Below are 139,875 nucleotides of genomic sequence, written 5' to 3'. Positions count from 1 at the left end.
ATGGAAAGATCAGAGAAGAAATAAAGACAATAAATTCAAACTCCAGATTAGTAGAAGGAAAGATTAGAGAAGAAATAAAGGAAACAGAGGATGAAATCTACACAAAAGCTCAATGAAATGAGGATGTTAGGTTTTGAGAAAGTAAACGAAACTGATAGTCCTTAGCAAAGCAATAGAGAAAAGACTTAGTAAATAAAACCAGAGACAAAAAGGAGGCGTCACAATGGATGCAGCCAAGGGTATAGAGAATCGTTAGTGACCGGTTCAGACACTGTCAGTATCTTTCACTGGCACATCCAGGTACACACAGGGATCGGTATGATTCCCCCAGTCTCAGAAATGGTCTCCAGAGAGGCTTTTGGGCTATGGATGTGGACCTGGGGCTTAGGCTGCAACTGACTGATTTTTATCGGGTCTTGTGATGCTCAGAGAAGCAAAGTTGTCAGCAAGTGTACCACTAACATCAACTTGTGAATATTCGTTGGTCTGTCCCAAAAGATATGGATTTCAAGGTACAAGTCCAACATGGGACAACATTCAGGTCCCTGCATCTCTGAGGATAAGAAGCAACCAGGACTAAGACTCAGGGAAGGCCCCAACACTGCAGGGTACCCGAGGGCTGCAGGGAACACAGGGTCTGTGCATGCTCGGCTGGTGTTCCTCCACCAAGCTGCACCCCAGGCCTCTTCTCTGTCTCTTATGAGGACTACGGACTGAGAGTGACCAGTCTGGAACAGGTTCCTCTCCGATGCAGTGGCTGGTGACTGCTCTGCCACCCCTGCTGGTCTCCCTGGCACCTCTTGAGTCCTAGGTCTTTGTCCCATCAGACCCAGGCTCAGTGGATCTGCTTCTTATTTTCTTCCCCTCACACTTCTTTAGCGTCCCAACTAACATATTTCCAAAAGAAAAGGAAGATTCATATTATTTTTCAATTGCCACAACTATCATGGTTTAAAAGTGCAGAAATCTGTTTTCTTATGATTCTGGGGGAGAAGTCTGAGATCAAAATGTCACGGGCTGTGCTTGCTTCGTGCCCAGCCTCTAGTGGGGAGAGAGGACCCTGTTGGCCTCTTCTAGCCTCAGACACTTCAGACAAACTCTCCTCCTCTACCCTAGGTTATCCTGACACTCAAGGTTTCACCCAGGCTGGCCTTCAGCTCACAGTCTTCCTGCCATGGACCTCCAGTGAGGGAAGTATAGCTGTATGCCACCATGCCCAGCTTAAATCTTTTCTCTCTGGCCATGCTGGAGTGAACCCAAGGCTTTGCATATACCAGCTAGACAAGCCTCTTTCGTGAAGCTACATCCACAGCCTTCTTTTCCATCTCTTACAAGGACACTTCCATCTGACAAACCCATGGCATCTAAAAAGAAACCCCACAATTCAATAATATGAAAACAGCCTCATTAAAAATGGACAAGCCAGGATGATTTCATAGAAAGATCTTTCATTGAATTATGCCTACAGTGACCTGTGTAGACTATCTCATACACTGGGCATGCTCAGTGGCTCAGCATGACAGAGCAGCAGCACCAGCCAGAGTCTGTTTTGGGAAAGATGAACATTGATAGAGTTTTCTCTCTGTACACACACTAAGGAATACATGGTCTTGGGCTGATGTCTTATAGAGAGAATGTTTCTACCTGACATAGAGGCCTGCAAAAGCCAGTGGTAGAAAGAGAAGGCCTGGGACTAAACTCCTGGATCCCACCACATTTACTAGTCCTGGTCATAGATGTGCTTGCTAGTTAGGCAAGCTAGTACATGTCCTTTGCCCAGTATACCTTTGAGGGCATGAAAATGAAGCATCAAAAGGGTCTGGTATGGGTTTCTTTAAGAGATCGAGTCTCTGTCCCCTCCATGAAATGTAGAGGGGCTACACGACATCTTTAGCCAACAAAATGGGACAGAGTGATGCTACATGCATTTCTAAGATGAGTACTAACAGGCTATCAGTTTCTACTGCCTACTTCCAGGTCACATGGAGAATCTGTGAGCAGGCCACCAGTCCATAGCCCTCATCCAGGCTGACAGACAGCAAGCCATTGATGACCATGCAGATGGCCATTTGGAAAACTAGATTCCATCTGATCAACCAAGTGAGACTCTAGGTAGGATCTGTCTGCCGTATACTGCCAACAGTAAAATACAATGACAGATGATTGGTCTAAGCTGTAAGGTGTTGGGGTGGCTCATAAAGCATTAAGTGTCCAGGACAGACCACATTTGGATCAAGAAGCATCATGTTCCATATGGATGCCCAGTGTCCTCACACAATCTGATATCAATATAGGAGTCTGCTTCTTGAATCTCACCAAAAGAGTGCCATGACACATTGGGCAACTTTGAGAATTCCAGAGTGTATGGGTTTCATTACAAAAAAAAAAAAAAAAAAAAAAAAAAAAAAGCCCTCGAAACCGGTTACTTACTTACCATAGCCACCTTCATTTTAAGGGGTACAAGGAATCCAAAGCCTTTCTGAGAGTCCCCTCTGGACATCTGACAGTTGAACATTATTTTATACATATGCTTTTGAAGATGAGGCAAGAAGTGATTTCCTTAATAGGACAGTTCATTTAAAATTTTTATGAAAGTAAAGCATAAACAAAAACATATAAAAATTATATACATGGTGATGTTAATTTTCCTTGAATGAACCATTGTAACTGGCACCCAGATTAAAGAACAGAGTATTGAAAACACCCAAAAAACCCACTTGTACTCCAACTAGTCATGGTCACCAAATGATAGCTACCTCCTGCCCTAGAAGCTTTGGGCATTACTTTGGTACCATTCTGGAAGTTTCTCTGGGTAGGGATCCTTGGGGACTAGCTATCCTGCTATTATTGGTGCCCGTGGGATCACAATCCTGGTCAGTAGGCCTTTGGATTAACTGGTAGCATAATTCAAGACCAGAGATGGGTAGAATGCAAATACTGTCCCAAGCTGCAGGGTTGGAGCATGGTGCCGTTCATCTGTTGGCCTGCCAGGGGAGGACCAGCCGTGCAGACGCCAGCAGAGGAGCCTTACAGATCTGAGGTGCTCCTCTCTCCCTGGGCCTTGCATTGTGTGACTTTGGGTTAATCAAGGGAGCAACATTGTGGGTCCTAAAGATGCCGAGGATCAAGGGTTTCTCACTAGGGGGATGGAGAGGTGAGTAGATAGATGGCCACATGAAAGCTTCATCAAGGAAGGAGAGAGAGGAAGTTCTTCCCATCAGAGATGGGAAAGGGTCAGTGCTTCTGAATACCGGGAGAGCAAAGATGCCCAGTGTGGCTACAGCAAAAGGGTTCTGGGAAGAGAGGTGGAAGAGAGGAGAGAAGTCTCAGGGTGGGAAGGAGGAAAATGTCACAGGTGAGAGGGGGCAGGGCTTGCCTTTGAGTCAGTGACTATGTGTCGCAGAGGCAGGCTCAGGAATGGACTCAGGAAGGTTACATATGTCTTCCAGGCCCCGGAGGAGGTAGGAACATGCCATTGCAGGCAGGTAGAAAGAGTTTTCTTGGCAAGGCTAGAGTTTGAGTTTACCCAGAGCTGATGTGAAGCCATGTTTTAGGGGAAAACAGGGCGTTTGCTTTTTGTCCAGGCCTCTTATCAGGAAGCTTCTAAGTTCATGGGATTTCCAGAGTTGGAGGAATCTTCATTGTTTATAGTGATGATATGCCTGGTTTATGCTAACAAATTGGTCCATGGTGAGGCCCTAGATTGTGGCATTCTGGGGCCAATCAATCATGTGATTAGAAGGTTGGGACTTGAACCCACCGACATCAGCTAGGGGGAGAGGAAGGGCAGGTGAGTGCGGTCATATATTCATGTGCCAGGGGATGAGGCTTTGAATTTGACTCTTCCCAGCTCTCACTTTGCATCTCTTCACTTGGCTAGTGCTGATTTATATCCTTCAGGACAGAACTACAGACTCCAGTGCCATCCTACTGAATTACTGAACCTGAGGTCCTGATGGGAAGCTGCACGTTTGTAGCTGTGAGTGAAGATGGCCTGAGAATGCAGCTGTGTCTTTTGGAGTCCTTACCCTGTGACGTCAGCACTTCTCCTCACATGTTCTTTGTCTGTCTTTGCCCTGTCACTCTGTCTAGCTGTCTCTGTCTCTCGTCTAGCATACTTGCCTATTCTGATGCATAGCTCCTCCTGGGAGGGAGCAAATTAAGAGGACACATTGCTAAGATCCCTGTGGGACCAAAATCGTGACTGTCAAGGTGGGCAGCCAAGGGCTGGCCATTGGTGTCCCTGCTGGGATAAGGCAGGATGGGGGGCTGACTCTGCTCAGGTGGACTTGACTTTTCTACTGGCTCCGTCTCTTCCCTGTTCTATTATTGCAGCCTCAGTTTTCTAATTTTTAAAATGGAGTGGGTCTGTGCCTTCTTCAGGGCCAAGAGGATGGAATGGGGTCACGGCTTGTATGCTACCTTGTGCCACAAGCAAACGAGTAGTGAAAGTCTGGCTACATTAAACATGGACAGCAAAGCTGCCTGGCCTCCTCACCCTGCACAGGGGCTGGAGATGGGTGAGGGAGCTCATATTTCCTTGGGGGCTCATTTGTGCCAGGTCTCTCTTTGGGTGCTGCCTGAGTGCCCTCTGCCATCCCTGGTCAGGTCTCTCTGACCAGTTCTCTGTACCGGGGTTGAGGCACTTAGAATGACTCCAGCTGCAAAGGAACATGGAGCCAGGGTGCAGAGTGTCAACCGGTATTGTGTTCGAGGCCGTCATCTGAGCCAAGGTGTGTGGGAAAGATCTGGGTGCAGAAGTGGAGCTGTGAACATCTGGAGCAGGAGATGGCTAGTACCTCTTGATCTAACTTTGTACTCACTCAGCTTTCAGAACGGTGCCCGGCAGTGCAGCTATCATTTCAATAAGGAGTCTCCGATTGCAGTAGAAGGAACCCAGGCACTGGAGACTGGAATACATACTCCCCTTCCCCAAATGGACCTCTTACTCCTCACTCCAACCTCCCTTATCTGGAGACTGTGACCACTTTGCCCTTTCGGTTTCCACCCGCAACCGACTCCTAGATTACCAGGCAGCAGAGATTTCATTACCTCCTGGCTGTGGCTTCAGCTTCCCCGACCTCAGCTGCTAACGAGCACACCCTAATTTCATTGCCTCCAAATGAATGCGATGCAAAATTAAAAGAAGACACTGCCATCAATCGAACAGGTTGGCTTCAATTTATTATGTTTCTAATTGAGTTATGCACCTCTTCCAACCTGTTCGGGGATCAATCCAACTGGTGGCCGTGGAGCAATGGCTGGGAGGGGTAATGTTTCTGCCTAGTCTTGGACTTCAGCAATAGCATGGAGTGGAAAAACCATAGTCTGAACATGGGGGGGTCAAGGGAGTTCAAAGCCAGCTCCTGAGTCTCCCACCAGCCAGCCAGCATATTTCCTGTGGGGGAAGAGAGTCAAAGCAATGTACCAGATTGAAATGGCTTAAAATTATTTTTAGTGCATAAACAATTCAAGAGACTACATAAAAAGGGAGTGTTACAGTCATGGGCTTTGTCACATGATGGGCCACAGGGGATGTAGTGATGGGAGGTCTGGGCTCAGCTCGGCCATAAACGCTATGCAGCTGGCATGATCATTAGTTTCTCCCATCTCAGTCTCCTCGTTCGAGAAATGAAGCTCTGGACTCCAAAGAGCATTTTTAGGAACCTCGGACTTGGTGTAGTTACTGTCCTATGTTTCTGTGTGTCTACCCAGTTGGAACTCAAGACCCCACTTTTCAGCTGCCTCCAGGGCTTTCCTATTGGCTGGCCAGAGGTTAAAATCAGCCAATGGGAAGCTCTGACTGGAAGGTGAAAATGTAGCCAGAGAGGAGTCAGGGTACCCTCCCTCCCACACAAGGGTGCAGCCTTCTGAGTTTCTGGGGCTACTCCAGCCCTTTGCCATGGCTCTAGCTATTTTTGCCTCTGGGACCCCAGGCCCTCTTTGTCCCTTTAGTCTCTCTGTGTGAACAAACTCTGCAGTGGCTTATCTCTGTGTCCCTTCAGTCCTTCTTAGTTCTCTTTCTGGCCCACACTTCCACAGGGAGACCCTCCATTAACATGATGTCATTTGAACTATCCAGGATGAATGTCATTTTCTGCCCTGAGTAAAGCAGATGGGAGATCTACTTTTTGATGAAGTTCCTCATGGAGGGTGCCCCAAGAAGAGAGACTGCAGGTAGGGTAAAAGAGGGATCCTGGTTGGGGAGACTGGGTCTTACTGGGGAGACCTGGGAGCTTCAAGGTGAGGCTGGGTGGGGAGAGGCTGCCCCTGGGACACTGGCAGCCATATCTCTGGCACAGAGGGAGGGCAGTGACCATATGGGGGAAGGTCCTGGAACTATGTGGCTGGAATTCGGAGAGAAAACGATACTGTAGTAAGATAAAGAACATGAAGGAAATGCCCCCCCCCCCCAAATTGATCCTGCTGAATGCTGGAGAGTGAACGGCCCATGATGAAGGACAGAGAGCCCTTGGAAGAGAGGGAGCTTTAGAAAGAGCTTTGTGACACAGACATTTTCTTCTGGAATCGGTTTCTCAAGAGAATAGTGATGAGAATACAGTGTCAGCCATGGCCAGGGAGCCAGAAGGACAAGTCTTAGTGTGGGAAGGAGGAAAATGCCACAGGTGAGGGGTGACAGGGCTTGCCTTCGAGTCAATGACTAAATGTTGCAGAGACAGCTCAGGAATGGACTCAGGAAGGCTGCATATGCCTTCTAGGCCCTGGAGGAAGTAGGAACATCCCATTGCAAATGGCTGGTCCCGGAGTCTTGTACGTGTGCCAGGCCTGGCTGGAGATGTACCCTGTAATGAATGCCAGGCCAGAGCACAGGGGTTCAGCATTTAGGGCTCTGTCAGGCTGCCCCTGGCCTCAGTGTCCTCCACCTTTTGGCCTTAGAAGGAACAGAAGGAGGCTGATAGGAAATATTTACCTGGAGATTCAGAAGGGAGGAACTGCCTCCAGCAGAGGAAGATTGTGTGTTATTGAAGGTGATCAATACTATCTAGAAGTCTTTTATACAGAGAAGTGAAACAGATGTTAGGGAGGGACACAAATAAAGCAGATGGCCTCTGGGAGCTTCCTGGCCTGGCCTGTGGATGGCTGTGACCCGTGAGTCAACAGGAGATGTGAGGACAAGGAAGCCAGACCAGGACTTCTGGACAGGCAGAAGTCAGGGAGGATCTAAGCCAGGAGCTGAATCCAGACCCCCAAGGAGCAAAAGCGAAGGGGGGCTTGGGCCAGCTGCCCTTTGTAGATCCACAGTTCCCTCCCCTGGCAAGGCTGGCAGGTAAGGATGGGGTCGGGCTACAGCAGAGCTGAGGGGTTGAGTCCAACACTCTGACCAATGCTGGAGACAGATGAGCCAAAAGCCGTGAAACAGAAGACGGGAGGAGAGGCGGGACTTCCTGTGAGAACTCCGACATCTCACTGTCTCCTGGAGAGAGTGACAGCAATTGGCCCATGCCTTCATGTGTTCATTCACCCACATGTCACTGTGTGTGCACGTGTGCTCCTTAGAGTGACAGAGATGCACTTTGTGTTAAAGCAGACTTTAGAAGCACTCGTATTTTATCTGTAATCTATCTCAGTTGAGATAATAATAGTCCCTCTTTATGGGGTCCAGTGTGATGTTTTGGTACACATGTTGATTGGGTCATGAATGCATCCATTGAGTACTGCATGCATCCATTGAGCAGTGATCGGGATATTTAGTTCCTCCATCATCTCTGACACTCGCCATTTCACTGTGGTGCAAATACCCAAATGCCTCCTTCTTGAGCTATTTTGAATTATACAATATAACATTGACTAGGAGATTTATTTTTTTTGAGAAAATTGACTTAGAATGTCAACTTTTTTTTATTAAAGTAGATAGAAAGCAAAGCAGTTTCCTTCTTAAGAAACATAACTGAAGTATTAATAAAGATGATTCTAAAGTAGACATCTTTCTCCATAACCTTAAAATTTGTATCCATAATCCATCCATATTAGTCAAATCAGTGTTCCCCCATCAAAGCTCAGGACAGCCATCCAGACATTTTGAAATCTTTCCTTCCTGTGGCTTGTGCTTGGTGCCATGCACACAAATGGGATCAAGGCAGCTGAGACAGAAAGGTTTAGGACAGTGATTCTCAGCTACTGGGGTTTGTGACCCCTTTGGGGGTTGAAGAGCCCTTTCACAGGGGTTCCCTAAGACCATCGGGGAACACAGGTGTTTACATTACCATTCGTAACAGTAGCTAAGTTAGTTATGAAGTAGCACTGGAAATAATTTTATGGTTGGGGGTCACCACAACATGAGGAACTGGGATGAAGGGTCACAGCACTGGGAAGGTTGAGAACCACTATTTTATGATGAAGGCAAGCAGCGTCCAGTCTCACCATATCCTGCCCTGGGCTCAACCTCCTGAGGCCTCCTTTAAACATTTCCATTTATAGTACATCACCATTGCTCTAAATAGCACACACACACTTGATTTGACTCCTCTGTAGAAAATGTATTTCCTACAGTGGAAAATGAGGGAGCTTTGTGTATTAATCTTTTCTTCCATTCACCCTTGAAAGCCTTATCTTCTCACTGTAATTATTTTTTGTTCTTCTTTTATCCACTTTTAAACTGGTAAACTATGGCATTTTACTTTAATTCTGCATTTCATCAGCCCCGGGGACGGTTAGGGGATGGGGTTGGCTGGTTTTGGTCCAGTCCTATTGTATTTTGGAAGGACTCTCCCCTGTCTCCTGGTTAGACTGTACTGGCTGGCCAGTGGGTGCACACTGAGACCTTTGCCCTGGCCACTGGGGAACACTGAGTTAGTTATCTTCTGTAGACCCAGGCCTTTCACCACGAAACTACTCTCTTTTTTTCAAGCAGGTCTGCAGGTCCCTTGGAAGTCAAGCCCTTTCTTGTGGAGAGACCTTTCCTAAGCAAATGAACCCAAAGGCCAAGAGGGGAGAGATGAAGCCATGGAGAGAGATGGAGTGTCTTAGAGTTTCTATTGCTGTGAAGAGACATCATGACCATAGGCAACTCTCTATTTTTTTAAACTTTTATTGCTTCTTTGTGGATTTCATATCATGCATTCCGATCCCACTTATCTCCCCGTCCCCTCACATCTGCCCTCTGCCCTTGCAACCTCTCCAAATCAAAACCAAATTTAAAAGAAAAGCCGAACCCCAAACAAAATGAAGAAACAAAACAAAACAAACAGAAAGAATCTTGTGGAAGTTGCAGTGTGGCCTGTTGAGTCAGTTTATTCTTCGGTGGATGCTGGGTGGGGCCAACTCATAGCCCTGGTTCTGGGCCTGTGTGTGGCTGGGTTGGTCGGATCGCCAGCTCTCCCCTGTTGTCTCTCCCCAGGCTAGCTCTCCAACACTGTCTCAACTAGCTCACCCAGTGCAGCCTACAGCAAGGAGGACGGCCGGTTCTCCCACTCTCAGGCCCTCAGATCTGGGTCCCCCTCACTCACATCGCCAGGGTCATGACTTTTAGACTCCCTTGGATCAGAGTGACCACGAGGCTCTGATTTGCTGGGTCTTGTCTTTTCTTGACTCCTTTTTATCAAACATGAGGGAGGTATGGTGTTGGCTTAATATGATACGTCCTGGGCAAGCTCTTCATTCTGACTTTGAGGCTGTGAAGAAACCTGGGGGGAGCTGTGGTGTTATCCTCCTTCTCCTCTTGGAAAAGGGGAAGAAAGAGAGAGAGACGGAGAGACAGACAGACACAGACAGAAAGAGGAGATAATGTACTGAGGTATGGAGAAAAAGAGACAGACAGAGAGAGGGAGAGGGAGAGGGAGGGGGGGAGATAATGTACTAAGGTGCAGGTGATGCCCATGGCTCTTTTCTTAGATGGAGACATCACTAGGCTTCTTATATCCTCTATAGCACTTCCAGAATTACAAAACCTTAGGTAGCCATGGTGCCCCAACCTGCCCCTCACAGTGAGAGTGAGTGAGACCAAGAGGATCCTGGGCAATGGAAAAGACCAAGGGAGTCTCAGTCAGAATCCCACTGTGGGGCTGGAAGGATCTGGCACCCAGAGAGTGCTTTGGGAGACTCAGTGAGGGCCATGGAGGAGTGGGCGAGAATCTTTGCCCTCATTGGTTCTGTGCTGATAGACTGGAAATTGGGAGGCAGGTTGTTTGGGAGGGACATACACGGGAAGGTACGGCTCAAGAAGGTTGGATGCTAACTGGGAAGGCCTCAGGTTGGCAGCACTCACGCTTGCAGAAAAACCAGTGTGGGCCAAGGGCCACAAGCCAGAGTCTGAGGTCCTAGGGTGTCCAGACCTGGACATTTCTCTTCAAGGATAGGTTCAAGGCAAGGGGTCTTTCTCTTCTGAAAGTGAGGCCCAGATACAGGTTCAGAATCGGGAGGGGCATGGAAATAGGATCGTCACTGCTGTTCCGTCATTATCATGTTGACTACCAGGAGGGATAAGGGAATCCAGGCATTGGAGATGACACCGCAGGACAGGCACAGTCCCTTCCCTTTATGAGGCTCGAATTTCAGGGAAGGCGATGGGGTTCCTCTCTAATAAACAGACCATGTTCACCAAAGCAGGAACGGCCATGAAGAGAAAGCTGAGGGCTACAGAATAACGGCAGAGAGAACAAGTTAGACATCAAGAGGGAAATGAGGCGTGGTCCTTGAGAAGGGTGAGAAGGAGGGAGGTGATTGTCCTAGGCAATTTTCTGTTGCCATGACAGAATACCCGAGTGGGAGATTTGTAAAGAGGAGGCGTGGGTTTGGCTCATGATTCTGGGGGCTGAGAAGTGTGGGATCAGGTGACCACATCTGGCCCAGCATAACACGGTAGGAGAGGTGGTGGGGGACCTGAGAAGAGAGGAAGAGAGATGAGCAAGAGGAACAGGTTTGATTCACGACAACCTGCTATTGTGGTGACTAAGCCAGTCTCATGGGAAAGGTGTCAGTCCAGTTTAATGACCCAGTGTCCTCTTAAAGCCCTCCCTCTCAACACCGCCACAGTGGCAATCAAATTCTGATATGAGGAGTTTTAGGGAGAAGGGGGACAAGACATTCAGGTCATCGCAATGAAGCTCAAGGACAACTCCTGAGCCCAAGCCACCTGCTGGCCATGGTGGAGCGGGTCAGGTGGTCCTCTCCACCCTGCTGACCATGGTGGAGCGGGTCGGATGGTCCCCTCCACCCTGCTGGCCATGGTGGAGCGGGTCAGGTGGTCCTCTCCACCCTGCTGACCATGGTGGAGCAGGTCGGGTGGTCCTCTCCACTCTGTTTGCCTTGTGCTAACCCTGGGGACTGTGTAGAGTGGAGCAGAAGCTGAGGTAATGTGTGTGTGGCCCCAGTGAAGCAGATGAAGGCACCACCCGCTGGCCAGAACCCGAGCTTTCTGGGCTCATCCTTCCAAAGGAATCACTCTCAGAGCTAAGTGTTCTGTCTACTTTCCAACACTTGGGCCCTTCCCTGGTGTTTCTTTAGGATTCCTGTTGCTGTGATAAGACACCATGTCCAAAAGCAGCTTGGGAGGAAAGAGTTTATTTCACACACAGTTCTATGTAACTTCATTATCAAAAGCAGCAAGGGCAGGTATTCAAAAACAGGGCAGGAACCTGGAGGCAGGAGCTGATGCAGAGGCCATGGAGGAGTGTAGTTTACTGGCTTGCTCCCCATGGCTTGCTCAGTCTGCTTTCTTATAGAACCCAAGACCACTAGGCCAGGGGTGGCACCACCCATAGTGGGCTGGGCCCTCCCTCATCAATCATTAATTAATCATTAATTAAGAAATGTCCTACGGCTTGTGTACAGCCCGATCTTACCGAGGCATTTCCTCAACTGAAGTGCCTTCATCCCTGATGACTCAAGCTTGTGTCAAGTTGACACAGAACCAGCCAGAACACCTGGCTTCACTGTGACGGACTTAGCAGGACCTGCCTGGCTTTCTAAAATGCTGATTGAGGAGAAGTCAGATTTTAAAAGTGACTTAGGAGAATACCAACTCATCCCCCCCACATTTATTTATTGTGCCCATTTGTGTGTGTACAATGGCATTTCTGGGGAGGTCAGAGGAGAACTTATAGGAATCAGTTATCTCCTTTTTACCATGTGGCTACCAGAGGGTTCACTCAGAATTTGACTTGGTGGCACATGTCTTTATTGGTTGAACCATTTTGCTGGCTCCAAATCTATTATTTTAAAATGAAGAAAACATAAAACATTTGGTGAGCAAAGGTAGAGATGGATTCGGCTTTTATCTGCTTGCTTTTATTAGATGATAACCGCACACATCACATGTGTGAGTGTACACACACACACACACACACACACACACACACACACACACACACCGACTACTCAAGCCTCTGGAGCTGATCAGGATGTTGCAATGGAATCTTTCCCCACAGGCTTTGGCAGGAGAAAAGCATTCTTCCAGGTCCACAGCCTTGGAGGTCTTCCACAGCAGCATGCAGCCCTTAATCCCATTGTGGAGGACTGGACGCTTTGTGCCTCTGGAGCCTGCTTAGTGGATAACTCAATTTTGCAACTGGACTACATTTGTAAGCAGTGACGGCATACCCCATGGAAATCCAGAATTTGATTAGAGTCCGGCCATATCATCTCTCATCTTCATGCAGCTCTTCCTTCTGTTGCTTCAGCCATTCATTTTCCTTGGCTGAAGCCTCCTGAGGGTTGTGGGGCAAACTTCCCACCAGGTGCCTAGGCTGTTGACCCTCACAGCAGCTGCCTGTGACGGAATCATGGCTTAAGGGGACAGGATCTTTTTGGTCCCAGGGGCTGGGATATGTGGTGAATGGCAATCCAAGTCATGGGGGTTCTGGATACTTTAAAAAACTGGCTATCTGGACAGCCTTGCAGCATGAGTCCACTTAGATTGTTTAATTGGTAGTAAATACTATAATAGAAAGTGCTAGAATCCAGATGTGAGGATTTTTAAGTTTAACCGGCATGGTTCATATAAAAATGCAAATGTGCTTTAGATAACAGCCACATGGCTTTGCCAGAACTTCCTGGACTGTTCTGGAATTCAAACTCATCTCCAAAATTCTAGGACTATTGAAGATTCTTTTTCAGGAAATCTCTGATGGATTATATTTGTTCCACGTTCCTCACTTTATGAACTATTTATGTCATCACCAATAGAAAAGCAGAAGCTGCTTTTAAATGGGGTCTGGAAGGAGTCTGTGGTCTTATGGGGCTTGGAAGGAAAGAATGCCATATTTAGCCAGTAAGTCCCTCATGGCTTTAGGAGACTGAGAGGTGGTGTGTGTTAAATGACATGCTAGTTTTGCATCAGATCACCCCCAGGTCTGCAAGGTAACTTGTCAAATCATAAGTAGGTGGCTGGGCATGGTGGCTCATGCCTTTAATCTTAGCATCCAGGAGGCAAGGATGCAGAGACAGGAAGATTTTTGTAAGTTCAAGGCCAGTCTCATCAACATAGCAAGTTCTAGGATAGCCAAGGCTACATAAAGAGACCCTGTTTTTTTTTTTTTTTAAATATGTATGTGTAGGGGGCAGGCAGCTGTAAACATGGTTGGTTTAGTTGTTAAGATCACTGTCAAGAGGACCCAGGCTCAAGTCCCAGCACTCATAGGCAGCTCACAACCACAATCCAGTTTCAGGGAAGCTGATGCCCTCTTCTGGCCTCCAAGGGCATTGGGCATGCATGTGGTACATAGACATACATGGAGGCCAGCACCAATACACATGAAATAATGAAATACTTTTTTTAAAAGGATAGTGTAAAATCCCTATCAGACAGCCATTGGTTGCCATGAACATGTGAGGGCCACTTATTTATTGCACCTTATGGATCTCTTGCCACGCTGGTCATTGTCATGGTTCAGAGATGTTGCAGCTAGAAAGTACTGTTTAATTGCCTCCCCCTCCCACTTTGGCTGGACCATAGAAAGGAGGCTTTCAGGTCAGGTTAGCTCAAACCATTCTAGTCTTGAGTCCTGAATGTGTGATGTCTTCAGCAATAGGGGCCACCTCCAACCTCTGAGAGGCACCCAAGGGCTACGATAATCTGTATTGTTCTGGGAGTCACTTAGACCACTTTGGCCAACCATGCAAAAGGAGAATTCTCATGCCTGATACTGGGGCTTTTTTTTTTTTTTTTTTTTTGAGACAGCATTTCTCTGTGTCCTGGAATTCACCCTATAGACCAGGCTGGCCTCGAACTCATAGAGACCCGCCTGCCTCTGTCTCCCTAGTGCTGGGATTAAATGCATGTGCCACCATTGCCTGGTGGTAATGGGGTTTTTATTAGTGTGTGGTTCTTGTGGCTTAACTTTCTTTAAGCTGTGTGTGTGCACGCGTGCGTGCGTGTATTCATACACTTGTATGTACTGAACACAATTTCAGGTTGTTATAAAATGACACGAGTTCATGAGGCTTCATCAAACAACCTTGGTGTTATTTAACCCTTGTACCTCCTTGTCTTTATTGACTTCTCTCTCTCTTCCCCAGTTGGATCCCCCTCTCCATTTTTCCATTCCTCACTTCATATCACCTGTGTCCTGCTATTCTCTTTCCAACACTCCCCCACCCACCCCCCCACACACCGTGGTCCCTTTCTACTTTTCCTGGTTATTATGTTTACTCCATGTGCATGCTCACATTTGAGGACCTGGAGCTAGAAATCTCAGATGAGAGAGAACATGCAGCATTTGTCTTTCAGGGTTTAGGTCACCTCACTCAATATAATCTTTTCTAGGTCTATCCATTTACTTGCAAATCTAATGATTTCATTTTTCTGTACAATTGGCTAGTATTCCATTGTGTGTGCCATGCAACAGGAGAGAAACAGTGCCTGGTACTGAAAACCTAGCCAGCTTCCTGAGGTTGGTGGGGTCATGGACATTAGAAGAGAATCTACTATCGCTGTCTTGCTTGACCAGCACAATTTCTTACTATGTTCTAAATCTTATCCTCGTGCCCAGAGATAAGGGTAGCTACCACACCTCATCAACGAGGCCTCGCTTTACAGCAAATGGAGAGCATCAAGAAAAACCACAGCCAGGCACAATGCAGAGATCAACAGATCATAGGGAATCCAGCCCCAGGGGATGTATCTACACAACGGCTCCTGCATCTACACCACAGCTACTGCTTCTACACCACAGCTCCTGCATCTGTACCACAGCTCCTGCATCTGTACCACAGCTCCTGCATCTGTACCATAGCTCCTGCATCTGTACCACAGCTCCTGCATCTGTACCACAGCTCCTGCATCTACACCACAGCTCCTGCATCTGTACCACAGCTCCTGCATCTGTACCACAGCTCCTGCATCTACACCACAGCTCCTGCATCTACACCACAGCTCCTGCATCTGTACCACAGCTCCTGCATCTGTACCACAGCTCCTGCATCTATACCACAGCTCCTGCATCTACACCACAGCTCCTGCATCTGTACCACAGCTCCTGCATCTGTACCACAGCTCCTGCATCTACACCACAGCTCCTGCATCTGTACCACAGCTCCTGCATCTACACCACAGCTCCTGCATCTGTACCACAGCTATTGCTTCTACACCACAGCTCCTGCATCTGTACCACAGCTCCTGCATCTATGGCTCAGGGAACATTGAGGAAAAGGGGGCAGAAAGACTAAGATCCAGAGTCCCAGCAAGTTTGCTGTGAGACAGTTTCTCCTAGATATGGTAGAAGGAGAGTGGAGCAAGATCCATGGACACGATGATGTGGAAGAGGCAAACTGCAGGGTCCCACCCAGGTAGAAGGGGGAAGGCGTCATAGCCCAGGCAGCTAATGACTATTGGAATAGGAGAGTTAGCCTCTCCCAGTGATGAGACCCCTTATTGGTTGTCCAATGCAGATGGGTCAGCCCCTAAACTATATACACACAAACAACAAAAATAGACTCAGCAAGTTTTGTTTATATATTCACACACACACACACACACACACACACACACACACACACACACACACACACACCTCTAAACAACTACACAGAGAGACTGTATTGAATTGCAAGGGATATCCAAGCAGTCTTCAGTGGGCAGCAGCTGACAATATTCTGTCCTTCTCCTCTGCTCTGAGGAACTTAAACTATGGAGTGGAAAAAAATATTAGGGTCAAAATTCAAAACAGTTTCCTAGGAGTTGTATCGGAAATCTTGCATTTATTGGCTAGAAGATAAATGACACAGTGGTGTCAGCATGGAGAGTGGCCATGATAACGTGGATATTCGACGTCTAAGAATCCTAAGGGCGTTCAGTGTAACACCATCCGACTAAAGAACCAGCCAAGCAGCCCGCAGAGCTTCGCCCATGGCTGCACAGGAACCCAGACTGCAAGGAAAGCTGAGAGAAGGGCTGGACAAAGACTCCTGAAGGCCAGACGGTGGCGGCACACACCTTTAACCCCAGCACTCGGGAGGCAGAGGCAGGCAGATCTCTGTGAGTTCAAGGCCAGCCTGATCTACAAAGTGAGCTCTTGTTACACAGAGAAATCCTGTCTGGAAAAACAAACCAAAACAAAAGACCCTTGAAACTCTTCTGGAATAGCAACAAGAGTACTGGCAAAAATCATCACAAGCAATTCTTTTCAGAACTCTGGAAATAAACTGAGGGGTTCTCAACCAACAATTTAAGTAGCATTTAGTCAATAAAAAATAATGAAATACCAGTAAAAGCATGGCATTTAACTGATTCTGCCTATCTTTCTCTCTCCAGCTCCACGGGAGACTTGAAAGTGGACGGCTTCAGCGGCAGCTGAGAATGACAGACACCTTGAGCCTTCTGGTGCAGACAGAACAGGCTTGTGCACCTGTGGATCCCAGCTCTGGGGAACCGACTCTGGGAACAGTATGGCAGTTCTTTGGAAGAGCTCCATTCGAGAAGATTTTCTCATTTAGCATGGTTCGGAGATTAATCTGTGTGAGCACAAATATCCTGAGAGCATTTGTGTAGTTAAGTGGTATGAAAAATAACCAACCAACCAACCAAACAACCCCCCCCAATAAAAAATCAAAGCAACTACAATAAACAAACAAAACACTGAAAACCAGGTCACAGAACTTGCTTAATGCTGCAGCTACCAACCAATAGGAGTCGGCTCTAATAAGATATGGGTCAAAAGCTTAAAAAGAAATGTTGGGGGACGAGATCTGCCTTGGAAAAGCTCTAACAGATTCCTGGAATGTAGGAGGGAGGCAGCTTGTGCAGGGTCAGTAGGGACTAACCTATGATTAACTTCCAGGCAATGGCAGGTACTTGCTGGAGCACTGACTATGTGACTCGATACACAAACCTTTCTCAGCAAAGGATGATGGACTTAGTGGTACAAGGAATCTGAAGACACTTTTGTGCAATCACTAACTGACCATTGATCCAGGGGATCCAAAGATTCTGCAACCACTAACTGACCATTGATCCAGGGGATCCAAAGATGTCTGCAACCACTAACTGACCATTAATCCAGGGGATCCAAAGATGTCTGCAATCCCTAACTGACCATTGATCCAGGGGATCCAAAGATGTCTGCAATCCCTAACTGACCATTGATCCAGGGGATCCAAAGATGTCTCTGTGTAGCTGTGAGCTGACAGTTAATCCAAGGAACCATTTCTGTGGCTGCATATAACAAAGGATCAGGTCATTATTAGTTATAATCACCTAGTTAGACAAATATTAAGTAGTTCAGGAAAGTCACTAAACAAAACAAAAAGTTGCAGAATAAAACACTCCCCAATAGCAGCAACAATTATGATAAATACTAGAGAAGGATCATGTCTTATTTTAGAGCTGTCACTTATATTTTACTTAAAGTGTCCAGTTTTCAATTAAAAAAATGAGAAGTGCAAATAAACAGGGGAATATGACCCATTTGCAAAGAAAAAATATGTCTATGACAACTGGTCATGTTGTCCCCGCGGAAGCCTAGACATTGGACATGCTGTCAAAGACTTTAGATAACCTCCATAAGCACGTGCAATGAATGAAAGAAAGCGACATTGAAGAAGCAGATCACAGGACAGCAACACTGTCTCAGCAAACGGCAGATCTCAATGATGGGACACACAGCTAAAGAGAGGATCGCATTGAAGTCTGAGGTTGAAAAGTAAAACTTTACAAGTGAAAAGTGCGTGGCCTTTTAGAATGTGCACAGGAAAGGGTCTGTGAGTTAAAGACAGTGTGAGGAATGGAAAGAAGAGCGTGGACAAGCAGTTTCAGAGGTCTGAGCGAAGACTAGAAAGTGCCTGGAAGGATGTTTGAAGAAACAATTGCCATCTGTCCCCCAAGTTTGACACAGAACATTGATTTATGTAGTCCGGGAATACAGTAAACACTAGGTTGATTAAAAAGAAACAAAATCTCAAACTGACAGCAGAATCAAAATGGTCGAAACCAGAGAGAATCTTGAAAGTGGCATTAGAAACACAAGCGCCCATGTCCAAGCACACTTTAATACGATTAACTATGGCTTCCTGATGAAAACCCCAGAGGGCAGAAAGCCAACAGGCCTTACAGTCAAGGGGAAAAGGAAAAGGACCCTGGTCCAAGAATCCTCTGCCTAGAAAACTGTCCTTGAAAAAAAAAATAGAAATGTCTAGACAACAAAACATGAATGAATTCACCATTAGCAGACCTACCCCAGTATTACGGAAGTCATCAAGCTGACGTGAGTCAGTCAGTAGAACTTATTTAACACTGCAGCTACCTGAGGTACCAGTATGAGTTGGAGGTAATAACAAGTTGACCCAAACAGCTAAAAGAGGAAAAATGCAGGCAATGAGAGGCCATTAGATGGATCAGAGGATCCACGTGAGGAAATAAAGAACATATAAATGCCATTATATAATTAATGTAAAGATGATATAGTCTAATGCATTCTTCTAACTCTTTTTATACTCTGTCTGATTTAGAAGACCGCTTCCTAAATAAGAAACTCTAACGTGGTGATGATGAACTTGCAGTGCCTTTGATTTGTTGAGTTTCTTACTGATAAAGCTGAAAATTTCGATGACATCTAGTTTATCATCATTTTTTTATTGGAGTTACTATTTCTGTGTCTTGCCTAAGAAAACATCACACACACACACACACACACACACACACACACACACACACACACACACACACACACACACACGATAGTCTATGTTTTACTTTAGAAGTGCTGCTTTGGTTTTGTTTAACCAGGTCGTGTGGATAGGCCACTTCTTGGGGAACAGGGTGGGCAAGAAGGTCAACACTGACCCATGAGGTTTTGAAAATCTTATTGGAGAAATGGATTTCTCAGTGTGAGGGCACCCAACACTCTAGGAACCTGGGGTACATGGCAGGATGGAACCATCCCATCTCAGTGCTGAGGAGGGCCAGGGTTTCCCCTCCAAGGTTTCTCTCAGCAAGGGCCAGTGGGAGCCAGAGTTAATGCCATTTAGCCTTTCTTCCGGTCAAAGGAAGCCACCACTAGAGGGCACTGTGAGAGCAGGTTTCCAGGCCACCTTGGTGCCGCTTTACCCAGGGCTGTCCAGTGTGATGCTGTGGACAGAGGGAGGCTTTATGAGTCATTACTGTGACACCGGAAGGCAGGGGGAGGGTGACCTCATTATCTGCAAGGGACCCTGTCTTTGTTCCCTTAGTGCCAACTTACGACATGGGAATAGGGAAAAGTTCAGGATGAGAAGCTCAGCGGCCAGAAGCCGGAGGCAGCAGAGACAGGGTAACTGTGGGGAGGTGACAGTTCACCATGACCAAACAACATGCTTCAGCAGCAAGGCATTCTGCGAACAGAAGAATTACTGAGTTCTGGAGAGGAAGATGTGGCCACAAAATTGCGGCCCTAGGGAGTTACTAAATAGTCTAGACAGACTAAGTGGACCGTGTCTACTCAGTACTGAGTATCAGGCACCCTGAGCATTCAGGACTGACAGACACTGACAGGAGTCTACCTCACAGCCCATCACACAGATGGGCAAGCCCTAATTACCAAGCAGGTGGTCTTGGTATTCCATCAGATGGTAGCCCAAGGGCCAGGCCCAGAGCCAGGAATGGTCTGGCAGAGGGATAAGGAAAAACACAGGCCACTTGAGGCATCAGGCAGGGCCCACCTTGACCTCCTGTTATGAAGGAGCCATGAAAGTGCCTGGAGCCTCAGGCTTAGGCTTGGGGTTCACTGATGAATTTCAGATACTTAAGGTCTCGGTAAGAGTTATGGTTGCCAGGGCCTGCTCTTTTCTGAGGGGACAGGAGTGCACAGGTTTGGGGTACCATCACATTCATAAGTGCTTTCTAGAATGAGGGTTGTTAAGATCAGCCTCCTGTAGAGTTGACCCAAAGGGTTAGGCTGCAAGTACGGCATGGCTTTAGGCCCAGGCTTCTGCTTGCAAGGTGGTCATACCACTGGCAGAATCTCTCCCAAGCGTAGGAGAAGGTGCTCCCTTGCCTATCCCTGCCAGGGCTCCCAACCGCCCGTGGGAACCCTCTGAGCGAGCTCCACTCACTTGCCTGACGTCTTACTATCTGTGGGCTTGACACACCCTTCCTTTACCGTGTCTGGGACAGACCAGGTCCCTTCTGCTGTTCGCGTTCCTTCTTCCCAGAAGGGAATGTTCTTTCCTGCCCTGTCGACCTGGTGAGTGTTGAGTCAGCCTTCAGCAGTGCAAGCTTTACCTTGACATTTCACCTGGCCTAGCCCCAATCTGGCACCACGTAGAATGCATAATTCCAGTAACAGTGAAGAGCTGACCGCAAATTCATCCCCCCTTTATTTCTTGCCAAGAGGATCCTGATATTACCTAAGTATTCAACTTCCAGGAAGAAAATCCTTCTGTGGCTCAAGAATAAACACTAGCTAGGCCAAGCCCAGCATTCCAGTCTTGCCCTCTCCCGGGAAGACACCAGGGCTGAGTGCTCACCCTGGTCACCGCCCTTGGGCCTCCCTTGACTGGTTGGCAGGTACAACCCTCTTGAGGGGTTCCGACAGTGGCAGAAACGGCCTGGAATCAGAAGGGCTGAGAGCAGCCACTGTCGTCCCTTCAACCTGCCTCTGAACTATGGTGTAGTGGGGCTGGCTGAGGAGCCACAGAGACTCCCCAGAATGGGAGATCACAAAGGATTGGCCCCGTTTAACACCCGTGAGATGTTTTGTCCTCAAATTCTGTGCCCTTATTTGATGTTCATTGGAAAACATTCACTGAACGCCAGATGCATGGTAGACACAGTTGATGTTTTGAATCCAAATTGTCCCCAAATGCTCACCTTTTAAATACCTGGTCCTAAGTTGGTAGTGCCATTTGGGGAGGTTCTCGAAAGTTTAGGAGGTGGGGCCCAGCTGGAAGAAGTAGGTCATGGGGGTCTTTGGTGATATCTGGCCCCTTCTCTCACTCCGCTTGCTATGATGCTAGAACCTTCTCGACATATGTTCCTAGCACTGTGATGCTCTGCTCAAGTTAACATGGACCGAATAGCCATGGACCAAACCCTTTGAAACCATGGGCCCAAACACATCTTTCTTATTTTAAGTTATTTATGTCAGCTATTTGGTTATAGCAAATAGAAAAGTAGCTAACTCAGACACTGAATATTCAGAAATGAACAGGGCAAGGTTCTTACCTTCACAACACTCAGTTTTTCTGAGAAAAATGGAATAGAGCAGCGATACTGTGTATCAAGGCTTCCAGTAGGGCCATCCGCTACAGATCGCTTGAGCAGAAAGGAATTCCTAAAAGGTTATTGGAAGCCTCAGAAGCTCTTACAGGAAGAAGACTGTTTCTAATCACAGCCATAGAACAGATTTGGCTCAGTTTTCTGGGCCCAGCTCTGCCCTTGTTTGCCAGCTCTCGTTGTAGTGGAGGAAACGGAATCGAGCTCCAAGGGAGTCAGTTACACACCTCCAAGGCGGGCCGGAGCGGACCCCTGGATATGTTACCTCTCCGAGAGGGCTAAGGAGCAGGACCACCAGGCCAGAGTCATGGCTAGACCACGAGCAGAGAGGACCCGTGGTCACAGAGAAACCAGAGCTGCGTAACAGCTCAGGTTGTAAAAGCGGATTCTATTCGGGGCTTGCATGAAGGGAAAAGAGACCTCCCAGAGATCCTTCTTAGCTCTGGAGACAGCAGCAGCTAAGGGGACTTAGAATCAAGGAGCAGGGTTAAGGGTCAGTGGAGACACAGGGGTAAAGGGAACCCTGACAAAAGCCACCGAACAGGATTTTTGCTAAAGACAGGCCAGAGTGTTCAAATGTCACTGTGTGATGCTGGGAGAGATGGACAAGTTGCTGCTGTAGCTGGAATCGGAGAAGCGCATGGATGGGCCTCAGAGAAGGTACAGGAGGCTGAAAACTTCAGCTAAACGGAGAATCCTTGTCATAACTCCGTTTTCCTCCTGTGCTGCAGTTGCAGTAAGCAGACCCTCAAGTCGCTTTAAACCCGTGTGTTTTTAAAAGTCCCACGTAACAATTGCAACTATGTCTTTGGAATGGGATTGATCAATGTGGCCCAAAGGTTGTTCCAACAAAGTTATCTGGAGCACGAAGGAGGGCATTGGTCACATCCCTTTTCTTCTCTGGCCACCACCAGGGTCATGTGCTAAATTATACCCGATGCAACCACCTGGCAGTGATATCACGTGACCCCTCTTGTACTGAGAGCATGAAGAGAGGAGGCCTGTGGCTATCCTGCCCCCGTGTCTTCTTCTATGAGACATGGCCATGTGTTCTGTTTTGTGTGATTATCTTAAAGCAGATTATTCTGCGAGATGTGAACCTGGACACCGTATTTCCTGGGCAGCCTCCTCACGGAGCCTGTTTTGGGGTGGCCTCTGAGCAGATTGTGTACCCACTGCTGGTGGGTACGCGATTGTCGTGCTGAGAAATCCTAATTCCTCCTGAACCACTTGGGTAGACAGGGACTTGGCACTGATGGAAGTTGGACATAGGACTTTCCCTGATAAAAAGAAGGAGAAAGGTGTCATCACCCAGGACAGGATCCAGGTGACACATGCTGCCACAGCTGTTAATACAGTGGCCATGCTTCAGCAATGTAGTGTTGTAGACTGACTGCTTGTAGTGGAAGTTCCCCTACCCTCCTAGTGTGATGGCATTTGAGATGGGGGCCTTTGCAGGTGGGTAGGGCGAGGTGGCTCCTCATGCTGGGATTGGTGTTATAAAAGAGAAAGACAGCCACAAAGATACCCCCACAATAGACTGCTGGCAATGGTCGAGAGACAGCCGGGACTGACCTACTCTGGTGATGGGATGGCCAAACACCCTAATAGTTGTGCCAGAAACCCCATCCAAGGACTGAGGAATCTGGATGCAGAGATCCACGGCTAGGCTCCGGGTGGAGCGCCGGGAGTCTAATTAGCAAGAAAGAGGAGGATTTATATGACCGAGAATTGTTGAAACCAAAGTTGGATAAAGCACAGGGACAAATAGCCAAACGAATGGAAACATATGAACTATGAACCAAAGGCTGAGGGGTCCCCAACTGGATCAGGCCCTCTGAATAGGTGAGACAGTTGATTGGCTTGATCAGTTTGGGAGGCATCTAGGCAGTGGTACCAGGTCCTGGGCTCATTGCATGAGTTAGCTGTTTGAAAACTGGGACCTATGCAGGGACGCTTGGCTCAGTCTGGGAGGAGGGGACTGGACCTGCCTGGACTGAGTCTATCAGGTTGATCTCAGTCCTCAGGGGAGGCTTTGCCCTGGAGGAGGTGAGAATGGGGGGTGGGCTGGGGGTAAGGGGAGGGAATGGGAAGGGGGAGAACAAGGGAATCTGTGGTTGTTATGTAGAACTGAATGGTATTGTAAAATAAAATAAAAGGAAAAAAATAAAAATAAAAAGAGAAAGACAGAGAGCATTGTTTTTCTCTGTAGGTGAGCACAGAGGACAGAGGTCTGTGTGAGAACATAGAGAGATGGCAGCCATCTGCCCGCTGGGAAGACAGCCCCACTAGGAGCTGACAGACCCCACCTTGCCCTTAGGTTTTCCAGCACCCAGAGCAGTGAGGAAAAAGTGTGAGTTCTTCACAATGCTCACAGCCGAACACAAAGCTGATGTTATGGGGCCTCCAGTGAACAAAGAAGCCTTCTCTGGGACCTACAGCAGCCCTACAACCAGGCATTGTAGTTTGAGGCCTGGCCCTGCGAGGCTTCTGAAGCTCGCTCCAGCCCTACCCATGGCAGCCTTTCATACGAACAGACTGTGCTGCACACTGGGATATATTTTGGGAACCACTAGTGATGAACTAAAACACAACCCCCAACTGTTTGACCCTTTTCCCATTGACAGATGAGGTCTGTGTCCCATTTCCTTGAATGTGGGGTGCCATGTGATGTCTTTAATCAATAGGGCCTGGGGAAAGTGCTGCCATATGACTCACAGAAGACAATACAGTGTCTTCCTTGCCCACTGGGTGACTATGGTAACTTAAGCTGACAAAGAACTCTCCCACCCTGAGGCTTCCCTGCCAGGAAGGCTGTATGTAAGAGTTCAGGGCACAGTGGAACGCAGGCTTCCATGGCTCGCCAGGTACCCGGCACAGGTGTAGAAGTTTCTAGTCTCCTGCTCTAATTGCCCTGACCTTTAGCTTTTCTCTTTGCCATCTCCAGATGTTTCAGAGTAGAGATAAGACACTGTCACTGTTCCATGGTTGAGTTCCTGACCTGTCCAGTCTGGAGCACCAGAAAACTATGGTTTACACCCCCGATCTGGGGTTGTTTGATACATAGGATCCTCCCTGCATTGACAGGTAAGGACAATAAACATAGACAGAGAAGGTGACTAGGTCAGAGTCGTGGAGCCCTCATGGCAGAGCCAGAGCCCATCCCCCATGCTGAGCCCATGCCTTTTCTGTCCTGACTTCTCACTTCAGGAAGTGCCTATTCCCTTGGGGCCACTCTTTGGAGTTTGCAAACTAGAACACATTCAGAGACCCTGTCTGAAATCAGGATCCAGGAGGGGCAGTTGGAAGGACTACAGAAATTTAGCTTGGGCATTCTTAGTGGAATACGTGGCCTGCTTCTGATAAACCATTGTTGGGAAAGAACAAACATTTTGTGCTTTGGTGGAGCATGGCAAACAGTGGGCACGATGGGGCAGATTCAGCCGAGGTGGCAAGGGCTCTACAGACCCAGGAAAAAGACAGCGCCATCCAAGAATCCAGTAAGTCCGCATCTCTGGCTGCGGCCAAGTATACCCTATATACGCCGAGTTCAGCAAGGACCCCCCTGGGTGCAGGAGTGCTGTAGAATACAGAGAAGCTTCAGCTAACTATAGTGCCCTGTCTAGCCCTGAGATAATGGAATTTGGGCCACAAACTAGGAAGGGAATGCAAACAATCATCATTTGGAAGTTCTGTCCCCAGAGCAACATTGGACACATGTCACTCCAAGCGTTCCCTTAGGGAAATGTCCACAGGTTCTCCCCCTAAAGCTGTTTCTCACTCTGAGCACCGCTAAACATCCACCCATAGAGCTGGGCAATGGCTCACAGGGTAAAGGGCTCTCACTGTGCAAGCCTGAGGACTTGAGAGGGGATCCCCAACACTCACACAAAAGCTGGGCATGGGTTCCATGTCTGCAACCTCATTACCAGGGGAGTGCAGACAGGCAGGGCCCTGGAGCCCACCTGTCAGTAAGCTTAGTGGACATCGTGAACTCCAGGGTCACTGAGAGACCCTGTCTCAAAAATGAGGTAGAAAGCCAGGCAGGGTGGCCCACACCTTTAGTCCCAGCAGGCAAATCTCCGAGTTTGAGGCCAGCCTGGTCTGCAGAGCTAGCTCCAGGACAGCCAGGACTTCACAGAGAAACCCTGTCTGTCTCAAGAAACAGAACAACAAAAAATAAAGGTGGAGAAGAAATTGAAGAAGACAATTTGATGTTGACCTCTGGCCTCCCCAGTAGGCAAGCATCCCCTCCACCCCAGTGCACACACACATACCCTGTACAAATCCACAGACTTTTTGAAAGTACAAATATTTATGGTTCTGAAAGCTCAATGAATATTAGGAAAAGTTCTCTCAGCTTCTTCAGGCTTGGAGACCACAGGAGGAGGTCAGGATTCATAAGCGGGGTTGGGTGTCTTCCTAATCTGCAGGCTTCACCATGGAGGGAACAAGTAGCTGAACTGGCCAAGGCCTGGAGAAGCCTGAGTCTCTTGGGCTACAGTGGACTCGGGTCAAGACTGGTTCATAGTCTAATCTAATGATTGTTATTAGGACGGTGTAAGAATTTTTGTCCATCAGTGAATGTTACAGACATCCCAAGTGGCAGAGATATGGCTCTTTCTCAGTTCCCATGGCTGTGTTTTCTAAAATACCAGGGCTCTCCTCCGACACTCCCACTGGCTGCCTGATGATGTAGCTCATGGGCTAAGACACCTGCTAGAAATCCATGTTGGTTGGCTCCTTCTCCAAAGACCCTGATTCAGTAGTTGGGTCAGAGTCAAGACATCTATGTAACCGGTGCCCAGGAGCTTTTTTGGGAGGAAGGAGTGACCCCTAAGCTCCTGCTTGTTCCTGCACGCCGATGTTTCTGTTTGGTCAGAGGTAATGCTAGGGTGGGCCTGGTGCGATACCTAGAAAAGACTCAGCGGAGAGGTGCAAAGACGAACCCAGGCTGGTCTCACCTTCTGGGTCAGAAGCACTGGGTGAGAAGCACCGGAAGTTGGGGGACAGAGACTAAAAGCTGGACGAGGTGTTTCCCCACCCCCACCCCACCGACGGTCAGGGCCGAAGTTGCCCGCCCTGTGGCTCAACTTCCTGCCCTTGGTCTTCGGATGTCTTCAGGGGTCACTGCCCACAAGGTTCAGCAGGGCATTCTTGTAGTCACCACTGGTGTCGCCCTGGAGGAAGGAGGCACATGTGGCTTAGAAGGGGGGATTTGTGATGTTGGCCTTGCTCCTCGGTTACCTTGACTAAAAATTGTGCTCCTTGGGTGGGGCCTGTCCCTTCAAGGGTTTCTACACCACAGTTCCGTGTAATGCCATCCCTCTTCTTCCTCATCTCAGGCTATTCCTTTGATTCCTCTTTTGATTCTCTGTCCAGCTAAATGGGCGGGGGTGGAGGTGGGGGGGTTGTGGGAAATGACTGACAGAGATTGAGCCACTCCTAAGCTCTTAGACGAGGAAGGCTTGTGGGTGGTTTCCTTCTAGAGTCAACTTCCCCAGGGTTCTTCCTAACGTTTCTCTCAGGACCAGGGATGCAGAGCCATTCACTTACACAACATGACCTATATGTATTCAACACCTGCTAGTGCACTTCAGGGAGCCCCGCTGAAAGCAAGGAACCCAGAGTCACATCTAGACATAGAGCATGGGACAGAAACAGCTTGGGTTTAGGTCCTGCAGGCCTGGAACATGGTTCTGTTAATGCACCAGAGCCCCCTTTCGCCTCCCTGAGACCTGTTCTCTCATCTGTAAATGTGATGAGGTACACCTTGTGAGTGACCTAGCAGCAGCACTGGCTGGCCTGTGCTTAGTCTCTTGTTTCCTGACAAGTTGACTGCGAAGTCTAAAACACAGCAAATGATAATTCTAACTCCTCTGTCCTACTGTCTGCCTCCCTGATGCCATCCTGCCTGAAACCTCTTAAAGCAGTGCTTTTTAAATATACAGTTGTCCCTCAGTATCCATTGGAGAATGGTTCCAGGACCCCATGGATACCAAAATATATATGCCCAAGTCCCTGATAGGTAATGCCACTGGCCTTGGCTATAAATTATGCACAATCTCCTATACTGTAAGCAATCTCTAGATTATTTATGATATCCAATCAATGGAAATACTATGTAAATAGTCATACCACACTTTTCAGGGAACAATGACAAGAAAAAAGTATGTACATGTTCGGTACAGATACATCTTTTCCTGAATGGTTTTGGTCCTTGGTTGTCTGAACCAGCAAATGCACAGGGCCAGTTATATGTAAACTGTGAATTGCTTCTCAAGCGTAGTCAACAATCCACCCTGGTAGGAGAACTAGCCACTTGACTGAGCAGCTAAGGAAGACCTGGGGATGGATATGCTTGCCATGATTTGACTTCTGGTAATGAAAAAATGTGTTAGCTTCTGGACAGGCTGCTGGTTTCAGTCATAGCGTGATGCCGTCCCTCTACACTTAGCACCCTGGCACTTCCACTAATTGGAAAGTAGGTGAGTGATCACTGGAGCCTAAGAGTTCCCTACTAGGACTCCTTAGATCTGGGTTGGGAGGGAATTCCGATGTCTATGGAACTACTTAGTGTCATCGCTCCTTCAGAAATGGTTCCTTTCCCGAGGTTTTGGTGTATTCCACAGCTCAAATGCAAAGCCCCTTTCTGGGACAAGGGCAGCCCCCTGAGCTCCGTTAGTCTCCACATACTCTTCTGCTACATCCATAGTTACACTTCCCTCCTTCCTGGTCCCTGCATGTGCCACATGGTAACCAGTACAAATGTGAGATACCCACTGAGAAGGGATGGTCACCTGTGACATCAGTCATAACACCCCATGTCCAGGAATGTCTGTGTCACAAGTTGGCAGTAAAGTTGGGGACCTGTGTCTCACCATGATCATGCTGCTGAGAGTCTTGCCATACATCTTCTGGAACTGACACTTGATAAGGTTTAAATCAATCTCGCTCCTTGAAACGATGTTCCTTATCAGCGTCCCATCACGTGTCCCTGCTCCCTGGATAAGACAGTGACAATCAACCGCCATGTTGCACATTTCCTGTCTACCTCTGTAATGATGGACAAACCTGCGTGGGGATTTATAAAGGGCTAGACGTGAGGGAATGGGCCTCTGCTTCAGCGGGGAGAACACAGGGGGAGGGTTTTGATGACACAGTTTTTTCTTTTCAAACTTCTTTTCTTTGGTGCTGCTAGGGATTGAAGCCCAGGACTTGTGCATGCTGGGCAAACACTCTAGCACCGAGCTGCATCTACAGCCCATGACAAAGGGCTCCTCTTTCTCAGTCTCCTCACTCATTGGCTGTGCCTTTTCTTATTAGCAGCCCACTGCCTCAAGTTGCGGTATGCATTTGATTTACTGCACCAGGTTCTAGCCACAAAACTCTCACCCCTCCAGGAAGATTTCTTCTTTGGGCAGCATCACTGTCAAGGTTACTCCACTGGCCATTTCATGAGCAGGACCTTCTGGCTCTCTCTCATCCCTGACTAGTCTTGAGTCAGATGGAGCTTAAGGACCACACTCTCTCCTTCATGGGACAAGGTGTTCAGAAGGCTTGGGGGTGATGGTATGACTCTCGCTTTAGATGGTGCCAGCGTCATGTACTAGAGAAGCTGGGCACTGACATTAGTCACTGATAATTACTGTAAATGTCTCTCCTCCAGTGTAGTTAGTTCCCAATCGCAGCAGGTCTACTTGTAAGGAGCAGCATGTCCATTTCTGCGGCCAGGGAAGCCTTATAAACAACAGGCACTCTGAAGCTAGCATCTGGTCATGGGTAGGAAAACTGACATGCCAGATGTGGTAACATCCCTAGAGTCTGCCCATGTCAAGGGTGTTGGGGTTCCAGCTGTGCCCACATAGGGCCTGCAACAACCAATTTGTTCTCAAAGAGGAGGTATGGTGTAAATAAAAGCACAGCCTGATGGGTGCAAGATTGATGCATGGCTCAACCACTTAGCAGCCATGTGATCTTGAACAAGCCTTAGTTCCACCACACTTCAGATGGCAGTTGTGATATGGGCCTCACAGAGGTGTCAAGGTTCAGTGAGCCGTCAAGGAATACCCGTCAATGCAGCTGCTCAAATGTACCTTCCGGAGATGAGGCTTCCCTTCCCTAGGCCTAGTTTGCCATCTGGGAATGCAAACCCTTCTGATGCATGAGAGAGTAGAACAAAGGGACCCAGAGTCAGCGGCTCTGAGCACCCGGGCGGTGCATCTGACATCATACAGGGCTGACTCTAAAGGAGGCAGCAGCCAGGACAGTTACCTTCATGGCGTAGTGGAGTCTCTCTGCAAAGTAGCTGTGGAGGTTCCGAGTGCATTTCACTGGCAAACAAGAAAACTCTATTAATAATAGCAGAAGGGTGTAGGTGGTGTTGCATATTCTTGTGTTTGCTTATGTGTTCCTGTGGGCGTTAAGGGTTAGTATTGTGTAAAGGTTGACAAGTTTCTTTGTGTGCCACCCAGCTTCAAAATGAAGGCTTTGTGTGGGGCAGAGAGAGTGGGACAAGGAGCAGAGCCTTGGGCAATGGGCACAGCTCCAAAAGCCCAGAGCAGCCAGGCCAAAGGCTGAGATGTGAAATGCACTGGGCACCTGTGGGACTCATCTGGAGTCACCAGCTTGGGTCTTCTAGAGGACATCTTTAAGCTGTCACATTCAGGAAGCATCTCCACTAAGAATTTGATGACTTGGTTCCACATAGGTTGCCACAGAATGGTGGCTACTGGTCTCAAAACGTTGGAAACCCACGTTTTGAATTTTCATGTAACAAAAGAGGCTTGGCTTTAAGAACTAAGGTGCCAAGAGTCCTTGGCCTGGAACATGGACCTCAATTTTTCCTTTCCATAGAAATGTCTTTCATGGATTGTGACACCTGTGTTGGGTGATGGTGTTTTAACCCAAGACTTTGAGAGTGTGGGCTGTGTGGGAGGTAGGAATGTACATAAACTCTGTCTTGACTCTGTATGACTTCGTTACTCAACCTTCTGACACATCTATGACATGAGGGTGACTAAGACTTGAAGAAAAAAATGAGCAGGAACTGCCCATCGCAGTGTGGTCCTGCACACCTTTGCTGTTTAGGAGGCATTAGTATTTAGGGTCTATGGGTAGAATCCTAGGTGACATCAGAGGGTGTGGTTAGCTCTTGCAACATAGAATAAACCAAATAAACTTTACCACAGTCATCATCAAAGCTGGCCTGAGAAGCTCAGATGTTAGTAGCTACTGGAGACATGGAAATAGAGAGAGGAGACCTTAGCTACTGGCCTCAGAGGCAAGCCTGGGGTGGAGGTAAATGCCTAGCCTAGGAGTCTTCATCTCAGCTCCATTATGTAAGGTGATATAGGGGTGTCCTTCTGCTTGCCTCAGGTGCCTGCTCTACTGTGAGTCTTCCCATATGGTTTCAGCTTTATACCCAAGATGTGCTATGGAGAGGTTATGGTAAGCTGACTCAGTCTTCTGTTGCAGGCAAAGTTGTCCATGTTTCTCTTGGTTGGGACTCAAATCACACACCCTCATTTCTTCAGTTAGCTACTGAGGTGGTGGTGGCTTGGTACTTAGATTAGGTCCAGAAGGTGGCTTTGGGCAGGGCTACAGGAGCAGAGGCAGAATGCTCTCCAAGTATTCGTGGGTAGTCCTGGGCCCTGGTTCTGGAGTCACTGAGGTAACACTCGTGTGTATACACACTCACAAACACACTCATGAAACATGGGGGACTATATAGACAGCACAAAGAATAGTTCTCAGCAGGCCACACTGAGACTCTTGAGTTCCGGGGTTCCGGGGACCTGGGCTAAAGGGCTAAATGCTTGAGAGCATTGGGGGTGGGGAAGTGTGCCTTGAGTATAGAGCTCCAGTCACTTGCTATCACCTTCCTGGCTGTAGATGCATGTGCCAAGGGCCAAGCCCCCTTCTTACCCACAGTGAGCATGGCCTCCTCCAGCGAACCATGGGTCTCACTCTTGATGCTGTCCTCAATGCTCTTGTTGGCAATTTTTTCATATTCCTCGAACACTATGGAGAGAAGGAGTTACTCAAGGGACACATAGATTATATACTGCACATCAGTGTGCCATCTTTGCCTCCCTCGTGGCACAGGGGGAAGAGTTCAGGTATCCATGGCTCTCTTCCCAAGCCTAAGCCACATAAGACTACACATGAGACCTTCCACACAAAGAACAGGTCATGCACCTAGGGCGCCATCCCCCCCTGCATTTCCCCCTCTGCCCCGTACCTCTCATCAGGTGAGTGGCACTGCGTGTGCACAGGATGGTGATGAATTTCATCTCATCGGTCCCATGGATCTTCTCACCCGCTGCATACAGATCCTAGTATTGAGACATGAGGAGGTGAGGGAGAGCGCCAGAGCCCCAGAGCCAGGGCTGGGAGTTAGCTACCATTCACTTGGACAGTCCAATATGGCGGCTCACTGCCCTGAGCTCCTGTTCCACCAATAGTGTTGGCTCAAGGCTCTTCTCTGTCTGGGGCCAGAAGCTGCTTTAGGAAATGCTCCCTCTCCCATTGCTCCGAGAACATTGGGTAACAAGCACTCTCCCAATGGACGGATACCCAGAGATCTGCGTATGAGTGAGCTCTGGGCTCGGAGAGGATGGCTCTGCCAGGAGCACCCTCATTCCTTCACTCCCCAGCTTCTCCATTTTCTTCTGCGCTTCTCAGATACCTCACGTTCCTCCTTAGTCACCACAAGGTGGAGGCTGTAGGGTGGGGTCTGTGCTAAAGATAACTCCCTTGGCAAAGGGGACCATAAAGCTCAGGGTTCGGGTGTTAAAGCTGGGGCACAGAATCACCTGTGCATCTTGGAGGGCCAGTCCTGGGTCCACAAAGCCGCTCACGTCATCTCTGCTGCCCTAGGATCAGAGGAAACCACTCTGTAAGGTAGGTCACCAATCAGAACACACGGGCTTAGGGACAGTGGGGTCAGAGGCAGGTAAGGAAGGACTGCTGCTTCCTGGCCATGAGACAAGCCAGCCAGCTGTCTTCATGGCTCGTTTTTGGCATTTGTAGGATGGGAGGAGATGAGCTACTTCATTGCAATGGTGGATTCAGTGAGCTAAGCTGGGCAGAGCCTGGCATGGGGGCCACACAAAAGCTGAGGGAAGAGAGGCATGGGCTCTGCAGCCAGGACCCTCCCCTCAAGCCGAGGCACAGCTGGTGCCCCCAGACCACTGGGTTTCGCCATAGCTCAGCCCTCACTCAGAGGCATTGCTCAAGAGCTGCTGCCGGGGTGGGATATGGATATGGATCTCCAAGCCACAGTCCTGGAGTCTGGGTTGTGATACCTGCAGGAGGCACACCAGAATCCGCTCCAGGTAGCCACTTGTGTCTGCTTGGATGTCTTCTTCCAGGCTAGACCCGTAGTCTGCAGGAAAACAGAAGCAGAGGGCATGAGCAGTGACTGACCCAGGGCCCACCAGTGCCCACTTTCCTCTCCCATACCTACTTCCTCCTCTTTTCCCCATGGGAGGACAAGTTCTTGGCACAGAAGGTGTACCCATACCAGTTAGATGTCCTGGTGGTAGCCACCCATCTAGGTGATCATTCAGACCCCAAAGTGCCATAAATGCACAACCAAGCCAAAGGGAGAAATAGACTAGGCCGGAGATGCAGACCAAGGCCTTCGGATTGAGACCATTATATTGCCAGATTCAGCAAAGTCACAGCCTTCAGACGACCCTGGCCAGGAGCACAATGTGGAGGACTGGCTGGCCTTTGCTTGCCTGGCAGGCTGTGTACTATGTGGGAGAGCTGGCCAGTGGGGCTCCTCTAGCACAATGTGGCCCTAGCAGATGACCCTCTCCAGAGTTCTGGCTTAGCCCATGGGCAGCCAGTAAGGACTCTCCTGTCCACTGCTGCCTCTGTTCCCCAGTACTGCCACAGCCTTAAGGGACATGAGCTCAGCTGGGCACACATCTCTCTCCCCATGTCTGAGACGTGCTCAGTCTCTGTTGGGCACAGGATTTGGCACATGTAGGTACTGGGTGGACCTGAGTGAAAAGACCCTCCAAAGGGACCTTTCCAACACGGCCTAGTTCCCTTGGGAACTGCCTGACTCTTATTCCCTGACAGGCTGCCAAACCTCGGCCATCTTTGCAACCCCCTTACCTTCCTCATAGGCTTTCATGATCTCTCTCAGATGGTTCTTGGTCCGAGAAGCCAGGATCTCAATGATGACTCCTTCTTTGGTCCCTAAGCCCTGGGGACAGAAGCCTCTATGTTCTGGAGAGTTCTGCCCTTGGTCTCCTGCTCTGCCTGTATTGTTTTCTCAGGAGCTGTGGCCACCGCTCTGCCCTCTTCTGATGGGGCGTATGTTGAAGGGTGATATTGAATGCCCACCTTTTTCTTGTGACAACTATTGGGGCAAGGTGTCTCAGCCCTCCTTCTTTATCTGGGTGGTCTCACACAGGTGCTGACAGCTCCCCATCCTCTGTCGAAGAGGATGAGAGCCAACCGACCCTACCCTGAAGGTGAGATTAGAGATCACAGCTGTGAAATGCCTGGCAGAGACCACGGAAGTATCCTTTCAGTAGGAATGACTGTGGTTTCTGGGTCTCCATCGCTACTAATCTGTAAAGGTAACAGGAGCTGTGAGAAGTGAAGGATGACCGAAGGGCAGGGCTTGGACTGTAGAGATGGGTTTCTGGCTCCCCTGCACTCCTGGTCCAACCCTATTGTAAGGCCCTGATCTGGGCCTTCACTGTGACTGGCCAGCCCCGCTGGTGGGTGGCTGGTTGAGCAGGTTGCAAGCTCATGAGGTAAGCTGGGGCCCCGGTGACCACTCTAATGTATGGCAAAGGGGAGTACCTTCATGGCATCGTGGAGCTCCTTGGCCTCGTATCTGTATGGCGGGTACATGAGGGCCACGATGAGTCTCTCAAATTTGCCACTCAGCTCTGACTTCAAGGTCTCAGTGAGGTCCTAAGGCGGGCAAAGGGAAAGGTGAGATGACTTGTCCTCCAGGCCCACCGGAGTGCAGGCAGCAGGTGGGGCCTGGCCTGGAGACTCTTCTTCCCACATGACGGAGGTGCCATGCTGCTGTGGTCGGTCTCGTGGGCCAGGAGCCTCACTAAGCATCGTCATCTGTACCTGTTCAACAGGGATAATGGACCTTCTGCTTCATACCATGGCTTATGGACTGACAGGGATGTACGGCAACTCTGCGAACATTCTGGGCACATTCTAAACTCAAGAAAATAGAATTGCCATTGCTTTCAAGATGGCAAATTCTGGGCGTGGCAGCATCATGCTTACGTCATTAAACGATTCAGTGAGGGGAGAAAAAAAAACAAATGAGGGAAAGAGGGAAGAAGGGAAAAGATTCTGAGATTCCATCTCATACCTGTCTCTTTCTAAGGGCACACACGTCTACAAGAAGCCACTAAGCCACGCCCAGGTGATCCTTACAGGGCTTTGTCAGACCTGTTGCTTACAAGCTCTGGGACCTCAACAAGTCACTGCACCTCTCTGATGTTGGATACTGAGGACAATGTGTAGCTTGGAGGGGTAAGGAAAAGGAGTTGCTAATGTGTGGTTTCACTGGGGATGTTTGCACTCCATCACGGGTGTTTTTGTGTTAAATCTGTGAGCAGAGGGGGAAGCTCCAGGCACCCATGTCTAGGCACAAACTTCTGTCAGTGTGTACCTCTAAGTTCCTGGCTCTGTGCTAAGAGCAGCTGGAGTGCCCTGGAGAGCAGAGCGGCAGGAGAGATGAGGGACGTGCAAGGGAACATGAGAAGCATGTGTCTGTGCTGTGGGACAGAAGGGAGCCAGGGCATGCACTGCCAGGTAGCAGGGAAGAGGGAGGCCGGTGTAGACAGTGGGGACAGACAGAGCTGAAGAGAGCCGAGGCTGGATCCTGAGGGGAAACTGAGAACTGTAGGGAGAAAGAATGGAGAAGAAACAGGGCCCGGCCATGCAAGGCCAATGCCAGGCCAGGGCTCAGGAGCTATAAATGGGTCTGCCAGATAAAGCAGAACAGTGGGAGCATCAACTACAGATGACTGGAAGGGTCATTTTAATGCAATGTCTCCTGTGCGTATGTGTCCATGCCCGGAGGAGCTGCCCAGTCTTCAACACCCTTCTCGCTTACCTTGCCAAACTGAGCCTTGAAGGACTTGGCAATCTGCTGCCTCTGCACATTGCTTCTCTTGGTGAGCACATCTATGATGGCCTGCTCATTGGTCCCTGCAAGGGTGTACAATGTGAGAATCCCTTCTTCCTCTGGAGGCATCAGAAAAGACTGGGGAGAGGAGAGGGGAGGAGCCTGCTGGCTGGGCAATTGGGCCATACTATCTGAATAGCCCCAAATGCCTAATTTCCATGGTGTAAACAAGGCACCCAGGTAGCTCACCTCTTGATTCCCCACTTCCAACTTACATAGTGTTGGGGTGTGGCTCAGGCTGACTTCATAGTATAGGAACCAGTGACAGGGGTCTTTGGACACCAGCCTTTGAAGTATGACCTGGTGAGATATCCTCACCCTCTTCCCTTATGTTGGTCACATTAGAGGAAGGTCATGACCAAAAGTCCAGACCATTGTGTCTGAGACCCTGCCTTGTAGGTCTTGTGTAGATCATGGACAAGTAGGCTCATCTCCTGGAGCCTCCATTTGCCCAGGTGGGAAGCAGGGATAATAATAAAGATTTCACAGGTAGCAGTGGGTGTGAGAATCTGGTATAGGCACCTCTGGGAATGGTAGTTTTCTTTAGCACCCCAACTCACTAGGCAGAGCCAGCCAAAGGGGTGACTCCGACCTGGAGTGAGACCCAGTCCTAGCATAAGTCAGTCCTTTCCTGTTCACAGTCATGTGAGGGTGCTGGAAGAGGTTGGCTGTCTGGCCAGCCAACATGGGGCAGGGGACAAGCTGCAGAATCCACGTGGCTGGTACCCCTGGCGCAGCATCTAAACTCCCATCTCCATGCCACAGCAGGCCCTGTGCCAATCCATCTTCTTCTGAATTCACAGTGACACTGTGGGTCCAGAGTTCTCGCAGCCATTTTACAAGTGAGAAACCTCAGACTGACAGCCTTCCCTGTCGTTCTCACTTGGGAAGGAACAGTCACTGACCTCAGAGCTGGTGTGATTCCCTGGGTAATGGAGTCACTCGGAATGAAATGGAGACACCTTTAATGCCTGACTGTCCCTGGTCTCTCCCTTCTGGGGATGTGAGCATGTGGGGCCCCAGTGGTCAGGCCATAGATGGTTACTCACCAATCCCCTTCATGGCTTTGTAGAGGGTCTCCGCATCAGGGTCTGGGTTGAAGTGAGAACTGCCCTTCACAGTGACGCCCTCCTGTTCAACCTGCAAGACAGCCAGGCCTGCTCATCGTGGGAAGTACAGGGAGGGCATAGGGGCCTCGTAGGCCACCCTGTTAGGCTAAGGACCTGCCCTAGGCACTGAGACAGATGGAGCCCTGCAGAACAGTGGCTGAGCTCTCCTGCCCCTTAGCTAACAGGCAGGTGTAGCTGGGACCAGAGGCAGCAGTTAAGAGGCGTTGGTTGTTCTCCCAGAGGGCCCTGGTTCGAGTCCCAGCACACACATGGCAGCTCACAACTGTCTATAACTCTGGTTCCAGGACTTCTGACACCCTCACAGAGATACATATGCAAGCAAAACACCAATGAACAAAAAATGAAAATAAGTTATCTATATCTATACTAACACACACATACACACACACACACATACACACACACACACACACACAGAACAAAACAAAACAAACAAAACAAAACCATCTGTTGACTGAGAGCAGGTAGCAGACTGGTCACATGTACCTTTCTCCAGGCTCGTGCGCAACAGGATTGATTGGTGGAAATGAATTCATAAGGAATGATTTCTAAAAGCTGAGTGCCTGACTAGGGAATGGGGAGTTAGGCATGTTTTTGTCTTTGCAAGGAAAGCTCTAAACCTGTCCTGGTCTTTCCTATGATGAGGTGTGGGTATTCCACAGGGCCAGGGGCTAAGATGAGCATCTCTCTCCCAGACTCAGGTAGTTTGCAAAGCCAGGGGACCAATTCAGGTAGAGGGTTACATTTAGAAAGAACTGTGTGATGTTCTACAGATTATAGAATAAACTTGATAACCAAAGTTCACAGACCCTTGTCGACAAGCCTCCAATCCAGGGCATGCGCAAGGGCCGCTTATATGTGTGTTCTGCATAATTTATCAGATGTTTTAGACGGCCCTTCGAAAGTGTGTGTTTTAGGGGAAGGAGTGGTAAGGAGTGGAAGGAATTGAATGGGGGAGACCCAGGTCCTTCAGATGGAGACTTCAGTCACACCCATGCTGGTCATTCACTCACCTGTTCACCGGCTCTTCCACTGTTCCCACCCACCCACACGCTTTCCTACCCACCCCATCACCTACCTGTTCACTAATTCTCTACCCACGTACACAACCCCCACACCATCTCCTGCTCCTCCCCTCCTCCCCACTTCCTCTTTCCTTCCACTCCCCTCTCATTTCTTCCCCTCCCCATTTCCTTCCTGTTTTTGTTTCCTTTCAAGCATCCTCCATCTATCTCTCCCTTTTCCCCTCCGTTGATTTATCCATCATCCATCCTTCCACCCAAGCCTCAGGGTAGATCCTGAAAATACAGAACAGGTCCTCATAGATGGTATGTCCTTAAGAGTAAGAAACAAAACATCTTTCTGCATCCTTTGCTTGATCTTCATGTCCCATCTATCGTACCATGTTTTATAACAGGAACTGTGGGAAATAATTCCTGGGGTGAGCCAGTGTGATCTCAGACGCTGCCCCACTGTCCACACACACATAGTCCTTGTTGTGAGGTCACGTGCGGCTACTAGTCGAAGGCCTTTGGAGCATTCCCTCTGTAAAGTGCACCGGCCATAATGCTCAGCTCGTCCCCATCCCAGCAGTCATATTAGGTGTTAATGCTCCGAGGCACAGGCCAGGAGGCTGGTTTTGGTGGCAAATGGTGTTGCTGGCATTTCACCCACAGCCTGACTCAGAATCTGAGCTGTCTACCTCTCCCACTTTACAATGATTCACTCTTCCCCAGACGCTGGGTTTTGGGGGATGTTTCACTGCAGAGAGCCTCACCCATAGGCATGCTGGTATTCTGGGAGCGTGGGGGTGAGGAACATTTACGTTCTCACTTCCTCATTTGCTCCCTGCTCCAAATTGACCTCAGAGATCTATGGACTGAGGAGGGTCCCACACCCTTCAGGGACCAGGATTTGTCAGCAGCCCTAGGGCTGGAATATCCCCACATTGAGTAGTCTGTCTCACTTCCCTTGCTAAGGTTGTTATAGAAAGAGGGCAACATTCTGGGAGCCTGTCTGGAGTGGAGATCTATCTGGAGGCATCAATTTATTCCAGCCCCTGTAGGTCGGTCTCAGGCTCCTGATGGAGCTACCCTGAGGCCGGTGAGTCCAGACAGGTACATCCCAGGCAAAGGTAATTCAGCCTGTCCTAGTTTCTATGTCTAGAACACCTTCCGTCACAGGCACGAAGGAGCTGCCATACTTTTTTGCCTGATCCCTTCACAGGCTGCTTCCTCAAGGGGATCAAGGGGACCCTGTTCTGAAGACAGGCCCACTCTGGCCATTCTGCCACTCCCTAAGTCCTGTTTCTGATCCAGCTTTGTGCTCAGAGGACATTTGGTCCTCACTGGCTGCCTAGCCAGACACAGAGGCCTTGTTGTCCCGAGTCAGCTCTCCTAAGGGTCAATGGCCCGGAATGACTGAGTCTGTGTCTGGACTCAGGCTGCCCAGACCTAAACACTTACTAGTGTGGCAACTTCCACGCCTGTCTAGTGCACCTGAGTCTCGGTTTCCTGACGTGTGTGTGCGCGCGCGAGGCCATCGATACCTGCCTTACAGACTTCGTGCGAGGCTCTAACGACACTGAATGAGAGATGCCTGTAGCAGTGTCCCCACACAGAAGGCTCTGAGAGTGCCAGCATCATCATCATCGTCACTCTGACCAGGTCCCCAAGAGGTTGGCCCTTACTCCTGCCCCTCGGAGTGCAGAGCCCGGCATCGGGCCATTTGGTCCAGCAGCTGACTTTAGGAACCGCTCCACACTGAGATCTCCCTGCTGTACAGCTGGAGAAGCCACCGTCCTGGCTGCTTCCCTGAGGGAAGTGACAGCCCCTTTCACCCTGTCTTCTAGCCTGTCCCACCTGTCCAGAGCCCAGGGCTTCTACACCTAATGCTCTTTCTGGATAGTGACAGTGTAACAGAGATTTCTCTGAAGCTGAACAAGCTTGGGGCTACAAAGATCCCGAGGGCTGCTGCAGAGACTCAGGCTGTCTCTGGTCTAAGCTTGCTGATGAGGGACCTGAGCAAGCTGCCTGATGTCCCAGAGCCTCCGCTTTCTCTCCGAGAGTGCCCAGCTGAGAAGGAAGCCTTGTGCCTGCTCGTGCGGCGATCCCGTTGTCCATGGCTCCCATGAGCTAGGTCCCGCTGCCATGTCCCCCATCTCCTGACTTTGACACATAAGCACTGGTATTCTGTGCTTGTACTCCCTCCCGTACCTTGAGCCGTGGGTATTAATGGTTTCCTTGGACGGCAGTGTGTTTGCCCAGAGCATTCTCTGGCTTAAGGTGCTCCAGGAACCCCCTGTTGTTCAAAAGTTAAGCTCCTTAGACTCCTTAGACTGTTATTCAAGGCCTTGATGCTCCACCCTGGCTGCCTCTCCAGGTCTAGATTCAGCCCACTCGGGACATTCAAACCACACAGAGCGAGTTTCCTCCAAAGCTTTACATACCGCTACTCTGTAAGGAACAGCCTTCCCTCCCGGAGTCTCTCCAAGCACAAACTCACACCCTGCACATGTGCACAAGGGTCCTTCTGTTAAGTGCTTTTCCCTGCAGAAGCCTCCCTCTGGACTCTCTTACCCTTCAGCTTCCCCTTTGCATTTCAAGGTTTTTTTTTTTATACATCTCTGTAGTAACTTTTATAATCATGGGCAGATTTTTTTGTTCTTTTTTTTTTCCAGTTTCCTCACCAGGACTTGGCCCAGCAGGTTCAGCCTTTACTTTTTTTCTGCCCCCACCAAGTGCTTATCACCCAACATGGTGCAGGGACCCACCTCCCCAGATTATCCTCACTTACCCAGGCTTTCCACCAGGCCATCCTGTTTGCCTCACAGACGCTTTTCCCAGGGAGAGGAAGATCGCTAGCTGGTCTCTACTCAGTGACTAGACACGTCTGCTCCCTGGCTAGTAGGTGTGGTTGTGTACACAGGCCCAGGCCCCACCCAGCACTCCCTCCCTGCCACCTCAGGCACGGCTTGGCTCTGGGCCCCTCCTGTGGCTCCCAGGCCCCACCCAGACACTGCCTGGGCCTGCCCAGAGGATCACATCACCAGCTGCAAATGTTTGGGCTGTGGCTGCCACACAGCTTGGAACCTCTGAGGCAGCCTTTGAAAGGCAACTTGGTAAACATGGCGGTTGCTTCTCACAGGTTGGCTAGAGCTCAGTCACAGGAGAAAGGAATCCCACACGCGGCCCTACCACTTATTGCTACATGGTTAGCTGTAACAAGTTCAGCACAGGACAAGAAGACGGTAGCTGCCGTCTGTTCACTGGGGTGCACTGTGTCTAATCCCCTCGTCAACCGCCCTGTAATGCGTTCCCCTTGCATCATTACCACAGTCCTAGGAAGCAGGTACGAGTTCCATGTGCTAGAGGGGGAAACATCCCCATGCACCTAGATAGTTTGCTCAAATGACAGGTCCCGTGAGAGCAGAGTCACTGTCTGCCAGCTCTCAGAGGCTGCGAGGCTGCTGCCTCCCACTGGGGCCGAGGATATGTTAGGTGCCAAGGAGAAGGAGGACTCTCCCCAAGAGGCTCATTTTGGGGATTTGCCTACTGGTCTAAGAATGTTCTTCAGCACGGCTCTCCCTATGCCACCCTTAATTAGCGCCTCCCTATCTTTCAGCATGAAGTCGCTGCCTCTGGGAGCATCACCCAGTTCCAGGAAGGCTCCTAAATAGCTCTTTGCCCTCATAAAAACAGTTTCATGGTGACTTCAGATCCAAGGAAACCTCGCAGAATGGCGCCATGGTGTGAAATGCCAAGGTCCTGACCCCTGACTCCAGCGCTCTTTGCTCTGCACGCAGTCTTCAGCCTGGTCCTTCTTGTGGCATGGGCTGGGATGGGGGGGATGGACCCGGCCTGGCAGACAAGGGGGAGGGGGCAACTGTGCCCTAGGAAGGCAGCTACTGGGAAAACCGGAGAGCCACTGAGCAACAGCGCTGTGAGATGCCACCAAAGGAAGAAGGCTGCAGCTGCCTCTGCACCACAGGGTGGTGGAGGACCCATTCCAGGCCTTTGGAAGCTTGGATTCCCCTGCGCTTTTTAGGGTTGGTGCATACTCATGCTTGTGTGCATTGAGAGGCTTCCATCCAGGGACATCCATGTGAGTTTCTGGAGCCAGTGCTGCTGGAACCGGAAGAGCCTGGCCAAAGTCTAGCAGTAGAGGTGACTGAGATAGGTAGAGGGTACTTGGATGAAATGCCAGCCCAGGGACTTCTGGGCTCAACCATATTCCATCCATGTATCATTTATTAAGCTTCATGTCACCATGTGCCTCATGGTGGCATGATACAGCACCCCCTTATCTACCCACTGTGTGCCCACATTCCTCCTTCACTGAGCGTTGGAATCCACAGAACTTTAAAGTGCACTGGATAGGGTCTTCATAGAGGAATTCACTGTACTGTGTGTTTCCCATCACTTAGGCGGGCCCTGGGAGGGATCGCTCCAGAAAACGATGGCAGAAACTTGCCTAGGAAACTTGCGGGGGCGGGTAGGGGGAGAGCAGGGCTCAGCAAACCCAGATCCTAGTCCAGCTGAGTGCTGTGGGCCCCCAGATCCTACTCTCCCTGCCATCCATGCCTCAAAGTTCAGAGTGACGCTTTCTAGACACTGAACTGAGTACATGGTACAGGCTTTTCCCATGAGCGTAAATAGCCCTGCACACCGGAGGTGAAAGCATAGAGCAGTGGTTCTCAACCTTCCTAGTGCTGTGACCCGTTAATACACACAGTTCCTCGTGCTGCTGTGATCCCCAACCATAAAATTATTTTTTGTTGCTGCTTCATACCTATAATTCTGCTGCTGTTATGAATCATAATGTAAATATTTCTGGAGCTAGAGGTTTGCCAAGGGGGCTGTGACCCACAGGTTGAGAACCGCTGGCTGGCATAGAGGCAAGCACGGGATTCAGTTTGAGTGAAGGGCAGGAAGTCTGTTTAGCCTGGGACCCGGAGTGCTGGGAAAGGCGGTTCAGAAAAAATATTTTTCCACTGGGTCATGCAGTGTTGTAGGAACTGGCTATGCGGACGGGGGCCAAAGGAGGCCTTGGCATAGATAGTGCTTGTGTACGGATGAAGCGTGCGTGCGTGCGAAGGGTCAGGGCATGTGTGAGGGTAGAGATGAAGCCTGTGCCCAGAGCTCATTACCATTCACGTTAGCGTCCAGCAGAGGAGGGAGAGGCCTGCACAAGCTTGCAGTTGGAAAGGGAGTGGCCTGCTGCAGTTGAAAATGGCCGAGGAGTGGGCAGGAAGAAGCAGGTGGAGTTTGGGCCTGGGTGGGGCTCACAGACTAACAAAGGCTATCTGAGATGATGAGCACTCAGCTGTACTCCCCCGTCCCACCCAACGGGTGGGAAATGCAGGGCGCTGGTAAGAAGGATAGAGTACAATGTGTTCTTTGTGAGGGCCTGGCTCAGGGTGCTTAGATGGTCTGCCAAACACAATATGACTGTAGTTTAAAAGAGGTAAGGAACGTCAGGCTGCAGAGGGTTAAGTGGCAGAGGTTAGAATGTGGTGTAAACGAAGCTGCCCAGCCCTAGTGCTGGTTAGAGATGCGTGGCCCAGCACATCACATTTGAGGGAACACCTACGTGGTCCCAGAACATAAACCCACTTGGGGCCCAGGAACGGCATCTGCAGCATCAGTGGGGCACTTTTTGGCCTCTGCTCAGCATGTCCTTCAGCATCCCCCCATCCCGGGCCTCCTGGGATCTAACCCCTCTGGGTCTCCTCATCATAGCAGGCATCACTTTGGGCTTTTCCACTGTTTGCTCTGCCCAACAAGGCAGTACACACAGCTTGTGGGTTTGTGTTCTGCTTGGGCATCTTCCTGTCTGTCACCTCTGACCACGGAGAGTGGAGAGCTGCCGCACGATGAAGTCTCTCATCTGTTCCCCAGATGCCACTTTCCTCCAGAGGCAAAGTCAGCTCCCAGGGCTGCACATATCAGCTCTCCCTCTTTCCGGCTCCATCTAGCCACATTGAGTGTCTTAGTCAATTTGCTTTCAAAACGTTGCTTTCATTCTTTTTCAAACTCTGCCTTTTCCAGACCGTTCTGTTCTCTCTTTTCTTGGCTTCTTATTTCCTCTCTTCTTTAAATGTATTACAATTTGTTTATTGGAGCAAGCATAATTCTGTAACCAGCATGCCTACCTATAAGCAGGAAAAGAAATCTGAACACTATACTAGTGTATGACTGGCACTAAATTTTAACCTCTTGGCTTCTTGGATTTTGTTTCTTGACTCTCCTTGTGGAGATGCAGAGGAATCTCCCCTCCTGGATCCTCTTCTGCAGGAAGGTTTTCCCAGAGAACCCTGGGTGTCTCTAGAAGGAGTTTTGCTGAAACCGTCAAACTCTATCAGCTGCAATGAGCAAGCTGTAATAATGTCCTTGTTCACTGCAGACTCAGAGCAGTGATTCCCACAGAGTCCACAGCAGGAGGCCCTCTGAGCTATGCCCTGGGCAGGGGATGAGGTTTTTGGTTGTGTTTTAGGAATTTAGGATTGGGACAAGGTTAATTTTCCCTAGCTTTGGCTTGCAGGGGTGCAGATTCCAACTCTAAAGTCTGACAGGAAGCATTTTATCCCTTTAGGCAGAAGCCCTGTCCTTTTCTATATTTTCTATTTCTATTTTCTGAGGCAGGATCTCTCTACATAGCCCTGGCTGTCCTGGAACTCACTATGCAGACCATGCTGGCCTGGAACTCACAAAGGTCCTCCTGCCTCTGCTTCCTGAGTGCTGGGATTACAGGTGTGCACCACCATACCTGGCTTGTCTTAATTCTTTTTTTTTTTTTTTTTAAGATTTATTTATTATGTATACAGTGTTCTGTTTGTATGTATCCCTGCAGGACAGAAGAGGGAGCCAGATCTCATTGCAGATGGTTGTGAGCCACCATGTGGTTGCTGGGAATTGAACTCAGGACCTCTGGGAGAACAGTCAGTGTTCTTAACCTCTGAGCCATCTCTCCAGCCCTTGTCTTAATTCTTTAAACAACCATTCAATAATTTGACTTCGAGTTTCTTTCATTATAATATTTCTTACACATTTTCTGACACTTGGAAAACTGATCTCTCCCTTTTAGCTAAATTTTGCGTTGGTGAGTTGCACTCAGCATAGAGCCTTTGGCTAAGAGGATAAGCATGAGCCTATGTGAGCGGTTGGTAGGCAAACATCTCTGTGGGTCCCCCCACTCCTTGATATTGTCTTCAGTAGCCCAGAACAGGCACAGAAAAGGCAAACAATTGCCTCCATTGTAGTGAGTAGCCATTCCAGCTTTGACCTGGAAGTTCCAACCCCCATTGAGGCTTCGGTAATGGTCACACCTACAAGGCAGGGCTGAAAGAGAACCCTGACCTTTACCAAATCCTCAATGGGGGTTGGAACTTCTAAGTTAAAGCTGGAATGGCTACCCACTACATCCCATCCACCTGGATCCGGAGTTTTAACCTTAAAGAGGACCCAAGAAAAGGGGTCGGAGACAAGTATGGTGGCTTGGGAAGCTGAAACAGGAGGGTTATCATGGGATTAAGGTAGCTTGGGCTACATAGTGAGTCCAGGTCGACAGAGATGAGGAAGGCGTGGTTGAGGAAAAATCAGAAACATGTAGGGTGTTGGAATAAAACTGAGCCATGAGCCTGGCTCAGGGGTGGCACTGGAGAGAAAATGCAGGTGTGGTTGAGGGTTAAAATAATCTAATAAAATAATAATAAACTAATAAAATGAAATAAACTAATAAATAAAATAAAACAAAATAAAGTATGGAATGGAGGTACGTCTCTAAAGATTGTACAAACTGGAAGGTTCCATGGAGCTGGTAAGCGAATATCTGAGCTGTGTGTTTAGCAGATGGCCAGGTTCAAGACCTGTGGGGAGAAGATAACACAAGGAATAGCTCAAGACCACCACACGGGATGGGTTGTCACAGGTGTTGCCGTACCGTGAATACCATCCGGCTTTGGGATGCAGGGTGTGTGAGCCAAGAGCCCCGGTCTCCTGGAACAGAAAAAGATGAAAGATGCTGGGAGGAAGGGAGGGGCAGGCCTTTTTGACGGACACTCGATCGTGTAGGGTCCAGAGCTCCAATCTGTCAGCCCCATGGAGAGGATGGAGCTGACTGGCTGCCTCAGGGCTGGAGGCTCCCGGTTGTGACTCTGCTGTTCAGAATAGGAAGTGTGTGTTTGGTTGGGGGCTGTGTGGCTTGGGATGCACTGTGAGCGTAGAAAGGAGAAAGTAGTTCCAACCATTAGAAATGCAGTACAAAACCAGTTAATTGGAACGTAAATCTGCATTGTAGTCCCTCCCTGGAATTTGAGAGCGGCTTAGTGGACAAATGTGAGCTCTGAGCGCCACCTTCTGGAATAGTGTAGCATTAACACTGGCTTCCTCACCCTCACTCCTCAGGCCTCAGAAAGAGACCTGGGCACAGAAGGAAGAAGGGGTGAGGTTGCCTAGGCAGGAGTGTGGGGTAGACAGGTTATCCTCAGTCCCCTCTATCCCCGGGGCACAGCACCACAGATTTAGCCTTCTTGAGGTGCTCAACCCACCCTCAGACAACAGCAAACAGGGAAGAAAGTTGAGGAGTTTTAGTCACAAGCAGACATTTCAGCTCTGAGTTTGAGACGCCCGAGTTAATTCCAGGCCCCTGAGCTGAATCTCGACCTTCTAGCCTTGGTCTCTTTGTCATCCCCAAACTGTCACAGGGTCACTACTCCCTCATCTGACCAAGGGACAATATGCCTCCTTTTACAACCTTGCAGCCTGGCCGGACCTGCTGGGCCCCAAGCCTCTGTGACGTCATGTGTTTGTCACGTGACCGAAAGCTGGTCTGAGGTGTCTGGCTCCCAGAGAAAGCACTGCTGCTGTCACGGTACTGGTCTGAGGTACTCAGGGTGCTGGTCTGAGGTACTCGGCCAAGGCGGCTCACACAGCCAGGGCAGCAACGATGCTGTTGACACCACAGACCCGCGTTTCTTCTTCTGTTTTTAACTGAAAATTTTTCATACAATGTATTTTCATCATGTTTTCCCCTCCTCCAATTCTTACCAGATCCTCCCCACTTCCTTTTACCCAATCAACTTCATGCTTCTTTTCCCTCTGTTTCCTTAAACAGACAAGACAACCCCCCCCAAAGCACACATACACATGCGTACACACACACACACACACACACACACACACACACACACACACATACGCAACAGAAATAAAAACAAACAAGCAAAAGACCAATAAGATAAAAAATATGCCAAACAAAGCAAAATGATACCATATAGATACCAAGTACAAAAGTACTTTTCACTATGCTTTTCATTTGCCAAGTACTCCTGGGCATGTGGCCTGCCCCAAAGTGTGTTAATACACATCGTGAGACTTCACCAAAGAAAAGTGAATTTTCCTTTGCCAGTGGGCATCAGTTACAGATGTCATCTTAGTTAGTTAGAGATGGGAGCCCGTGTCCTTCTCCCTTCCAGTGCTGGGACCCTGTCGGTGGGAACTTGTGCAGGCCTTCTTCACTCGGCCTCAGTCTCTGTGAGGTGAGTTCATGCACAGCCCCTGTTTCTTGAACAGAACGGGTGGAACTCTCCCAGGCTCCGCCACTGCCTGCTCCCAGCCCTACTCATGGAGGCCCAGGGCGTAGGATGGAGGCGGCAGGCAGGCGTGGGGCTAGGAAAGTTGGGTGGGAAGGAACAGGAATGAAGTGTGTGGAGCAGCAGGGCTCACTCTGGGGAGACCCTGGGGCAGGTTCCTCACCACGTTGAAGACCACTTGGGGGTGCCTGCTCAGTCTGTGGCCACATCCTTAAAACAACCCCCATTCCCATGGGCATTCTCCAGCTTGACACCTGTGGGCTGGGGCCGCATTCTGATGTGACCGGTGGAGTTTTAGCAAGCTTTCTGTTTCACCCAAGAGATTCAAGATAGAAATAGAGCCCTTCATAATTTGAGATACTTCTCATCTGGGGACCCTCCTCCTCCAGTGTTGGGCAAAAGTCTTATGGCAGAAGTCACCAGCCAGCTGTCATGGCTGCCCTCATGTCACCCAGTGTCCAGCCTGCATGGATACTTCAGATCAGTTTCAGCCCAGTGGGGCTGGGTCTCTGGGCCTGGTCACTACTTAGCTACCTATGGTATTGTTAAAATGTAGATGAGCTCTCTGCAATCCTTAAATTCTGCCTCCCTTCTCTCCCTGTACCACGCCACTATTCAGAGACACTGCCACCTTTTAGAAGCTTCAGGTCTGGGAGATGGAGGGTGGTCGCCCCAGGCCCGCTGGTTTCCATCGGGTCTGATCATTCTGGTAGCTGCACTAAACTATCATAAACAGTGTGGCTTACAAACAACAGGAATTTACTACCCACCCTACTGGGAGGGTGAAGACTAGGGCTGAGGCAGACTAGTGTCTGGTGACTCAGTTCTGTAGCTCTTGGTAGGGCATCTGGCTGTGTTCTCATTGGACAGATGGACCCTTAGGCCGTGAGTCCCATTGATGGGGCCCTGCTCTCGGGACCCAGTCCCCCTCTATGGCCTCATGCCACACTGTAGTTTAGGGGGACAGGACATATTCAGAGCTCATTGTGAGCTGGCTGGACTCCTGTTCCCTGTCTCCTCCCCAGCGCAGACACAGGACTTTTCCTCTCTGTAATCTTGTGGGCCAGTCCGGTTAGTATTACTGCTGTCTTCGGTACATAGCCTATGCGGATCCACACTTGTGCTTCTCTGGAGAATCCTAACCAATAAACATGGCAAACACCTCACTATTGTCTGCTTGGAATGTGAAGTAGAGAACAGGATGAAGGGGTGGGAGAAAGAAAAAGAGGGGGAAAGGAGGGGAGGAGGCAGAGGAGGAGGGAGAGGGAGGGGAGGGCAGGGGGAGGGGAAGGGGGCTTTTAATAGATACCATATGTACGAGTTCCCATGCAGACCTCTCCATCCTGGGCCAATCATGGTGCAGTGAGGAAGGGGTGGAGCCACAGCACCGGGACCTCGGCTTTGTGTGAACACGAGCTCCCGTTGAGTGTGAAGGTATATGTGTGTGCAGTGTGCTTGTAGAGAGACCCTACACTGTCACTGCTGGGGGTGTGAGGGACACTCCTGGCTTCAAGGAGCCCAAACAGGAGTCCGGGATGAGAGATTATACAGAGCAATGAGGAGGTGCTGAGCAGTACAGTCCGGGGAGAGTCCTCTACCCTCGGGGACCAGGGCAAAGTCCCCAGGATGCACTTGCAGGTAGCTTCTCTGCACTGACTCTTGGTCCTTCCACTTGAAGACTATAACAAGACCTCAGGAAAGCACTCATAAATGCTCAGAGCAGAGGATCATTTCCTCCGGTGAGAGGGAGGCAATAGCCAACCTCACAAAACGCTGCTGAGGATACCCTGACTCACTGGTGGTGCCTCAGACAGACAGGCAGACTAAGGACACAACTAGGTGGACAGACACCCTTAGGTTCTGCTATGACATCCCCTAGCTTCCAGGCTGAGGGTCAAGCATTGAGAAAGGGCATCCTACAAACCAAGGCCACATCTGCACTCTGGAGGCTCTAGCTGTACCACTTTGACAAAAAGTGACGACCTCTGACTGCTAAGGGTGGGGCCCCACAGGGTAGTGACAGAACCCCAGGCTACAGGCCTGGCCACTAAGGCCCAACCCAGCCTGCTGTGCTCCCACTGGACCCGTCACAATCTTCATGCAGCACAGGTCTTTGGCAATGGGAGAGGGTCATGGGTACCTGAGTTCACACCTTGTCACCAGCAACCTCTATTCCAGTTTGCCCTTACTCTTCCCAGAGGAGACGTTCGATTGACAGTAGAAAACAGCTGCCAGAAACCGGAGAGGACCTGAAGGGTGGGAGAGGCTCAGGTCCCATCTAGGTAAAAGATGGGACTCAGGTACGCAGTCCAAGCTGTGGCAGTCAAGGGCAGCACAAGACAGAAAAGCTGGGGTAGAGAGAAGAAACAGGAACCCCCTGAGTGAGTACTTTGGAGGTCAAACCCATACAACAAAGAAAACACCCACAAAAATCCCTGCACACAGCATAAGGCATTCCAGGACAGCTTTAGTTTTGGAAACAAGGAGGATGGTACAACCATCATTATCCACTGACTCAATCAATACCACTTACAAGCCAAGGTGTGACATATTTCCTCCTGTATTTGTGTTAGCGAAATTAAACTACAATGCCTGAGTATAACCTTCAGGGAAATGTGGAGTGTAGAAGGCTGCCATTTAATTAACTATCAAGATTCGGGACAACTGGATAGCCTGGGTCATGGCCTCCCTGGGGAGTGTCCAGAGGACCCTGGGGCTCCTTGTTGGGTCATCACGCTGGTGTACCTGTTCCCTGCAGGATCACATAGACATGGTGCACGTGTTGGGTGGCTTAACACTGTAATACTCAGCTCTGTTGAAGCCTGATTCAAAGGACACACAGGTGAGGCTTGCCTGATCCAGTACAGTTTGGAGGCTCTCTTGGGTGTGGGGGGTACATGGCATATCTAGAAAGAGAAGTCTTGCTTCCAGAAGGGGATTTATTTCTTCCTAGGACACATTCAAAATTCAAGGATGTAGGAAACGGAAACCGGGAACATGCAATCCAGATGAAAAGTTCAAGTACTTCTCTTTGCAAAAGCCTAGGGAAATAGAACTCAGGAGGGCATTTAAGGATTGGGAGGGGCAATTTCACAGAGACCTTCGAGGATGATCCCATTCGTCCCAGCCTTTGCAGATAGATGAAGACAGACTTGTAGGAAGTGGGACCAGAGGGCTTTGCCTGGTACCTGCAGCATAATCTCATCTCAGATGGTGAGCATCTTTCTAGATATGGAGCGTGCTGATTAGCAGCAAACCAGAGCTCTCTCACTACAATCTAAGACCTGGTCCACGTGTCCAATGCAATAAACAAAAGCCTCTTAAACTTAGAAATTTTGTCCTTTAGAGGATGGGCGACGAGGGTGGGTGTGACAAAGGGATTCTACAGATTGGCGGGTGTGGGGAGTGAGCAGAGGTAGCATCCTGGAGGGAGACCCAGTACACCCGGTTGGGCATGGGGACTGTGGATAGTTGATAGCGTAGTACTTCTGATTTGGTAGGCACATCTTTGAGCACAGAGTCTGTGTAACAGGGAGACATTCTCCGCTGTTTCCCAGGCAGATCTTTGAGCTACAGGATGCCTGTGGGATGCTGAAACACTCCCCGTTGGGTTGAAGGACAAGCCTTGAGGTGCACGGTGCTTGTGTGAGATGGAAACAGTTTCTATTGGGACTGAGGCAAATCTTTGGGCTGCAGGAGGCCGATGAGCAGCCGGGATTCACGACAGTGAAGTTGGCGCATCGCCCCTGGAGGAAGGAGAAAAACACAAGTTCACAGAGATGTCGTTGGACTTGGGCCAGAAGGCTGACATTGTCTGACTTCAGGTGGTAGAGTCAGGACACATCAGGATTCAACCAGCAGTGCTGGCCTTGTGGATGGATGCTCCTTTGGATCAAATCAAATCATAATCAACATGGAGTCACTTGTGTCAAGTCCTAATATAAACCAAGATTCAAACAAGGAAAGATGATTATTTATGAAGGAGGAAATATCATTCATAAAGAAAAACTACCATAAAACACAGCTAGGACCACACTGCCCAAAGATCACCACAAAGTTCACACATCAATGGCTGTGCATACACAGTAACTCCATAGCAACCCATAGCCCAGATGCCTAAAGATACATTGCCTTTTAAATCCCTTACAAAAAAGCGTCTGCAAGGACATCCACTCATTGATGATCAAAGGTGTGGGCTGGTGCCATTGGCACATTTGTTCTAGATCCTTTAATATTCTTTTATGATTCCTTGTGGCCAAAGGTTATTGTCTCAAAGTCATTTGTGTGAACCTTCTAATTTTTGTCTTTAAAGTTTCCCTTTATTCTTTTAATGTGCACACAGCCTGCTCTGGAATGTGGGATCCTCATTGCAATGCCCCAGTGTTCCCAAGTGAATCATTATTTTTGGAGAGTTTCTCTGATTGTTGATTAGGTTGGTATCAGAAAAGTCTCTTTTACCTTAGCTGTTTTAAACAAGTTGTCTTAAAGAACCTGGCATCTGCCTCAGGCCTGTGAATGGCTTTCTACAAACCATTTCCGGTATTATCACAAGCATCTTTCTGGTTTCTGTGAAGTATGTCTGCAAGGACCTACCTCAAAGGACCTCATGATTGTTTCTGGCGATCTCACTCTTGGCTTTACAGGTCTAATTATTTTGCTTCCTCTGCATAGTTAAGATGCTGTGGAAATTCTTATTTCCATTTTGGTTTGTTTACATGGGTCTGTAAATAATTGGGCTCTTTCATATCTTGCTTATTTGTGAACTTCAAGAACAAAAAAGAACATTCTAAATGTTGGGCATTAAGCAGTCACTTTGAGTCCCACGAGATATGAATATTCACAAACACTTTGCATATATCACACTTTATACTATAAGATGTCCTGTCCAAATGTTTCCACTGATCACCCTGACGCCATGATACTTGGGACAGAGCCGGGATACAGAAGGGTCAGTTCACAACCTGGCTGTACCACTGAACAACCTCGCCATGCTGAGCCCCAAACTAAATGCCAGTGCCTCAGTTTCCACAGCTGTGAAGACGGCAGGACAGAGAAAGAGGCGCACACACAACAAAACGTCTGGAGCTGGGCTGGAGGGTGCTGTGCTGGCTGGCTCCTGACCATGACTATTGAAAGGTTTCTTGACTTTGAGGGTCCTGACTTTCCTTCCAACAGTAGAGTTGTTGGTTTGGTTAATCATTCGCTTATGGGAAGTCCTTAGACCATGTCTGTCTACGCGGAAGTTACAGTTTCTCTGAAGCAGCTGTGGGAATGAAATGAGGCCCAGGCTCCAAGCAGCTCCTGGGGTCGGGGGTGAGCATAGAAAGATGAGTGGGCTTGGGGACATCCTGTCGTTGTTGTAGACACTCTGTCCAGGAGGACAGGGTCAGGGTTCCCCACTGAGCCTGTTTCCCATCAGCTTAACAGGCACAGAGATAGCTCCCGGACTGAAGAGAGCTCAGACTTCAGTGGCTCAGGGATCACAAACTGGCCTGGAGTTTGTATGTATTTATGAAGGAGATGGTGCCAACTAGACAAGTTGCTTCGAGAAGTCGAAGGCCATGGCGCAGACATTCATTTTGTGAAGGTCCAAAGCAAACAAAACCACTTACTTCTGCTGCAAAAATGCCCAGGTTTGCGGTAAAGTGAAACTTCTAAATAATCTCATGGGTTATGATTAGTAGAGGCACAATGAACTAATGGGAACAAACAAGCTATTAGATGAGGGTCTAGGAAGCAGTCCCTCCCCAGTTCAAGATCAGGGCCCCTCTGCACAGGTTTATTAACTTCTGAGACCCTCTTTGAGTCCTCATGCCTGCGTGCCATAACCACTCAGGATCAGGAGCTTAGAAACAGCCTGTCCCCTGGGTGGTACAGGGAGGGAAGGAGAGGCACACCCAGGATCTTGTCTCTACTGCTTTTGTTGCCTGGGTGAGGCTTTGCCTGACGGGGCCTTCCGGAAGGGTGGCATGGAGCACTGGACAAGTGGCCTGTGGTGGGACATGACAAGTGGCCAGTGGTGGGACATGACGTGAGCAGGGTCCCTGACTGCTGCCTCCACTCCCTGCTGCTAGGCTGAGGTTAAGTCCCCCAGGATGTTCTGAAGTGGGTTCCCGTTTCGACAGAAGACCAGCCCGGGGGAGCATCCCAGAGTGCCTTCATGCAGGAACCTGCCTGAACTTGCCAAGTGCGCTGGGTTAGTGTTTGGTTCTACCTACACACGCTGAGTGCTGCAGGCTGACTGTCCCCCAGGAAGCTTCAGGTCCCGCCGAAGCCCTCCTGAATCCCTGCTCTAAACAGTTCCCGGATGGCACCTTTATCTGTTCCTGCAGAGGGTGTAGCAGTGGGCATCTTACTTTGTACCTTGAAGGGAGCTACACTCAATTTTCTAAGTCCCTGCGAGGGACTTCAGGCCCCACATTGACACTTATTCATAGTAAACCCCGAAGGGCGCAGTCCCAGCTAAAACCCACCCTTCTCAGTGCCTGGCTCAGATGAAACTGTGGAGTCAGGACACTGAGAGATTAAAACATGTGGCTGCTCTGTGCCTTAGCGTTTCCCTGTGTCTGGCTCACCTGGACCTTGGGATGACACCACACCAATGGCATCTGGTGGCAGCTTGGCTGAAAGTAGTTGTAGCATGTGTCCAGGCTTCCCTGAAAAGCAAATGTGACCATGAGCAAGCAGAGAGCACGGGAGCTGTCCTCCAAAGACACTGGGGTTCACACTACCTAGAACTCTGTCAACATGGACACAAGAAGACAAAACCCATCCTCTCAGTCTAAAGACTTGGATGTCCCTAGTGGTCGCTGTGGAGCACACAGAATTTAGAACAATCTGGGATAAAACAGTGTTTTGAGTGGGAAGAATGATCAGTCGCTCTGGAGAAGTCCAGAAGTTTGAGGGGTGTGTGGTGGCAGGCAGAGGCCTCCAGGGGAGCTATGGGTTTTGTGAAGGTTCTGGGTAAAAGGCCTGGAAAGAGGGGAAAAGCCAGAACTTGGGCCACACAGGTCAGGCAGGCAAGACACCCAAGTCTCCATCAGGGCCAGCTGCCATGGGCCCGGGTAAAGGAAGGCGGGGAGGCCAGAAGGACCCTGGGCCTAACTGTAGTGAAACTGATAGTCTCAGCCCTGCAGCTCAGAGCCCGTGGGCTCTATGGAGTGGGTGGCGGAGGCCACATCAACGGCAGTGGCCATTTTCCTCTCAGGAGACCGATGTTGCTTTCTTTGTAGTCCTCAGGCAGGGAATGGGCAGGCGTGGCTCCCAGAGGACACTGGCGACTGCAGAAGATTTAGAAGAGCTCAGGAGGAAGCCATGGGACCGCCACAGACAGAGGCAGGGCATGGAGGACGGCTCCAAGCTGTGGGGGAGCTGGGGGCTCTTTCCTCCTTACACTGTTCTTGTAGGGTCTCCATACTGGTGCCTGGGGCTGCTGCCTGTCTTCCCCCTTTCTTGGAGTGACTTGGACCTCCTGGGAGGAGGGGCTTCAGATGAATGGCAGACTGTTAGTCTCTGGGGCTCAACTCCACATAACAAGTTTGACCTCCATGTCAACTACCTTCATCTTGTAACTCTTTGCTCATCTCAGTGGGCATCAGGACTGCTGGATCAACTCTTTTACTTGTCTATGAAGACACTTGGTCCGGGCTGGCCAGGGTCACTGGCACTTGATCAGTTCTCATGGTGGACAGATGGCAGCTCATGACTGGTCTTTTCTGTTTTTGTTGTATCTGACTTTGCAAGATACACCCCGTCCATCTTGGCTCATTTATCCACAGACTAAATGTGACAGCAAAGCCATTTTGGGGCTGAGACAATGACATGGGAACCAGAGACTGTCAAGACAGGGCACAATGGCCATGTCCAGTAAACTGTAAACTGCAAAAGAGGGGTGCAAGCACTTGGAGAACCCTCCTGTGTGCCGCTCTCCTCTAGCCATGGGAGAAAGACAGGGATTCAGGTGTCCTCGGACATAAAGTGATACATGTCCTGTATCCCTGCCACACTCAGACCTCTGTAGTGATGACTGACTGTGCCTGCCTTCCCTAGCTGAGCCTAGGGTCACAGCTTGCCCAGCCCCAGTCACCTGCACCCTTCTGTTTCCACAGCCACAGCAGGCAACGATCACAGTAGGGTTTGGGTTGACAGCTGGAGGAGGATGGGCATGAGGAGCAGGTGGGGATGTGGAAGGAGGGGGCCGCTCCTCGTCTTCTGGCTCCTGGAAGTGAAAAGAGTTGGTCTGTGTCTTGCTCACAGCTTCTTGAACAGGGGCTCGCTGTCTCTTGCATAGACATGCGTTGGGGGATGGGGGGGCAGTCAGCAAATGTTGCGGAGTGAATGGGAGACTGACTGTAACCCACACCCTGGGGAGGTCATCCATGAGAAGAATAACCAAAGTCCCTCTGGTTTGCAGATGCTGAGCTTCCCCAAATGAATGGGAGACTGACTGTAACCCACACCCTGGGGAGGTCATCAGCCAAATGTCAGCAGCTCACTTCCGTGCTCTTGGTTCTCTCGAGGCCACTCTTGACAGCAGAAGCCTGGCCTGAAGGCTGTGCAGAGAATGGGAAATGTCAGGTGGTAGTCCCCTCCATCGGGTTCTGTCCTTACAGCGGCAGGCTCCCAGGGCTACTCTGCACCTAGCACTGTCCCTCATGGAGAGGAGAGCTGGTCCCACCTCAACACAGGCCCAGGTCCAGTCTCTGCCTGCTCCAGCCTTTCATTACCCCTTCTGGTTCTGACCCCAAAGAAGGCACAATTGTTTGGTCATCTGGTCCCTGTGCTCAGCTGGAGACACCCCTCATAGCTCAAGGTCAGTTAGGATATCCTCTGCCTTCCCCGGCCTTGGACTTCCTGGGCTGACCTCAGGGGAGCTCTTGGCTCTTGCAGCAGATGATGGAGACAGGTGTAGAGAAGCCCAAAGCCTCTGAACCTAAAGATGGAGACCTGGATCTGATGCATGCAGCTCCTACACTAAGACCTGGTTTGCATCCTTGGCATTCAACAGAGAGGCCCATGGGATCCACTGAAAGACGCCAATTCAGCAATGGACAGCTGTACGCACTGGAGCAGGACCACCAAGCCCTGATGATCGGGAAATGCTGGGAGTCTGGTCATGGTGTTGCCTGGGTGACATTATTTTGAGTCCCATGGCTTTCCCATATCATCCTGGATCTGCATTCCCCCTATTCACTGCCAAAGTAGTGAGGGATTCTGAGCTCAGGCTTCATGACGCCTCTTGAAGGTTAGTGTGACAGTGTCACTCTCTTCCCCTACACAACTCACCTTCTCCGACGGTGGTGCAGGTGGCGGCGGCTTCTTAGGCTGGAACGTGAAACAGACAGACGTGGACTGGAGTGTTTAGAGTGGGTTCTGCCTTGGCCCTGCAGGCAGAGGGTACCCCGGCTTGGAGCAGGGAGACAACATGGCCTGGGGATGCCTATGTGGGTGCCCAGTGCTGTGGTGCTGTGTCCAGGAGGCTCTACCTGGCCCCAGGCAGCCCCAACAGGAGACCACCCAAACCAAGGTTCTGGTCCCTAGAGGCCCACAGCTGGAGCACTCCACACCTGTCAGAGCCCAGCCGCAGGGGAGCCCACAGTCCTCCTTCCCCTTGGTAGAAGCTCACTGTCCTTCAGTCTTCCCATACCCCCTCTAGGGCCTTCTCACCCTCTGCCTGCTCACTGCACCCCTGGGAGGAGCTGGGTCTCAGGGCCGCTACTTCCTCCTCCAGCTCCCTGGGGGGTTCCTTCCATCCCAGCTCCCCAGCTCTTCTGCCTTCTCCCACACTGTCCCAGGATGCCAGTGTCATCCTTGGATCCTGCTCTGCTTTAGCCAATCCCTGGCTACATCTCTGGGTGGGTGCATTTCACCCTGACGCCAGAAGAGTAACTGCAACCCCCGGTGAGGCGGGGTAGCCTTGCTGCTTCGCCCGCCCTGCTTCTGCAGCCCAGGATGGGGTCATGTGATATCCTGGGGTCAGGAAAGGGGCTGATGTCATAGGGAGCGCTGCCTTAGTGGTTACTAATCATGCCTGATAGGCTTCATCCTGTAGATGGGGCCACTGGGACTACATGGGGGATCCTGTCCTGACATACAGGGGCACCCCTGAGGCTTGGCCACACGAGGCCTGTAGGTGTGTAGCTGATACAAGATGGCACCGGTCTAAGGGTGCTGAGATAGCCTCTCTCCAGGGCCAGCCTTAGCTTACAGCCCAAGCATCTCAGACTGAATTCCTGGGTCAACTAAGCTGGAGAATTCTTGGAACCCAGGCTGGTCTAGGGCTTGGATATTTAAACTTAAGAGTTTGTGTCTCTCTCCTGGATGATTTGAGGACCTTAGAACAGATGAGAAATTGCCAGCAGGCTGGATTATAGTACTGCCCCAGGACAGTGTTCCTTGGAGAGAGGGCATGTGTGGAGGAGCCAGGGCAAGCGGGGAGGGGTGGGGAGGGGACTTAACCTTCCTGCGGCACCACTTCCAAGAGCAGCACAGCAGCAGCAGGACAGCCACCAGCACGACCGGGATTAAGAGAAGCAAGTTCCAGTCGAAGTCCGTGCTGTCTTTTGCCGGCTTGTTGATGGCCCTGGAGACTGGGACGGCGGCTTGCTTTGTGTCGTTTGTGTTGGCTTGCTTTGTGTCGTTGGTGTCGGCTTGCTTTGTGTCGTTGGTGTCGGCTTGTTTTGAGTCAGCTTGCTTTGGGTTGGCTTGCTTTGGGTCGGCTTGCTTTGTGTCAACTGGGACCAGGCCGGGGTCTTCCTGCTGCAGCTGGCTGGGTATGGAACCGCTCCTGCTGCCGCTGAATGCGTCTCCCTGTGGCAGATAGCAACAGTGGCTTCTTCCCCTGGGCCCACCCCTTGCTTCTTATCTGTACATGCATTCTCTCCACCCGGCTTGCCTAGACACAAGGGGCCACAGCAGGGTTAGTGGCCCAGGCTGGTCCTCAGAGGGCAGCCAACCTTTCTCAGCCCCAAACCTAGAAGAGGGTGACTCAGGGCCTTCCATGGTCTGAGGCTACCAGTTCTCACTGTGGCCTCGGCTGACAGTGCACTAGGCTATAGGTGATCTCTAGGAGATGGTCAGGCTGCTGGGCCGCTGAAGGGGTGTAGGGCCAGGAGATGTGGGTCTACCTTCTATGGCTGATCTCTGTGTCTCTCAGCTCTGTCTGAGAAGCTCACCCCTCCTCCCTCTGAATCTTGAGAGGAACTCAAGAGTTGTCACGAGTGGACACAAGGCTCCGTCTCCTGGGCCTACCCCCTAGTCACACTGCACTGGTCGGTCTCAGGTGCTTGGAGGACGGATGTGGAGCTGGAAAGCTGCATGTTGAGGAGCAGCACTTTCCTCCTCAGGGGCCCTGGCTGAGCTGAGGGCTTCACATTCCAGACAGGGCTCCCACCACAGCAGGAGAGTAGAGAGGATGCCCTGCAGGTGATGATTGACAGCTCACCACCACCACAGCAGGAGAGCATGCCCTGCAGGTGATTGTAAGCCCACAGAGGGGCAGCCAGAAATATAGAGGAGAGGGCAAACTGAGGACATGGTAAATGACAGCAGTCACCAAGCAGGTTTGGGGCAAGGATAGGGGTGAGGCCCGAGTAGATTTGGGTCCATATTAGCTACTGGGAATCTGATTCACTGGCACACATCTTTGACTGCGGCTGGTAGAAACTCTGTGTTCCTGGGCTTGGCACATTCATGTGGAGTTGTCATGTGCCCTACATGTTCTAGACAGTGTCTGGCAAAGCCTCGTACCTGTCCCAGGTGGCTCCTCAAGAAACTGCTACTGTGTGGCAGGCCTTTTGTGACCATCATTTGAGCTCTAGGTGGCTCGGCATCACCCTTGGCTCTTACCTCAGTACCCCCACAGCTGTTACCAGTTATGATGAGTTTGTTCCCAATGAAGGAGAGGCCGTTGTTCAGACTGACTTCGAGAAAGACTTCCCTGATGCACAGAAAAGAGACTAGATGATGGAAAGAGCCCTGGAGACGCAGTTTGCTAAAAGTGTTGCACACATCAATCCCCAGGGTAATGATGCTGAAATTCTAGCACAGGACTCCCTGTAGTGAAGAGGTGGGTAGAGAAACTTTACTCCCCAAAGTATAAAGAGTCAACCTCTGCAGTGATGGTGCATAGGAATGATAGGCCGTAAGAGGAACTCATGTCACATGGCCATAATGGCCATGAACTCAGGAATCAGGGAGGTACTCAAACACAGGCTTGAACCCTCGACCCCATCATCTTTTCCATTCTGCCCTCAGCAGTGCCTGGGTACTATGTATTCCTGAATACCGCCAGGTGCACTAACAGAGGCATGCAGAAGGGAAATGGAACCCACATACAGGCAGACAGGTGCTGTACAGCAAGGGCACACCCCAGATTCTCCACAAGCTGGTAAACACCAAGTGTTGGACTCCCCATAAGGCTTCTGGCAAGGGGCACGTCCTCTGATAAACAGCGACTACCAGACCATGCCTAAGGCCTCCCACAAAGGACACGTACTCGCCAGTATGCAGTATCTTTGGTCCAGGACAGGATATAGTGTTCTCACTCTTGTCGATGGGGGCTTCGTCTACAAGAAAATGACACGGGATTATCAGTTGGGGTGTTCTTCCTCCACTGTCACCCTCTGTCTGAGAGCTGCCACTGGTCGATGACTGCCTACTCCCCATGTCTCTTTTTGTTCAAGGACACCTGCTGAGTCCCACCTCTGCCCACCTGGTACCCAGCAGGTGCACACAGCAAGGGCTCCTGTACCCCAGGGCTCGTTGGTTGGGGATTGAGGGGAAGAGAGAAAAAAGAAAAAAAAAAAAAAACCAACCAAGACACAGAGGACAAGGTATGTGCTGTGACATGGTGAGCAGACAGAGGGGTGGGGAAGGACAGACGCTCAGTGACTATGTGTCCCTTCCTTTAGAGATAGGAATTCTGGTTTAACGAAATTGGTATTTACACGTGAAATGATGCCTTGCCTGGAATTTACTCAGTGGTGAGAGTGCCAGGGAGCTACAGCGTGTGGGTTGTGAACTACTAACCATAGACACAAACTCTTAAGTTTAAAGACCCTTCAAGACCCTGTTCAATTCCTGGTGCGTCTGTGTTTGGTGAACCATGTCCATTGACACTGGTTCTGTGTGAGCTGCTGATGTCTGAGCTAGGAGCAGCCAGGAGATGGTCTTAGGCCTGGGAGCTTTGGCCTAAGTGAGAGGCCAATGGAGCTAGTCAGTTGCTAAAAGGAGTGAGTCTAGAAGTGTGGGCTCTGGGAAGAAGTTTGGGCATTTCGGCTAGTGCGATGAATCCGTCACGGGCTGTGGAGGCTCCAGACAAAGGCAACATGGAATGCTGGTGGACTGTATTCAGGAATAGGATAAGAGGATCAAGAATGGTGGCCAGGTTTAGACCCAGGAAGCGGGTGGGTGGATAGATGTGCTGTTTACAGAGCTGGAGAAGGCTCATAAGGGGATAGAGAGTTTTCTTTTCCTTCTTTGGGAGCCTGAGGAGAATTCTGTAGCGGTGACAGAAGCTGCTAATCCTAACACATTCTCTGCCCAGTCCACTGAGCTGGGGACAAAAAGCCAAGAGCCGAGCTGTATCCCCATTGGCTAGGCTTCCACTACCCCAATCCTTGGTCTCTCCTCTGTGTGCTCTGATGAATGGCTGAAACTCGTTCTGGCCATCTTCCAGGCTCAGTCTGTAGGCTGCTGCCCTGTCCCACTGCAGACACCAGGTTCTGGTAGTTGACCCTCAGGAAGGCTAAACCATGCTGGAGTGAGGACAGGCCAGTGTTTGCCAGTCTTCAGATGCCTTTTGGAGCCGGGGGTTTATTCTTCCGCCATGTTTGTATGAGGGGTGGTGGGACTAGGCATGCCTCTCGGTCCTTTTTCCATTGGTCCATGCTGCCTTAGCTCCCCAGTGTCCACTGGACGTGGTCAGCAAGAGCAGAAAACATGGCTGGCTTAGAGAAATGATTCTGTGTGGTAATGTGTACTTCAGAGATACCAAGGGACCACTTACCGACGATTCTGGAGTCACTGAAGGTGAATCTGCAAAGAACTTGGCTCAGGGCTTTCGCATTGTCAAACCCATGTCCGCTAATGTTTACTTTGTAGGAGTCTGCAAGAAGAACATTTAAATGTTGGAGTGGAGGAGTTGGGTGCCATGTTCTCTCTGGTCTCACCTTTCATGAAGGGCTACCCTGTAAGGAATTCTCGGGGGCCCTTATGAAAGAGCATCAGTGTCCGAACCAACATCTGTGGGACTTTGTAGGGAAAATCCTCATCTGGTGCCACTGACTATCCATTCTAATATAGTTGGAAGGGGCCTTGCCCAGTTAGAAGTCCTACTGTGATCTCTGACCCAACTAGTCCAAAGTCCCAGCTCTGTTCCAAGCTAGGCCAACTCAGCTGAAACCTTCCTGCTTGGAGACCTCATGAACTTCTTAATCCACATGGGCACTGTAGCAGAGACAGGGCCTTCTCTGCCCAGGGTTAGGGACCAGTTCCCTACTTGATGCCTGAGGTACCATTGAGCATGAAGAATATCAATTCTTTCATGTGTTTTATGGTGTGCTAATAGAGACCCCAAGAACAAGGGTTAGGGCCTAGGGAAGAGATCTGGTCCCTGACCCACCCAAGAGAGTCCCTTGAAGGAGATGGCCCCTCTCAGATACAGGTCCTGAGGTCAACACATCCTTCTTCATCCACCTTGTCCATCACTCTGGGGTTTAGCAAGGTCTTCCTAACGTCAGTGAAGAGCTCCCTGACACTGATACCATATGAAAAGAACACAGAGAGGATGACTGGGTGAGTGACTCCATAGGCAGGATTCCTCTACATTTTCCTCATTTGCCTTGGGGGCCAGGGCCCACTCATTTCTGTCTCCCATGTATTTCAGATGCCTCAGGGTAGCTGATCAAGGACCCTCCTTCTCAAGGACCCTCTCCAGGCTCCATAGCACTCAGGTCAACACAGTGCCACCTCATGCAAGCAGCCAATTCTGTTTCACTCGTCGTCTAGGCCCCTGCCTTGGGTTTCCCTGGAAGTGACAGGTATTCTCATGTGGCGGCCTCCACAAGATGGCCAACAGTTTAACAACTCAGTGGCTGAGCAGGTATCTGGAGGCACCTGCCGCCTGGTTCAGCTGCAGGGAGGAGAGAGTGACAACTTGGGGATGTTGTCACCTGGGGATTGTCACAGCTGCCCAGACACCAAGGCCTGTGTGTTCCAGGACAGTCAGAGACAGCCAAGCAGGCTGCACTGCTGGGCTTTTTTTTAATTTTTATTTTAAATCTCAGAAGCTCCATAGAGAAACTCCATAGAGGTCTCTCTCCCTTCATCCTTCAGCACAGCAGACTCCTCACTCTTCCACGACATGGGGAGGGGCAGGGGCAGCCCAGAGCCAAAGACTGGGATGGAGATACCAGGGCAGCTTCTGTCCTTAACACCTCTGAGCCTCTAGATGCTGCACCTATTCCCACACCATCCATTGTTTCCGCATCTCCCAGCTTATTTCTGGGTACCGGAGCTCCCACATACGTGGCACTCCACCTCAGATCAGTGCTGAGGCCGGCACAGCTCACAAGCAAGCATAGTCCTGTCTTCTCAAGCCTGGAGCCTTGGGCATTCATTGAGGAATATGGAGGTCAGGACTCAGCTGCCCGAGCTGGAAGGCATACGAAGAACTGAGCTGTCCACAGTGGAAAAGGAGACTCAGGGCTTCCTGCATCTCTCTCTTCTGCAGGGTACAAATCACAGCTCCATGGGACCAAGTCTGCATGCAGGTACTGACAAAGAAAGACATCCTTCCTCTAGAAGCAAACACATGTGTGTCCTTGGCACACTGATGCAGGGACCTTGGGATGGACAGAGGTTATCCTTGTCAGTTCTAGGCCTGGAGGTCAGGTGTTGGCCACGGCAATGCTGGGGTGAAGTAAGCATGGCTGTCTTTGTGGATGTCTTTGCCAGGCATGGGTATTTCCTCTTGCTTCCAGGAGCAACGTAGATGCCCACTGTGCCCAGTGGTTTGTTTTCACCTGTTGATATGATCACCTGCCACTGCCCCCACTTTGCCGAAGTGGAAACTCCATAGGAATTTCTACCCCAGATGCTCCTGGTTGCTCTAGCAAAGCCAAGGTGCTCTGAATGTATTGGTGGCTCCATTCCATTTTTTAGGGTTTTCTTGAGAGTTTAAAAAAATACCTTTTTCCTAGCCTTATAATGATACATTTTATTTTGAGATAAATAGGTAGTATCTGCACATATATCACAATGTCATTACAGCATGTACCTTCCAAATGTACATCATACTAGCGCCAAAGCATAGTCACTCCATGCATGCTCATATCCCACATATACCTCACATACACACAGTACCTTCATAGGCACATATACATACACACTATGCACATACTATATACACTATGTACTATACACATATAATGCATATTACATACTGCATATACAGGCATACTGCATATATAACCTTAAAACACAAGCACATAAACACCATGTGCCCTTTAGCAATACAACATACTTAATCACCCATAGCACACAACACACACACACACACACACACACACACACACACACACACACACAAACTTCAAGTTCTTTAATACCACATAAATAATCACAAATGGACATATTCCATACCCTATACAAAGCAGCACACATGATTTATTCCACACTCACAGTTGTACACACATAGGATTCTTATATAGCAGATAGCATAAATACATGCCATAAATCTCATAAATACATACTAGACACTACATGCCACATTAAAACTCAGACATGTAGCACATATCATAGAAACACAGAATGTGGTACATACACATTATATACCCTTCTATACCACAATACATCACAACACAGAACACCCAACATGCATAGCACATCATATATCAGATGTTCTCCTCCCATGCCTATTGAACCACTCCCTCCACAGCCCCCTCACAACCCATAACATATTACATATACCATGCACACACTGCTCACACACATCCATCAAAAGCATACTTACCACACACAAGACATCTCTACCAGACAGATCACAAACACATCTATACCACACAGATACCATAAATATTCACTTTCCCACATATTAAACCACACATGTGCCCTCCTTCCCTTAATATTCTTCCAAAACTCTCTCATGTAGCAGAGACAAGACATAATACATACATGCATGCATGCATACATACATACACACATACATACCTTACCACAGAAGTATTACATGAAGATGCTCTACCTACAAAACATACACAACATACACAGAACATGTCTTTTATACAAACTACTCCAGCTCAGTTTTCCATACATATACTACACAAAAGATCACACTTACACATTCATCCATCATATATACTCACACACATACCACGTATGTCATAAACACATAACATACACACACAATCCAAATTTCCTGTCCACCCACATTTCTACATAGAAACACGTGTGCACAGATCACCTATCACCCTCACACAGGAGTATACATGTTAACTACCTTTCTCATTACTGCAACAAAATGTCTCATTACAGCAGCTTAAGAAAGAAGGGCTTATGTTGAATCCCAGTTCCAGGGTACAGACCATCATGGAAGTTCAGCATGGCGCAGCTCATATTGGAGCCACTGGGTTAAAAGGGCTTGTGTAGCTCTGCCCTCCTGGTCCTGATTCCTTCAGCACACATAGCCTCTCTTTGGCCAGCTTCACAGCATGCCTGCAGCTTCCTTCAATGGATGATCCATGGTTCCAGTATCTCCAGCATGCTGGGGTCCACTGCAGCATAGGCTTCACTTGGACAGCTTTAAGCAAAGGTCTCTTAGGGTCTCTCCTCTCTAGTGCTCTGAGCCTGCTACACATTGGGTGGCCCAAAGAGCTCTCACAAGACTCCATTACCCCTCAGTCTTGCATCTTGTGTGTCTACAAAGCCAGTACCACATGAGTGACATTGTCAATGACATTGGTTTGGGATGCGACAAAGCTAGAGTGGCATTTATATGTCTTGGTTTCTGAATCTGAGAAAACACTTTCCTAAAACGGTACTTTTGAACTGGAAATCCCTTCCGAGTTCAGGCTCCTTCTTTTAAAATAAATTTGCATTTTCACAGGATGGACCAGTTTAATAGGTAGGGGTCTTGCCCTCAGGGCACCTTTCCTAGTGCCCTTGTTCTGGGCAGGGGGTTTCTCTTTAAAGACATTGAGGATTTGAAATAACTACAGGTGCTTTCTCAGTACCAGCCTTGATCACAACCTTAAAATTCGCTCCTTTGCTCCAGTCAAATAGCACATTTTTCATATCCTTTTTGCTCCCATAGATCTCTCTTGCTGTAGATCTGGTCAGCAGTGAGCAATAACCATGTCACTCTTAGTGTTACTGTGTTTTGAGATTTCTTCTGTCAAATAAATAGCCCTTTAAGTTTGGATTCAGCCTCAGTGAAATTCTCAGGACACAAGCACAATACAGCCAAATTTCCAGCCGTAATATGATGTCAATGGCCTCTACCCAGGTATTGATAGTCTTTAAAGGCCTCCACTCTCTGTGTTTCTCTTGGCATACTGGTCTTCCAAACTTCCACTAGAATGACCCGCTAAACTTTGCTTAGAGCATTCTTGGGCTTCTCTGTGCCGATGTTCCAACCTTTTGGACATTTTTCCTGCAAGCTATTTTCAAAGGTTTAAGAACCACACAGTCAGAATTTAGCAACAATACCACTCCTGATACCAGTTTCCTGTATTAGTTACTTTTCTGGTTGATGTGACAAAATACAAGCCACATTAAACTGAAAGGGTTTATTTCAGCTCGCAGTTCAAGATTCCAGTCCATCACATACAGAAGAAGTTCATGGTGGCAGGAGTGTGAGGCATTTGGTCATATTGCATCCACAGTCCTAAAGAATAGAGACATGAATGCCAGTGCTCAGCTCCCTTTCTTCTTTTTATTTATTCATCTTGGAACCTCAGGCCAGGGAATGGTGCTGCCTATACTTGGAGTGGTTTTTCCCACTTCAATGAACCCAGCCAAGAAACTCCCTCACAGTCATGCTAAGAGGTTTGTCTTCTAGGTAATTCTAGATCTTGCCAAGTTGATGATCAATATTATCACATGTGCCACACATATCATGGAAGCACGATGTACAGGATGTACACTCCATACAAACCGCACTCAGAAACAATACCACAGCCATACACACTCATGCAAATGTACGCTGTGGTGATATATTATGTACCCCAATATATTGTGTACCCTAATAAACTTATCTGGGGATCAAAGGACAGAGCCAGTCACTAAATTAGATATAGAGGCCAGACAGTGGTGGCACACACACCCTTAATCCTATCACTCGGGAAGCAGAGATCTGTCCGAATCTCTGTGAGTTCAAGGCCACACAGGGAACAGAGCCAGGTGTGATGGCACACGCCTTTAATCCCAGCACTTGGGATCTCATGTCCTTGCTTGGGAAGCACACACACCTTTAATTCTAGGAAGTGACTTGGCTGTGTGGAGAACGGTGTATAAGGCCTGAGGAGACAGGAACTAAAGCAGTTCACCTGAGACGTTCAGGAATGAGGGAGGACTCAGAGGCTTTCAGTCTGAGGATTCATGGAAACAGGATTGGCTGAGGAGTTGTCGAGGTGAGGTTGGCTGTGGCTTGTTCTGTTTCTCTGATCTTTCAGCTCTCACCCCAATATCTGGCTCAGTTTTTTTTTTTTTTTAAGACTGTATAGCAATTCGTGTTATAGTGCATACTCTCTTGAGTTACACCGTTTGCCCAGGTCTGTGACCCTTTGGCTCTTACCTTTTATGCACACCTTGGAAGGCTCCACGGATAGCACTTCAGTACAGGACTTGGAAACAAGCTGAGAGAGATATGGAATGGACAGGCTAGTAAGTCTCGGAGAAGGTAGACCGGGTCCCCCAGTCTTCCGCACCCCACTTACCATGTCAATGATGTCCTGCAGAGCAGGGAACCCGTTGTCAACCCCAAAACTGTTATTTGGGCTATCTGCGATCTCGATTATCTATGATAGGAGAAAAGTAACTGGTTTGAACCTCCGAGCCAGGAACCAGAAGCATGAGGCTCCCAGACTTGGTTCCCAGACTTGGGGCAGGGACTGTTGCCCTCAGGCTATGGTGACAGGAATGTGTCAAACACTCACTGGCTTTCACTGAAAGCCCAAAAAATTAAGGCATGGGAAGCTCTCCCACCCATTCTACATAGGGGGTTGGCTTACTCAACCAAGTGAGCTACCCTTTTGCAGGGGCTAATTCTAGCCCCCAGGACCTTGGGTAGATGAGAATACCACCTTCTTGGCATTGTAAAGATGTCTTTACAATCTTGCTCTAGTAGACTATGCAGGGGCACTTGGTCACCTGGTCTGAAGTACCTGCTGTTTGTTATACTCATGCACACCCACGGTGTAAACGGTTGCTCCCATTCTCCGAGCTTTGTTGGCCTAAAAGAAAGAAGATGCTGAAAATAACGCCCCAGATGCCAGAGGCAAATGCTGACACTTGTGGACTGGCCTCACCTCTTCCAAGGTCTCCTTATACGAGTGTATCATCAATGGCCTGTCAGTCAGAGCGATAATCACGCTGTTGACACTGTTGCCTGCGGAAGAAGCCAGAAGTGGGTGGGCTTGGCGGGAAAGACTCTGGAGTGGTCCTAGTGGGTGAGGCTGCACACCCAGCACTGTCCACTGCATTAGAGTTGGTTGCTCTTCACTCCTTGGTCTCACAGAGTGACAAGAAGACTTACTCACTACCTATTCTATCGCTTAGGAACCAGAGGGGTCTGAGACTCTACTAGCAGGCCTGGCCTCTTATCCCCTGGCTATGGAACCTCTGCCCTGGGCTGGTGGAGAAGCAGGAGGGCCTTCCTTGATGAGGATGGCCAGTGAGTCAGGTGGAGCCTGGGGCCAGCGTCAGGCTCAACATTAGGAACATCTTACTGTGAACAGTATGCCCAGTGAGCAACGAGCCTTTTAGACATGTAAGAATAGCTTAGTCAGGAACCCCACTACACCCAGGGCTGTGCCTGAGAACCAGAACCCGGTGACATCACCCACTCAAGCTAACTAGACACAGTCCTAGAACCCATGACGCCCACTGGACAGTATATAAGCAGAGACCAAGAGCAATGTTCTGTTCTATACATCTGGAGAAATACCACCTTGATGTGCCCAGTGGCTGGGGAGTTTCTCCCAGGATCCTGACCCTTCAATCAGAGACTTCTGTTAGAGACTATACCAGACCTTCAGCTAAGATACATCACACAGGTGAGGAGTTTTAGGAAGAAAGGCTTAGGACTTGGTGAGGAATTTAGAGTGTGAGCCTTGTGTGATGACCCTCAACATAATAAAATGTAAGTTTTTGTCATACTAACTACTTTCTTGCTGGCCACAAGACTCCATGGCAGAAAGTCTTAGGCACGGGATGACAGGACCTCTCATCGAATTCCCCCACTGGATTCCATAAAGCCTGTAGTCCAGAGGGACACAGGTCTTGGCGGGGCATGGTTGATTCCTGGGCTTAGGAAGCTGGCCAAACAAAGCAAGAGGTAGAAACAAATACTTAGCAGCCAGAGGGAAGCCAAGCCTTGGTTTCCAGCACAGGGTCCCCAGTCTGCTCAGGCCCTGTGTTTTCTTCTTTCTATTTCCCAGCACATCTGTAGGCCAAGGACCAGTGAGAGCAAAGCCTACAGATGACCACACGTAGCCTCCTCCTGAGGGGGGTGCTGTGCTCAGAGGGGTCAGCTGTGCAGAGAGGGGAGCAACAGCTTCAAGAGTCAGACTTGAAGAGATCCAGGGTGTGCACAGAGACTCTGTAGGGGGCCCAGCTCTGTGGGCCCTGCCCCACTGAAGGTGCAAGCGGCTCACCTCCCAAGGTGGCATTTCGGATCTGTTCATTCGCCTGCCATCAAATGAAGAAGAAAACAAAACGGTGATACAGTGAAATGACCTCAGAGGCACTCTACACTGAGCCTGCACCCAGAGGTGGCTGCAGCTGGGTGTACCTTCATAAATCCTTTCTGCATGTATGAACGTCCTTCAGGCACCAGTTTCTGGAGTCTGAAAAGGCCATCGTCGATTGCTTCTCTAAAAGAATAAAAAAGAAAAGCATCATGAAGGACATTGCCAGTGGCTAAACATCTCCAAGCTGTCCCCCGGCCTTGTCCACTGAGCAGACCACCTGGCTGAAGGAGGGCATGGGACAAGAGGCCCTGTCGCTCCCTTCTGAGCTGGGCCTTTCTCTGATCTCCTGAGCACTGAGGCAGGAGGGGCAGGGAATTCGGTGGGTCCCACAGGAAGGCCTGGATTTCTTTGAGTTCATCTATGTTTTTGGGCACCCAGGCCTTGGAGTTTCAGACAGAGACCTTGCCTGTTAATTCCTTGGAGAACATTCTGGGATTTAAGCTAGGGATTCACGGGGGGTACATGCATTCTGAATGGGCAACCCAATGCCATGGTCACCCTCCTCCTGAGTAGTCTATCATTTACTGTGTAGGGCTGAAGGGGGCCATGTCACCTTGCGGAGTGACTGACTAGCTCCTGTCACAGAGCCCTGGCCTGATTCCCTTCCCTTCTAGAAGTATCAGGCCTATGAGTTCTGCTTGAGTACAGGCCCAAGGGTGCTAACAAACTAGGGCTGGGGGTCAGTTTAGGTATATAAGTCCCCTACGGATGGGTGATGCTGGGAGACTCCAGAGGTCTCTACAAACCCCCAGTTTCCTCAAGATCCAAGTGTCCTGGCCACTGGGCTAGGCTTAGGAGTCAGAGCAACACTTACCTGTCTGAGGTGAGTGGCATGAGAATGTCAGCATCTGTTGAGTAGGTAATGAAGGACATCCGCAGTTTAGAGCTAGGGACGAAGCCAGTACACTAGATCATCAGCCTGTCGGGGACCAGACACGCACAAATGCCCTGCTCCCATCCCATCTCTTTTGCACTGGGGACATTCAGAGGTGGGGTGTTAAGGTAAAAATGGCAAAGGATTCTAAAGCCCACGCAGATATGTAGGTCCAGGGAAGAAAGAGAAAGTCAGGACAACCCCCAGCTCCATCCCATGCTTTGACTCTCTTCTTCCTCAGCCTCTTTCTCTTTCCCCTCCCTCTCTATCTCCCCTTCCATCTCTCTTTTCTCCCCTTGTCTTCTATCCTTTCATCTTTCATATGTACACACTCATATCACCTGCTATGAACAGGCAAAGAAGCTCCCACACTCTCCCATAGGGGCATCATCATCCCTGGGCCTGGATATCAAATTCTTGGTATTTCTAGCACCTTTCTTCACCCTTCCTGCCTCCAACTCAAGGAGATCACTCTCTGTCTGGGAAACCCTTCACACACACACACACATACACACACACACACACACACACACACACAGCCCCCCCTTCCTCTCTCTCCCTATGGCTCACAGTAGGAGAAATCAGATCCCCTTGGCTTAGCATGATGTCTGCTGTGGCTTTGTCCCTAAGCTGCCTGTGGTCCTCTTCTCCCAGCCTTTCCTGAGTTACCTTGACTCCTTAGTCTAAAGGAACACCCACTTACTGGGGGTAACTGCTATAGTTTGAGTTGGAAACATCTCTCACAGTTCCATGTTTTCAGCATTTGCTCTCCATCTGGTAAAACTATTTTGGGTAGCTATAGAATCTTGAAGTGGCATCTAGCTGGCCGAAGCAGATCATCAAGTGCAGACCATTGACAGTTATAGTCTGGTCCCTGTCCCTGCCATTAGCTTTCTTCTTCTTGGTCTACCACGGTGTGAATAGCCTCTGCTATGGTCTACCATGGTGTGACTAGCCTTGGCTACACGTTCCTCTTGCCATGCCTGGGAAGGGTAGACTGAAACCCTCTGAACCTCTGAGCTATAGACACCTCTCTTAAGTTGTGTCCAATAAGTATTGTGATCACAGTAATGTCACCCTCTGACCCTGTTCATTCTCTGGGCTTGAGGACTCAGTTCACATTTCCAGTTTCTCTAGGACCCTGAAACTTTTATCTGAGGGCTGCTGCCTTTCTTTTGCCTTTTCATGACAAGCTCCCCAATCCACTCCTCTGGCCCTGAGCATCCTATACTAGGTGTAAGTTAACACCTACCATGACATCCTTCCTTTCTACTCTGAGGAGTCCAAGAGGGCAGACTCTGTCCCTGTACTACACCTAACCCCAAAGCAGGATCAGCCAGTGCTGCAGATACCCCACTGGACTCTGCCCCCCATGTTAGCACACCAGCCTGGATCTATGTGCCATCTATGAAGGAACCTCATGTCCATCAAGTCTAAGAGACATGCTCTTTGTCTCTCAGAGGGCTACTCCCTTGAAGCACAGAGGAGACAAGAGCCAGGAGAAGCCATACTTCTGGAATTTCTTCACCAAATTCTCCGTAAATGAATAAACGTGCTTCCAGTGTTTGGCCGCAGAGCCTGACCTGAAGACAGAGGAGACACATGTCAAGGTATGACATAACATCATAGGGTAGGGAGGGGGTAGTTTCAGCCTTCCTAGTCTTCCACTGGGTGCCATGGTGGGTCATCATGAAGGGTGACTTTCCTCAGGGCCAGTAGTGAACAGAAGGTAGCCAAACAGCCTCATCTACTGAGACTGTGAGGTCCCAAGAAGGGCCTTTAGTGGCTCACCACAGTGCCTGGTTATGCTGGGTGAGGGCTATGTAGTCTCACAATGAGGGAGGATGTCTTGATTGGAAGAGCTACCCAGTGTTCTGGTGTGTGAGGCTCTCCACCCTGCCTCTACTGACTTTTAACTTGCCAGTTCTTAGGCCTGTCCATGAATAGGTGGAACAGGGTTAGTGGCACCATTGTCATCAGAAGGCGGGACACTAGGAAAAGCCTAGAGGGTGACCCGGGCTTGGCCTATAGTTCCTTCCTCGAACTCTTGGGTTCTTAGGGATGAAGGTTACTCCTCAGGTGAGATCACTCTTTGGTTGTGGAACATCTGGGGCACAGGTTGGGTCTTGAGGGTTGTAGGTCTTCCAAGCTCTTTGCTTTTTGGTTGGCCACCATGGCACACCAGTTGCAGCTGTCATGTCTTCCTCACCAGGGTAGACTGGACCATTGAGCCATTTATAAACCAAATAAAAGCTCTCCATTGTTTTCTGTTTGTCTGCTTTACAATAGTTACACCATCAAGGGGCAGAACCCAGATCTTCCTTCAAGTCTCATGGGTGGTTTATGCATTTAGGTGACTCTGCAGTGTTTAGCAATTACCGGGCAAGCTTTGACTCTGAAAACCCATCCACGACACAAACTTTGCCATGAAGAATTGTCAGACAGATGTATTCTTTCCCACTCTTCCCCACATTAGAGAAATACAAATAAAGTCTGTCAAGTATCCTGTCACAGTGATAAGGGAAGTAACAGATAGCCACAGATTCCATACATTCCTCCATATTTCCCAGCATCCACAGCAGAATGAAGGGAAATTCCTGGGCTTTGGCTATGATGGCCCAGTGCTGGGGGCAGTTATGCTTCACAGCGTCCTGAGCATCCTGCAAAGCCTGGCTGTCCTGAGCCAAGATCAGCATTTCTAGCAGGTGCTGCCAAAGAAGGCAGCTGCAGATCTGCTCATTTCTGCCCTGGGGTTGTCATTTCCAATTAGTACAAGAGCCAGGGGCTGTCCCATCAGGACTCTGAGATCCCTGGGCCTATTTTCTCCTGCTCTGTCCCTGCACGCAGAGTAAACAGATGAAGAGTGGTTATAAATGTGTATGAAGAAATGAAGCAGGACACGGATCAGCTTCCGACCACTAGAGAACCCAAACAGCTGCACGAGATAAAGGAGTCAGTAAAGGGTATGAGAACGGAATTCAGCGAAGAGATAGAAATGCTGAAGGGGAACCAAAATGAAATGCTGGAAACTAGGGAAACTAATAAGTAAATGAAATACTCAGTGGAAAGACTCACAAACAGAATGGATTACGAGAGGACAGAATATGAGGGCTTGAGAAAAGCATAGAGAAATGGAAATATTCAATCAAGGATAATGATAACATTTAAAAAAGTGAACATGTGCAATCATTGGGACAGCATAAAAAGGCAAAATCTAGGAACTAGGGGCATAGAAAATAGAGAATAATCTCAAACAAAGGCATAGAAAATATTTCCAAAGGGCTGGACATACGGCTTAGTGGGTGAACTGGGTGCTGTGTAAGTGTGAGGACCTGAGTTAGGACTCCCAGACCTTTCATAAGAATTCAGGAAAGTTGATTTTTTTTAATTCTATTCTGAACACAGTAGAATAAAACTAGAAACCAGCCACAGAGAATCTCAAGAAAATACACAGACACATGGAGATTTAACAACACACCATACTAAACAACAATACTCATTCAATACCGGGCCATTGAAGCAATTAAAAAAAATTCAATCAAAAAGTTCTAGCGATGACTAGAAACAAAATCATAATGTACAATGATACAATAACCTACATGATACAATAAAAACAGCCTTAAGAGGAAAGTTCATAGCTATAAGAGTCTAACTGAAAAACCAGACCAATTTCACATGAATAATAATACATCTTAGGACCTATCAAGCCAACCCCCTAATTAATAGATGTAAAAAAAGAATTAGGAGTGGGACAGTGATTAATGAATTATAAATAGAAATGAAAAAAATCAATGGGAAAAAAGAGGGTTTTGTTTGTTTGTTTGTTTGTTTGTTGTTTTTTTTTTTGGAAAAAATAGATCCAAACTGACAAAATTAGATTAAAAGGGAGACATTACAACAGACACCAATGCAATTCAGGAAAATTTTAAGGTATATATTCCACTAAGTTGGAAAATCTGAATGAAATGGATGGATCTCTAATGCATATGGCCTACCAAGTTAAATCAAGATGAATTAAGAAATTTAACCAGATCTAAAACAAGCAATGAGATTGAAACTGTAATTTAAAAAAAAATCTCCCAACTGAACAAATTTAAGCTTAGATGAATTTACCATAGGATTCTACTAGATCTTTAAAGAATAAACACTAATCTTTTCCAAATCATTCAATACCATAGAAAAATGAAGAAATGCTTCCAAATACTTTATACAAAGCCATTATTACCCTGATAATATAAACCAGAGGATGACAAAACAATAAAAAAGATAAAATTACAGACCAGTACCCATCAATGACTACAGATATAAAAATTCTCAATACTTGTGAACATATCAGAAAGATCAGCATCATGATGAAATTGGCTTTATTCCAGAAATGCAGGGATAGTTTGACAAATGAAAATAAATAAAAATAATACACCATGTAAGTGGACTCTAGGACAGAAGTCACATGATCATCTCAATACATGCAGAAAAGATCTGACAAAATCCAACATCACTTCATGACAAAAGCCCTGAAAACACAGAGGTGATATATCAAAACATGACGAAAACTCTACAATAAACCTACAGATATCATGCCGGTAAATGGAGGAAAAACCAACATTCCCACTAAGATTAAGGACAAAATCCGGGTATCCTCTTTGCACTCCTGTTTGATATAACTGACAGAAACCTTAGCTAAAGCAATCAGACAAGAGGGAGAGAGGGAGGCAGGGATGGGAAAGAGAAAGGCGCGTGCCCTTCTTTGCAGATGGTATGAGTCCCTGCACAAAACCCTCCAGGGTCCTCTAGAGAACTCTTAAAGCTGCTAAACACTTTCAGCAAAGTGGCAAGATACACTGTGTAAAATCCAGCATCCTTCTTAAACACCAATTGCAAACTATGAGAAAGAAATCGAGGAAACAGCTGTATTCACAATTGCTTCAAACAAAAGCCTTGAAATACACTTGTCCACAGAAGTGCTAGAGCACAACGTAAATATTGAGACGTGGAAGAAAGAAATTGAGGAAGATATTGAAGATGGAAAGACATCCTATGCTGGTGGATTAGAAGAATTTAGCATTGTATAAACGGCAGTCCTAGAAGAAGTAGTTTATAGATTCAGTGCAATCTCCATCAAAATTTCAATGCCATTTTTTCCATAGAAATAAAAAAAAATCTTTAAATTTCTGTGGAAGTGTAAAAGACTTGAAAACACTGTAAAACTACAAAACGCATAAAAACTGGCAAAAGAACAATGCTGGAGATATCAGCATATCTGATTTCAAGTTATACTGTAGAGCCATAATAACAAACAAAAAACAGCATGGTGCTGGCACAGAAACCAGACACATTCATCCGTGGAACAGACTAGAGCACCCACTGATAACCCCATGCATCTCCAGCCACCCGAGGACTTGACAGAGGCACCAAAGCCATACAGTGGAGAAACAGCCTCATTAACAAACGGTGCTGAGGATCTACGTGTAAAAGAATAAAAGGAGAACCATGTGTCTTTCTTTGCACAGGAACCAACTCCAAATGGATGTGAGACCTTAATGTCGGACTGGGAGCCCCGAAGCTGCAGGGGGAAAGTAGGGAAAACACCACAAGATACAGGCGTAGGGAGGGACTTTGAATGAGGCTCCCATTCCTCAGTAAATAAAGCCAACAATCAGCAAGTAGGACCATAGGAAATGAAAACGCCTCTCTATAGCAAAGGGAATAGTTAATTTGATGAAAATGTAACCCACAGAGAACAGGAGAAAATCTTTGCTAGATAATCATCTGACAGAGGATTCCTATCCAGAACAGACAAGGAGCTAAGTACCTAACCAACAGGACAACAAGCCTCCCAGGTAAAAGGGTGGTGGTGGTGGCCGAGGAATTGAATAGAGAATTCTCAAGAAGAAGGAATTCAAGTGACTAGTAGATAAAGTGTTCACCATCTTTAGCCATCAGGGAAGTATCAACTAAAACCACCTGGAGCATCTACCTCTATCCTATCAGAATGGCAGTCACCAGAAACCAGCACTAGTTAGGGCTGGTGAGGGGGTAAAGAAAGGGGATCCTTGTTCACTGTTGGTGGATTATAAACCACTGGCAGTGCTATGGATGTTAGTATGGACATTTCTCAAGAAAACAACAACAACAAAAACTAAAGCAAAAAATACTATGCACCCAGAAATACATGTATGGGCATATACTCAAAGGACTCTCTACCCTACCACAGAGATACTTGCTTATCTTTGTTCCTACCACAGAGATACTTGCTTATCTTTGTTCATTTTCCCTCAATAGCAGGGAAATGGAACCTGTCCAGATGAAAACATGGCATATATACACAGTGGAATTTTCTTCCATCATAAAGAAAAATGAAATTATTGTGACTCCCATGCTACTATTGAACTATATGCCTTGCCTGGCAGGTCAGTAGTGCCCAGTGCTGGATAAATATCCCTAATGTTTTCCCCCTTCATCAGGCTGAATAGCACCTTGTAGGGCTATGAAAGCTATACATCAGAGAGAGAGAAAGAGAGAGAGAGAGAGAGAGAGAGAGAGAGAGAGAGAGAGAGAGAGAGAGAGAGAGAGAGAGAGGGAGGGAGTCTTGGTCAGTTCAAGGTTGATTTCTCTGTGTCCTATAATGACAGTATGTGATGTCTTCAGCAATCAGGTGGACAGCCAAGAGAAATGGCAATAGCTTGTGTTGTTTTGGGTACCTCTGGGGGTCCCCAAACCAATAGCTTATGGAGAGGTATCCATGTCTGGCACTGAGATTTTCATGTAATAACCCATGTCTTCTGTGAGCAGCATTGCTCACCAGTGTGGGGTACCTTGTTCAAACTTCTTTTAAGGTATGTGAGTCCTAGCTTCTAGTTTTTATGTGTGTGCATCTATGTGGGAGTGTGTGTATATCCTAAGAAATGAGAAAGAGGCCCATGAGAAGGGAAAAGGAGGCGTTAAGGGGAAGGGGGAGGGTAGTAGGAGGGTAGGAGAGCCCGTGTACCCATGAAATGTGGAAGCAGAGGGACGTGGAAGGGAAGAGAGTCACCGAGGGTAGAAAGGGGGCAGAGTAGGGGGTCGGGGAGAGGAGTCGGTAAGGGTAGGAACAACTGAAGAGACACTAGCCCACTCGAGCACGTGGCCCTGGCAGGCCTTGCCCTTCTCCCCCACTCCCTCTGCCTGCTAAAAACATCAGATAACGTTCCTAAAGCTGGCCACCAGGGTCCATTCCCTTATTCGGTCACTTCCTCCTCCTGAGGCTGACTAGCAAGGTCCAGCTATCAAAGTATTGAAGTCCAGCAATCAGAAGTCCCCTCGAGGTCACCTAATTAAGATACCCAATTAAAATCAAACACCTCATCCTAACACAGGGGTTCCCCCTTTACCTTTATAAACTGCCATTTGCCTATGGACCACGTCTGTCTCCTCTCTATCCAGGGGCGGTCCTTTGTGCCCCCACCTCCCTCTCCCCCAGGACAGATACCCCCTTCTCCCTCATCCTTTATCTCCTGTCGTCTTTGTCTCTTAGTCCCTGCCCTTTGTCCCTCTCAGGGAAAAAATCTCCTTTATGCTAAGAACTTGGTCTTGCGGTGTCTTTATTCTATACGGAAAAAAAGAAAAAGCCTTAAAGAAATGTGACACTCTGCAATCTGATTAAAAAGTAAAATAAAATAAAATAAAAACTTGAAGGGTGGGCCAGAGGTGGGCTATCTCCCTCAGAGTTACTGGTCAGGGAGGCCCCCAAAGCGACACAGGCACTTGCCATTGCTCTTAGCTTCCCATAAGAACTAGATGCTAAGACCCTATTGCCAAAGACACCATACACTCCAGAAGAGGGACACAGAGAAATCAAGCAGGAACTGCCCTGGAAGTTACCTCCCTTGCTGGCTAGTCCCCACCTTGCCGGGAGGTCTATGCAGGCTATGGGAGAAATTGTCAGCTCACTCAGCTGTGGAACCTGTATGCCACACTACCGGCCAAGCAAGCCTTGTGCCCATTAATGCAACTGAAGCAGGTCTGTTAGGGATGACCAGTTGCCTTCTGGTTGCATGTGAGTCCTATCTGGTCATGAAAAACCTAGTCAAAAGCCTGGGGCAGAGGAGATCATGGACTTCAGTGGGGAAGCTACTGCTGGTCTTTTGCTGGACGGCTACAATGTGCCCATTACACTTCCGTCTAAAAAACTCTGTTACCTAGAATGCCTGCAGATTACTGCCACGACCAATGCTTTTGTCTGTTTGTTTTTATCAATGAGCAGCAGCAATTGCAGAAGCTCATAACTGATTAAAGAGAAATGACTGCTTCCAAGTTGAATGAGTCAAACACTCAGACAAAATGAAACATTTATATTACACCCTCTAAGGTCAAGGGAATATCACCCAAGATTGGGTTAAAAAAAAAAAATCAAAAGCTGGCATGACATGGCTGTTGAATGCTTGAAATCACAGCAGCTAGGATTGCCTGCCCAAGATCTCCATAAGACCAGGGTCATCAATACTGTTATGGGACCAACCCTCCCCCCCCCCCCCCCGAGGGTTTATTTGTGGTTAATGGCTGCTTGGAGAGGGAGAGAGAGTTTCTCCAGTGGTGTAACCACAGCTTGGGCGCCCATGCTCCTGCAAACGACCTAATGAAGCTCACTGGGTCATTAACAAACAAATAAACCCGGAAGTAGAAGGGAGATGGAGTAGGGGGTTAGTGGGGAGGGGAGTGAAATGGCGATGAAGTGGTAAAAATACATTTCATACGTGGATGGAAATAAAGGAGAAAAATACCAACAAGTCATACGGCTGAACTCGGGAGATCAGAGTGGAAACATGTTTTCCCATCTTATAGAAATTAAGAGCACATTGCAAATTTCTGTAAGTCAAGAATTGGATACTTAGATGGGACACCACCAGAGAACCCCGAGCCTCTCTCTGGCTCTCAGATCCAGTCTCCAGTCCCTCCCTTGACAGCCAGGAGGGGTCTAAAGACCAGTTCAGCTTACCTACCACACAGAAAAAAGAGACCCTCCCCAGGATAGGAATTGTCCACGGCTCTTGCTTTGGGAGAAAGAAGCTGAATCCTTAGGGCAGTCAAACCAAGATTATTCTGAGCAGCAAGGCTTGAGAGTGCCCACAGCGGCAGTGGCAATCTCCGAGGTCCCTCTGTGAGTAGTTCACATGGTAGAAAAGGTGCCTCCCAGTAGCCCCTGGGCCTGAGGGGTATGGTGACCAGATCAGGGTCAAGATGCTGGGGACAGAGCCATCTAGAAGGCCCGTGTTGGCCTCCCTGTATTCAGGAAGTCTGTGACAGCAGCCTACATCCTGGGGTCTGGCCACAATGATCTTGCCTGTCCTGCAGAGTCAGACCTACCACTGATGCCCAAGGGCTCTTTAGGGACCGTGCAGGAGGGAAACTCACTTGTCCAGGATGAAGTAGAGGTCGAAAATACCCTGACAGTCCTCTTCAGCTCGACCCTGGCGCAAGTTTTGCCTCATGTGTTGGATCTGGCGTTGGTTGTACGTTCTGAAGCCTTTGCCCAGGCGGGGGAAGAGTTTCCAGCCAGGGCCATGGTATCGGAGGCTCCCAGCTGTAACAATGTGAGGAGGCAGCAGGAGCAGGAGCAGAAAGAGTGCGGAGCAAGGCATGGGGGCCTGAGAATCCCTATGGTCTTCTGTCCCTGGGACCTCACCAACTCTTGGCACGCTGTGGAAGGTCACATGTAGGCTGGAGGACAGCCACTCCCGGCCTCTTCCCCCACCACCCCTGCCTGAACCCAGGGCTTGAGGACCACCGCTGTGTCCTACCGCCAATGGCAGCACTCCACCTGGTACACTCAGAGCACGGGGACTGGGGAGGCAGCTGCTGGGGGGTACCCTTCCCCCAACTACCTGCAGAGCCCTTCCCCCACCTTGGGACAAAACCCCCTGGGGTTGTGATGGGCAGGAAGGTTGACATGGTGACTTTGTGACCTGCCCCTCTGCTCAATGCCTTTATGCTGAAGTGTCAAGTGGCAGTCACAGGCCCTTGGCAGGAGGCTCAGATGAGGCCTCCTGGTCTCCAAGCCCAGCCCCTCCCACGGCATCCTTAGGGGACACCTCAAGGAACCCAGGTGTTTTGTTCATTGAAGAGATGGCTGAGCTCACCAGTTACTGTGGGTGAAGAGATCAAGACACCAAGGGTCAAGTGTGTAGGAAGTGGGAGGCCAATTGTGGGACCCGGAATCAGCAGTCAGTGTCTGGTTTGAAACAGAGATGGAGACTGTGTGCTACTGCTAGGGTCCCCTGTGAGTGGAATGGTTCACCCCTCCACTGCCACCGGACAAGCTGCCCAACTGATGGCCTAACAGAACCATTTTATTGTCATCTCAGGTGAAGTGGGTCAGACCCACAGGAAAGGTGGAGTGGGAGGCCCTGGGGAACTAGGGAGTCCCGAGCACTAGGAGACACTGGAGTTGTCTGGAAGTTTCCTCATTGTCCTCTGTGGCACCAGAGCTGAGGCGCTCCAGAGTGGGGTTCCATTGGGAATGTCACGAAGCCCTAGCTTGTGGTCCTCCCTGTGACTCGGGCCTCTTCACAGCATCAGTGGGCATGACTTTCTTCATGGAGGCTCAGAGCTTGAGAGGACAGTGTGGGCAGTGAGTGGTTTGAGATGTGGCGCCCTTTATGACATCACTTCACCAGGCATGGGGTCACTGATGCTGTCTTCCTGTCAGACCCTCACCAGTCTGTCAAGGTCCGGAGAGGAGTGTGGGTGGGCTCGCCCTCCACTTCGCCCTTCTGCACAGAATACCTGGAGTGCTAGAGGGGGCATGGTGTGGAGAGGTGGTGCCAGTGCCAGAAAACCGCATTCAAAAGGGATCCCGACCGCCCAGAGTGTGAGGGAAACCATGTTTAGAAATTCCATGATTACTTTTCTTTTTGTGACTGTATGCTCATAAAAGTCATTAAGAATGGAAACCTTTCCTCTAATTAATTCTAAAATCTCAATATATACAACATAAAGTTTACAAGGGATAGCACTGGGTCTATGGAAATCTCGTGTTTTCTTTTGCTGTTGTCTTTAGTGACCATCTCAAGTAATGTGTTGAAATTGATCAGATTTAGGATACTTGCTTTATCACATTAGAGTTCTCGTCACATCTTCCAGGACATTTCTTATGTCATACTTTTATAGTTTTTCCCATTGAATAGGTATCTCTTAGACTGCGACTTTAGTCTGCCTTTTATTCATTCCTAAGTGGACTGGCCATCTGTTCACGTGACCTGGGCATTTGTTTCCTTCTCTGAAGAGGCTGTGTGTATGTGTTCTTTCTCCATCCAGGGTGTTTAATCCTGTCATATTTACATTGTGTATCCTGAACACCAGGTCTTTATCAGATGTGGCAATATCTTCTTCCAGTGTGTGGCTTGTTTTTTCACTTATTTTTGAAAAAATAATGCACACATTCTTAGTTTTGATACAGATTGTTTTGAGTTGAATGAAAGGCCCTGGTCTCCAAGGTAACAATACTATATCCTAATGGAAATCTTAAATTACTGGGGGACACATCATTCAAGGGACGACCTCCATCTCTTCCATCATTCCTGGCTCATGAGATATGCCAGCCCCACCAGATGTTGACTGGAAGCACTACTTTTTTAAAAGTCCTGAAAATATAAACTCCAAAGATCTTGGAATTTTCAGAACTGTGAGTCAAAACTTGGGTGGAGAAGATGCTGATGAAACCCCTCTCCTTGCTGAGAGCTATTGGTAGCTGTGGTTGCTGGGGAAAGAATGCTTTCTTGATGGGTGCTGCTTACACTTGAGTGCTGGACCTACACTCACGCACACCTGTGGTTCTAATTAGACTCTGGTTTATAAAGAAAAAACTCATAGTTACAGTTTGAAATTCTTATATTTAGTTTTAGAAACCTAATATTTGAAAAATGTGATTTAAATGGTTACTACTATATAAGTATGTAATATATATATATATATATATATTGTAACAGAACAAATATGTTCTAAAAGATAAACCTATCTTTTAAAAATTAATTGCTTCAGGTGTTTTGTTATGGTGCCACAAAGCTAACTCTCACACAGATGGTCACTTTCCACCCTTTTCCTGCTCCCAAGGAGTTGTGTTCCTGAGCATCTTCAGATTCTCCGGTGCTGTGGAACTTGTCCTAACCTGGTACAGGCTGCCATTCTACGTGTGTGGAGTAGGCCTCTCAGAAGGGCAAAGAGGCAACAGGAAGCTTCAGCAAATACCCGGGAGAGTTTCTAGGCCTTGAGAAGACACAGCTCTGGTGGGTGTTGGACTGAGTCCATCAATGAGGCTCTCCAGCAGCAGGCTGGAGGGACATGGCTGCTTAGTTGGGCCAAGTTCAGAGATTTGTGGACTGTGCCCTATGCTAACACTGGGGTATGCCCCGTGCAGAACCCAGAGGTGTGGGGAGCAAGATCCATCTCAGTTCTCCCCTCTCAGCTGTCTGCTTCTCTGTCCTTCCTTCTTCCTTCACTTGTCATGGAAGATGTGATGAGAACTCTAACGTGATAAAGCACAGGTAAAAATCTCACTTCAATTTCTTTACTTCCAAGTTGACGTTATGGGCCTTGTTTCTATTCATAAATGGCAACATCCCTGGTGAATGCTCGGTTCCTCTCAGCCAGGGTGTGGGCTGGGCACTAGGGTAAGAATCATATACCGATCACAGATCTTTCTCTAACAGGTATTTCCAAACATCTGGAATGTAACATGTTTTGTGCCCATCACGGGATAAATGCACAAATGATCAATTTATAAGTCTCTGGGTTTTCAGGTTGAGTGGTTTTTAGAAAGATGTTTCTGATTGGCTCTTCCCCTTACGTTTGGCTTTCCAGGGCACCCACAGCACACCAGGACCACCGCCCTTGCAGCGGCCTTAGGAGACAACGCCCACACCCATCTTCTAGGCTGGTGTGCCGCCCTAAGGTGGGAGACTCAGAGAGGAACGAGGTTCAGGGACTAGCATGAGAAGAAGCTAACGGGAGGCCAGAGCTGTGCGCTTGAGCTCTTTGGGTGTGAGTGGAAGTAAAAATGACAGCAAACAATGCTTGTGAATGTCACTGACAGTACGCATGTTAGGCGACACATTTTTACTGCTTGGTGAGACACGGAGCATTTTTAATTTGTAACTGTGGGAGTTGAAGTTAATGTTCATGTGTTCATTAGGTAGTAGGGCCAATGTGAAAGTATTTTATGTTAATAGCAGATTTTCTTGGCCACATTTCAAGTGAAGATGTCTAGAAAAGCAAGTCTGGTTAATTTTGGGGGGAAAAGGAGAAATTAGATATTGAGGCCTTTTATTTCTTGTAGAGTTCAGCCTTGTCAGAGAGACATGGCTTCATTTTTTAATGTATCTGATATGTATTTTATTTTATATGCCCATATGCTAAACCACAAGATACCAAAGTTGTTTAATTACCATTTCAAACTGATTTTGAAGTTTATTATGTTCTTTACTGATAAGTCAGTCGGTTGAGGCTCTCATCCGAAGCTCCAGAGGAAACTCGGCATTAGGTTACACAGAAACGGACAGAAACTCAGTTTTATGGAGGGAGTTACAGTGTGTTTAGTGAAGTAATCTGCCATGTCATGACAAAGAATACCGGGCAATTCCTGTGTGTGTGTGTGTGTACGTGGGGCTTCAGTATGAGAGGCTGTAGCAAAGATTTCTGAAGCTGTTTTATGAATAAAATAAACATTTAATAGCAAAATTATAATTGCATATTAAGTTCCTGTAATCATAATACTATGGATGAGAGAAGGAACACAGGATTTGAGACCAGCCCTAGCTACAAAGTGAGACCCTATCTCAAAATAAAAATTACCCACCCCCCAAATTAATGTAATCAATTTTTGCAATAATTTAAAATTTTAAGCAAAATATTTTATTTAAAATGACATATAACATGGGAGGAAGGAAATGAAGGAATAAAAACATCACCTCTAATAGTAGACCAAGGCGAGTGTACTTTTTAGCACTCCTAAATAAGCCTTGATGCGTTCAGCTTAACTTGAACAGGATGGGGAAAGACTCTCTCGTGGGATGGAGAGACTGTCACCATTACACATGATCTTTCATTAGGAAGTATCCATCCCCCCCCTGGAGCCCAGACAATGTGTAAAGGACAGAATAGACACACTGATTGCGGAGGATATGACTGATGACTTTTCTAATTATTGATTTGTGGGTCCTGCAATCCAAGTGTCCAGTTGGCTAGACGTATGACTCTTGTCTAGTGAAAAATGACAGAATGTTCGAATCAAATGGTGAAACCGCTTTCCTAAGCATCAAAGAGCAACCAGGTACCCAGGTCTGCCCTCAGGCAGATGTCTCCCGAGAGTGTCTCTGGTGCACCAAGTATGCGCTCTACTGGAGATTCAGGTAGTGTTCAGTCATGGGGTCTCTTCCATCCTGGTCTAGGATAAGAATCGCCTCTGTCTACTTCGGTTTGGTGATGCTCCAAAGTGAGTTTTTCTGATAATATCCTGCTTATCCCAAAGACCCGGGGGTTGAGGTGGGATGAATAGTGGAACAAAAGGCAGTCTCCCTGCAAGTCGGGTAACAGGGCTGTACCTCATCTTCCTATTTTTTAGGCTGGGAGCTTCATTTTCATTAGGGTAGGTTAGGAAGAACTGGAAAAGACTGAGTGACAAGGGGGACTTGGTAATGTGTGCCCTTTCCCTTACTTTCTCTGACACTGGTCACCATAGACAGTCTGCTGGAGCTCTCTGTGGACGGCCAGAGTGGAGAGAACTCTCTGTCCAGAGTCCTACGGCTCCTGAGCAATGCTTTCTCCTTCAGTCAGGGCTGCATCCCTAGTTCACGGTGGCTACAGCACCAAGGCTCCCACTGCATTCAAAAGCTGGCCTTTCGCTTTCCGTGAACTAGCACTCTGGACCAAAGCACGTGCTGGGCGGGCTCCCAGATTCTCTAGAAGGGCAGGCTACGTATGATATTCACACAGAGAGCCCAGGGCTGGCCTCAGAGAAGTGCAGACTGAGCCTTAGACAGCCATGGAGAAATGACCAGGTAGAGACTGCCACAAACACCCTGCTTCCAGGGGAGTTAGACTAAGTCTCTCACACACCTACACTTTTCTTGGTATCATAAGTACCATAAATATTTATTCTCTGAGTTTCCAGAGATTCGTTGTCTTAATACCCTTTGTAAGCTTGCAGGTGGCTGCTCTGGATATATCTACATGTCACCTTAGGTGACGTGCTCAGGGTAAATATAGACTATAGGGATATCTGTGTCCCTTCTCTCTGGACTCCACCCCATGGGACTGCATCTGGGTCCCTGCCACCTGCCAGTCAGGCTCCACATCCCATTATCCTGTACTCCATTTCCTGTCCGACAGTGTGGTATGAACACTCTGGCCTTTGTTGAAATCTCTGTATATACAAGACTTGAAACTTCTTGGCAAAACAAAACCTATATGAAGAGCAAAACCAAAGGTTAACCAGGCGGCTAGAAAGTGGTTCGGTTAGTACGTGGCGTGCAAGTATGGGGGACCTGAGTTGGGGGTCCCCAGCATCTTCCTGAAGAGATCAGTGCAGTGGTGCACACCTGTAGCCCTAGGTGTGCCTCGGCAGTCGTTAAACTTACTGGGGACCAGTCAGCATGAATTTGGGATGGCTCTTCACAGAGAGCTTGACCTAAGAACCTGTGTGTCGGTGAGGAAGTGGTGGGACTCGTCCATGCCTAGCCACATGGCCCCAGGGAGTTTTGTCCTTCTGGATGCAACAGAAACACATCTGAGATTTATCTTTGGGTGACAAACTTCCCAATAAGCGACAAACTCCAACTCTTTTAAAATTAAAATCCAAGAACAGATTTCTGGGTCCAATTTAGCAGCAAAATCCTCTCCATTTTGTCTCTGTGGAGTCTCAGAGGTCTGCTACTTGGGAGGGAGTGACAGTGGGGCTCCTGGAGGGAGGGAGCAAAGGAAGTGGCTGGGGACAACCGTCTGGGAGACGATGGCACTAAGAACAGGAGGCCAGGGGCAAGCACTTCTGGCCTGGGGGCAAGCTGGCCATGGAGGTGCAGGGAACGTGAGAGCAGAGGGTCTTCGGGAGGTCCAGGTTGGTGCACTGGCCCTGCAGAGGAAGAAGAGAGAGGAGGGCACAGAAGTGTCATTGACACGAGCCCAGAAGGCTGCAGTGCCAGCTCAGGGTGGGGTCGGCACCAGCGTCACCACAGAGTGGGCCTGGATGACTCTTTTCCTCTCCCCTGGGAACTCCCCTCCAAGTTCCACTCTCCTTCTGGATTCGGTGCTAGAGGCAGAAGTCGGCCTGGTGTGGGGGCCTCCGAATGATTTGTCACCCCAATTCTTGGAACCAGTGGCTCTTGCTCTTTACCTGGCAGAAGGGACTCTGTGGCCCACTTAAGAATTTGGGATGGGAAGACATGTTGGGGACATGGGTGGGAGACCCTGTAGGTCCCAAGGGTCTACATGAGGGGAGCATTGGGAGACAATGCTGGGAGCTTCCCTGTGAGGATGCAGGCAGTGGGGGTCTGGAAGGCTCTGCTCTGACCACTTTGCAGGTAGAGGAGGGGCTACATGCCAAAGAAGGCTGAGGCGTCCGTTCTAGAAACCGAACTGATTTCTGTTCCAGACCCCTAGGTACAGAATCTCAGGACAGGTACAGAGGTTGAGGGCTGCACGGATGCTGGGCAGGAACTGGGGTGAGTGCAGGGTTAAGCCATAGCAGGGGGCAGGGGGAGGCTTTTATTATCTGGTAAGCATATCAGAGATGACGGTCCAGCCCTGTCAATCATGCCTGTCAGCCAGTCTTCCTGGACCAGTGCTCAGCCAAGGACTGCATACGTATCATGTCCAGAAGTCACCGGGGAGGCTCATGAGCATCATCAGGTTGAGGACAAGCCTCTGCGTGCCCATGTTCTCAGGCACAAATCCAACCAGAGGGAACCCAGCACAGGGAAAACAAACAAACAAACAAACAAACAAACAAACAAACAAACAAATTTCCCCAAACCAAAATCCCCCAAACCCAAGGCCATTCTGCCTTTTAGGAGTGGCCCTGGGTCCCACTCACCTGGTCACTAGACTGAGACCACGTCAGTGGCAATTGGTGGCAGCTTAGGGGATTGAAGTTGCACATGGTCACATTGCCCTGAAAAGCACGTGCAATCATGAGGAAGAAGATCACAGACTCTGCCCCAGAAGGCACAAGGATCGATGTCTCATATGACTCTGTCCCTAGGGAACCGTGAAGAAATCCCCAGCATGCTCCTTAAGGTGTCTACAACCTTGAACGCCTGGGATGCTCTGTGGGACACAGTTTCAGAATCTGGGACAAAGCAGTGTTTATGTGGGAAGAGAAGCCAGCAGCTGGCTTTGGAGATGCTTAGAGGCTTGAGGGATGCGTGCTTGCAAGTCCAGGCCTTTAGGGGAGTCACGATGTGGGCACAGACCTGGAGAGGGACACTGAGAATGGGAGGGCCTGCACCTGGGGCCACACATGTCCTGTTCAGAAGCAGGCACCCTGGGCCAGCACAGAGAAGAGGAAGGCAGAGAGTCCAGAAGATCCCTGGCTCTAATGGTCAGGGAACTTATGGCCTAGGTTCTACAGATCAGGTGCTAAAAGCCCTGAGTGGGTGGGGCCGGGTCCTTCAGGCGAGGTCATGTAACTGTCAGAGGCATCCCCGCCCCTAACCTCTGGAAGATGTGGATTGACCTCTCTGTAGCCACTCACAGACACGGAGAGGCAGGGCTGGCTCTTGGCTGGCCTGGACAACTATGGAGAACCCAAGGTTCTCAAAATGAAGTGATAGGTCCCTCACAGAGAAAGAACAGTGGGGAAGAGAACAAATCCCAGTGTGAACTGGGGCTCTTCCTTCCTGAATGCTGACCTCATGGGTCCTCTCTGATCCAGGGCCCAGAACTGCTTTTCTGCTGGTTTCTCCCTCCCCATGTTGAACCTAGACCTTCTGGCAAAAGAAGGGGACCTCAGGCTGAGTGGCTGCTTTCCAGGGCTTGACTCCATCCAAGAGTTTGCAATGCCTTTGTAGGGTCTCTCTGTCAGCAGGAGGCAGAAACATTTGGGCCAGCTCCTTTCCTCCTTGTGCATGAAGAGGCCCGGGGCCCGGGGCCCGGGGCCCGGGGCCACTGGCTTTTCGTCAGTTTTCACAGTGGGCAGAGGTTTTGCAGGGCTGGTCCTTTCTGTTTTTTGTTGTCTCTGACTTCATGAGCCTCACTGTTACTCAGTGTGTCTTGACTTACCCACAGTCTAAGGGCAACATCAGAGACACCGTTGGGTTGGAACAATGAGGACCAGGGACTGGCCAGTTAGAGCACCCAGTGGCTACTGTCCTAACACCTAGCTAGTGCCAAAGAGAAACTCAAGTATTTAGAGAGTTCAGGTGGGGTTGGGGGAGTCCTGAGTGCTGCCCATCCAGCTGTGGGGGGACAGGCATTGGATGTGGTCTCAAACAAATCAATCCAGGCCTGTCCCATCGAGCTGTATTCTCTCCCACACCCAGGCTCTGCTGTCAGACTTAGGTGTGCCTGTGTCCCTGAAGCCAGGCTGGAGTCACAGCCCTCGTGGGGTCCTCTCACCTCTGTGCCTCTGCTCACACACACGTTGCAGCAGGTGCAGCAGCAGACGATTACAATGGGGGGCGAGTTGACTGGTGGTGCAGGTGCTGGGGGAGACACTGGAGGAGGGGGCTGTTTCTTCTTTCTGGGCTAGTCAAAAGGAGGAGAACCTGTCTGAGCTTTGTCTGCAGCTTCTGGACAGGGGCGCTGTGTGCCCTGTGCAGCACCTGGCACTGTGGGGCCTCTCAGCTATTGTTTTAGAGTGAATGGGAGGATGCACTATATATCTTGGGGAGGTTCTCCAAAGTCATTAAAGGTGAATCCACGCTCCTTGAAGTTCTCATATACAGGGTTTCACAAAATGCCAATAGCCTACTTCTCTGCCCTTGGTTCTCATAGGGTTACCCTTGCTGGCAGAAGCCTGGCCTAGACACTGCATTAGGCCAGCAATAACAGGCAACTGTCCCTTCTGCTCTGCTCTGGTCTTTGCATAGTCATCCTCACCCAGGCCACTCTGCAGTCAGCACAGTTCCAGCAAGATGGGGAGGCTGTTCCTATCTCAGCCCAAACCCAGGCTCCACCTGCCCCAGCCTCTCACTATGACTTCTGGTCCTCACCTGACTTGAGCCACAGATGCTCATCCACCTTGTTCCTGTGCTTCCCTGGGGACATCCCTCACAGCTTAGGGCCAGCTGGGACTCCTTCACCCTCCTTATCCCTCAGGTCTTTAGGCTGATCCCAGCCAACCCCTCTATCTTGCCAGGAGACATGGATGAAGGCAGATCCAAAGGAGGTAGAAGACCCCCAGCTTAGAGATGAGAATCAGGGCTTGATGTGGAAGATGCCACTTCAGAAGCCCAGATGCAACCTCAGCATTAACCAGAGTCTACTGGAGTCTCCTGAAAGCCACCTAGGCAGTAGGAACAGCTGTTCACACGGATTGTTTGACCAAGGTCTCTATCAGAAGGTTGTGGGTCTGTTCATTATCTGGTGATATCAAGAGTCCCACAGCATTTGCAGACCCTTCACCTCTTGTCTTTGCCGAGGTAATGGGATGCCCTGGGTACAGGCTGCACAATGCCTCCTTTGCTGGTCACTCACCCCTCAGACATGTGACGATACCAGGATACAAAGAACGACTCACCTTTGGTGGGGGTACAGGTGCTGGCAGTGCTTTGGGAGCCTGGAGGATGAAACAGACAGGGATGAGGTGAGGCTTGGTGCTACTGTTGCTTGGATCACTGTTCCCCAGATGCCTCGTGTGCTAAAGTCTTGGTCCCAGCCTATGGTGCTATCTGGAGGTGTTGCCGCCTAGGGTGGACATCGGGGGTCTATGGGAGGAAGTTAATCATTGGCAGCGTGTCCTAGAATAGTTCTTTCTCTTTCAGAACTGGAGATCAGGTGTGGACTTCCTTACCCCACAATCTCATCACAATATGCCACTCTGCCCCAGGCTGAAAGGAATGGGACACTGAACTAAAACCTCCAAATCTGTGAGCCAAAATAAAACTTTCCTCTTCTAAAGTTGATGATTTCATGTGTTTTGTGGCAGTACAGGAGGCTGAATAACAGTTCTGTTGTAATTCAGCTCCACAGGTGACCCACATCTGGAGTAAAGGTTGGAAAATCGTCCCGGGGCACATGTATAAGCACAGCACACTCCGGTGCTGTGCTGGAGTGCTCCACCTGACCCCAAGGGAGCCCCTCAAGGAAACTCAGCACCTGCCTCAGCAGGCTGTCACTGTCATGGTGTTGTCCCTTGTCTATGTCCCCAGGTGGGTGGGCAGAGGGTACTCACCTGTCTGCAGCAGAGCCACCAGATCCACCACAGCAGTACAGGGATCAGCATCAGCACCAGCACCATGGTGCTGAGCAGAACTTGCAGGCTTGGCTCAGCTGGTGGGGGAGCAGTGGCCTGTGGTGGAGGTGCAGGTGAAGTTGGCGGAGGCGGAGGGGGAGGGGGAGGCAGAGGCGGAGGGGGAGGTGGTGGAGGAGGAGGTGGTGGAGGTGGTGGAGGAGGTGGAGGAGGTGGTGGTGGAGGAGGAGGGGGAGGAGGCTGAGTAGTGAGAACAGTAGTGGTTCTTGGGATAGTTTCTGGGGTAGAGGTAGTCGGTGTGGTTATTGGAGTTGTCGTTGGTGGTAGGGTGGAGGTCTCAGGGACAACGGTGGTGGTCACTGGTGGAGGTGTCTGTGGGAAAGAAAGAGCACCATCCTTAGCAGAGAGCCTCACTTTAACGTGGAGCACTACAGAGTACCCTTCCTGGAGGCCCAGTACTTGCCATCCCTCTGCCTGCCCCCCCCCCCCATTCTCCCAGGTTACCTGGCCTCAAGGTCTGGAGGAAAGGTCTCTTGCCTAGCTCTGGCCTTGCTTCAAGTCTCTGCTCTGAACCTAAGTGAGGGCGGCCCCAGCTCCTCTGTACTCTTTGGATCTCCGTTCTCACCGTGGTCTCAGCTGACAATATGCTGGACTACAGGAGACCTGATCTCTGAGAAAAGTGGCCAGGCTGCTGCTTCCCCCCGCCCCCGAAGATATAGGACCCTGTTTTGCCTCCTGCTTCCCCTGCCCCAAGATATAGGACCCTGTCTTGCCTCCTTCCTCTAGAGCGTGGAAGTTGCCCCTCCTGCTGGGCCCTAGCTTGCCATCTGTACAGGGGAAGGAGCGCCTTCCCTCGTGGGCACGTGCACACTTAGAGCTCAGACAGCAGCCTGGCTGCTCTCTGGGTTGTCACTCACAATGAGCTCAGCCTATCTGACCCTTCCCCAAGGGGCCACAGTCCTGCTTAGAGCAAAGGGATACAGCTAGCACTGACGTGAGGTCCCTGGACTTAGAAACAGCTTGGCTGAAAACATGGGCCACACAGAGGGTGGCAGTAATGCTGATGGCTGCTGCTGGGGTTGGCACCTGCCCACTCCTTTACCCCTATCTTTCCAGAAACTAGGATGGGTCACCCCAAGTGCTTGTGTCCCATGAGCTGCCACTGGGTCTCACCTAACACCCTCCCCATCTTTGCCATCCCAGGAGAATCGGTTTTCTCACAGGGCCTCTGCCGAGCCAGGGCCGCTGAACCCACTTGAGATACTCACACAGTCAGAAGTATTCACAGGGATGGTGTGGGCAAGGAAGTCTTTCCCGTTGTTCAGGCTAACTTCAACTAAGATGGTTCTAAATGCACAGAAAAGTAGACCTCAAGAAGCAGCCTAGAGGCCAGGGGCTTTTTTCATGGCAGCAACTCTGGACTTCCAGCACTTGGGCCTCTCAGAGTGGACAGTTGAGTCAGGAGAGATTATTGCCCAAAGCACAAAGAGTCAGCGTGTGCAATTATGGCCACATGTATGGCTCTGGACATGAAGGCCCTTCATGGCATTTGCTGCCATTGTAACAGTGGGGTATGAACAAGCGAGTGACATTTCATGGCCTGTACAATTCTCTGGGCTTACAAAGTTTTTGTGTTAGTTTTGGAAAGTTGCCTGGAACACTGGGTATTGATACTTGAACTTATCATCCCTTGTTCCCAGCTCTGAGCAGAACGTGGGCACTGGGCAAGCCCTGCCTATCATGGGGGTCACCAACAAGTTGTACCCCAAATTCTATATACTCTGATGACGACGTTGTCTCTGGATATAGAGGGCTAAGAATTATGGGCACTTACTCTCCTGATTGCTTTATCTCTGGTCTAGGACAAATAATGACAGTGAAGTTCTTATCGGTTGGATTTTCATCTAAAGAAAGAGACATGAGAGGAATGTCACTAGTCATGCTCATTTATCTCTGTCACCCCAAGCTATGCATGACAAGCAGGGCTGACATCTTAGCACTTTGGTAGTGACTGAAAGCCTATGGTTGGGCCTTCAAATCCACCCACATAGAATTCTTGGGACTTCTGCGTGCTGTGGACCATGACCATCCTCTGTGAGCTGATGTTTAAAGCTGAGACCAACCAATGAGGGGGAGCCAGGGGGTGAACAGAAAGAACTTCAGCGTACCTGCTGAGCTGTAGAGGAACAACAGAGGGTGGGTGGGCTGAGCTGTGGGGAGGTCTGGGGTTCCTTTCAAGTTTGCTGATTCTTTTGGAGCCACACAGACACCGGACACAGAGGACATAGAACTTGCTGGTGGGTGTGGGATTGGATTAAGAGGAGTCAAGGATGACATTGGGAATTACGACCAGTGAGATCGCATGGATGCCATTTACCAAGCCAGGGAAGCCAAAGAGAGGTTTTGGATGATTATCTCGTTGGGAACCTGAGAAGGGTACCATAACTGTGACATTCTCATCTCACCTCCTAAGCTAGGTCCAGGGGAGAGGGCTGAGCCGAATCTCTGCTGGCAAGGACTCTAGTTTTCCTGCCTGTCCACTCCCACCTTCCTAGATGCTTCTTTTCTCCTGTGTGGACAGCGCTGCCTGACCTCAGAAGGCCATGGTGGTCCTGCCACGCGTGCTTGATGGAGAACAACCACTTCCCTGTCATGACCCCCAGTTCCTGAAACCCTTTGGGTTCCGCCTTCCCCAAATTGAGAAACACTGCCCTGTGCCTGCTGACTTCTGGCCACCAGTGAGAGGGATAGGAAAGCTCCTTGCTGACCTCAGTCCTGGGACCAGGTCAGTGGGTAGGAAGATTGCTCTGCCATCTCTAACGGTCATGCCCATCCTCCGGTGGCATTCAGGAGACATTTCCCTATTGTCAGAACTAAGTTTCTAGGTCACTCAAATATTTGCATAGACTCCTTACCTATGGAATGTTCCATGACAGAGTTATAGTTGTGGCCACCTGGACCCTTCAATCGTGAAGCCTACATATAGGTCAGTAATCTAACAGAAAGCCTGCTAATCATGTCCCTGACCTCTTCTCAGTGGTGTCCTTTACACTTGGGGGCACTGCTGGGGACACATCTGTCACAACCAGCAGTTTCCCCATCCCACTTGAGTTATTTGTTTTAACCACATTTTAGTAGAATTAAACTTCGTATTGCATATTTGAGCGTGTTAACACCATTAATAAGTGCTAATGTTCTAATGCTATCCACTTCTATTTTGCAATTTTTGCAGTGTGGATCATTTTTATTAGAGAAATCACAATGAGCAATGTTAAAAAATCATTAAGCCCTTGTAACAAATACAAAATTAAAATTCCATCTTATACATATGGTCCCGTCCCTTTATTTTCTATCTTGGGTAAGGGATGCCATGTATGAAGTGATTTATTGTTACCTGGATGAGTTTGCTGGTCCTAAATCCCGGTAAGTAACCTGTAAATTCCTGGACCATTTCTGCCTTAACTGGGTCTGGTCATGCACATTATAATGAAAATCTGGTTGGGGGGAAGGGTTTGCTCCCATAGATGGAGGTTGGGGTTCAGGGTGGAAAAGAAGGTCCCACAAAAGGGGTACCAACTGCAGCTGGCATTCTATCTGGTGCAGAGAGGTGGAGGAAACAGGTGCACCTGGCCCGCTAAGGCAGCCATTCTGGGGCAGGGTGGGCTGAGGCCCAGCATAGCCGGGCTGAGAGACTGTAAGGTGCAGACAGATGAAACCCAACAGTCTGGGTGCCATAGAAAATTTCATCTTATGTTGTAAAAACATGGCTGTGTAGAGGTACTTATATGCGGGGCGGGGGGGGGGGTACGCTCTGTGTACACCTGCTAGGCTCTGAGTCTAGCTGCTGTGGTCCCATTCACAGACTCAGGGGAGGAGGTGCACTGAGAAAAACCTGGGCAGATGCTGTGATGAAGACTGTCAGTATTAGCCAAGTCTCACTTAGGAATGAAGCCTGCTCTGGCTGCCCACAGAGGCAGGGGTAGATTCTTTTCCTAAGTTCATAAAGAGAGGTGGCTGCTGATGCCATGTGGAGGCTCTTTAGACTGCCTTACAGTATCCACTGGGAATGGGTTAGCAAGGGCAAAATGCATGCCTGGTTGAGAGGAAGGATTTGTGTGGAAGAGTTGCGAATCTGAGGCACTGAGGGAGTTTACTTACCGATGACCTTGGAGTTACTGAACTTGAATCTGCAAATAATTTGGCTGAGATTCTGTGCGTAATGAAAGCCATATCCTCTTAAGATGACTGGGTTGTTTTCTGTGAGGGCAACATGAGGGAGAGGTGATATGGCCCTGCTTGCGTTGTTTACGGTGGTCCCAGACGGGATTCTCAGGGCCCCATGAGAGGCAGTAGGTGGTAACAGCTGTGGGCTAGGTAGGCCAAATCCTTCGATGTCACCAAGGGTCTGCCTTGGAATTTCCCCTGAGTGACAAGTTCCCCGTGTATACCAGCTCTGCAGGAGATCACCAAGAGTTTAACAGGTGAGTGGTGAAGCCGGCCTCTGGAGGCACTTGTCATTGTGATTAAGCTGCAGTCAGGAGAACGACAACTTGTATTTCTACCTGGAGTTTCTCACAGCTACCCAGGCACCAAGGCCTGTGGGTCTAGGGACAGTCAGAGAGCCATGCAGCACTCAGGCGGGCGGCAAGGCTGGGCTCCTTTACCAGAAGCAGGAGAGAGCCTGTAGAAGGGTCCTCTACCCTTCACTCCTCCATCACCAAACTCCACACTCTTGCGCAGTATGGGGAAGATTAGTGGCAGCCAGAGCCAAGGACTAAAATGTCCTTGGCACTGATCAGCCTGTAGATGGTACATCTGTCCCCACGCTGTCTACTGTTTCTTATCTCCCAACAGTCCTGGCACAATATTCCTAGCCACTGGAGGAAACACCGCAGCCTTCCCCACATGGGGTACTTCACCCCAGGCTGGGGGCTGTGGGTGGCAGAGCTTAGATGTGAGTATAGCCGTCTGCTCAAACCTCGAACCAGGGCTCCCACGGAAGAACACAAAAGCCAGGACCCAGCCATCTGGGCTGGGAGCAGCAGAACAGCTGACTGATCTCACAGGAGGCCTCGGGGTTTCCTCTCTTCCTTTTTACCGGGGTGCAAATGCCATCCCCATGAGGACCAAACCTGTTGCACACTTCCTGGAAAGAGGCAGCCTTTCCCTAAGACCACACAAGCATGTTTGGCACACTGACGGGGAATCCTAGGCTGTAGGGAGGGTACCCTTGTCAGGGTACCTGTGACTTTGGCTGCATTTGTGGATATTTCTGTCAAGCAAATAGACTCCCCCTATTTCCTGCAGCACAGTAGATGTTCACTGGGCCTGATTCTTCATTTTAATCTGTTGACATGCTCACATTGTTGCTGTCCCTGTGTTAGGGATGTGGAAACTCTACAATGTCCAGTCCTGGCTTCTAAGAGCAGTAGGGTTGCCTTCTTGGAGGAGCTGAATTGTTCTTGGCACACAGTTTGAACATCCTTCATCCAAACAGGTGGAGTCTGAAATGTTCCAGAATCTAGAACTTTTTTGAGCTTAAAATTCACATTTAACCTTAGAGTAAGTCATAATTGAAATGAAGTTGCACCAGAGATAATGTCTGATATCACCTTCAGGCTGTATGTGTGCAGTGTATGATGGAACTTGAGTCCCACCCCCAAGACCTCCTATCATGTCTATGTAAGTATTGCAAAGCCGGAACTAGTACACTATCCAAAAACAATTCTGACAGCTGGGCTGTGAATGAGGGTGCTTAGCATGTGATGGCTTTCTGTCTGTGTGCTTTTCCTCCTTTACAACTAAAATTTTTGTTTTGAGCCAAAAGATGGCAATTGCATACACACCCACATTGCCATCACTGTCGCATACCCCTTGACAAATGCACATTGCATTATAACTAACTAGTCATGGAGACAGCACATCTCCTTGCCCCCTCTAAACCACAAAACCCATCACATACTCCAGTTCACCTAAGTACATAAGACACACACACACTGAACGTCCCATGTGTAGTTGCTTCAACACTATACAGAAACACATCACTTATCACACTTCTTAAAGATACACATCAAACACACCACACACTCACATATAACACACACCCATATCCCATATACTCACCATATACATCCACCACATATATTATACACAAGTCACACAAAACCCACACAAGCCACATGTGATATTTAGGTACTACATAGAGCTTATGTATCTAGAATAACACAGCTCACATCTCACAACACAGCACACACATAATGTACATGAACACAGGCCTATAATATAAACACCAAATGTACACCACCTCGTGCTACATAGACACACATGCCATATAGACAAGTTGCCCAAAGTACACATCACATATACTATATACACTATGTTCATGCCACAGTAGGGACATAGAAAACAAATACAATATAAGCACACTCTGCCACCCACACCATATGTCATGTAGACCACCTACACCATATCCACCCACACCCGCAGTAGCCACACTCATACCATGCATCCTACACACCATGTAGTTTCACTCAACTACAGAAGAGAGGATGTATGCATGCACACAAATGGCCTGTACCCAAGCAGCTTCTCCTCAAATCTCACCTCCTATGCACAGAGGGGAAGGCTCAACATATCTGAGTTCAAGGCAGGTCAGTGATCCAATCTGATGGAGAAAGGGAAGAATGGGTAGGCAGTGAGAAACTTGGGGGCCCAGGGAGATGCTGCTATCCACACTGCTTATATCTACCCTGCTCACCGTGTCTACTGCCTCATGGAACATCTTAGGTAAATCCTGCACAACATATATCGTATCTTCACTGTCCGCAATTTCACTCAACTACAAGAGAGAGGAGGTATCTTGAGACCCAAGCCAGGAGACAGAGGACAAAGGGGGTCTCCAGATGTGAGACACAACCACTTGCCCTCAAGTGATGATGACTATGAAGTGTGAAGTTCTGAGGACAACTAATTCAACCATTAGGTATGTTTCTACAGTGGAACCTGTTGTTTGTGTCTCCTGGGACAGATAGAGACCATCCTCTGGGAGGTCTAGGTGACGACCTTTGAAAACTTTCCCCAGGAGGCTTCAGAGGGCACCTGCTTACCTGGGCCAAGTTACCTGTTTTCTGTCATAGGAGTCTAAACCAATACAGTAAATATATGCCCCCAGGCTCCGAGATCTATCAGCCTAAGAGAAAGGAGGTATTGATTACATAGTCAGAATGCACAAAATGCCTGGGAGGATAGGTCAGACTCACCTCCTTCTTAGACTCCCTCAATACTTGTGGTGACAGTTCCCCCCAAATTACAGCGATGATCAAACTAGTTCTGTTAATGCCTGACAAAGAAGCAAAGAGCGGCACGTTGGATGGGGCTGCAGGCCAGGTACTGTTCACAGCAGGCAGACCTGCTGGTCCCCTCCTTGGCCTCCTGTGACAGGAGCCCAGACACAGCGCATCACCCACTAACTAAAACCCCTGGAGAGTTAGGGCCCTGCCTGTCAGGTGGTTGGGACTCCCAGTGTTCTTAAACTGCAGAATCTGTGCCCTAAGGACATACCATAAGTCAGCCTGTCCATGGATAGCAGGAGGAAAGGGCAGGCCTCATGCCAGTGAGGTTTGTGCCAACTCTAGGCACGTTCCCAGGACTGCCCTTCTGGCAGTGGTAGGCACAGTGAGTCAGAATCACAAATCGGAGTGTCTTAGACAAAAGACTCCCAAGTCCCTTAACACTTTTTCCTACATGGTCCAACCTATTCCAGACAAATGCCACAGACCTCCAGTCTGGAGGGTCATGGGTCTTTGCTTTGCATGGAAGTTGTGCTGGCTGATACATGAGCCCAGGAGGCAGGCCAAACAAAGGGAGAGGGGAAAGGAGCCCAATAGCCTAGGAGGTAATTGAGCCCTGGCTTCCAGCACAGGCTTCCCAGTCTGCTCAGGTCCTGTGTTTTCTTCTTTCTATTTCTAAGCACATCTGTAGGCCAAGGACCAGTGAGACCAAAGCCAACACACGACCACACGCAGCTTCCTCCTGAGTGGGGTGCTCTGCTCAGAGGGACCAGCTGCCCAGATAGGGGAGCACTGGCTTCAAGAGTCAGACTGAAGATCCCAGATCTGCAGGCAGACTCTGTAGGGGGCTCAGCTCTGGGGGTCCCACTCTATCGAAGGTGCAGGCGGCTCACCCTTCCAGCTGATCATTTGGAGCTGTTCATTCGCCTGCCAGGAAATGGAGAAAGCGTGGTGACGATGGGGCGAGATGGCCCCGGTGTAGTCTACACTGTGCCACCACCCACATGTGGCTCTAGCCCTCCGAACCTTTTCCAGTCCTTTGTATAGCACTGTGGAGCCCTCGATCCTCAGCCTCTCGACTCTGGTGAGCTCATAGCGGATTTTCACTCTGCAGGTGGACAAGGGTGAGATGAGGCACACTGGCAGTGCCAAGCTAGCTCCAAGCTCTTGCACAGATTAGTTCACTGTGTGGACTGCGAGTGTGGGGCAGGCACCAGGTCCTGTTTCTCCCATTCTGTCCTGAATCTTTCTCTGGCCCATTAGCACTGAGGAAGTTCAGAAGGTCCCATAGGATGGTCTGGTTTTCTCGGAGGTCATTATTACCTCTGAGCATTCAGACTTTGGGTACCCTGATAGAGACCCTGCTTGTACCACTCTCGAGGCACAGGGTGGCATCCTGGGGATGTGTGTCTGAGCCACAGGGGCACCACATTCCTAATGGGGACCTAATGCCACAGCCACTCTCCTTTTCTCCAGTGGATGGGGCTGAGGAGGACCATGCCACGCTGCTGAACCACTCCCTAGAGGCTCACTGCTGAGCCTCTCTGAGGCTCCTATCTCACGGCCTCAGAGACCTGGCCTGCCTTTCTTCCTTCTGTTCTACTGAAGACAGCACCCAATCTGCTTAGACCTGGGCCCTGCTGCAGACTCCATGTCCAGAAGACCTGAAGTTGGGAGTCAACCTAAGGGCTGTCCGTGAGGCTTGTGCTCTTAAGGCTGGACAAGAACATGACCTGGTGGGTGCTATTAGAGCAGACAGAATACCCTGGGGTAGGCCAGGCTATCTCCTTGTGACTGTTCTAGGACAGGAAGGATATGCATGTGGGATTTAGGATAATCCAATTTGACAAGGATGAGCAGGCTCAGCAAGTGACCCCGAGTGAACTTTGAGTAGCTTTCTGTTGGGACAGTGAGACCCTGCCGTGGACTAAGCTTCAAGGGTCCCATGCCTGACCCAGCTAAACCCTGCCTAGAAGCTGAGGACAGCATGCCCACAATCCTCAGTGAGGGCCTAACCAGGGCTTGCCCACCCCACCTCAGCCCTTCTCCTCTGTCCAGCCCAGCGCCTTCTCTCTTATGTCCGGCCTAGCTCCATTCCCCCAGGCCAGCCCTCCATCCTCCGCCTAGGTCAGCTGCCTCCTTTCTGCTCAGGTTAAACTTTTACTCTCTTTCACTTTTACTGCTGGCCCTCTGAGTTCCCTGCAAGTCTCCTTACCATAGATGTCCTCTCTGCTCCCTCAGACTCAGTCAGGTCTCTCCAAACGCAAGCCACAGGCAAATCCACCAGGCCTTCCTTGGACCCTGAGGAGAGTCCTTCCCTGCTCCTTCTGGAATGCTATCTCCATAAGTCTGGGGCTTGTCCCACTTTTCTCCTTGCTTCTAGCTTTCCCCCAGGGCCCTGCACAGAGGGTCCCCACAACCCCACACACCTTCAGTCCTAAATATTATTGTCTCCTTCTCTCTCCTTACCCCTCGTTCTGAAGGAATCCCAGACAGGGCATCCACAACTCTTCATTTCAGACAGACAGAGGTCTCCAATTTTTAGCCTCCGGGACTGTGGGCACAGAAGGGCCACCCTCACCAGTGGCTGCCTGTCCCTCATACCTCCCCATAGCATCAGGCTTTAGGGATTCACAGTCCCATGCTGAGGTTTCTCTTCCTATAGTCAAGGGGGTACTAGATGCCCCTCCTCATACCTCAACACTGTCTGTTGGCTCCCATGTATCTCCCTGCTTACCCCACCGGTCCAGGTAGACAGTGAGCGGCTCAGAACAGGACACACACAGGCAAAACTTTGAGGGGACACAAATATCTGCCCTGACTGCTCCCTAGATTCTATGTTTTTTCATAGCCAGGGCCAAGGGAAGATTCTGGAGTGGTGGAGGGAGAGTGGAGAATTTCTGGAATTGCAGGGTCTGGGTACTAGTGAGGCAGGGACTTAAGGGAACTGGTGATCTGAGGCTGGAAGTCAATGTGGGGACTGGCCAGCCACATGGGGGGGGGGGACATTAGGGCTTCCACTGGGGACAATGGAAGCCACACGAGGGTCTTCCGGGAGCTGGAAACTCCTTGTTGTCCAGCCCACCAGGCAAGCCTTGGAGTTCAGACAATCCCTACCTGTCTGAGGTGAGATACATTTCGACTGTGCCTCGGTAGTCATAGAGAATGAAGGACATCCGCAGGTTGGGGCTGGAGACAAAATACAGCCTGTGAGAAGCTGATATAACAGGTCAGTAGCCTTATAGGAAGCAACCAGGGAGGGGGCAGATGACAAATCTCTGCTCCCACTCCATCTCTTCTGCACAGGGGACATTCCATAGGTGGGGAGTTCAGACAAATTTGGTGAAGGATTCTGAAGCCTATGGAGATGTAGGACTCCTGGGAAGAAAGGATGCTAAGATGGCCCCCGGCTCCCCTCCTGTGCTCCAAACCCAGTACACAGAGTCACACATACAAACATGTGCACACATAGACACATACATAAGTGAAATTCTAGTTTCTGTTCTTTGCTGTGACAGAAAATCCTGACCAAAGTCAAGTCGGGGGGCAGGGGCGGAGGGGGGGGGAGGAAAGGGCATCTTTAGCTTATACTTCCAGGTTATAGGTCACAGTATCAGGGAAATCAGGGTGACAGGAGCTTGAGACAGCTGCTCAAATTACATCCACAGTCAAGAGCAGAGAGAAACAAACACTCCCATGCTTGTCTGCTTCACTTGGCCTCTACGAGTTCAGAGCACTAAGAGCCGGGTCCTCCAACACCTTCAATTAATGATCAAGGCAAGCCCCCAAAGATGTGAGCACAGGTCAGTCTGATAATTCCTCAATTGAGATTCTCTTCCCAAACCCACAGAGACAGCTGACCCGAGCTCCTGGGAACTCATGGGCTCTGGACTGACAGCTGGGGAACCTGCATGGGACCAAACTAGATCCATGTGCTGACATGAATGTGGGTGACAGTTGTGTGGCTTGGGCAGTTTGTGGGGCCCCTGGAAGTGGGACCAGGATCTTTCCCTAGTGCATGAACTGGCTTTTGGGAGTCCATTCCCTATGGAGGGATACCTTGCTCAGCCTCCATGCAGCAGGGAAGGGCTTGGTCCTGCCTCAATTTGATGTGCTAGACTTTGTTGACTTTCCATGGGAGGCCTTACCCTCTCTGAGGAGTGGATGGGAGGTGGGGTTGGGGGAAGGTTGCGGGCAGCAGGAGGAGGGGAGGGAGGGGAACTGCGGGTGGTCTGTAAAATGGAAAAAATTTAAATAGAAAAAGAGAGAGATTCTCTTCCTAGGTGACACTAGCTGGTGGGAGCTGACCTCTGACAGCTGAATGACAATGACACCCCTCCACGGGGCCTCCCTCCCAACTGGGACTTCTGCCTTGTCTTCACTTGTCCAGTCGCCCTTTTCTCACCCTTGCTCCCCATTTCTGAGGCAGGATTAGCCAGTTCTGAAGGTGGGACCCTTCCGCTCTGCCCCACTGGCTTGCCTAGCACGCTAGCTTTGATCTGTGCTCCCTCCACAGGGGATTCCCATGTCCCCCAAACCTAATCTGCCTGCCAGTGGGCCCCTCCTGACAGGAGTCTACGGGGTGCAGGCATACTTCAAGTATTTCTCCACCATATCTTCCCAGGATGTGAACAGGTCAGCCCATTCTTTGACAGCACGGGACCTGAAGGAAAGGAGATGCAAGTCAGCAGAGCCAAGTGCGTCATGGGCGAAGGAATGCTCTCTGTCCTGCCTTCTTCCAGCAGACTTCTGGGAGGGCCACTGCCTCCTGCTGCGTGCTGACCACAGCCACCATCCTAGGAGGCTCCCCCCTGCCCCCAGGTAGAGAGCCTTTCTGCAGGCCTCTGTCGCCCCTTTCTTCGGACACTTCAGATTCCTCTCACCCCTCTAAATTTCCCAGCACTCAAAGGACGGGTAAAGACAATTTCTCCAGAAGGCTGAGTGAGCCTTAGCCGTGGAAAATGAGTGCTTGAGACTAGTTTTAAAAAAATTAGTAATTTTTAAAAAGCAAATATGCAAAATAATGGGTTTCTTTACAACATCTTCATCCTCATACATCATTCTACTTTTCTCATATTGCCCCCCACTAAATTCCCTCTCTCCCATGGGTCTTCCTTTTCTTCCTCCTTCTTTTCCTCCTTCTCTTTAAAAGTCTCCCTTTGATACCATCATCATCATCATCATCATCACCATCTTTAACAACAACAACAACCACACACACACACACACACACACACACACACACACACACACACACACACGTTCCCCCACATGTTGAAGTTGCTTAGCATCCAAGCTTTCTTAGCAGCCTGCAGAAGCTAACCATCCTGGATGGGAAGGCTGCTTCATTCAGGCACGTCCAGGTGAGGGAGGGCACAGGCCTGGTCACTGCTAGCCTGGCCTCACAGTTCCCAGTTGGTAACATAAGCACAGGCCTTTCCAGGTCTGCCTGCTAGACCTCTTCACAGCCTGCTGTTTAGTAGAATATTAACACTCTGAAGAGATGAGGAAACCCATTCCAAATATGGGGCAGTAGTTTGAGGGTCTAGGGCTGATTCATACATCATGGTCCTGGAGATGGTATGAGGGGAACTGACACTGGGCCTGTGGCTCTTTTCTGGCACTGTGTTAGATCAGACCTTTTATGCTATATGAATCAGAGGCATCTAGCGTCATGCTCTATTTCTCTTTCTGGTGATCATGAATGTGACCTTCCAGAAGGGGATGCTCATTTGTGTGATTGTCACACTCCACAAGCAACCTCATCCTCTCTACTGTCTCTGTCAGGCTGTGTCTCCAACTTGGTGTGAGATGATCCGACACTAGCAGCATCATTACTCACGGTACACGTGTACTAGGCACACGTGCATCATGCTTCCCATCTTGGTCAATCTCATGGTATCAGCTAATTCTCTTTCAATAGCAGAGAAAAGTGAAGTTCCAAAAAAAAAAGTAGCATTTATTTATTTATTTATTTATTTATTTATTTATTTATTTATTTATTTATAGAATATTCATACCCAGCATGGATCTGAACTCAGATTTCTCCAAACCCCACACACTGTTCATGCACTTGACTGACAACTGCTGGGTAGCTGAGCCCTAGACTGGACACTCATCTACAGTACTCGCTTTCCTAGCTCTCAGGCCCATGTGTAAGATAGCTCTTTTACCAATAATGGAGACACTGCTTTCTTTCTCATTATTCTTTTGCCATATCTCACCAAATGAGATATCATGACCGCAGCAACTCTTACAAAGGAAAGCATTTAATTGGGTGGCTTACAGTTTCAGAGGTTTGATTCATTAGCATCATGGCAGGACATGGTGGCGTGCAGGCAGATATGGTGCTGGAGAAGGAGCTGAGAGTAAAGAAGGAGCTACATCTTGATCAGTAGGCAACAGGAAGTGATCTGAGACACTGGGTGTGGATTGAGCATGTATGAAAGCTCAAAGCCCACCTCCACAGTGACAGACTTCCTCCAACAAGGACACACCTGCTCCATCAAGGCCACACCTCCTAATAGTGTTATTACCTTTGGGGCCATTTTCTTTTAAAACACCACACCAAACATGGAATTCTCAAAAAGAAAGAAACATAATTTAAAAAATTTGGACAAGTGGTGGGGGGGGCAGATATGCAGTTAACAAATGGATTTTACACTACAGAGAACTAGAAAATGAAAGGAAAAATAAGTGTGATGCTCTCAGAGGGAATAAATAAAAACAACTATAGCAGAGTCAATAAAATTGAGAATAGAAAAATTGAGAGTTGTTAATGATTCATGACATAATTCTTTGACAAGATGATCAAAATCAACAAAATTTTGTTTTGTTTTGGTTTGGTTTGGTTTTGGTTTTTTGAGACAGGGTTTCTCTGTGTAGCTTTGCGCCTTTCCTGGAACTCGCTTTGGAGACCAGGCTGGCCTCGAACTCACAGAGATCCACCTGGCTCTGCCTCCCGAGTGCTGGGATTAAAGGCGTGCGCCACCACCGCCTGGCAAAATCAACAAAATTTTATCTTGGATGATCAAGATTGAAAAAAGCATGACTTGCATGACTAAAATCATCAAATGGAGGTAAAATATGATTGCAAATCTATCAGGAGTAAGAGAAGAGAGTATCAACAATAAATCCCAGATGGAACAGGATGATTGCTAAAAACACGCAGTCTACCCACACTGAATGCTGAAGAGAGAATATGAACAGATTTGGAAGTGGTAAGAAGACAAAATCAGTATTGAAAAACTCTCACCAAAGAAAAACCTGAGACCTATGGCTGTGTGTGTGTGTGTGCGTGTGTGTGTGTGTGTGTGTGTGTGTGTATGCACATGTATTTGTGTAAAACATATGCTTTGTTTCTAGAAAAACAATAAAAACCAAAACTAAGAGTCATGTCATGCACAGCCTGGGGAGCTGGAAGACACAGTTAGATGTTTACAGAGTATTTTGTGTATGCTCTGTAACTTTTGTTAGACCCTCACCTTCTCTGCCTAGTCAGGCTCATGTAAGACAGACACTCCATATGTAGTACCTGGATAAAGCAGAACTCAGAGGCCCAGCATGTAGGGAGTGATCATGGAAGTCAAGGGTGGAGGGAGCCCAGCTACCGGAAGGAGTTATCCCCTGCCTAGACAGCACCACGAAGAAGCAAAGCACCACAGAAACTTCAGACGTCATCAAAGGGGTGACAGAGCCTATGTTTTCCACAATCTCTGCAAAGGAATATCATTTTACATTCAAAGCCTGGCAAGTCCACCCTTCCACCGTCGCACTGACTCTGTTCAGGCTGTAAGAGCTCCAGGGGCCACCGTGCCACAAGGGGAATTTGGTAAATGTCTGGACCCCTGCAGTTTGGAGAGACATTTGCTGGGTAGGAGCCATCACCTGCTGCCCACTGTGGGAGGCCGTGAGTGACGGAGATGAGAGGATGACAGGATTCAGCACCAGCTCGCTTCAAACTCAGCCTTCTACCTAGATTATAAACGACTGCTTGAGAGCACATGAGAGATTCTAAGTCAAGGAAGCAAAATAAACTAAACAAGCCCCCCCCCCAAAAAAAAATGGGAAACAAAGCCTCTGCTTTTGTTTGCCCAACCTGGGAGTGTTGGTTAGGCTCCAAGCACCAGAGACTAGGAATCCTCCTAATTGTGTGCCCTTCCTTGTCCCCATGGCTGCAGAATTCCTGTGCCCATTCATCCCAAGTGACATTAAATTCCACAATCTGGTAGACAGCTACCCCTGTGGCTCCAGGAAGAACAGACCCGGGGATGCCTTTCAGCTCCCAAACTCCCACAAGTCAGTTGAGGCCACCATGCTTGTGTACAAGCCCCCTCAATTCTCTCTCTATTCCCACTCATTTTCTGGCACAGGTTTCACCCTGTGGTAGGCATCTTTCCCACTGACTTGTGCCCCAGTTCACCAGGAGAAGGCTGCTTGCACTGGCTCTGCCCTCCCCGCGGCCCGGTGCGTGCATGCACATAGACATAGCCTCTAGACAAAGTGTAAGGGTGGGAGCTTCCTTGCAGGATGTTGGGACAGTCAGTCTTGTTACCCTGGTGATATCCGAGTCAAATAAGAATGTGGAATACAGGACAGCTCTTCTCACACAGGGAAGTCAGACTCAGGGGTGACAGACCTTGGGGTTATGTGACAAGAAAGGTCAAGGTTGCATCTCCCCCAGTCAGCTATGAAGCTTCCAAGGAAAGAATGAAGGTGCTTCGTAGGCCAAAGGCACCTGAGGGGAGCTGACAGGTGCCCTGAGAGGAACCAAAGGAAGACCCTTCCTCTTTGTCCACAGGAAGTGGTGGTCTTTTCTCAAGCTGCTGCCCAACCCTCTGTTCCGAAGCCAACAAGGGGAGGGGTGGCACTCTCGGATGCTGAAGCCTCTTTACCAGGAGGAACTTGCCCAAAGGATGCTGGCTGTGGAGGGAAACAGCAGGCAGAGGAAAGCCAGGGCAGAGGACCAGGGAGCCTCTGCCTCCACACAACTGAGTCCTAAGAGCAAAGGCTCCAAGTCCCTCATAGAGCTGGGCCAGCACCTTGTCTTTTGTGCATGGCCACCACAAACGCAAAGTCTTGACCGAGAGAAGCCTGGGTAAGAACCGTGGGCTACCCAGGGATTGGGGTTGGGGGATCCATCTGCACTGTTGAGGCAGACGGTAGAGGACAGGGGACACAGACCTAGGGAAGCCTCGTGCCCCGGGCCCCACCCATCCCGCCTTAGCCTTCTCTTCCTTTTTAGATGGTCTAAAGCAGATTCAGCCTCTTCTCACGTAGACTCACTGGTGCCCCGGCAGAGGGAAGGAAGGCAGCTGGAGCCTCTGATTCTGGAGCTCAGTGACTCGCATTTGCTTTATCCAGCAGCTCCCCGTTACCATACCCAAAGGAGGCAGGGAAAGTAGCGCCCGAGAAGGCAGGTACCAGCTACGGAGCCTTGGCTGGCTTTCCATTGCTGTGACAAATACCATACCCACAAGCCTCTTGGGAGACCAAAGGGTTTATCCCATTTTGGAGCTTACAGTCCATCATGAAGGGAAGTCAGGAGAGGAACTCATCAGGAACCTCAAGGCAGACACTGAGTTAGAGACCATGGGGAATACTGCTTGCTGGCTTGCTCCCCACGGCTGGCTCAGTCTGTTTTCTTACACAACTCAGGACCACCTGTCTAGATGTGGCACTTCCCATAGTGGGTCGGACCCTCCCACATCAATCATTAATCAAGAATATGCATCACAGGCCCCCCCGCAGGCCGTCTGATGGAGGCATCTTCTCAGTTAAAGTCCCCCTTTTTCCCAAATGACTTTATTTGGTGACAAGTTGACAAAATCCCAACCTGCACGGCAGGAGTGAGCACCTCTTCTCCTCAGTGTACCGGAGCTGCCCTGCTCTGAACCTGGTTCTTCGAGCAGGCAGCCATCAGTTCCACCTCTCCCCTGTCCACCCACTTTTCTTCTCTGTCCACTTCAGGCTTGCAGGAGTTGCCCTGGTTTCTATCTCCCTGCCCCTTAGGTGACACCCAGCCACCACAGGACTTGTAATCTGCGTTCTCCCAGCTGCTCCACTGCAGGCCCAGATCCATCCTTCACCCTTCCAGGCAGACAAAGTGCTCCTTAGGAAACACCTGTTGGAGCCAGCCTCCTTTGATACAAACCTTTTCCTTAGCGACACCCACTTAGATCTGCCCGTCCTCCTCATCTTCCTTCCTTCTCCTTATATTGTGATCTGACTGCAATCATTGGAAGTTTGAAGCCCAGACTCTTTGTCCAGGTGGCTCCCTCTCCTGGTCCTCAAAAGCTACTTGAACTAGAAAGCAGTGCACACTCATTTTCTTCAAATTCAACAAAGAAACCAATGAAAATGATGAGTGAAAATCTGGACAAAATTGTTTTCCCTCTCCAGGCATAAAGGAAATCAGAGAGATCCAATTCTTTGGTCTTTGTTTTTTTTCAAGACAGAGTTTCTCCGTGTGACATCCCTGACTGTCCTGGATCTCGCTCTGTAGGCCAGGCTGGCCTCGAACTCATAGAGATCCGCCTGCCTCTGCTTCCTGAGTACTGGGACTTCAGGCATGCGCCACCACCGCCTGGTTAACTCTCTGGTCTCACTCACAGACTTTTCCTGCTTCTCTCCTGGCAGAAGCTGTCATACTGAAGGCCTTGTCCTGCCAGGGGACAGAAGCACATGGAGATTATCTAGGCAGGGCAGAAGGGCTACTCACTTGTCAAAGACGAAGTAAACATCAAAGTCACCATCACAATACTGCATAACGTCTTCCTCGTCGTCTTCCACTTCCTCCTCAGTCTGCCTGGGTTTCCATTCTTCATCTGTATGGAACCTAGCAGGGTCCTCATCATAGGGTTTTTGGTCAGACTGAGGGTACAGGAGACTCTGGACTGCGACAAGTGGCGTAGGCGACAGTAGCAACAGCAGCAGGTGCACCGAGAGGGACACCTGGGGACTGTAGTCTTGCATTTTCTTGGCCGTGAGTCTACCAGAAATGGGGACGCTGTGCCAAAGTCTATGCAGCCTGAGTTCTAGCCACCTCTGACTTCCTTCTGTGCTGGCTCTGCCCGCACTTAGGGACAGTAGCCCCCAATAGTCCTCTCACTAATGCTCACTGCTGCTCTCCACGTGGTGGCCTCAGAACATAGGGACCAGGGGACCTAGCTGCTCTGGGGCATCCTGCCTCTCACTGCCTGCACAACCCTGCCCCCAACCCTGGGGTTATGACGGACAGGGAGGTTGACATGGTGACTTTGTGACCTGTCCCTCTGCTCAATGCCTTCATGTTGACAGTACCAAGTGGCAGTCATAGGACCTTTGCAGAGGTTTCAGATGAGGCCTCCTTGTCCCTCATCACAGCTCCTCACAGAGTTCCTTAGGGACCACCTCAAGGAACCCAGGCATGTTCTTCACTAAGAAGGTAGCAGTGAGGTTACCAGGTCACTGAGGGGGAGGAGGCTAAAGGGCCAGGAAGCCTGTGTGTGGAAAGTGTGAGGCCAATTGTGTGTCCTCAAGTAAGCCAGGCAATAGCAGGGTCTAGGAAGGGATGGAGATCGTGTTGCTGCTGCTAGCATCCTCTGTGAATGGAAATAGTCCAGTCATCCACTGTCATGTGACAAGCTGCCCGATCTTGGTGACTTAACACGGAACCATTGTATTGTGCTCACAAATTCCATGGGTCAGACCCTTGGGGAGTGTGGGGTGAGAGGTACTTGTGACAGGGCTCCAGGGAAGACTTCAGCACCTGAGCCAGGACTTGTGTGGTGGAGACTGAAAGTATCTGGAAGTTTCTTCACTGTTGCCTGTGGTACCTGGCCGGGAGGACTCCAAAGGCTCATCGGCGACTGTTCACGAAACCCTGGTATCTGTAGATATCGATGACTTGGGCCCCCTCACAGTGCGGCAGCATCATGAGGGGTAGACGTTCCTGATGGAGGCTCAGAGCTTCGAGAGAATCTGCAGGGGGCCAAGGTCAAAATGTGGAGCCCTTTATGACATCACCTATATCTGCAAGTCAGAGCTCCTGCATCAGAGGTTTAGAAACAAGGACACAACCCCCATCTCTCAGAGGACTGTGGGGGGCTTGGTCCACGACTACTCCACTGCATCACAGCATTTGCAGTGGCAGAAAAGATGTGTTAAGGGGAGACACACGTGCTTAAAAAAGGGTTCAGAGCCTTCCAACCCAGGGCAAACAAGCGTAGAAATACCCTGATCATTTTTTTCTTTTTTTATATGCACAAAATCAAATCTGATAAAATTGTTCTTTATAAATTTAAAATAGATCTTTTAATTCATATAATGTACAAATGCCTTGCAGCACACTGCATTGGACTGGTGGGCTTTTGTTAGTTTTTTTTCCAGAAATTACTTGAAATAATAGAATATCTTGAATATTTGGTGTTTTAGAAATCACGAAATTTCATCAGCACACTATTCTCTCGACTCACAACTGAGAAATGCAGCAGGGTTCAAGCAGGAGATGATTTTAGCCCAGGTGCCACTGAAGAAGCCTCCAGGCAATTCTGAGGCCTGCCTCTCAGGTCTTCCCAAGGAGCCTCATCTGAAATATACTCTGTCGTTCCCAAGGGTCCTGCCCTGCAAATATAGTAAAATGGTTGTTAAGTTCCCACGGTTGGGCAGCTTGCCACACGGCTGTGGACTGCCCTGTTCACCAAAGACTGTGGCAGGAGCATATCGCCAGCACCTGGCTGACTTAGGGGCCCACAAACAGCTCTCCATTTCCCACCCCGACTTCCTCACTGATGATGACCCATGATCTTGGCCACTTGGAAACACTGTCTCAGTTAACAAAATGTCTGGATTCCTTGGCTAGGTGAAGGACAAGGAGGCTTTATCTGACACCAAAGGCCCTGTGACTGCCACTGGTTACTGTCAGCATGCAGGACACAGAGCAGAGGGGCAGGTCACAAAGTCGCCATGTCAACCTTCCTGTCCATCACAACCCTAGAGTATTGGGGGCAGGGTTGTGCAGGCAGTGAGAGGCAGAATACCCCCAGAGCAGCTAGGTCCCCGGTCCCTACGGTCTGAGGCCACCACGTGGAGAACAGCAGTGAACATTAGCGAGAGGACATAAGGGCTATCGTCCCTAAGTTCGGGCAGAGGCAGCAGAGAAGGAAGTCAGAGGTAGCCTGTCATCCGCCTATCTGGGACCTTACAAAGACCACCATGAAAACAGTGGGATGCCCTCCAGTACCTCACTCTGTGCTCTTCCTGCTGACGTTACTTCCATCACTGCTCAGCACAGGGAACTTCCTGTACCAGTACCATGATTGGGAAAACTACCCTGGACTGGGCTTGGGCTCAAGAAATTTCCGCCACCCCACAGCCCAGAGCCTAAAGTACATGTGGCGTCGAAAGAATTCGAAGCCGCAACCATGCCAGGCCACCCCTGACATCTACTTTGTCCTGGAAAAGTGAGTGGCTTTTCCTTACAGGGGACGCTGAAGGGCCCAGTCTCTCGTCATGGTGGTCACAACCCAGTTTCTGTAACTGACTTATTTCCTGAAGATAGGGAGGCCCCCACAGTGCTTCCTGGTGGCTCTGACCACAGCATCTTACCTAGCCCATCTGGGTTTTCACTGTCCTCCAGCCATGGCTGTGAGGAGCTGACTTCTCAGCCTCGTGGGCCGCCCACTCGGGGGCTCTGCAGAGATGGTTGCTGCCACCACGTGGCCTTGGCTTAGCTATCCTAAGCAGTCAGCTTTCTCCTACACAAAGAGCCAGAGATAGCCCTTGTGCTCTTTGCCTCAGTGTGGCTCTGGGTAGGCTGGGCTAGTCCTTAGGCCCCTCTTGGCAGTCAGGGGAAGGAAGGGGTTGTGGGGCGGGGCTGGGAGAGCTAGCCTGTGTTCTCTGAACTTCCTGGTAGGCGAGGGCTGGACTTTCTGCCCATTCAACCAGGGCAGGGTTGGGAAAGCCCTGTCTGGACTCTCGTGAATGCTTGCATCTTCAAACATCCTGGGCTGCAGAGGAGATCGGGACTTCTATTTTGGAATGCACTCTTGGGTTGGCAAGGTGACCAAGTCATTTGGTGGTGGTTTAGTGACAAGACTGAGCTCTGCCCATCATTTCTGGCTTGGATCTTCTCATTTCTCTTATTCTCCTTGAACACTGGTAGGCAAGGCGACATGGGTCTAGCCCCTTGTTTCTAAGCTAGGCCAGCTACTTATGGAGCCTCTCTAGCCACTCAAAAAGAGGCCTTTTTCTCTCTACAGCCCAGGGACCCTGAAAACAATGGGCACAGCTCGTCCCTTTGATAGTTAGCACTGCCGAGGCTGGCATTTTCACTTGGGCGTCAGGGCCAATGAGGATGTGCCCTATGGGGCTGTGGGGTGACAGCCTGTCTGAACCAGTCCTTCTGTAGAGGGGTCCTCTCAGCTGCCATCCTGTTGTATTTGTCCCACCTACTTCCCTAGGGCCCCACTGTGGGGTATGAAAGGGAATGGACCCTTCTCTATGGTGGATGGAAAGGGCTCTGGGCACAGATGGGGTGTGTGAAATATTAATTATGCAGCCTGTTAATGTGCCGTGTTCACTTGCAAAGCATGCTGGTTTCCAAGTGAATGAGGGTAAATTTAATGCCCAACACTATAGAATGAGTATCACAACTCAAGGCACCTGTCGAATTCTCCACTTCTGATCCACTCCCTCAAGGCAGTTATGTGCAAGTCTAGATTTTTCCTCCTGGTATTATGGCCTTGTTTGTACTAACAGGATTGTGCTGAGTACCTTCCGTTTCTGTTTGAGGTTTATAAATCCACCATCAACTGATAACTAAAGTGCATTTGGCTTTTTCATAGCTTGGTTTTCCTGGAAGATTCTGTCATCTCCTTTCCCACCATCATGTTTATAGGACTATGATGTTTAGGTCTCAGATTTTAGCACGAAGACACCCTCAGATGCCAGGTGATCATTGTTTCATTTAAGGATCAGCATTCATACATAAATGGGTGAATGTTCTGGAAGTTCTAGGCCCCTGCATGTCATACGGTCTTTCTTCCTATTGTCCTTGAAACTTGAATTTGTCTTGAGTTCTGGAATCTAGATCCTCTTCCTATATAATCTCAAATTAAAAACTTAATTATCATTTAAACTACAATTTAACTTAAACTAAACTATAATTAAAAAAACTCAAACTTAAACTATAATTTCAAAATGAAAACTTCCAGAGTTTGTGAGCAGGGCAGATATTCTGGGTCCTTGTGAGCCTTTGTGGGAAGATACTCATCACAAAGGGCCATAACCAGGAAGCCATGTCACCTCCTGTTAGGGAAAAGGACCTGTCTTACACATTAGTCTGGGAGCTGACCAGAGCAAAGTCTGCATTGTGTTTAGTTTTTAGAGTCAAAGCTCAGTTATTCACAACTGGGACGAGGTATACCAGAAGCAATGAGCAGTGTGTGGGATTTTAGAGAGAGTTCTAGATTCACTCATAGCTTGTAAAAACTCATACTGTAAAAACTGGCTCTACCTTTCAGAGCTTTGTTTTTCCTCTGTTGTGGAGATTAGCTGCTATCATGGGATGTATCTGTAGGCGCATGGGTGCTGTAAGAATGATAGTCTTGCCAGTGTTAGGCTCATCTAACAGCGAGTTTGCCCATCATCTCTACACAGAGTTCAGCTGGGCAGAGGCGGCAGGAGAGTCTAAAGCAGGAGGCTGCTCTTTGGTGTGGAACTGTGATAGTTAATATTAGGAAACAGAGGCAAGAAGAATAAGAGTTTGAGGTCATTCTACATAACAAGTTTGAGGAGAACCTAGGATGCATGAGACTCTGTTTTTTTTTTTGTTTTTTTTTTTTTTTTAGTAAAGGACTAATTTGTTTGGTGGAAGAAATTCCAAGACAGGTTAGCATGTGGGCTGTGTCATGGTTATTGCTCACTGCTCATATCTAGGTCTCCAGAGAGAGACAGAAAAACAAACAAGCCAGCTATATATATGTATATGTATATGCATATGTGTAAAATGTGGCCTGTGGGGAAAGGAGAACATCTAAGAAGTCACAGACAAAGTGGGTGCTGTGAAAGCGGTTGGAATTGTTTTAAAGACTAGCATCTTTAAAGAAAAACCTTCTCTATACAGCAGCAATAGGAAAGGTGCCCCAGGGACAAAACGCTTCCCAGCAAAGACTGTCTTCTGAGGCATACAAATTCATCAGAAGCTGGAAGTCTACACTGAGAATCCCACTGTAGTAGTTCCTTGCTGGAAAACAACCCCTAGTAAAGTGTTTCTCTGGGATCAGCACACAGACAGATGGAACTGTGGTCTAAAGCAGCAAGGCTTTATCACAAGCTAGCAACAGAACATGGCAGCATCATCTGTGTAGAACTGGTTTGTAGGCACAAAAGATGTGAGATTTCGGCGGTCATGGGCCACGATGCTATAGTTCTAGGAAGCCATTGAGTCCAGATAATATGTGGTTGGATCAGAGTACATGAAGCTGAGGAGGTGGAATCTAAGTTTCAATGAAGACCCAAGGGGCATCTGCTGAGGAGAGCTGCAGGCACAGATTAGACCTGGAAGAGAAGCCATGTGTGTTGAAGGTAGCAGTGGACCAGGGCTACCCAAGAGATGCTATCAAGACCCCAGATGCTGGACATGATGTTTGCCCTGCTTGGTTTTAAAGCTTTGCTTTCGTCTGATCTTTCCTTGCTATGTCTCCATTCCTCCTTTTTGGAGTAGAAGATCTTTACTCTGTGCTAGTGTATGTTAGAAACACGTGATTTGCTTTTGGGTGTTATTGGAGCTCACTGCTTGAGATTCTGAAAAGATTATGCGCCTGTACTTTTGAGCAATGTTGGGACTGTTATAAGACTGCAGGGACTTTTGAAGGTAGACTGTCTTCTGAGACAGCCATGAGCTGACAAGGAAAGGGACTTTTGTTGGCTTTAGTGTCAAGTTGACAGGAGTGGACATGTGGTGGTTAACATTACCAACTTGACAGGATCCAGGGTTGCTGAGGAGACACATTTTTGGACATGTATATGACAGAGTTTCTGTGTTGGGCTACCTGAAGTGGGAAGACCCGTGGTAAATGTGGGCAACATGGTTCCATGGGGCTGGAGTCTCAGGCTGAACATTGTTTGTTTTCTTCTTTTTCTTTTTCTTTTTCTCCTTCTCCTTCTCCTTATTCTTATTCTTATTTTTATTCTTATTCTTTCTCCTCCTCCTCCTCCTTTGGCTTCTTTTGCAACAATTTCTCTGTGAAGCAGCCCTGGCTGTCCTGGAACTCACTCTGTACACCAGGCTGGCCTCAAACTCACAGAGATCTGCCCATCTCTGCTTCCTGAGTGCTGGGATTAAAGGTGTGGACCACCGCCACCAGGCTCTCTTTGCTCTTGGACTACAGATGCGGTAGGTCTAACTGCCTCAAATTCCTGCTCCTATGACTTGTCCACTGTGCTGTCAAGCTGCAAGTCCAAATTAGCTTTTCTTGCCTTAAGTGGCTTTTGTCAGATGTTTTGTCAGAGTGAAAAGAAAAGTGACTAAGTCAGTGACAATTACACATATGAACATAGCCTTCAGGGAGGTCACGTTCATGGGCACAAGCATCACTGGAGGTGAGATGCTTCTGTCAGCAGGAGCTTCTGACTCATAGCATTCAAAACACATGAGCCAACAAAACCCAGATGCCAACAAAATGCCAGCCTCAGGTTCACTCCAAACCACCATTCAGAGTTCAGAAGGAAGAGATAACCATTGAACTCTCCTCCATCTACCCTATACCTGAAGTCCTTTTTGTCTCTTCCTTGATGTGAAGACCAGCAAAGCTGTGGATTACAGAGCCCTTTGTTTGGGGGGTGTGGGTCAGAGGTGAATTCTACTAGATGGAAGGTCACAGAGCCCACTTCCTTCACCTGCTTGCTTTCCATCTGGGGACTGAGAGGGAGAAAAACTGGGAACGGGGATTTGAGAGTCAGAACTGGAAGATTCCCACAGCACTTGTGAGGACTGGGAACAATGATGTCATGGCAGCAGTGACTGGGCCTCCATCTGTCTTCTCCGAGCAGTGTCTGCGGGAGGAGCCCTTCTTAGGCCAGGGTGGCTGGGTTGGGTAGGCTGGTTGAAGGTTAGGTTCCAAAACAGACTTGCATCCCCACCAACCATAGCTAAGGCCCATCTCCCAGAGAAAATGCCTCTTTTGTGGATGTTGGGAAATGTGGGGGAATTTGGAAATGGGAATGCCATGAGAAAAGAGTACAGGTGGCATCCACAGATGTTCTGACAAATCTGATGTTCAAGAACTCAAGAGCACAACAAAGACAATATGGCCCAGGCCTGAGTCAACCTCTGTGCCTGGATTATGACATCCAAGGACTCTGACAACCAAATGGTGTTAAGTGATGAAAGGGGGCTGGAAACATAAAATCAAGGGCAAGTGGGGAGCCCAGAGAGGCTACTCGGGGGCGTTTCCAAAAAGAGACCCTTCCCTATTTCAAGACCACACAGGCCCTACCTTGCTGTGCTCAGCCACACCAATGAGCCTCTACCATGGGGTCCCTCCAACAGATGGGGCTCTTTAGCCACCCTCTGCCCATTGCTGGCCCTGGAGAAAGTTACCTCTCAGGCTGTTCTAGTGTGGTGGGCACTATTGGTGTAGAGGCCTCTGTTAAGGAAGCCAGTGGAGGGCTGGGAAGGGAGGAAGGGGTCTGGTCCACTGGAACCCTGTATCCACCGAGGGATATCTCCTTTGTCTTCAGGTCTGAGCGCATGTCACGAGCCTGGCCGCACGTTCACAAGTTTGTGGAGGATATGGTAAAGAGGCTGTCAAAGTACGACTTGATGCTGCAGGCTCCTTTGGGATGCATGGGGCGGGTCTGGTCGTGCAGAGGACACATTTCTCGGATTCGGGAGGTGCACAGACCCAGCCAGGCTGATGTGCTGGGCAGGGCAGAGGACACTGTCCATTGGTCCCATGGGGTATCTGCAGCATTGGCTGCTCCTGCTTGGGAGCTAGGTGTAGTATAGGGACAGAGTTCACCCTCCAGGACCCCTCAGGCTGCAAGGTCTGGAAAGGCAGGGAGACCAGTAACTCAGTAACTAGCACTTGGTTGTGGGGGAGGGGGGTCAGAAGAAGAGGACAGGCAACAAGCTGTGAAGGATAAAAGGAAAGTCAAGGATTCGGAGAGGAAGTCAGGGTAGCATCCTAAAGGATATGGAAATGAGATAACTTCAGTGATGGAGAAGATGAGGACAGAGCAGCCATTAAGGTGGTTTCAAGGAAGTGGGTGGTCTCTGAGGCTGGTGAGTGCCGGTACCTCAGGGGAGGGCTGGCCAGCTTGGAAACAAGGGCATGGGGACTTACTAAGCCAGGCCAAGGGGGTTAGATTTTCCAATGGGAGCCGGGCTGGGACATAGAAGTTTTATGGAGATTAGAGGAGCAAGATCAAGATTGAGATCCAGCTGAGTCAGCTGAACTAGAGATGGGTCACTGGGAAACTCGGTCAGGGATGCTTGATGGTTTTTTGAGGGTCCTGTGCTAGAGTGCAGTGGATGGGGAGAAGGGGAAGCCAGAGGAAGAACAATTCCTTGGAGTCAGGCTGAGATGCCTAGATATTTACAGCAGACAAGAGGTGAGGAGGAGGGTGGATCCGATGGAGGAGTCTTGCTTATTCAGTATGGGTGGGTGTGTATATGAGTGTGTGTACATGTATGAGTGTAAGCACATATAAGTGTGCATGTGCTTGAGCACGGGGATGGAGTATGGGATTGATTTGGCTGCCTCTGTTTCCCAGGAGCCACATTTCCATAGGGTTCAGAATCTTTCATGAAATTTACTCAACGTCCTCTGCCTACTAGATAAGGCCTCAAAGGGGGAAGTGAGGAGAAAAGGGAAAAGAGAATTTTCTATGAGTACCTTCCTTGACATCTTGATGACATCATGTTGAGGTGGTGGCTCCTCATAAACACCTGCTTCCTCCCAGCCAGGATCTGCGGGTGTCCATCATCACCTACTCCTGTAAGGGCAACGTCATCCTACCCCTCACTGGAGACAGGTAAGTGTTTATGTGAAGGCTGACTCAGGAGTGGTGTTTCAGGCCTCTGTGGAACTGAGGGCTTGCAGAGACCTCCATGAGGGCTCCTACGGTGTCTGGATACTGATATTCACTACTAACTCCAGCCTGCCAGCCCCTTGAATTCCTGCATCACTGGAACCCATATCCTGGTGCTTCCAGAAGTTTTCAACATTCTTGCTTGTCTGTCTTCCACCATTCTTGACTCTTCTCTGGGACCTGGCTATGACAACACACGGGGTTGAGGAGGGTGGAGGATATGTGAATCTCCTGGACAGCCCGGGCTTGTACAGAGCCTGATGGACCTGCTCATCCTCTGCCTGGGTCGGTGGGACAGAGAGACAGCTGGGAGCCAGGGGAAGGTTCTGGGGTCCAGAGAAAGGCAGTTGAGGCCCACTCTGGAAAGGGGGAATCCCAGAGCAAAAGCAAGAGTCCAAGGCTGTCCTATACACTACAGGCAAATATGTAGAGCATGTACCCACAGAGGGAGGTGACCCACTTGTCCCCAGAGTATCAGAGAAAGGATGTTGTTGGGGGCTTTGTGGGGGGGGGGGGAAGAGCTTTGGATGGTTGGCCTGGAACTCCATCCAGAGCAAGAAGAACAGAGCGAGAAAGGCATGATGTTTAGCATTAGGGGTGTGCAGAGGTCTAGGAAACCCCTGTCCAGGGCCTGGGGGTGAAACAGGATGTGTCCCACACCTATGGAGATGACAGCTCCAGTTCATTTGGGGAAACGAACATGAGCGTTGGCTCCAAGAGCCCAGGAAAGATCTGATATGCCCTGTGGCTTGGGTTTGGAGAAACCCCACTGGGTTTGAGTGGCAGAGAGAACATCTATGGGAAGGCTTCCCACAGGAAGCCCCGAGAGGCAGTAGGGGCCGGGCACATGGGTGGGGGCTGGGCTGGGGCTGGCAGACTGTGATATGACCCTACTAGGCCTAATGGGTGTTACCCTCATACTTCCTAGGCTAGGCTGGGCCACAAATAAGGTCTTCAGAGCTCAGCTCATGGCAAGATCTCTTTCTCCCCAACAGGAAGCCACCTTAGAGTCCCCTGTTAGTCCTCCTGCTGTGTCTGTGCAGCCTTGCCACACTGGATTATCCTCATACCCCACTTCCTGTCCCAGAACAGTTGGCAGACCCAGGCCTGCCTGCCTCAGTCAGTTCTATCTGACTTAACAGCACCTGACAGGCCATGTCGCTTCTAGCTTAGGAAGCAGCACAGTCGCCTCATGGACCGCCTCAGGGCCCAACTCCCAGGCTCAGGCTTCTTTGTTGGGAGCTTGTGGAGTCCACAGTTGGGCTCACATCTAAGTAGACTGACTGGCTGCTGCCTTTAGTGGACTGGAGGAGAAGTCATGCCAGGATTCTGTGACAGGGAAGACAGGAGCCGGGCAGTGACTCAGCTGGTGACATGGCCCTCTTCAGCCCTGCCCACCGAGTAATAGACTGCTCAGGAGGGTGACCTCAGCACCAGGGTTCCAGTTAGGAATGTGGGCCCCCATGAGAGTCCTCGGCTTTGACGCTGGCTGAGAACTTCCCTGTCCTCCGACCCCTGTCCTAAGCTGCCTTCATGCTCATGAAATCAGAGACAGAGAAAGGCCCAGGGAAGGCTTGGGGATGTCTTGTCACTGTCCGTAGTCTTCATGTCACCTTTATTTTTGATTTTTTTCAGAGAAGAGATCCTTAAGGGTGTTGAAAGATTGAAGTATAGCATACCGGCAGGACACGAACACCTTTACCGAGGACTGCGGAAGGTGTGGAGGGCTAGGGCCACCTACGTGTCCACTACTGTGGGGTCATCTCACAACGTCTCCCATGTTTCTTTGTTTCCTTGCAGGCACATAGGCAGATAAGAAAGGCATACCCAGGAGGTGAGCTGCCTGCACTTTTGTTGGATGGGTCCCCACAGAGCCGGGATTCCCTGGAAAGGCCACGTGCAGATCCTCAGGCCTCTTCCAATGCTTGTCTCATGGCCCCTTCTCTGGGCCTCAGGCCTCTGTGAGCACTGTGTTTGTGATGCTTCTGAGAAGGGTAGGAGGCCCCATGTGGCTATGTGTGGGCCTCGATCACGCTGAGGTCTTTGTCCTATAGACGGCCCTGTGAACAGAAAGGAGATAAGTGCAGTGACCCATGCAGGGAACCAGGGTTTGGTGTCCCCTTGGCTGCCACACCTTCCTTTTCCAGTTCTTTTTTCTTAACCTGTCTCTTGCATCCATGTATCAGGCAGTAGAGGGGGCAATGCATAGCCAGGACCCATGCCCCGGAGGGTAGGCCCATAGCACTTGTCTGGAATAGGTAGGAGCAGATGGGGAGAGATGCTGAGATGTGGAGTCCCTTGTCTAACACCTGTTGACCTATAGTCCTGACTACTGGGCCCACTGTTACCAACAGAACATCTTCAGGGCTGTGCCCAGAGTTAGTACCAGCTTCTGCCCTCCTCACTCGGCATCCTCAGCCTCACGGATAGGCTCAGTAGAGACTGGATTTCCCTGAGAGTACAGCCCAATCGACCTCTCTAGACTGCTTCTGACCTCTCTGCCTCCTAATCTGTAGACTAGGTAGTGAACATAGTCCCTTCTCATTATGGGGATCACTGAATGGTGGGATCTGGGCTCCTGACCCAAGTGGCTAAGGGGTTGAGGAAACCGGGCCTGCATTGGGTAGTGGGGGTCCCAGAGGTTCTCTGGGCCTCCCCTGGAACCTCAAGCACCAAGTCACTCTTGCTCTCCGGCAGGTGTCCATCGTCCCAGCATGATCATCTCCTTGCTCAACAGCCCTCTGGATGATGATGCCTATCAGTATTCAGTGGAAGAGGTGAGCCCAGCCGTCCTCAGCTGCGTCTCTTCCTTGCCGTCTACGTTGGTGGCTTACATGTGGCTCTTGTCTTTCTCCTAGGCTGACGAAGCTCGGAGGATGGGAGCATCTGTTTACAGTGTGGGTGTGGGCAACTCTAAGAAAGATCAGGTAACTGTCTAGGTGACCAGGTACCCCTCTGAATCCAGGTAAAGCAACCCTCTGCCCAGAGGTGGTCATCTCACCTACCCTGGTGGTTTGGGCAACAGGTGGCCACTGCAGCAGTGTGGCGAACCTGACAGACTCTTCCCCTGGGTAGATGGGTGACCAGAGAACTTGCTGTTTTCAAAGCCTAGGCTATGGACAGAAGCCAGTGTCTGAGCCATGACTGAATCAAATGACTCCTGGCTGGATGTTCAAGTCACCTCTCTCTTTTAGATAGAAGGAATTGCAGACAAACCAGAAAATGCATTTCCAAATACGAAAGCCGAACATCTGAATGACCTCATTTTCCCAGTGAGTGCAATGGGCGTAGGCAGAGGCGGGCCACCTCACAGGATTCCTGACGCTTACTTTTCTGACCTTGTTTACTGCTTTCCATGTCCCAGCTAGCTTCCAAGGCCTGTCCATCCCTTACGTCTTTAGATACACGGATTATATGTATCAGAGGTAAGAGATGAGGGGACTGTTGTAGGCAGACAAATGTCTTGTGTGTGCATGCATGTGTTTGTGGTGTGTGGGTGATATGCATACAATGAGTATGTATGCATATCAGTTTCTGGATGGTGTGCAAAGTTTTGTGTGCATGTGGTTTATATGGGTGTATATTCTGTGTGTATGTGTTTTTGTGTTATTATATAATGTGTTTTTATGTATAGATTTTGTGTTGTGCATATGGTACATGATATGTATATTTGGATATATTGTGTAAATACATATGTTGAAATATGGATAATTGTGGAATATGTACGTGTGGGGGATGAACATGCACGGGGTGGTCATGATTTGGGTATGGCATAATGTACATTTGGAAGGTACATGGCATGATGACATAGCAATATGTGTACAATTACTGCTCATTTTTCTCATAACGAAAGTGTAATTGCTAAGCTGGGGAAAGGGTACAAAACTTTCAATGAAACCTGGATGGAGCCACCAGTAGTACATCTAGAGAAGCTTGGTTACTTCCAGAAAAGTCAAGCACTGAACACTCACAAAACGAGGACAGTAGCAGGTCAGTCACACTGAGCAATAAAGAGAAAGAATTGGGAGCAGAGGGTATCCACTATGTTACTAGAAGCACGATGGACTCTTTGTGCCTACAAAATTGTCTACAAAGACAGCCATGTTCACTTCACCTCAGCACTGAAACGGTAGATGCCTGACCCCAAGGACTGGAGCTGACAGGGGTGCCTTCTGTCCATTCCAGCCTCCCCAGGTCAGCTTACAGAGGTCACGCATGTGTCTGGTCTTGGGAGAAAGCTGCCTTTCTTTGCCACGATCATGGTGCATTCAGGCTTGGTCACCATGTGGCTGGCCTTTGTGTCCTGCAAAAGAAGGCAGGTCAGGGAGGCCTGGGTTGCTCTGCTTCCTTCAGTCTCGGCAGCTGGATCCTGACATCTGTGTCCTCCCACAGAGCCCCATGGCTCTAGGCTTGGGCAGACAGACAGGACTATGCTAGAAAGAAGTGGCATGCACAGGCTGTCAATGAGATTAGAGACTGGATAGAGAGGTGACAGGTATGGCCTCTAGAAGATGGTAGGTGCTAAGACAGAACCTGATGATGCTATTTCTATTCTGGTTCTGGGCTCTATTCTGCCCCTTGGCCTTCCCCGCGCTGTGTAAGAGAGAGGAGATTGCTGTGTGGAGGAGTACAGGGAAGAAGTCTCCTTCCTCACAGGTTCTCTTCTACTTCTGGGTAAAGGAGTCCAGTCATGCAGCCTTCCTTCACGTTTCTGATTGTCCCATGGACAAAGACGCCTTGGTGTCTGGGCAACTGTGACAAACCCCAGATGGAAACATGAGTTGTCTCCAATGAGACAGGTACCTCCAGACATCAGTTCAACCATGGACCTGTTGAACTGTTGGCCATGTTGTGCGAACCTGCCACATATAGAGTGCCTGTTTTTTGGAGGGAAGCCCAAGGCAGGATGTTGCACCCCAAGTGAAGCTGAATGGGCTGTTTCTTATGGCTAGCACTGAGTCAGCCTGTGTTCCTGGAGTCTGAAGAGGGAGGAGAGTCCTTGGTCAGCTACCTTTGGGCATCTGAAGTGCACAGGGTAGAGGGATGGGCTGTATGTGGGCCCTGAGGCAGCTGGGCAAGGGCACAGGCTGAGGAAATCCTATCTGGCTCCTGTGGGAAGAGCCAGCCTGCCACCTACTCTGTGTCTCCTGTATATGGTCTTCAGGGTCAGAGAACATCTCCACTGCTGTGAGGAAGAGTGTCAGCAAGCAGGAACCAATACAGATGTTGGCTCACACAGAGATTCTCCCTTGTTGGAGGCCACCTGGAAATCCCATTTTAGGGTGAAAAGATAGATCCAAAAGAATGAAGCCCCCAGCTCTTCTCACGGTTTGAACATTGTCTTTACAGAATCAAACCCGGTGGTAATTCGTGGATATGGCTTTGACTTTGCCATGCGTCAAGAAGAGGTTATTTGCAGGTTCTATTTCAGTGACATTGATATGAGTTTCAAAGGTAAGTGGGGTCACTTCTCTCAATCAAGTCTCTCCACCCTCATTGACTGTCCTGCTGGACACCGGGGTACTGTGTCTAAGTGAAAAGAGCCCTGGCAGAGATACCTGGGATGTCACCTCCTTCGCTGACACTTTTACCAGAATTCTGTGGTGGTATTGTGTTCCCCAAAATATTGTGTACTCTAATAAATTTATCTGGGGTCAGAGAACAGACAGCCACTAGATACAAAGGCTAGAAAATGGTGGCACTCACACCTTTAATCCTAGCATTCCAGAGATAGAAATACCTCTGGATCTCTGTGAGTTCAAGGCCACATTGGAAATAGTCAAGCATGGTGACACACACCTTTAATCCCAGAAAGCCAGCCTTTAATCCCAGGGAGTGGTGGTAGAAAGCAAAAAGATATATAAGGCGTGAGGACCAGAAACTAGAAGATTTTGGCTGGTTAAGCATTCAGGCTTCTAGCAGCAGTTCAGCTGAGAGCCATTGGGATGAGGACACAGAAGCTTCCAGTCTGAGGAAACAAGACCAGCTGAGAAGTTGACCAGGTGAGGCTAGCTGTGGCTTGTTCTGTCTCTCTGATCTACCAGCATGGACCCCAATAACTCGCCTCAGGTTTGATTTTATTAATAAGAACTTTTAAGATTCCTACAACATCTGGCGCCCAACATTCGTGTTACGAATTCATGAAAAAGCTGTTTGCCTGTGGCCTTGTGAGCCCCAGCTCAGGCCCAAGCTACACTCAGGCGGTTGTGGTGGCACACGCCGGTAGGATTTGCTGAAGGAGGCAGAGGCAGTAGGATCCCGAGTTTGAGGCCGGCCTAGGAGGCTTGTGGGAAGCTTTGGCCTGGACTGAACCACATACAGTGGTGAGACCATGGAAGCAGTGGCTACTGCTCCATGTTGCCAGCTCCTTCTCATCATGTTGGTGACTGCGGTGATGCTGCTACCTGGAACGAAGGGTTTACTGCTGCTGGTTCAGAGAAGAATTGCCAGGACCATCGTGTTACAAGAAAGCATCGGCAAAGGTCAGTTTGGAAAAGTTTGGCAAGACAAATGGTGGGGAGAAATTGTTGTGAAGATTTTCTGTTCTAGGGAAGAATGTTCATGGTTCCGAGAGACAGACATTTATCAGACTATGATTGCTCCAAACCACAGAGGAGGCAAAAAAAAAAAAAAAAAAGTCTGCAGGAAAAAAAGTCGATGACCATGCCTAACAGCGACTTTGAAATCTTCAAAAAGATGACAGGATCCTACAATGATGATTCCACATGGACTATGATAAAGCCATTAAGCCGATTAACACCATGGAAAAATCGACTTTGGACTACAAACTGGTCAGGACAATTTCGAGAGGACTAGTTGAGATGATCCAGCCTGACAGACTACTCAAACAAGGACTTGAAACAAGCCCTGAACTTTCCTATTATGCAGAGACTGGACAAACGATACAGGACTTGATGATTAACTCCAAAATTTTCTTTTCAAGATTCCCTAAAGATATCTTCACCCCTAGAAAGCAAAAAGAAAAAGAGAATATAGATATGTGATAGATCATCGAATCTACTCTGAGAAAAAAGATAAAGAAATAATAGGATAAATAGGTGGATCATTGAATCTACACTGAAGAAAAAGGGGAAGATATAAAAATGACAAAAGGTAGACTACTGAATCTATTATGAAAAGAAAAAAGAGAAAATATGGATATGATAAGATAAAAAGGGAGATTATGGAATCTACTTTTAAAAAGGAACTACTTGTTTTAAATAAGATAAGTAATGAAAAATTTTTTTGGTCTGAGTTTATCAGATGTTACTGGACTGGACATTGTTAATATATATAATGGAGTTTTTTTGTCTGGATCTGTCAAATGTTAATGGACTAGACATTGTTAATATAATCTTGACTGTATATTGCATATACTTATTGAAGATAGTTTTTCTTGTATTAGTCATAAGCTTTTTTAATTTTAGACAAAAAGAGAGGAAATGTGGTGGTATTGTGTTCCCCAAAATATTGTGTACTCTAATAAATTTATCTGGGGTCAGAGAACAGACAGCCACTAGATACAAAGGCTAGAAAATGGTGGCACTCACACCTTTAATCCTAGCATTCCAGAGATAGAAATACCTCTGGATCTCTGTGAGTTCAAGGCCACATTGGAAATAGCCAAGCATGGTGACACATGCCTTTAATGCAAGAAAGCCAGCCTTTAATCCCAGGGAGTGGTGGTAGAAAGCAAAAAGATATATAAGGCGTGAGGACCAGAAACTAGAAGATTTTGGCTGGTTAAGCATTCAGGCTTCTAGCAGCAGTTCAGCTGAGAGCCATTGGGATGAGGACACAGAAGCTTCCAGTCTGAGGAAACAAGACCAGCTGAGAAGTTGACCAGGTGAGGCTAGCTGTGGCTTGTTCTGTCTCTCTGATCTACCAGCATGGACCCCAATAACTCGCCTCAGGTTTGATTTTATTAATAAGAACTTTTAAGATTCCTGCTACAGAATTCTTTTAAACTTACTACATGCAAGAAAAATTCATGTTTTTATTTTTTATTCCCTGCCCTACATTCATCTAAGTCTTATATATTTTTATTATTAGACAACCTTTGAATTTATCTCTCATTTCATATCATTTCCTTTCCTTCTTCAAACTTCTCCTGTCTCCCCAGGCCCCATTCCCTCTCAAATCCCAGCCTCCTCCTCTTTGTTATTGTCACACATAGAATAGATAGAACCTGCTGAACCCATTCACTGTTGCGCGTACATGATTCCAGCCTGAGCCCTTGGCATTGGACAATCATGTAGGGCTCCTCCACGGGGAGACTCCTTTACCCTCCTGCTCTCAGAATCCCTTAGTGGCCTATAGATTTTTGTCTTGGGTGGCAGACAGTCTATTTTCTTTTCTATTTTCCCTTTCTACTGCAGTTTAGGAATACTTCTATGTTTTATGTCCTTTTTAAAGCCCCCCCCCAACGCGTGTGCGCATATAGTTGTCCCCCCCCACCCGCCCCGCCCCGAGTTAGGGTTTCTCTGTGTAACAGTCCTGGCTATCATGGAACTCGTTCTGTAGATCAGGCTGGCCTTGAATTCGCAGAGATCAGTCTGCCTCTGCCTCCCGAGTGCTGGGATTAAAGGCAAGAGCCACCACCACCCCGGCATGACATATTTTTCATGATTTAATTTTTATTTTCCTCCTTACATTTAATTGTAATTTTGTTTTCAGGTTGTCTCATTATTGGGAAATTTGCTTGTTTTTTCTCTTCTTACTAATCTCCAATTAGTTTCTTCTCCCTTGTCCACAGTTTTCTTCTCCACTCCTCTATTTATTTATCTTTTCACTTATTTAAAAACCCTCTTTCTCCCCTTGCCCTGTCCGAGTCCTTTATCTTGTTTACTATCCCCATACTTATCCAAAATAAACATAGACACAATGGATTTTTTTCAACTATAAATAAAAATGAAATCATGTCGTTTTTCAGGAGAATGGATAGATCATCATGTTAAGCAAAATAAGCCAGATCCAGAAAGACAAATGCTACATGTTTTCTCTCACAAGTATAATCTCCCCACCCACGCGTGTGTGCGCACATGTGTGTGTGTGTGTGTGTGTGTGTGTGTGAAAGTGCACGTGTGTATACTTAGGTTATGAAAGGGAAAGGTGATCATAGTGCCTAGTAGGTGAGCCCTGAGGTGCAAGGGCTCTTGCTGCCTGCTTCTACCGGGCACCAGAGTGCTCTTTGATGCTGGGCAGAGTTGGGGTCCACCAGCAGTCTTTGTATTGAAGAAGGTAGAGAGGAGATTGCTGCTTATTGGTCAGCTCTGCAGGTAGAGGGCAACAATGGTGGAAGGGACGCATCTGTTGGTCATTCGTGTCTTTCTCTTTTAGATGTAAAAGCCTTCAATCTAACCAAGACTACGGTTACTTGTCCTGGACCGATCGTAGAGGAACCAGGGAAGTAAGTGCCCCTTGCTGGAGGCCTCAGTGGAAGAGATCAGTGGTCAGTGTTTACCAATATAGTGTGGAATCTAAGATGTCCCCTCTGCTGTAGAACACCTATCTGCCTGCAGGTGGGCTGCAGTACCCTCCCACCTGGCCCTGTCGGTGGCTCCCATGGTGCTGAGTGATGCACAGTGCTCAGGCTTTACTGAGGGCGGGATGCAGGAAATGATGGGACTGAGAGCTGCAACATTTTCTCTGACCATCCCCCTGGTACAAGCCAGCATGGTGATTCCATGCCCATCTCCCTGATGCCTTAGCTCAAAGGCCATGGAATGTAGGTGCTTCTCATGGTCTAACCTGCAGCCCTTCACTATCATTGCAGAGGTTCACTCCTAGTTCCTCTCTTTACCACAAGTCCACTCTGCAGCAGTTTGGAGTGTCTGAGATTTAGTATAACCATGAGAAGAACTAGGGTTATTTCTTAAGCCAAGCCCAAGGTCCTTGTGACCAGGCTGTTTCTCAGTGTCTGTCTCTGTGTTAGAGTGATCCATGTTCTACTCAGCCTGGACAATGGAAAGAACTTCCTGAATAAAAATTTATTCGTTGCCAGCAAGCTATGTGTGAGTACCAGGGTGGGGCTGGGACCCCATCTGCGCAGACCCTCTGGTTGGTGCAGGTCTACCCAGTAGGTCAAAGGGGCAGAGAAGTCCCAGGCAGGCCCCAAGGGCAGTTTATACACACAAGCAACTTAGGTGACCCAGCCCAGTTTCCAGAAGGGCCAGGGAGACATGCACCAAGCTGTCTGCCAGGGCCTGTCCATGATGTTTAGGGCATGTAGCCCTTCCACAGGGGTGTCCCAGGTTCAGGAATACAAAAGTCCACACTGCAGTCAGGGTGTATGTGACACAGAAATGGAGCCCTGGACACTAATGTTGTGCCACACACACTCTAGACCCCCTGCCCTCAAGCCTGTTTGGTGACAACAGAGCCCCCTGCAGTGTGACAGAAGAGGGTGTCAAGGAAAAGGAGGTTTCTCTCAGCTTATAAGAACCCCTCAGAGTTGAGTGGCATCTTTGGGTTTGCCTGGCTCATCCCTCACCTCCACATGTAAGTTGGGAGGATGCACTCAGATTTCTGCCCCTTTGGTACTCACCACCTAACATTCCCAGACATAAGTACCGAAGCAGAGAAGCCCATGTCTTCAGCCCCCCGCAGCAGCTATGGTTACATCTTCTCAGCTTCCAGGCAAGCATCACGGGGTCCCGGGCACCTCCTCCCAGTGACTTCTACAGCCCTTGCTCTTAGCAGGCCTCAGACTCAGTAGGGTTGGACAGGCTGCAGCCTACTCTAGGAGGCAACTGGGGGAGTAGTCCCAATCCTGAAGTTCCGTGGCCTGAGCCTGAGCCACGACTGTGAACTCTGACCTTGCTAAGTGTCCATGAGGGTGGCCACTGCTTAGGTCACAAGACGGGCCTTAGCCTGAGCACCAGGCTGTGGGGCTGGGAAGTAGGAAGAGAGGTCTTGCAGCCTCTCCCGGAGATTTGGTCACCCATAGCCTCGTGCACTGTCAGCTGAAGCCATAGTGAAGGCCGTGATCCTCAGACCACAGAGAATCCTGGGCCATCCTCACCTTGGCAAAAGCCTTGGAGCAGGGCCAGAGGTAGGATCTCCGGGTGACCCATCAGTTCTGAGGAGCCCAGGAATAAGAGAGAGGACGAGAAGCCAAGCTGCAGATATCTAGGAGGGCCTTACACAATCGCCCTTGGTCTCTGCAGGATGTGCTTCTGGCGGTGGTGACATATAACCTTTCTCTATCCCAGGGCAAATCCTCCACTACAGCGGGAGCCACCACAACCACTAGGGAACTCACAACTAGAACAACAAGCACGACCACCACTACAACTACCACCATGATGATCCCGCCTACCACGAACACCCGGCCGACAACCACCGTCCCTACCACCCGGCTGGTCACAAAGGAACTGAAGCCAAGCATCGATAGATTCATTTTTGCCCCTATACTCCTGACCCTGCTGCTGACTGTGTTGCTGATGGGCTGTTTCTGGCAGTTGTGTTGCCTTCCGGTGAGGGCCCCTACCTGCTCAGTCTGGGGCCCAGGAGCACGCCCTCCGTCCAAGAGGCGTAGATGTGAGGCAGCCCCATGACCCTGGGGACGGCAGAGCACAGAGTCAGAACTGTCAGGTCCCATTTCTACCCATGGGAGCAGACAGTGGAGAAAGCCAACAGGAGCCCGGAGGTCAGGGGAGACTGCAAGACCCTGGGCTTCTCTTAGGGGAAGGGACGGAGTGTGGGCTCTGACGCAGGTGGGGCTCCACAGGTAGGCAGCACTTAGTGCCAGGCTTCTCCAGGATCGGCACCTTGACCCGGCTCATCACTCCCACCTGCAGAGAAGGGGGGGCTCCAGCAGATGGGGGGGGCACTGTGCACAACAGCACAGGCTTGAGCGCCCACACCCATCCCAGGATATGTGCATCCCTGCTCCAGACCAGCTTACCCTGTCTGCTGAGCTGAGGCAGAGCCCATTTTATACACACCAGCTTCTTTTGTCTGTTTTACCCTCCAGCCTGTTGTGGAACTGCCCCCACCTAAGCCCCAACCACAGGTAAGTCATGCTTTGGAGGCCTAAGGACAATGACCTTCGAACGAGGCATCAAAGACCTGTCTGTACTCAGGAAGGAAGAAGGGTAGAGGATCTCAAAGGGTCCACGGAGGGGCTCACGGTGACATCACCCAAAGACTCTTAGGATCTCCTGCCTTGGCCACACAATCAGCACCATGCGGCACTGTTTCAGCATGAGCAGCTAATATCTACTGTCTCCGTGGTTTTCAGGGGACCTCAAAGGACTCTGTTTGATGCTGAGGCTGCAGCTCAGTTCCCGAGAGCAGGCTTCTGTGTCAAGCCCTGGTCCCCACCCCCATGTTGGAGGTCTTCTTGCTCCATTAGATCTGTCTTCACCCCTGTCTCCTGGCAGCGTAGAGGGGTTGGCTGGGATCAGCCTAAAGACCTGAGGTTAGATAAGGAGGGTGAAGGAGTCCCAGCTGGCCCTAAGCTGTGAGGGATGTCCCCAGGGAAGCACAGGAACAAAGTGGATGAGCATCTGTGGCTCAAGTCAGGTGAGGACCAGAAGTCATAGTGAGAGACTGGGGTAGGTGGAGCCTGGGTTTGGGCTGGGATAGGAACAGCCTCCCCATCTTGCCGGGACTGTGCTGACTGCAGAGTGGCCTGGGTGAGGATGCCTGTGCGAAGGCCAGAGGCAGATGTAAGGGACAGTTACCTGTTAGTGCTGGCCTACAGTACAGCAACCAGGCCAGGCTTCTGCCAACCAGGCTGGCCTAGGAAGTGGACTGTTATTACTTTGAGAAGCTATTACTCTGAAAGCTGTGGGGAGGGAGCTCCCTGCTTTTCTCTCCATGGAAGACCTCCCCAAGGTGTGGGTTACATTCTTCCATTCACCCCAAAACAATAGCTGAGTGGCCCCACAGTGCCCAGTGCTGTGAAAAGTACAGACAAGGATCAGACAGGCTTTTCTCTCTCCTCTCAGCCCAAAAAGAAGAAACAGCCCCCTCCTCCAGTGTCTCCTCCAGCACCACCTGTAAATCCACCCCCCATTGTGATCATCTGCTGCTGTACCTGTGGTAGCCTGTCCGTGAGCAGAGATGTGGAGGTGAGAGGGCCCCCGGGGGGCTGTGACTCCAGCCTGCCTGGTTGCTGGGGGATGCAACTCTAGGGAGCAGGATCAGAACAGATATGTATATGAGAAGAACCAGATGTAGTCCCCCCGCCCCTTATCCTAGGGAGGAGAGCATGCAGGAGGGTCCCAGGCCAGTTGTACTCCAAGTCTTCTTTCATCCAGGAGGTCCAGGTCTGAAGGAGGGAAAAGCTGGCTTGGCAGCAGCTTGGGCTCCCGCCTCTGGTTTCTTCCTGGATTTGTCCTCTTCCTCCTTGGTCCTGACTTTTATACATGTGTATGCGCGCGCGCGCGCGCGCGCGCGCGCACACACACACACACACACACACACACACACACACACACACACACGATGATCCCTGCTTCCTTCTGGAAGCTTTTAGTTCCTCTGCAGCCTCGCAGGCTAGCTGAGAGCCAGTCCCACCTATCTCCTGCCTATGGCATGAAGAGAAATCAACACAAGTTCTCCAGCGGAAGAGAAGGCTACTGGCCCTGGGCCTAGCCTAGCATACAGGGCCTGGCCCCACCTACCGCACCAGGCCTATTGAGCCTGAACTTTATAGCTGAGGTTGTAGGGTTCCCAACCCCTAGAGCTAAGGCTCTTCTGCTCTCTATATTTCTGCCTTGGTCTGTGTCACCTACACTGAGCAAGACATGGCTGCTTAACCTGCCTCTCCTGGGCGGCCCTTCTCCAGGTCTATGTCCACATCATGGCTCCCCTAAAGGCCTCTGCTTGCCATCACACACCCCTCCAGCCTCTGAACTTCTCCAAAGCCAGCTTCTCTCCCCACCGAGACCTATGTTGTCTCGTCCCAGATTCTTAAACTGTGTGTCACAGTGATGGTTCCGAGCACTCAAAGCTGTAAGCTCCTCTCTCCAGGAGCACACTTGGGCTCTTTCTCAGAATTCCTTGAGCACAGAGTCCTAGAACAAGGGCCCGTGTGCCTTCTCAGGCAGAGTCCATGCCCCGCTTCTTCCCCGTGATCGCACGTATGTGTTTTTCAGGGCAATGTGACCGTGTGCAACTTCAACCCCCACAGCTGCCACCAGTTGCCACTGATGTGGCCTCAGACTGATGACCAGGTGAGTGGGCCCCAAGGCCACTCCAGAGGGGCAGAATGGGAACTTCTTTTGCCTGTGACGGATACCTTTAGGACTGCAGCTCAGAACCATGTCCTAGCAGGAGCTGAGGAAGAATTCCCAGGACATGAGACCTGGTACTCATGAGCCTCCTAGAGCCTCTCTGAAGTCAATGGCTGGTCACTTTGGCCGTAGCTGACAGTACTGTCTGAGCAATAGTGACCCCATTTACCAGGCAGTACGGTCCTTCATGTGTGTGTGTGTGTGTGTGTGTGCATACACATGTATAAGCAGATATCCTTGCCTGTGTATGTGAACAAATGGAGGTCAGAAGTCAATAATGCATGCCTTCCTCAATTGTTCTCCCCTTAATTTTTGAGACAGGGTCTCTTATTAAACCTGTAGCTTGCTGCTTCTACTGGACTGCCTTGCCAGTGATCTCATGGAATCTGCCTATGCCTTACTCAGTTGTGGGGTTAAGAACACACACGACTGTGCCCAGCTATTATGTGGGTGCAGGGGAGGTGACTAAGGTCACTCTTACAGGGCTACTTCAGGTCTGCCTCATCCTAATGATGCTTTCTGGGCTCTGACTGCCCGATTTATTGTCTGCATGGCAGTCATTGGTAAAGCGGGAATGTGAACTCTGTCCTGAGCCTAGAGGAAAGGGGGAAAAGTGTACCCTTTGCCTTCTCCAGTTCAAGGTCTGTGGCTGCTCTGGAACTGGGAATGTGACATATGGCAGAGAGCAATGTCTGAGGACGTGAATAGAGGCTCCCATGGGTGTATGTATAAGGTCTCTAAGCTGTGTTATAAAATACATAAGAGTGTCAAAGAGAGCCAGGTGGTGGCGCACACCTTTAATCTCAGCACTCAGGAGGCAGAGGCAGGCAGATCTCTGTGAGTTCAAGGCCAGCCTGGTCTACAGAGTGAGTTACAGGACAGTAGGGCTACACAAAGAAAAAACACTATCTTGAAAAAAAAAAGTACAGAGAGAAGGGAATTTTGAAAGAGGCTTCATTTTGGAAGATACTGGCGTGAGAAAGCCAGTGCCTTTAGTGCCACCAAGAAGTTTTATCTAAATGGCTTCATGTTAGCCCCACAGGTAGGCCTAACAAGTCTTCAGTTGCTCAGACTCATGAATTATTATAGCCCCTTACAAAGTGTCTGCTCATGCTCCGATAAACACCACAGTATCCTGAAGAGAGAGAGGAAGGAAGAGTGTAAAGGGGCTTTTTGAAAAACACTACCCAACAATTCCTGTCTGTGTTCCACTCGCTGGAGCTCATCCCATAACCACCTTGGGACACATTACTTCCTCGCTGAGCACACTGTACCCCTTAGCAAGATCCACTCGCTGGTGTGAAGAGGGTAAAGGGATGCAGGGTTACTTGACAGCATTTGGTTTTGCCGACCCCTTTAAGAGCTGGGTTACACAGACAGCAGGTCAGCGGTAGGCTTGGCAGCAGCCCCTACCTCCAAGCAGACCCCCAAGGTTGGACTTGGAGTGAGCGACATGGGAGGCTTTTGTAAAAGGCCTAATAAAGACTCTTCATGGTTACCTGGGCACAAGAAGCTGGCAGAGGGACATACAGGCAAATGTGGAGTGAATCGAGTCTGTGTGGGTCCGGGCTTCCAGGTTGGAGTGTATGGCAGCAGGTAGGGGGCAATCCTAGGACTGTACGCAGTGGGGGTGGACATAGAGCGAGATAGAGACCTCAGCGGGGTGGGCATAGAGTGAGACAGAGACCTCAGTGGGGTGGGCATAGAGTGAGATGATAGAGATCTCAGCGGGGTGGGCATAGAGTAGATAGAGACCTCAGCAGGGGTGGGCATAGAGTGAGACAGAGACCTCAGCGGGGTGGGCATAGAGTGAGATAGAGACCTCAGCAGGGGTGGGCATAGAGTGAGACAGAGACCTCAGCGGGGTGGGCATAGAGTGAGACAGAGACCTCAGCAGGGGTGGGCATAGAGTGAGACAGAGACCTCAGCGGGGTGGACATAGAGTGAGACAGAGACCTCAGCGGGGTGGACATAGAGTGAGATGATAGAGACCTCAGCGGGGGTGGGCATAGAGTGAGATAGAGACCTCTGTCTCACTGGCTTGAGAGGCAGGTGTACTGAGAAGCACCTGTTTGTCCCCCATCTGGCTTCCTTGCGTCTCCTATGTGAGAAAACAATGTCTTCCCTTTGGATGGTTAATAGTCCTGAATAGTCCTGAACTCACCCCTATTTCCTGCCCCAGAGCATGTGTGGCCCCTTTTACTTGTCACAGACTTTGCACACGTAGTGTAGAATGACTTCGGTGAGCTAAAGTCAAGTTGTTTCCAGGAGCCCATGCTTGTGAGGTTGTGGAAGAGTCCTTGCCCTTTATGGCCTCTGGAGACGAAGCCTCAACCTTCCATAGTGTTAGGCCCTCTCTCTACCTATGGAGCCAGCAAGGCAGAGCCCTCCAGGAGCCCTGCCCATACCAACCCTGGCCTTGTCTGCTGCTGGGGTTTGCACATGCTCCTTTCACATCTCTAGCATGGCTCCCCACCCCAAAATCCTTAATCGCATTCACAGAAATCCTTCTGCTGCAGAAGGCACAAAAAACAAAGTTTCTCAGAACCTGCGGCTCTTTCCTGGTCTCCACACCATTCAGCCTCCTGCTACCTCCAGCAGATCTGAAAGGAGAGTACAAGTGGCGGCAGCGGGGGTGGGGGGTGGGGGGGTGGGGGTCGGACCAAGGGAGAAGAAGAGTCACCCAAGCTTACCCAGCGGTGCTGTGGTGCTTCCCGCCACCCACCCAAGCGACCACAGCTTCCAGGGCCTGTTTGGAGTGGTATCTCAGTGTTCTGTCTCTCCTCTTCCCTGCAGGGGCTGTGCACCAACTTTGCCCTCCTGAAGGCCCTCTGTGCTCAGGACCCCCGTGGCCCCAAGGCCATCCTGCCACCCAGCCACGAGTGTCCGCCTCTAGTCTCCTGTTCTCAGTGCAGCCAGTTCCCAGGCAGCTGCTCCAGGCTTCCGTCCAGGTTGCAGTTGCTCACCCCCTCTTTCCAGAGTTCCACGGTCACTCCAGCCCACTGAGTGAGCTGCCACAGAGCCAAGGCTGAGAGGGCTTGGCTGCTGTGCCCTGTGTATCAGGGTGAGGATTTTAATAAAAGAAATAGTAGATTGGAACTTGCTGCTCATTAACAAATCTGTCTCCCAGGGAGATGTTCTACTTCTTGAGATGTGATTCTGCTGCAGGACAGGACAGGGCTCTCTAGCATCATGTGACTAGACAAGGGCCACTGTTATTTCTGACGACCATCTTTATCTGTCCGAAGGGAAAATTTTCTGTAAATCCCCCTTTCTCCCAATTTTTGAGTTAAAAAGACTGGCTTAGTCTCCTTCCTTCATAAAGGAAAGCATTTGAATTTCTCATCTGTTGAATCCTGTGACCCTGGTCTCTAGTTTTAGGCTACCCCTGTCTTAGATGGGTCCTAGAGGGAGGCAAGGCCTCTTCAGGACCAAGACTTCTCTTTCCAGATCCATCATGCCATCCCTAAGTCCAGCAAGTTTCAGAGGGTTCTCTGGACTTCTCTGGGGGAGACAAATATCTATTGTGTCCTTCATCAGTATCATATACGCTCCATGAGAGCTGTGCCTTGGGTGCTCAAACATCCAACCTGCCCAACTGTGTCCATGTGCCTACCCAGCTGCTAGGCACACCAGAGCTGACAGAAGTAGCTAGCAGCTGCTTACACTGTAGATCTTGAGCTGCTATACTATGGGTCCTGCATCTGTGTGCTTAACCTCTTGGAGGACGCAGAACTTCCATCTGGCCCCATTTTCGGACTCATTTCCAGAGTGCCTGTGAGAACCTGTGCTGGTTAGATTTTTTAAATCAACTTGATAGAAATCAGAATCACCTGGAAAGAAGGGGCCGCAGCTGAGGAGTTGTCTCCATCAGTCTGACTTGCGACCATGGCTTAGCAGCGCACTTCCTGGCTTTAGAATGCCTTTGCCCGGCAGCATGTCACCTAAGATATGCCCAGGGTGCCTTCATGTAGCTTGAAGATATTTCACATCTTCACTTGGGTCAACAGTCCTCCCATCCACCCCAGGGTGTGACTTAGTCCCACTGGACCTCACAGCAGGCTTCCTTACAGAAGGTAAGACACAGAGAGGTAACAGGGTGGATACTAGGTATATCCTTTGGCCTCACAGGCACTCTCTGGAAGAATTGGCCCAAGGAGGCTGTCATTTCCAAAAGCTCACCCTTTCCCTTCCCACCTGTGCTAGCTTCTCAGACGGTTGTCCCTGGGCTAAGCAGAGGATGGAATTCTCTTTCAAAGGGAAGATTGCTGGCCTGGCTTGGGAGCTGAAACCTAGGACCATGATTTCCAAGAAGGAGAAAGGTGAGAGCTCTGTACACCAAGGGTAGCCAAAGGAGACCTGACCAGAAAGCCTCTGTCTTGTCACCAACAGATGCCTTCAGCATCCTGTGTGCACCCTGCCCAGGACACCAACAGCCTGGGGTGTTGGGCAGATGCTGGCGCAGGTGAAGAAAGTTCTCGGAGGCCAGCCAGGACTTCCTTAACCTTCTATTGACTGCACTACTGCTGTGGTTCAGCTTGCTCAGGAAGGAAAACATCCAGGCCACTCTTTCAAATCCAGTCTACATTCCCTCCCTTGACAGCCAGGAAGGGCCTAAGGGTCAGTCAGTCCAGTCTACCCAGCTCTACACCTAGACAGATGAGGCTCCTGTTGGGACAGGAAGCAATCAAATGCTTAGGGCAGCAAGAGCAAGATGCTCTGAGCAGCAGGGAGAAACCACAGCGGCATTGGCAGTCTCTGTGTAGGCCCTGGTGGGCTGCCGAGAGGGCTGAGAAGACAGTCCCTGGCAGCCAGTGGGCTGAGCAGTATCAAAGACCCATATGGGGCCAGGACAATGTACAGCACCCAGAAGCCCTACAGTGGCCTCCTTGCCTTCAGGAAGTCAGTCAGCCACACAGGGCTGTGATATGCGGTCTCATCACACTGGTCCGACCTGTTCTGTAGAAACTGGGGGTCCCTGAGTTTCTATGATGATGGTACAGTGACAAGGAAAGCAACTATTGCTCCCCAAGAGTCATTTGGAGGCTGGACTGGGCAGGCATTTGCTTGTCTGGGACAAAATGAAGGTCTTGGTGATCTGACATGGCTTCTGCCCTGTGTCTATTGGTGTTAGCTCTGCCTTGGACCTTTGCAATGATAGAAACTTCTGGAGTCCAGGCTGTAAAGATCTACTGTACTTTTGTTTTTATTTAACATATATGGTTCTTTTTAAATCACTCCTTTTGAGTTTCTTGAGATTTATTTTGCTATTCATTTTCTAATATATTTGGTTAGATTTCTAGCTCATTTATTTCCTTTTCAGTTAACATAAACTCTTTGGGTTACAAATCCCATTTCTTCTTTCATAGAATATTTAAAATTATGGTGTGTGTTGTTTTGAGTGATTTTTTTTCCTAAGACACATAATTATATGTGTGGATTAAAGCTTTCAATTTTGTGTGTGTGTGTATTTAACATTCTGTTTGCCATTTATTTCCACATTAATTGCATTTATGATCAAAGAATCATACACTGACTTGACTTGTACACTTGTATAGTACTTTTTCTTTTAAGTTTTTTTTTTTTGGAATTTATCTTAACACATGATTTGGGGGAACGCCATTGAATAGAGCTTAGTAATTGTTTTGCTGTTTAAATCTTCTAAAATTTGGCACATGTTATATTGACGTTCCTCACTGTAATAGAGGATTTGATAAAAAATACCCCTTTCTAGATATCATTTGTTTTATTTATGGATGCATACATATTTAGAATGTTTGTTGTTTTCTTGGTTAATGAAGCCTTTTCATTGGGAACGTGTTCTCTTTAGCCCTAAGAACTATTTCCGGTGTTGAAGATGATTTCTTTTGGTCTGCCCGCCATCCCTGCCCTGGGTATCATTTATAACCCCTTCTTGTTTTAATTTTGCTTGTTCTTATTAGGTCTGTGTCTTCTAAGTGTATGCAGCTCGACGAAATGAGTTTACCTGCCATTCTGAGTGTGTCGTTCAATGTCACCATTTGGACCTCCCCTGTGTGTGTGTGTGTGTGTGTGTGTGTGTGTGTGTGTGTGTGTGTGATTTAGTGTCACCATTCAGATCTCTCTCTCCCCCCACCTGTGTGTGTGTGTGTGTGTGTCCTTTAATGTCACCATTCAGATCTCTCTCTCTCCCCACCCGTGTGTGTGTGTGTGTGTGTGTGTGTGTGTGTGTAACTGGAATGGAGTATTACTAGAACCTACCCCGTTCCCATACTCTATGACACATCCCCATCAAGGAGATCACCTCCCAGGCTGCTACTAGCCAATGGCTGTTGGGCCCAGCAATCTGGAAGTGGACCCATGCTGGTAACTGGAGATTCCCTTCTGTCCTGGTCACAATGTTCTTGCAGCCAGAACCCTATTTCTTCTTCTCCAGTCCTTTTTCCTTCCCTCCTTCCCTTTCAAAGAACTTTACACATTGGTGCTGATGTGCATCACCCAGCTTAGCACGTTTTCAGCTCCTTTGCACTCCTTAGCTTTTTCACCGACACTGGTGGCTTTGCACCCCTGAAGACATCTTCATTTTGTGCCCACTCCTGAGCAGTACTGCAGGTGGACACTAATTGTAAATATGTATATTGTTTTCTAAGGCACCTGAAGATCCTACAGCCTGATGTTCATGAGCAATGTGTGGCTAGTTGACAGTCAATGTTTCCTGGGTAATCCATGCTTTGAGCTTAGTGGCTTCTAAAATGTATTTCTCTGACCTTGATGATTGCCTGTGTGGGTGCTTGGAGCTCTGGTCAAGTGCCTAATTTTTATTCTCCTTTCTATTAACAAATAAAATGTGCTGTGGGAACATCACTGTGGTGGTTTAAATAAGAATGACTCATATATGTGAATGCTTAGTCACCAGGGAGTAGAACTATTTGAAAGTATTAGAAGGATTAGGAGGTGTGGCCTTGTTGGAGGAAGTATGTCTTTGGGGGTGGGCTTTGAGATTTCAAAAGCCCATGCCAAGCTCAGAGCCTATCTCTCTGCCTGAGGACCAGGATGTAGCTCTCAGCTACTGCTCCCGCACCTGCCTGCATGCCACCATGCTCCCCTCTATGATAATAATGGGCTAAACCTCTGAAACTATAAGAAAGCCCCCAACTAAATGTTTTCCTTTGTAAGCATGGCCGTGGTTACGATGTCTCTTCACAGCAATAAATCATTGACTAAGCCCCATGATTCTGAGGGATGTGCAGCTCCAACCTTACCCACCTCCCATTTACTTTGGTAACAGACTCCCCAAACCCGGGGACAGGCTCCAGAGAGTCCTCTGTTTATCTCTGTGCGTCCTGGATCCCCATTGGCCTCAGAACAATTGTATCAATGAATGAGTGAGAGAAGCAGATGGGGAGCTGGGTGGGTTTTCTTTTCAGCCCAGAAGGAGTCTCCTTTCCCTACCCACTTCCAGATGATTAGCAAGCAGCGAGGTTCAAACAGTAGCGCCCACCCACACACAA

General features: G+C 49.3%; 4 protein-coding genes across 9 annotated transcripts; 1 reads left to right on the top strand and 3 right to left on the bottom strand.

Moving 5' to 3' along the window:
• Positions 1–25,939: 25,939 nt before the first annotated feature.
• LOC102906487 (annexin A8) lies at positions 25,940–40,890 on the bottom strand. Its single transcript, XM_006976706.4, has 12 exons — positions 40,757–40,890; positions 36,881–36,971; positions 35,760–35,854; positions 34,475–34,588; positions 33,776–33,866; positions 32,953–33,032; positions 32,461–32,520; positions 31,887–31,980; positions 31,571–31,666; positions 29,918–29,976; positions 28,525–28,647; positions 25,940–26,823 (listed from the first exon to the last, which is right to left on the bottom strand). Exons 1-12 carry the CDS (start codon positions 40,775–40,777, stop codon positions 26,764–26,766), a joined length of 984 nt encoding a protein of 327 aa, XP_006976768.1. The 5' UTR covers positions 40,778–40,890; the 3' UTR covers positions 25,940–26,763.
• A 9,982-nt stretch (positions 40,891–50,872) lies between these two features.
• On the bottom strand, positions 50,873–80,285 carry Antxrl (ANTXR like). The gene is given in 20 exon segments (XM_006976741.3): positions 50,873–50,932; positions 50,935–51,298; positions 54,128–54,208; positions 55,639–55,770; positions 56,048–56,104; positions 56,838–56,876; positions 58,011–58,361; positions 59,400–59,490; positions 60,049–60,118; positions 61,561–61,659; positions 67,348–67,408; positions 67,490–67,570; positions 67,937–68,005; positions 68,081–68,160; positions 69,428–69,461; positions 69,565–69,646; positions 70,338–70,409; positions 71,909–71,980; positions 79,788–80,072; positions 80,174–80,285. Coding segments are annotated over 19 exon segments (2,100 nt in total). The 5' UTR covers positions 80,015–80,072; positions 80,174–80,285; the 3' UTR covers positions 50,873–50,894.
• Positions 80,286–86,169: 5,884 nt separating this feature from the next.
• Positions 86,170–110,666, bottom strand: LOC121832181 (anthrax toxin receptor 1-like). Of its 2 annotated transcripts, none has more exons than XM_042284316.2 (18): positions 110,519–110,666; positions 108,784–110,024; positions 102,658–102,726; positions 101,181–101,252; positions 99,090–99,171; positions 98,957–98,990; positions 98,034–98,113; positions 97,895–97,963; positions 97,532–97,612; positions 97,378–97,438; positions 94,933–95,031; positions 92,609–92,678; positions 92,043–92,121; positions 90,757–91,146; positions 90,103–90,141; positions 88,980–89,108; positions 87,457–87,534; positions 86,170–86,496 (listed from the first exon to the last, which is right to left on the bottom strand). In XM_042284316.2, exons 2-18 carry the CDS (start codon positions 109,035–109,037, stop codon positions 86,383–86,385), a joined length of 1,800 nt encoding a protein of 599 aa, XP_042140250.1. In that variant the 5' UTR covers positions 109,038–110,024; positions 110,519–110,666; the 3' UTR covers positions 86,170–86,382. The 2 variants fall into 2 exon arrangements, with proteins under 2 accessions (XP_042140250.1, XP_042140254.1); XM_042284320.2 differs by having other exon boundaries at positions 88,980–89,103.
• LOC102918041 (anthrax toxin receptor-like) lies at positions 109,377–135,483 on the top strand. Of its 5 annotated transcripts, none has more exons than XM_042284325.2 (17): positions 109,377–109,488; positions 116,787–116,858; positions 118,011–118,082; positions 119,775–119,856; positions 119,940–119,973; positions 120,837–120,916; positions 120,998–121,066; positions 121,334–121,411; positions 121,504–121,564; positions 123,489–123,593; positions 127,479–127,548; positions 128,074–128,152; positions 129,353–129,616; positions 130,117–130,155; positions 131,096–131,218; positions 132,248–132,325; positions 135,182–135,482. In XM_042284325.2, the coding sequence occupies exons 2-17, from the start codon at positions 116,797–116,799 to the stop codon at positions 135,389–135,391; spliced, it is 1,506 nt and encodes a 501-aa protein (XP_042140259.1). In that variant the 5' UTR covers positions 109,377–109,488; positions 116,787–116,796; the 3' UTR covers positions 135,392–135,482. The 5 variants fall into 5 exon arrangements, with proteins under 5 accessions (XP_042140259.1, XP_042140256.1, XP_042140257.1 ...); XM_042284322.2 differs by lacking the exon at positions 109,377–109,488 and adding an exon at positions 110,978–111,505 and having other exon boundaries at positions 135,182–135,483; XM_042284323.2 differs by lacking the exons at positions 109,377–109,488; positions 135,182–135,482 and adding exons at positions 111,052–111,505; positions 134,888–135,010.
• The last annotated feature ends 4,392 nt before the right edge of the window (positions 135,484–139,875 follow it).

Source organism: Peromyscus maniculatus, chromosome 9 (genome assembly GCF_049852395.1).
Source record: "Peromyscus maniculatus bairdii isolate BWxNUB_F1_BW_parent chromosome 9, HU_Pman_BW_mat_3.1, whole genome shotgun sequence".
Lineage (NCBI taxonomy): Eukaryota > Metazoa > Chordata > Mammalia > Rodentia > Cricetidae > Peromyscus > Peromyscus maniculatus.
This window is presented reverse-complemented; position numbering and strand designations above follow the sequence as displayed.

Bases quoted from the DNA above. Each gene is read 5' to 3' on its own strand.
- LOC102906487 (XM_006976706.4), bottom strand. From the start codon at position 40,777: ATGGCCTGGTGGAAAGCCTGG. The intron at 35,855-36,880 runs GTGAGTAACCAT...ACACCCTTGCAG, and splicing joins CAAAGCCATGAAGGGGATTG to GGACCAATGAGCAGGCCATC. The intron at 29,977-31,570 runs GTAAGAAGGGGG...CTTGTTTGCCAG, and splicing joins GGAGGCCATGCTCACTGTGG to TGAAATGCACTCGGAACCTC.
- LOC121832181 (XM_042284316.2), bottom strand. From the start codon at position 109,037: ATGCAAGACTACAGTCCCCAGGTGTCCCTCTCGGTGCACCTGCTGCTG. The intron at 97,613-97,894 runs GTAACTTGGCCC...TCTCTCTTGTAG, and splicing joins ACTCCTATGACAGAAAACAG to TTGAGTGAAATTGCGGACAG. The intron at 90,142-90,756 runs GTGAGTACCCTC...TTCATCCTCCAG, and splicing joins GGTGGCTCTGCTGCAGACAG to GCTCCCAAAGCACTGCCAGC.
- LOC102918041 (XM_042284322.2), top strand. From the start codon at position 111,258: ATGAAAACAGTGGGATGCCCTCCAGTACCTCACTCTGTGCTCTTCCTG. The intron at 111,506-116,786 runs GTGAGTGGCTTT...CTTTGTCTTCAG, and splicing joins ATCTACTTTGTCCTGGAAAA to GTCTGAGCGCATGTCACGAG. The intron at 132,326-135,181 runs GTGAGTGGGCCC...TCTTCCCTGCAG, and splicing joins GGCCTCAGACTGATGACCAG to GGGCTGTGCACCAACTTTGC.